The sequence below is a fragment of the Coffea arabica genome, chromosome 11e (assembly GCF_036785885.1).
Source record: "Coffea arabica cultivar ET-39 chromosome 11e, Coffea Arabica ET-39 HiFi, whole genome shotgun sequence".
Taxonomy (NCBI): Eukaryota; Viridiplantae; Streptophyta; class Magnoliopsida; order Gentianales; family Rubiaceae; genus Coffea; species Coffea arabica.
In genome coordinates this window covers 44188398-44332576 of record NC_092331.1, presented here as the reverse complement: position 1 = coordinate 44332576, position 144179 = coordinate 44188398, and the positions used below count along the sequence as shown (strand labels likewise).

The 144179-nt window shown below is 34.3% G+C and overlaps 3 protein-coding genes and 1 long non-coding RNA gene across 4 annotated transcripts; 3 read left to right on the top strand and 1 right to left on the bottom strand.

Moving 5' to 3' along the window:
- The first annotated feature begins 65336 nt into the window (after positions 1–65336).
- Positions 65337–71973, top strand: LOC113718304 (uncharacterized). The gene is made up of 4 exons (XM_027243219.1): positions 65337–66249; positions 67512–67583; positions 69307–71283; positions 71618–71973. Exons 1-4 carry the CDS (start codon positions 65337–65339, stop codon positions 71971–71973), a joined length of 3318 nt encoding a protein of 1105 aa, XP_027099020.1.
- An 8784-nt stretch (positions 71974–80757) lies between these two features.
- LOC113717653 (uncharacterized) lies at positions 80758–81812 on the top strand. The gene is made up of 2 exons (XR_003454453.2): positions 80758–81427; positions 81600–81812. It is a non-coding gene; the product is annotated as an uncharacterized lncRNA (long non-coding RNA).
- A 14653-nt stretch (positions 81813–96465) lies between these two features.
- Positions 96466–108248, top strand: LOC113718695 (uncharacterized). The gene is made up of 6 exons (XM_027243588.2): positions 96466–97764; positions 105240–105295; positions 105397–105627; positions 106529–106820; positions 107348–107547; positions 107878–108248. Exons 1-6 carry the CDS (start codon positions 96610–96612, stop codon positions 108029–108031), a joined length of 2088 nt encoding a protein of 695 aa, XP_027099389.1. The 5' UTR covers positions 96466–96609; the 3' UTR covers positions 108032–108248.
- A 12686-nt stretch (positions 108249–120934) lies between these two features.
- On the bottom strand, positions 120935–122521 carry LOC113718303 (uncharacterized). The gene is made up of 2 exons (XM_027243218.2): positions 121594–122521; positions 120935–121407 (listed from the first exon to the last, which is right to left on the bottom strand). The coding sequence occupies exons 1-2, from the start codon at positions 122519–122521 to the stop codon at positions 120935–120937; spliced, it is 1401 nt and encodes a 466-aa protein (XP_027099019.2).
- Positions 122522–144179: the final 21658 nt, after the last annotated feature.

Here is a 144179-nt window from a genome sequence, read left to right as displayed (position 1 = left end):
TTGGTGCACTAATGTTTACTTAAAATAACTATTTAAATTTAATTTTTTTAATTTTACTTTTATAATTATTAAAACAGTTAAAAAATAAATATCTAAACTTTCAATAAACTTCGGGATGTCTCGATTTCAAGCCCAAGGCTCATATAGATGAATGTAAAAGAGCAGCCTCATTTGAGCATTGTCCGATTGTTGCTTAGGCCTACAAAAATTGGTTCTTATTTGGGCTGAACTTAGGCTTTCAAAGCCTAACTCATTAGACATTATTAATACCCTTAATTCCATGTTCAGCAAAAAAAAAAAAAAAAAAAACTGGGGTTTTTTGTATGTAACTTCGTAACATAGCCTCGTATGGTTAGAATGTTGGGATCATATCCCTTGGGTTGATTGTGAAGTGAAGAAGTTAATTGCGGTCTTTAGTAATTGAACTTCCTACACCTAGAATTTGGTGATAGAGAAGAGTGAATTCAGAGATTTTTTTTTCCCCAAAACGATAAGTGATTTTATAGATTAATCAAACTTAACAATTGCGAGCAAAGGCTCGATTACACAATACAGCAGTGTACTAAGACACTGAGGAATTAAACATCCTCATCTTCGAATATGCCTATAGCATATGAACTAATTCTATCACAAATATGATTACCATCCTTGCTAACTGGGCAAAAAGAACACTTTTGAAATAACAAACTTAATTGATAAATGTCCTCCATCAAGGTTGCCTGTCTTATATCATGAGATTTCCTAGACAAAATGCAGTTGAGAGCTTGCTTGTTTTGGATTTGCATTTCAATCTTCCTCCACCTTAGCATTAGAGCTTTGCTCATTAGCAATTTAATAGCTACCAGCTCATCAACGTGATGGTGTCCAGTGCTTCTATCCTTAGCTGCCCAGCTCTTAATAAGATGCTGGTTATCCTCCATTGCTGTGGCTCCAATCCCCATGTCTGGACTGTCTTGCCTCTTATGTATGGCAAATCTTATCTTTATCACGCCTGTTGTTCCTTCCTGATGTTGAGATAAAGTCTCCTGCGTTGCTAATGCTTCTGAGCTCACTCTTGAAGCTTTTGTTGTGGCCTCCTTATACTCTAACCATTCCTCCTGAGCTTTTTGAATTGTTTGCCATGGGAGTTGTTTTTTGTCATTGAATTCTCCATCATTTCTACTTTTCCAGATCTGCCAGAGGATGTTAGCAGTAAGAGCTAAGTGTTCATCTCCATCTGGTCGTTTCCTTGCTTCTGCAATTGTGGACCACCATTGAATGAAGCTACCTTGTTGATCATGAATTCAGACCACTGTACTGGGGCAATCCTCCAAACTTGTTTGGCACATCTGCAGTTGAGTAAAGCATGTTCCACTGTCTCCCGATCCTCTCCACACTGTCTACATATTGGATCCCAAATCTTAGTTCTGTTGGTGATGGATTCTCTTACTGGTAAAGCCTGGTTCAAACATTTCCATAAGAATATCTTCACCTTTTGCTTAAGATTAAGTTTCCACATATGTGTCCATGTCTTCTTGCTCTGTGCATTCCAGCTTGTACTAGTTTTCTCTAGATCATCACCTTGTTGCTCCAGTTTTTTGTTCGATAGGAGTTTATATCCTGATCTAACCGAGTAGTTGCCATCCTGACTGTGGATCCAAAAATTGCTATCTTCTCTGTCTGCTAAACTTATAAGAATGCTCAGTATTTTTTCAGCATCATTTTTATTGAAAACTTCTGAAAATCAGGTTCCTGCTCCACCTTCTTTGAATGATCAAATCCTCTACCTTCTGCAATCCGCATCCTGGTGGTCTTTGTGTTTGTCACCCTTCCATGGCTGCTATCTGGGATCCATCTATCCTCCCATATTCTTGTGCTTTTGCCATTACCAATTCTTCTTCTTACTCCATTCTCTAGTAGTTCTCTTGCCTCCATCAAGCCTTTCCAAATCCATGAGGCGTTTCCTCGGACTTTGCACTGGAATATGGATTCTTTTGGGTAATATTTCGCCTTTAGGAGTTTACTAACCAGCAGATTAGGCTGAGTTAATAGCCTCCATATTTGCTTCCCCAGCAGTGCTTTATTAAAGGCTCCTAATTCGTTAAACCCCAGTCCACCAGATTTCTTATCCAACATGATTTTACTCCAAGAACACCAATGCAATTTGTTTTTCCCTTCAACTTCTCCCCACCAGTAGTTTGCCATTCTAGAATGTATTTCCTTGCATAGTTTTTTTGATAACTTGAAGCAAGACATTGTGTATGTTGGCATTGCTAGTGACACAGATTTCAGCATAACTTCCTTCCCTGCAGTACTTAACAGTTTGTTTTTCCAGCTTTGGAGTCTTTGTTGTATATTCTCCTTGATGTATCCGAACACCGGTTCCTTTGATCTTGTGACCACCATTGGAAGGCCCAAGTATTTTCCTTGATTGATTAGTTGGATGTGTCCCATTGCCTGGGATATTACATTTTTCCTATCCTAGCTCACATTCCTACTAAATATTGAAGATTTCTCCAGATTGATTAGTTGGCCTGACCCCCTTTCATATACTTGTAGTATCCTCCTAAGTTTTGCTGCATTTTTTGTATCTGCTTTACAAAAAACTAGGGAGTCATCTGCAAAGAACAGATGAGTTATGCTGGGGCCTTGTCTACTGATCTTCATGCTTGTGATTCTTTTTTCCTCAGCAGATTTCCTAAGTAGATTAGAAAATCCTTCAGAGCATATCAAAAACAGATAAGGTGACAGTGGGTCACCTTGTCTAATTCCTCTTTCTGGTACCATATATTCTCTTATCTCTCCATTGATGGTAAAGGAATAGGATACTGTTGATATACATGCTGATATCCATCTTCTCCATTTGTTGTTGAATCCCATTTTCTGCATCACTGCTTCCAAAAAGCTCCACTCAACTCTGTCATAAGTTTTAGACATGTCTAATTTCACAGCCATAAAACCATCTTTGCCTTGTCTTTTGTTCTTGAGATAATGCAAAAGTTCATGCGAGATTATAATGTTTTCTAGAATTGGCCTACCGAGGATAAATGCAGATTGATTTTTGCAAATACAAAGGTGAAAGACTTCTTTCAATCTATTAACTAGCACCTTAGCAATGACTTTGTAAACAGTAGTACATAAACTGATAGGTCTATAATGCTTAAGGGAAGTGGGGTTCTTGACTTTGGGAAGGAGTGAAATGAGGGTATGATTTACAGATTTCAATAAATGACCCGTGTGAAAAAATGTTTGAACAGCACTAACTAGATCATGTTTGATAATCTCCCAAAATTTTTGGAAAAAGATAGGAGACATCCCATCTATTCCTGGAGCTTTCTCAGGATTCATAGAGAAGAGAGCAGAATTAATCTCATCTTCTCCTATGTCCTTCGTCAGATTATTATTCATACTCTCTGTGATGGTTTGTGGTATACCTTCCAGTATCTCATCCAAGTTCTCTCCCTCCGTGCTCTTGAAAAGATTCTTATAATAGTTAGCAATTTCAGCACTCAACTCTTCTTCACTCCTGGTCCAAGATCCATCGTCTCTCTGCATGTCTAAGATTGTATTCCTTTTCCTTCTCCCTTGAACACTAGCATGGAAAAATTTGGTGTTTTTGTCTCCTTCTTTTAGCCAACTCAACCTTGACTTCTGATTCCAAAAGATCTCTTCCTCTCTATATTTAAGTTATTTTATGGTACAAATTTTTTGTATTTAAATGTTAATTAAGAACTAAAAAGTTTAACATTTATTATCACAAACATAAATTGATCGAATAAATAAACTAGAGTATTTCTCGAGGCATGAAAGAAAAAGAAAAGTATAAAGATTGCACCTATAATGCAATGCTACATGTTAAAATACAAAAATTAAATATTTATAGTATGGTGCTACATATGATTAAAAGAATAATTTAATTCTCTATTGAAAAAAGTAATAACAAAATGTACCATAATAATCAATCAAAAATTAGTTTAAAGAGAAGGAATAGGTGGAAGGGGGCAAGAAAGTTTAACGAAATTTTTGGAAGAGCAAAATTAGAAGTTAAAGCCAAATTCTAAAAGTTAAATTTTTGGAATAGGTGGAGGTAATAAATGTGATTTCTCAAAAGTTAACGCCAAACTCTTAACCAATGTAAACAACAAGAAGACAAACGCTGCTCTTGGCAATGACAAGTTTAGTTCAAGAGTAGGCGCAACTATTAGATCGAAAAAAATTTAGCCCATTAGCTAAGATAAAAATACCAAGGTTCTAGCCGAAAGAGCCAGACAAGTCCAAAGGTATGATAATGGCCCATTAAAGCCTCCATGAAGTTGGTCCGTTTGGCAAGTAAATTTTTTGAGTGTTTGTATAAAACTTTACTGTAACTTACTGTAGAAGTTTTTAAAAAAATTTTTGAAGTGTGTTTTTTTCTTTATATTTTGAAGTGTATAATTTAAAATTTTTGAGAAGTTTTTTGAAGTTCTGTAGCTAAAGTTTTAAAAAACTTGTAGCAGACAAACTTGGCAAAAAACTTGGCTGCCAAACAATTCTTTAGGGTTGAAAGATGAACCAAACTACTTGATATTCGAAACGAATTTGGTTTGGAAAAAATTTGTTCAAATTTGATTCATCAACTAATCAAATCTAGATTGAATAGCATTTTATGTTCGATAACATTCAAATTTGATGAAAAAAAAAACTCATTCAAACTCAATTCATCAAATAAACAAGTTAAACTTGAATAAAATTTCAATTTCATTAAAATAATCAAATAAGTTTAAATATTAGGGTGTTGGATTTGATTGGGCTTGTTTACACCCCTAACCCTATGTTTTAAACAATCCCTAGTAACTTGACCAAAATAAATGTGATTCTCAAAATTTCTCAAAATAAATGTGTCAAATTATTCCCCAATATTTGAGCAGATTTAAGACAATTGATGAAAATTCAACAAACCCTAATGGTCCAAAATCAAATTTCCGTTAAATATTTTGACTTTGTAATTGTGATGAGAGTTTGAATCACTATGTAGTTCCTTTAAGTTTCAAATGGTGATGCAAAGTGCTTTATGCTGAAATTAGATGGGAATTGGGTTAAAATTGTGTATATGTACTAGAAGTTCTAATATTGAAAAATATGCAAAAGCTAAATAAACTTTTAAACTTCTTTTTGTCATTTTTCTATTTCATTTATTCATACTACTAATTCTTAATATGTTTATATCTTTTGCACGGTTAGTCTCAAATACATCTAATCATATTAATAATTAATTCATAACAAGTTTTATCATTTTTCACTTATATTGATAATTAAACACTCAATTAAATATTCTTGTTTCATGTAAACAACTATATGTAAATTAAGTTGATTGAAGAATAAATTTTCTTTTTCTTTTTAGGGCATTTCAATTGGTTATCAATTAAGTTTCAAATGAAACAGACATGTTAAATAATTTTTGAATTATTCAATGAAATTACCAATGTAGTCGAACATAAATATAAATATAGTAAAACCTTATTATTAAAATACTTGATTTAATATGAAGGAAAGACAAGAAAAAGCAATGGGAAGTTTTTAGAAATCCATACTAGTACTTCATATTAGTAATTACACTAACTTGTTATTTGTAATCCTAATACGTAACTACAACCAATTCAAGCCTACATTGACACATCAAACAACAAGTTGCACAATAGTGTTTAGAATAAAATTATATATTAAAATTAGGATTCTCTTCTTCCCACAATTTTTTATTTTTACATATTTTTGTATATTGTTATTCAATTGTAATTAATTTAGTTAACAAAGAATGCTCTTTAGGCTAAAAGATAGTGTTGTGCCAATTTGAAGTGCTTGACGGGATTTTTTTTTATATCAATGTAAGTTTATTTCCAAATTTTACCCATTGGACTGCAAGTATACAGGTCACTTAATAGTTTTGGGCAAATATCAGGTCGATTCCACAAGAAACAATGTCTACAAGTACTAGGTCCTTATTTTCTCTATTATTTAGACTCATAATGAATTTGAGCAGAGAAATAATATTGCTACTGTCTACAATTCTGAGTTAACAAATTGAAAGATACAAATGGAGATTTTTCACTAAAGATTTAAATCTAGGGATATAGATTCCACTTATGGCATAAATAACACAAATGAATAGATTTACCTCTTGTTATTATTCTTGTTAAACTAGGGATTCATTTTCAATATTACCAAATCTCATTCTCATGATAAAATGGGCTAAAGCAGTCCAATTTTCCCTATTTTCATGGTGAAATACTAGTTCTACTCTGTTTTCCTTCATGAAATGCTAGATAATCCATTTAAGTGTACCTCTATTTTCATGAACATACAACTCAAGCTCTACTCATATTTTTCTATTGTTACTACCAATTCTCATTGACTAATAACAACTATAAACATGCTATTGGTGATCAAACAATAACAAGTAATTACAACTGCACAAATAGACAAGTTAATACAAGATACAACAAGTGTAACTCACATTCCATTCATATTATTTAGCCATAAGTTTCATCTACTCCCTAGATAAAGAAAATTAGCTACTCATGGATGATATAACAATCAAACTCATAACTTCATTAATGAAAAACATGTCAAGTTACAAGTACAAGAAGGTTAAGAAAAACTTAGCCAAGTTAATGGTGAATCCCTCCAATTTCTACTATGTCTTGCAATGAAAATGATTACAAGATGAAGTCTCCAAGTGCTCCTTCAAGAACTTCTAGCTAGAGAGAAAATGTTACAAGAAGAAGACTAGCTACGTATGGTCCTACTTGGCTTCTCCTTGTTTCTCTGCATAAAAGGTGGTGGAAAGCACCTTTTTTCTCCTTCATGATTCCAACAACTAAGATTTTGTTAAAGAAAGTCAAAAGATATGTTGTTTTGACTTGTCAATAACTTATTTTGTCTTCCCTTTTATTGCAGAAGCATGTGCCACCAAATTCTCTCACCCAAGATAGATGAAAAGTTGTGTGAAAAGTGAAAAAAATGGTTGTGCCACTTGCAGAAGAGAGAGGCAGATCCGAACTCTGGATCCGAGGTCTAAACATATAATCCGAGCTCGGATCCCTAGGATCCGAGGCTATTTTCACAGGGATCCGAGTTTGGATCGCCTGACCTTCGGATCCATTGGTCTAGAAATACAGAGGAGGGCTCGGATCAATCTTGTTGCACACGGATTCGAGCTCGGATCCGTGTGATAATTTTTCAGATTTTCGGTTCCTTCCTGTTGACCTTGGTCCCTATCTTTTGATGTTTACAAAACAAATGGATGATACTAATATCTCTTTAAGATATACTTTCAACTATTAAGCAAATCAGATTCAAAAATTAATCACATTTGAAAGGGACAAAATATGCTGAAACTGTCGGACGCTCAAGAAGTCAGGATCGGACGTCTGACAATCATTGCGCAACTTCGGACGCAGAAAACCAACCTACCGGACATCCGAAAGAATTGAAGAAAAATTTCCAGTTTTACATCATACATTCAGACGCAGGAAACCAACCTACCGGACGTCCGATAGAATTGAAGAAAATTTCTCAAACTCTCTGCCTGCTGTCGGACGCAAAAAACAGGAGTACCGGACGTCCGACACTCCCAACGGCTAGTTGACTGTTCAGCTACTTTCTATCCGTTAGAAGCTTTAATGAAGCACTTTCTTGGTCTCCTATAAATAGAGTATAGTCAGATATTTCAAATAACTTTTGCACACTGAAGATACAAAAGATCTAGAGTGATTTTAGTGAGAAAATACTCTTCAAGGAAGATTTGTAGTCTTAGTGGTGTGAAGTTCATTGTAAACTTTTCATTTGTGAGTGAATACTTCATGAGTGTAGCTCTGTGAGGGTTGTCCTGAGGGATAGTAAAACGTCCTGATTTGACCGAGTGGAGTTCGGGGCAAGGAGGAGGTGAACCTTCCTTTGTACACAAGAGTGATTGTAATTCATCAACTTGAAGTAGCTTGTTTGAATTAATCTACAAGCTCAAGAGGAGTTGGGTAGTTAATTGGTTTGCAATTCTTTCCTTTTTATTTGCTTATTGTTACATTTGTGATCTGTACATTGTTTATCTCTTCCACTTGGTTGTTTTCGATCCTTACAATTGGTATCAGAGTTTGGTCTCTTAGAGATTAAGCTCAATCGGCTTTGGAGTAAATATGACAACCAATAATGTCATGTTTTTCGAAGGACATTTTGTCATTAGACCACCTATGTTTAATGGGTCAAATTATTTGAGTTGGAAAGAAAGAATGGTTATCTTTTTGCAATCTATTGATATTGAATTGTGGTTTATTATTAGTGAAGGTCTATATGATGCCTCTCTTATAGATGAAAATACTCGTACATCTAGACCAAAAATTAAAAATGAATTGACTGCTGTAGATAGAACTCATCTCACCTTAAATGCAAAAGCCATGAATGTGTTATATTGTACTTTAGACTCAAATGAATCTATTAGAGTCAAAGGCTGCAAATCAGCCAAGGAAATTTGGGATAAACTGAGATAAATTCATGAAAGTAGTGAGAATGTTCGAGAACAAAAGAAGTCCATTCTAGTTACAAAGTATGAATCTTTCAAGATGGAACCTCATAAAAACACTGATGAGATGTACTGTAGATTCAACGACCTTATTAAGGATTTAGAGGTACTGAAAAAGTAATACTCTCTAGGTGAGAAAAACAGAAAAATTCTGAATACTTTATCGAAGGATTGGGAGAGTAAAGTGACTGTCATTGAGGAAGCCAAATATCTAAATATCTTGCCTATTGAATCTCTCATTAATTCACTGATTTCTTATGAGCTAAAACTCAAGTCCAAGGTGTAGGAAGAAAAAGACACAAAAATGATAAAGAATATTGCTCTGAAGGCTTCACAAGATGAAGATGATACAGCCTCCGTGAGTGAAGATGACATGGAAGGTGATGATAGTGATATTGGACTCATCACACGAGGTTTCAAAAGAATACTCAACAAGAGGAGATTCAGAAAAGGTGGACCTAGCAACTCCTTCCCGAATCAGTCCAACAACTTGAGAAACAAAGGGAAGCTAGAGTTCATCAAAAAGCAAACTGATAAGTGCTTTAAATGCGACCAACCTGAACACTATGCAAGTGAATGTCCAATGAAGAAGAGGAAAAGTGAAAGAAAACCAAGATTCAATAATTTCCAATTCATATGGAATGAATGCGACTCGGATAGTGAAATTGAAGAGGAAGAAAAATCTGCTCAATTGGCTTTCATGGCCATTGGAGATGATGAGGTAACAACTTGTAACTCTCAATTTGAAAGTGATGATGATCTTGAATCTTTCATTATAAAATTGCATGATAATTTGAAAGAATCCTGTGCTAGAAACAAGGAGTTAAAACAGAAAATTAATTTTTTGTTTCGAGATAATGCAAATCTTTTTCAACAAAATAAAAAGTTGAAAACTGAAAATGATTATTTCAAAAAGAGTCAGACTGCTTTACACTTTGAACTTGATAGAAAAATAAAACTTTGTGAATTGTTCAAAAAGGAACAAGGTGATTTGAAAAGAAGAATGGATGGTCTAAATGAGTTGTTTAAACACAAGAAACAAGTCTATTTTCAAAAGAATAGGTTGAATTCTAATTCCAACGAATTTGCTATTTATAAGAGAAGACAAGTAAGATTTATTAAACCTGTTCATATAAATAACTCTTTGATTATGTGTAATTTCTGTTGTCAAAAATGTCACATGAAAAGTGATTGCTATGTGAGAAAAAATATGAAAAAAAGCATGAAATGCATATGGATAGTTAGACATGATACTAATTCTAACAAGTAGGAGATATTGGTAAGATTGATGAGATTCTTGTTCATTATGCTTTTCTGTAATTCTCTTTTGATGTTTCTGATGCTTTGATATGAGTTTTTCTTGATTTTTTACTGAATTTGTATGATGTCAAAAAGGGAGAAAAAAATAATGCTGATCTCATGATGATTTGCTGTGATATGTTGGCGATTGCTACCATTTCTCTGTTTTCATTTGAAATATTGGATTTTCTGTTATTATTACTGGATTTTGGTAGTTGATTTTTATTCTCATCTTATGATGATAAAAAAGGGAGAAATGGATGCTATGTGTTAGGGGGAGTTATTCTGAGATTATAAGTTTGAATGTAATGAGTGAGGGAGAGCTTATGCTCATTTGCTCAATCTTTTTCCTTTTTTCCATCCATTATTTTGTCATCATCAAAAAGGGAGAGAATGTTGACCTTGATCCCTATCTTTTGATGTTTACAAAATAAATGGATGATACTAATATCTCTTCAAGATATACTTTCAGTTATGAAGCAAATCAGATTTAAAGATTAATCACATTTGAAAGGGACAAAGTATGCTGAAGCTGTCGGACGCTCAAGAAGTCAGGATCGGACGTCCGATAATCATTGTGCAATTTCGGACGCAGAAAACCAACCTACCGGACATCCGAAAGAATTGAAGAAAAATTTCCAGTTTTAAATCATACATTCGGACGCAGGAAACCAGCCTACCGGACGTCCGATAAAATTGAAGAAAATTTCTTAAACTCTCTGCTTGCTGTCGAACCCAAAAAACAGGAGTACCGGACGTCCGACACTCCCAACGGTTAATTGACTGTTTAGCTACTTTCTATTCGTTGGAAGCTTTAATTTAGCACTTTCTTGGTCTCCTATAAATAGAGTATAGTCAGATATTTCAAATAACTTTTGTACACTGAAGATACAAAAGATCTAGAGTGATTTTAGTGAGAAAATACTCTTCAAGGAAGATTTGTAGTCTTAGTGGTGTGAGATTCATTGTAAGTTTTTCATTTGTGAGTGAATATTTCATAAGTGTAGCTCTGTGAGAGTTGTCCTGAGGGATAGTAAAACGTCTTGGATTGACCGAGTGAAGTTCGGGGCAAGGAGGAGGTGAACCTTCCTTTGTACACAAGAGTGATTGTAATTCATCAACTTGAAATAGATTGTTTGAATTAATCTACAAGCTCAAGAGGAGTTGGGTAGTTAATTGGTTTGTAATTCTTTCCTTTTTATTTACTTATTGTTACATTTGTGGTCTGTACATTGTTTATCTATTCCACTTGGTTGTTTTCGATCCTTACAATTGGTATCAGAGTTTAGTCTCCTACAGATTAAGCTCAATCGACTTTGGAGTAAATATGACAACCAATAATGTCATATTTTTCGAAGGACATTCTATCATTAGACCACCTATGTTTAATGGGTCAAATTATTTGAGTTGGAAAGAAAAAATGGTTATCTTTTTGTAATCTATTGATATTGAATTGTGGTTTATTATTAGTGAAGATCCATATGATGCCTCTCTTATAGATGAAAATGCTCGTACATCTAGACCAAAAATTAGAAATGAATTGACTATTGTAGATAGAACTCATCTCACCTTAAATGCAAAAGCCATGAATGTGTTATATTGTCCTTTAAACTCAAATGAATCTATTAGAGTCAAAGGCTGCAAATCAGCCAAGAAAATTTGGGATAAACTGAGAGAAATTCATGAAGGTAGTGAGAATGTTAGAGAACAAAAGAAGTCCATTCTAGTTACAAAGTATGAATTTTTCAAGATGGAATCTCATGAAAACATTGATGAGATGTACTGTAGATTCAACGACCTTATTAAGGATTTAGAGGTATTGGAAAAGGAATACTCTCTAGATGAGAAAAACAGAAAAATTCTGAATGCTTTATCGAAGGATTGGGAGAGTAAAGTGACTGCCATTGAGGAGCCAAAGATCTAAATACCTTGCCTATTGAATCTCTCATTAATTCACTGATTTCTTATGAGCTAAAACTCAAGTCCAAGGTGCAGGAAGAAAAAGACACAAAAGTGAGAAAGAATATTGCTCTGAAGGCTTCACAAGATGAAGATGATACAGCCTCCGTGAGTGAAGATGACATGGAAGGTGATGATAGTGATATTGCACTCATCACACGAAGCTTCAAAAGAATACTCAACAAGAGGAGATTCAGAAAAGGTGGACCTAACAATTCCTTCCCGAATCAGTCCAACAACTTGAGAAACAAAGGGAAGCTAGAGTTCAACAAAAAGTAAACTGATAAGTGCTTTAAATGCGACCAACCTGGACACTATGCAAGTGAATGTCCAATGAAGAAGAGGAAAAGTGAAAGAAAACCAAGATTCAATAATTTTCAGTTCACATGGAATGAATGCAACTCGGATAGTGAAATTGAAGAGGAAGAAGAATCTGCTCAATTGACTTTCATGGCCATTGGAGATGATGAGGTAACAACTTGTAACTCTCAATTTGAAAGTGATGATGAAAGTGATGATGATCGTGAATCTTTCATTACAAAATTGTATGATAGTTTGAAAGAATCCTATGCTAAAAACATGGAGTTAAAACAGAAAATTAGTTTATTATTTCGAGATAATGCAAATCTTTTTCAACAAAATAAAAAATTGAAAGCTGAAAATGATTATTTCAAAAAGAGTGAGACTGCTTTACACTTTGAACTTGATAGAAAAACAAAACTTTGTGAATTGTTTAAAAAGGAGCAAGGTGATTTGAAAAGAAGAATGGATGGTCTAAATGAGTTGCTTAAACACCAGAAATAAGTCTGTTTTCAAAAGAATAGGTTAAATTCTAATTCCAATGAATTTGCTATTTATAAGAGAAGACAAGTAAGATTTATTAAATCTGTTCATATAAATAACTCTTTGGTTATGTGTAATTTCTGTTGTCAAAAAGGTCATATGAAAAGTGATTACAATATGAGAAAAAATATGAAAAAATGCATGAAATGCATATGGATAGTTAGACATGATACTAATTCTAACAAGTAGGAGATATTGGTAAGATTGATGAGATTCTTGTTCATTATGTTTTTCTGTAATTCTCTTTTGATGTTTCTGATGCTTTGATCTGAGTTTTTCTTGATTTTTTACTGGATTTGTATGATGTCAAAAAGGGAGAAAAAAAATAATGCTGATCTCATGATGATTTGCTGTGATATGTTGGCGATTGCTGTCATTGCTCTGTTTTCATTTGGAATATTGGATTCTATATTATTACTGCTGAATTTTGGTAGTTGATTTTTACTCTCATCTTATGATTACAAAAAGGGGGAGAAATGGATGCTAGGTGAAGGGGTGGCAATTCGGGTCCAAATCAGAACCCGACCCGTCAAAAAATCTGTTGACCCGAACCCGACCCGCCAACCTGTGACAGGTCAAGTATGCTGACCTGAACTCGAAAATTTCAGGTTGGCGGGTTGGCGGGTCGATCCGAAATGACCCGAAATTTAATTTTAATTTATTAATTTATCACTGTAATTTCTAATAAAATCAATTTCTCACAAAACTAATTATATAATCAAGTAATAAAATTTTAAATAAATAATTCCAAACCAAATCTAAAATAAATTGAACACCGTAAAAGTGTTTTATCCCAAACAAAATATAAAATAAATTAAAACAGTATAAAAGTAAAAATAATATAATATATTATTTATCCAAATATAATAATTTCAACTTCACAAAAATTAAATAAATTCATTTAGGATGAAGTAATTAATGCTTTTGAAAAAAAGAATAACTTAGTTTAGTTAGATAAAATTATTTTTATGTTTATTAAATTATTTTTAATTGGTAAACGGGTCATATCAGGTCACCACAGGTTGACCCGAAATCGACCTGTTTTCTTTTCGAGTTCATCGGGTTCAACCCGATTCTGACCCGAATTCTCAAAACTTTAACCCAAATTCATTAATTTCGTGTTAGATTCGTGTCGTGTTTTCAGGTCGTGTCGAAAATTGCCACCCCTAACTATGTGTTAGGGGGAGTTATTCTGAGATTATAAGTTTGAATGCAATGAGTAAGGGGGAGCTTATGCTCATTTGCTCAATCTTTTTCCTTTTTTCCATCCATTGTTTTGTCATCATCAAAAAGGGGGAGAATGTTGACCTTGGTCCCTATCTTTTGATGTTTACAAAACAAATGGATGATACTAATATCTCTTCAAGATATACTTTCAGCTATAAAGCAAATCAGATTCAAAGATTAATCACATTTGAAAGGGACAAAGTATGCTGAAGCTGTCGGACGCTCAAGAAGTCAGGATCGGACGTCCGATAATCATTGCGTAACTTCGGACGCAGAAAACCAACCTACCGGACATCTGAAAGAATTGAAGAAAAATGCCCAGTTTTACATCATACATTCGAACGCAAGAAACCAACCTACCGGACGTCCGATAGAATTGAAGAAAATTTCTCAAACTCTCTGCCTGCTGTCGGACGCAAAAAACAGGAGTACCGGACGTCCGACACTCCCAACGGCTAGTTGACTGTTCAGCTACTTTCTATTCGTTGGAAGCTTTAATGAAGCACTTTCTTGGTCTCCTATAAATAGAGTATAGTCAGATATTTCAAATAACTTTTGCACACTGAAAATACAAAAAATCTAGAGTGATTTTAATGAGAAAATACTCTTCAAGGAAGATTTGTAGTCTTAGTGGTGTGAGATTCATTATAAGTTTTTCATTTGTGAGTGAATATTTCATGAGTGTAGTTCTGTGAGGGTTGTCCTGAGGGATAGTAAAACGTCTTGGCTTGACCGAGTGAAGTTCGGGGCAAAGAGGAGGTGAACCTTCCTTTGTACACAAGAGTGATTGTAATTCATCAACTTGAACTAGATTGTTTGAATTAATCTACAAGCTCAAGAGGAGTTGGGTAGTTAATTGGTTTGCAATTCTTTCCTTTTTATTTACTTATTGTTACATTTGTGGTCTGTACATTGTTTATCTCTTCCACTTGGTTGTTTTCGATCCTTACACTTCCTTTTTTCTTCATTTTTGCTCCTAGTTTCTTTTGTACTTTATCCTCCAAATGATCCTTGCTCTTTCTTTATCTTGTACATGAAGTTCACGTGTCAATATCCTTCAAAATATCAAGATTAAAGTATTAATCCACTCATTTATCAAGTTTGATTATTCAAACAACACTTAAGCAATTAGCACCAAAAGAGTTCAAATATGGTTTTAATCCTCTCAAAACATAACAAAAGTTCATGTCAAACTTGTACAAAATGTACGTTAAATATTCACTTATCAGTGCTTTTTGGGACTTTGTGGGGATTTTTTTCTTTTTTTTAAACTTTTTTATGGAGATTTGAGAACTCATGTGTTATGCATTTAAATTAATTCACATTTCATCTCATTTGAAGGTCTTCAACATAACTATTTGAAACATAAGGAACTATATTGATTGAAATTTAAAATATTAAGGATAAAATATCCAAAATCAAAACTTTTGACTAATTCTAATATGACTTTGACAGTTGGAAATTGCAATTTTCTATTAGTTTTTTTAGATCTGCCTAAAATCAGAAACTTTGATAACCATTTTTTTTTTATCGAAACATTAGACACCACTTTAACACAAAAGCCAAATATGAAGAACTAAAACTACATTCCTCATTTTTCTTCTCCCATGCAATCCTACTTATTAGTTATTCCATTGTCAGAACTTGATAAATGTGAAGCATCGTGACCGGTTGAACCAATATTTGGCATCAATAGTTCTAATACTTACTTTTGAATGTTCAATCAAACTTTTTTTTAGTACAAGCGAAAGTTATCAAACCTGGAACCTCTCACTTACGTTTCCTCCTTTGTACCACCCAATCCATCTCTCTCCCTCACGTTTAATAAAACTTACGTACCAACTCTTTAACCTCACATTTGGTTATCACACTTAAGGAAGAAATATATGGCTCTACTTGGATAGCGTATTATTGTGGGAATTTATCTAAAAATTTACTGTAGTTTATTATAGAAACGTCAAGAAAAACTATTGTCTTTTGGAATGTGAAAAAGTTGAATACTTTTTCCCTTTTTTGCTCTTTCTTTTTTCCTTTCCTTTCTTGCCACTCCCCTTCGTTCTCCCCAACCCCACCATGGACCTCCATCCTCCCACCACCAGTCGTCACTGGTGGCCATCGCTGTCAGTCACCACCACTGACGCCATCAATCTTACCCATCTCCTTTTTTTTTCCTCCTCTCCCTCCCTCCTTCCCTTCCTCCAATTTTCCCTTCCTCTTCCTCTAATTGTATTTCCTTCAAAACTTTGACCTACATCCAACATTTAAGCTTGAATATTTTCAAATTTCTCCACTTTTTTCTCATTTAAATGTAAAGACAAAGGTATACTAATCTAAAACGTTTCTTAGGTCTGGATAAGTTTTAGGTCTAGTTCTAGATCTAGACTTGTATTATACTAATCTAGACTCATAATTCTCTTAACGGGTCTAGATTTGAATAAGGTCTAAGTTGATTTAGAACCAAACCAATAAAACAAACAGTAGGTTGTTAGATTTGGGTAGGATCCGATCCATTGATATGAATATTTCTCTCTAAACTTGAATTCTTCTCCTTCGCTCTAATTCCTTCCCTTGCAAATAGAACATCTTCCTCCATGTGTGACTGCCCCATCTTCCCCTAAGGCGAACCAAAGGGTTTGGCAGACCGCCTGCCCAACTCTTGTCGGGACTCAGTCGTTCACTTCAGTTCTCAATTAAAATCGGAATAAAATCACAGGAATAAATATAGCAACAATCCAAAACTTAAAGCGAAACTTCTATACATTTCTATCTCAAAAGAGAGTACAAACATCGAATATACAAATGTTCTCAATTCGTTATACATCCAGTCCGTGCCAAGCACTAGGGCGAGAACCTTTACAAAATTCAGAGATCTAGACTAAACTAGTCTACACAAATCTCCTGTTCTGACTCGCCTTTCCCTGTTAAGGAAAATAACTAAAGGGATGAACTAAAAGTTCAGTGAGGTTCCGAACACATAATCAAACAATAAAGCCAATGCATTAACCATAGATAACCAATAATTCAAGAAACATTTACAATGGAAAGCAATAATAACACAGTCATTAAAAGGATACGCGCTCACAGGGAGCCATTCATTCATTCGTTCGTTCGTTCATTCTCCTTTCATTCCCTTATTCCTCCTATCATTTGAAAATGCATTTTTGTAAGTAAAACCCCTCATTTGCATTGACATTCGTTCATTCATTTCATTCACCCCCTCCTGGACGTTGGCCAGGCTCCACCAGACTACAAGATAATACTCGAGTATACCAATCATTCACCCAGGGTTACCAAATCGCCCGACCGAGTCCGCTTCTGGCTTGAGTCGATCAGTAACCATCAGGCTTACATTCATGCACATATAATCATTCAATCATTGTAAATTTTACATTCATTTAGGTCGAGTGCGATAAAGTACACATTCACCTAGAAAACTCTTTTTAAGCAATCATTGAAAATATCTAACATGTTACCATTCATTCATAACAAGTCATATAATCAAGAACAAGCCACATAGTCAATGAAAATATAACAAACAAGGAACACTCAACTATTAAGGCGAAATAACGTCCAGAATATCTTTCCGGGTAACACTCTCAATCACCGATGAACCCGGTTAATCAAGAGAAAATATTACAGTTCCTCCAACAAAAGTTAGGTGAATCGAAAACAATTCAACTACTACTAGTACAAAGTATAAATATGATTTTGGAAGTGAAAAGAGTACATTTAAACCAAAGGACATGAACAAAATATTTGGAAAACTTATGCTCGCTCGTAAAACTTTGAAATATCCATTTGAGTCGAAGAAATGAAGAAAACGTATTTTTATTAGTCGTAAATTTTATTTTTCCAAGTGTACAAGTTTCGGCCAGATTCGAACTAATATATCTCGATAAAAGAAGACGCAAATATTCTAGATGGTTCATATGGTATTCGCTCTCAAATCGTTACCTAATCATCGAGTGTAAATTTGGGCAGCACGCCCTTTGTATTTACCTATTTTTCAGCCATTTATGACTTCATTATTTTTCTCAATCAATCCCAAAGTCATACACAATATAAATTCATCACAACAGCCGTTCAATAGGTTCAAAGTCATTCAAGTACAAGATTTAGTTAGGAAAATGACCGGAAATGAGTTTTAAGCTAAGAAACCAAAAAGGCAGATTCACCGCTACTTAGCGTATCGGATATAACCGAAACTATGCTTATTGGATTGAAGTGCAAGTTATATTGTTTCGAAGCTAAGACAGAGGGCTATAACTTTGATGAAGACTACTTAGTCCAGTTCTCACCCTAACTAGGTCAAATTTACCAAAATAACCCCAGATTTTCCAGTTCGAAACTCACTGTAAAATTCAACTAGTAGTCCTGATTAATTCAATCATATCTCAGCACACACAACTCCGATTCAGGTAATTACAAAGTCATTTGAAAGCTAAGATATAAGGCTATAATTCTTAAGAAGACATCGACAACCAATTCGGTAATATTCCTGGTCAAACTAACCACTTACAGAGGCTGATTATCATTTTTGACAGAAACAGGGCAGCAGGGGCAATTTTGTCATTTCACAAGATACCCTACTCCAATTGAGTTGAAAATTTACAGGCATACTCTGTACTCAATTATCTACAACTTCCATATTTTATGCTAAGGCTAATTCAGCTCCCAACATGTTCAAAATTTCAGACTAATTTCAAACAGAAATCTTGACAGAAAAGGAATACTTGAAGTTCATTTAAATTCCACCCAATCAAACGAATTTCCAGCCATTCAAATCAGTTCCTAGCTAGTTAGATTCAACTTCCAATCATCAATCATAAGTTATTATCACAAGAATCAAGAGTTAGGAAACTGGTTTACCTCAAATCCTTAATCATAACCCTAGCTGGCCGATTCTCTTGAAACATGAAACACAGAAATTAATCCAACAATTCATCAAATATCACAAGCTTGGTCATCAATTCACCAAAAGAAACAAAATCAATACAAGTTCATGAGCCAAACCAACGTCTAGCTTTGGTGACTGAAACTTACTTGAGGAGATGTATCCTTGAGCTCCAACTCTCCAACAAATTTCCCTTGGTTGGTTGCAAGCAAGGTTGGATGAATAACCCCAATGATTCTCTTTCTTTCTTTTTTTTTCCTTCTTCCTTTCTTCTCCTAGCTCACCCGATGCTACCCTTCTTCTTCTCCAAGCTCACGGCAGCTTGTTCTTGGTGTTGGCTTTGTTTGTTTTGTCTTATGTCCTACTAACTTAATAGCTAAGTCTATTAATAGTAAAGCAAAACAAGAGATGGGTCATGAGATTGGGTAATTAATGGGTTTATGGCTTAGGCTTCTAATGAAATTAAAACTTAAGGGCCCAACACTAAAACTCTACTTGATCCAATGTAATTAACCCATTGGTTTACTACCTTAATATCCACTTAATGCACTAACGTAGTTTAATTAAAACTTAAACACACTAACCCAAGGTACTAATCACTCGAACCCCCATACTAAACATGCATGCATGCACATACAATCACGAAAATATTAATTGGTTGAATTTAATTTAAACTTAAAGGTTTAGTTTTGAAAATAGGATTTTAATGATTCAATTAAATTTTCCACTTTTGGTATGTAAAATACTCTTTGAAAATTAAAACACATGGTAAAATACATTTTTCACACAATAACTACTATAATTATCCATATTTAATTTATTTGAGAAAATTAGGAATCCAGGATCTCACATCCATAATAAACCTCAAACTTAACATGTACGCACTTATACTAGAAAAAAAATGATTTAAAAACGACACTCACTTATAAAATCTCTAAAAATTGAATGATTAATTGATTTAAAGTAAGGAAAATGCACGCGAAAAAATAAAATAGAATAAAATAAAATAAAACAAGGACAATTTTGCGGGTCCTCACACCATGGACCTCCTATGTCATTTGTTTTCCCTTTCTTTTTATGTTTGTGATAAAGTGTTTTCTAAAGTTTTCCTAATAAAAGTTTCTTCCTTCTACGATTTTCTAGTGATAGTTTTCTCTCTCTTAGATATTTCTAGTGAGAGTTTTCTATAGATTTTCTATTTCTTTTCTTGGATCTAATAATTTTTTTCATATTTGATTGTGAGATATATGATTTCTTAGATCTATTTCGTCAGATCTCACCTTAACATTTGGATATGAATCAATTCACTAATAGATTTGATGGATGAAAACAGGTAGTTGGAAGCATGCATAATGTCTTTGGAACTACAAGTGATTTATCTTTTGAGTATTTTTAGAGGTTCACAGTGTAATTTTTATTAATTTTTTGAATCTGTAGTATCTATTTTATTTGTGTATGTATATTGGATGTAATTTATGTGATTAGTTTATATTTAATAAAATAATGATATTTTGGCTTAACTATAATGAAATTAATCGGCGAATTCCTACAAGCGCATAGATCGATCGTAGTAATAAATTACCTGGAGTATTCCAGGGTCGAACTCACATGGACAAGTTAATTTTTTACTTTAATTATTCTAACAAAATAACAAAATTTAAATTCAAGAAGTTGTACTTTCTAACTAAACAATAAAATAATAATCAATTCAAATAAAGTAGTGGTGAGAAAACAATAGACACGAATCTAGGGTTTCAAGTTTTAATCTAGAATTTGAGTCAATTATCTAATTAATTTCTTAACAAACAATGAATGCATCACACAACTGTATTTTAGATTATCTCTCGATACATCTAAATTGTGCCTAATTAAATCTTACGCCTCTCTTGAAATCGCAAATATTCAATTAAATCATTTAAGAACTTTGGTGAAATAAATGCGTCATATAAATTCTAACCTATTGTCGTAATTAGGCTAAGTATGTTTTTTATCTAGTGTACGATTGTATCTCCTTTCTCAATTTAATATAAACCCTAAGAGCATGTCTATGGTGGCCAAGTATAAACACGTAATTAAATCAAGATAAATAAATCATAGCAAATGGCAAGAAATTAAAATAGAAGAATTAATTAAATTCTTTTATAAAAACCCTAACCCTAGAAACAATTTATTTCAACATGATTTGGAAATTAAAACCATGAATTCAAAGAGTTGTTAAAATGATAAGAAAATGAGTAAGAAAATTTCTCAGTTGCTTGCTCCAATCTTCTCCTTGTGCTCTCCTTGATTTGCCACCATTTGATTTTGATCTCTCAAAGATAAACTATGAAAAGAGGTTAAAACTAGACTAGACTAATGTTTCCTAAAAACATTCTAGATAGCCCCTATTTATAGTTTTATTAAAGTAGTATCCAAAATGGGTTAGAATTGGATTTATTGGAGTTGAAAAATGACAATTTCACAATTTTCTGATGAACGCAAGCTCAAACACTGCTCTAAAGACCGGCATCAGTGTTGGGACCATAGGAATAATGGTGAGAAGACCGAACTTAAGACCAGTGCAAGTTATGTGAGGACCTGAAAATTTTCTTATTTTTATAGAATATTACTAAATTATTTAAATAATTATTCACTCATTTTCTCTGAATTATTTATTTTCGACCATTTTAAATCCATTTATATGGAACAACGTCTCTTTTATAGTTTTAAAGCGTTTTGTTGGAAAATCTACTTTTGAAAAATCCTTTAGTTCGGAATAACGAGTGCACGTTTTTGAGGCTACACTTGGATCGGGAGTGTATCAATATTGGAGAATTAAGAATGATCAATAGTAGATCAAGAAAGATTAATTGAAGAATTAATACTAGACTCATGTGAGAACTCGTAAAATTCTTATTTTTAAAACCCTATTTTTGGCTCATTTAATTATTTATTTGGATATTTGCCCCAAATATTATTTTCTATCCTTATTAGACCTAAATAGGTGGAATTATAGCTTCATTATATTTTTAAAGTGACTTGCTTCAAAAATTAATTTTTTGTAAGGTCGTTTAATGAAAATAGTGAAAACATGTTTGGAAATTTTAGCCAATTGAAAGTACAATAAGCTCGGAAAATTTGAGACATGTACAATGGTTCTAAAATAGGCAATTTTAGGTTTAAGTACTCAAGTGATAGTTAGTGGTACGATCATTATAAGAATTTCTTGGAGGTTTCACTCTATCGCGCTTAAATTGGAGATACGCGTTTTCACGCGCGCGATTTAATTGAGGGACTTTAGACTCTTATTTTGGGACAATTAAGAATGAATAATAATTATATGAATAAAAGTGCATTAGAGGTTTAGTGCACTATTGAAATAAACTCGAGAGGAATCTAGCACAAAATGCGCGCATACGCGCACTATTGCGCTTGACTTTTGTGCACCCAAACTCTTAGTCATTAAGTTTCCTTTGGAAGCCTTATTTCAGACCAATCTCTCTCTCTCTTCTCCTCATCTGGCCGGCTACCTCCAAGAGCAAGAACCAAACTTGCTTCATCAATTTCTACTCCATTCCATGCACCAAATCCCAACCATTTCACACCAAAATTGAAGACCACTTTACTTAACACTTGGAGAGTTCATCTAGCTACAAAAAAAGGGAGCTTTCCATGGTTTTCTTGGACCAAGGGAGGACCGAAATTTCTGCTTTGTTCATCAACCAAAGTAAGTAATGATCAAACCATCTAGTTTTGATTTATGGAAGTTGATTTACACTTATGAGCTTAGATATTCATGTGGGTGGCTTGTTATTGTTGGAAAATTTTGAATGTGGGCTCTATGAACTCCCACTCTTGAATTGATGGCTGATGTGATGCTTGATGATGGATTTAATTTTGGTTTAGTGCTCAAATTGGAAGATTAATGGTGCATAGCTAGTATAAACTTCAAGGAGTGCATGGATGTAAGGTTTCCAATTCTGCCTCTGTTATGATCATGCCTCTTTTTGATGAATTTTGAGGTTTTAATAGCTTTTATATGATGGTTATATGTTGTATAGATGGTGTATAAAGTTTCATCGAAAAATATTGAGGTTTGGTTGGCCAAATGGATTAATTTCGCAAAGCTAGCAAACCTGGAAAAATTTCCCGTAATGCTCACACAGTCTTCTTGTTTCATCCATAACTCTGTGCTCCAATGTCAAAATCAAGTGCTGTTAGTGGCATTTGAAACTAGACATTCCCAGCTTTCCAACGGTATAAAATACAACCCCTAATTTCACTCGAGTAACCCGTACCAACCGTTTAAAGATGACTGTCATGTTTCTCTGTTTTCCTGGAATGAAGTTCAGAAGCTGCAACTTGAGGCTCGAATTTGAGCTAGTTGTGTGATGAATTTCAAAACAATTTCTTCTGTGAAATTATATTTTTATGAATTTATTTTCCAACGCAACCAACCATGCTAAATTCCGAGTTGAATTGAGCAATTTGTGATCAAAATACGAAACCTGCCCTGTTCTTGAAAACCCTAAATTTTGGGCAGAATTGATGCTAGACTTGTGTAGACTTGCCAATTGAGTTTCTTGGAGTTAAAACACTTACCAAATGTACATGAATATTCCTTAGGCTTTTCCTACACAAATGAACCAGGTTTGAAGGATTTTTCTTGGCCAAATGTTTGGAATGGAAAACAAAAAGCTCAAGGCAGTTTTGCCTTAGGATTTTTCGAAACTTTGGTTGTGTGGTTGACTTCCTTCCCGAAGGTATTTTTCCATGAAATTTGATAGAGGGATACCCTTTATATAGGAGTATTATACTGCCAAATTTGGTACCAATCCGAGTCCATTTCGCTGCTCGACTAAATTACCAAAGTTCAAGACTTGATTTTGGAAAACCATTGTTTAACAAGAAAATTTGGGTAACTTTGAGCTACCATATCTTGGTGCACAAAACTCCATTTCTCGTTCTGCTTGTTTTGTTGTAAACTTGGATTACAACACTAATAGATTTGTAAATTTCAAAGGCTAGCTCCAATCAAGTGAATTTTGTCGAATTTTCAAAGTTGGCCAAAAACCAACTTAAATCTGCCTTATAAACCAAAACAGCGACTTTGAGCTTATTTTTGACCGTTTTCCATTTGGAATCTTAGAAAATTGTATTACTTTTAGTACTTTGGAAGAGGTTTCCAACGGTACCAAGTTTTCCAATTTTGGACTTGTAAAGAGTGAGATACGATTTTTCGAAAATCTCGTATCAAAATTGAAAAATTTCCAAGCCTTAAGGAAATAGAGTTTTTCAAATTCTCCTCATTCCTTCGATGTTACTTGAACGTATTAAACTTGATTTTCAATATGAAACCTCGTTTGCTTTTGTGCTTTAAAATTCCATCTTTGAACCTCGATTTACGAGTGATTGGGGTTCGTTTTTATGAAATTTTCTTAGATTGTGCACTAAGTACAATCTTTATAATAATTGGGGATTTATGAGTGATAAATCCTTATTAATTGCTCAGTCACACAAGAGGAACTTCAAGTGGATCCCACGGTGGACACTTGAACTTCGAGTGCTGTTTCTTCTTGTTTACTTGGTGAGTGTCAAGTGCATGTTTACTTGAACTCCTGTGAACTCGATACGTGTTTACATGTTATTGATATTTGAGATTTTAAAATTCGAGACGAGAGTGTACTTTATCGCACTCGTTCTCGCTTGAAATAAATGACTCGTACTTGAAATGCTTGAATATCTCGATTGCTTGAATACGTCATATGCTTGTATGGTTTGAAATAGTATGCTATGGCTGTATACGTCGCTGGAGTGAATCTCCTCGACACACACACATGTACATGGGGGACGCCCAAACTCATAGGCCAACTTTGGAACTCGAGCCGGCATGGGCTTGGTCGGGAATCTCGGCGAGCCATGAGAATCACATGATAAGCTTGATCTATTGGAGAGATCTTGCTTGGCATACTCGTTGAAGTATTGCCTTAAACAAATGACAGGCAGGTCCGATACAGGGGTATGTAAGGTGAAAAGGGGACAGGTTAACTGGAGTTCTACGGACTAAACCTACCCGATTGACGGAGTGTCAATTCGTGGAGGTTCTTGATCGTGCCAATGGAATATAGCTCCTGAGAGCTCCAGTATCCTTGAATTGTTTCAGTTTACTTTCAGTGAATCGTTAATTATTGATATATTATTGCTCTCCTTGTAAATTTTGGCTTGTTACTTGGACTATGTGCTTGCATGTGTATTCTTGGTCTCACGAGCGTTTCACTCACCCTATAGATTTGTTTTTCTTAACAGGTTGGTCATGGAGTGAACTTGGAGAAACCCCTCCCTTTTGACGTACTTTTGGTTTAGGGTTTCTAAGGTATTTTGGACTAGACTTCGTATCGGTTGTACTTTTGGGAACTTAATGTATGGATAGAATATTCGATGTATCTGGATGTTGTACATTTTGGGATTTGATGTAACTTTTGGAAATCCGATGCAAGAATTGGATTATTATGATATATTGTTAAGATGAAAGTTTTTCGCACTTTCTTACTTTCTTTCATGGATGGCTGGTAATATATTAAGTTTGGAACGGGAATTGACTTGAGTCCTGGCGAGAGTTGAGCAGGCGTCCCGCGAATACCCTTTGATTCGCCTTAGGGAGAAGTAGGGGCGTCACAGTTGGTATCAGAGCTTAGGCTTTAGATCCCTGTAGTGTATCCTAGACTTAAAAATTTAGGATGCCGGACTGTGGAACAGGTTAGGAAGTTAAGTGACAACTTGTGAAAAAGAAAATTAGAACCCAGGTTTGAATTAGTGGATGACAAGGAGTCTTGATCTTGTGTGATACATGTGGGATAGTACAAAATGATCAGATCTAGTTTATTGAATATATCTGGACCTACATGAGTTTTTACTTTTAAGGATAAGCTGTGGGAGGCAAGGGTGATATTAAATTATCTCGGGAACGCTTTACGGTGGTCTATTATCGAGGAACACCTACGAGAGCATTAGAGAGATAGTCCAATTCACAGAACTAGGATTTCATGTGATTTTCAAAGGACTTGCTCGCGTCCAAATAATGGGGTGTTAACAGTGGTCGATCATTAAAAGTGGCTATTCGAGGAAACTAGGGTGATTTGAGGGGATAATCGAGAATTGAGAGTAATTGCGGCCTATTAGAATTCCTAAAATGGAGATTGAGATACTTAAGGAGCGAGGAAGACAAAGGCTCCTTGTGAGAAGTTTTTTTTAAAAAAAAAAGCTAAGAATCGACTTGTTAGGATAGTGCCCAAAATTAAAGACAGGATAGATAAGTCGATGGTTGGGTGTGTTACCTTGGTTGAACAAGTGGAGAATGACAAGATATTCGATAAGGGACATGAGATCTAAAACTCCTAGTGCTGGAAATGAAAATGATCCTACGGAGGTAGTGAAGACTTTTGGCCCCGCCAATCACTAAGTTAGTGATTTAAACTATTTTAATAGTTCTGCCAAAGATAGACGGGGTGACGCTCGCTTAAAGGCCATTGCATCTTGTATCTTGTTTCACTATGTTTCCTATCTTTTGAGGCAATTAAACGTTACTCATGACATGCTTGACTTTACTGCTTTATGAATTCAAATCCATGATTGGGTTGTACACGTTTGCGATTATTTCGGTGTCTTCCCTTTTATTCTTGTATTTGTTTGGCGTGATAAAGGTGTCACTTTTCGAACTCCGTTTATGTGCACTCACTTTATGTCATGCCTTTAAACATGTTAAATTTATGGATGGCCGAAAGAGTGAAAAAGGATCGAGGGCGAGGGGTCAAGCAACTCCAAACTCAAAGGGGCAATTATAGAGCAACTGCTAGACTGAATCAAAACCCTAGAAATGAAGGAAAATAATCGTGTAGTTATTGCTATTAACTAGATGATTGATGCCCTAGCACGATTAGTGGAGCACTAAAACTCTAAACCAATCAACCACTCTAGGGACCAAGAGAGATGTGAAAATGGAATGATTCTTGATGTCCCCCTATCTAGGTTTTACAGAGAATCTAACCTCGAAATAATAAGATTGATTTGAAAGGATACAATAAGGCACTAATGAGACTAAGAGATTATGATCTCTTCTCGAACAACTTCATAGACAAGTATGGGAGAGTGAAGTAAGACATGAAAACTCTATATCAAGGAATAGAGTCCCTGTCGCGCCCCATTTTTCGCGATGAAAAAATAAATAAAAGGGTGTTTATAAAAAGATGTGATTTATTAATAATAAATGAAAAAGGACCTAGAATGGGACTTAAAAAGAATGCGACAATTTGGGTCCAAAATTTAGTCTAAAAGGATTTTTTAAAAAAATAGGAGTCGCCACTTGGTATGGAATTTTGGTGTACCAAGTCACCCAAAAAAAATAAAGTAAAATAAAATAAAACCCTTTTTGACAACTCCAGGTCTTTGAAAACAAGAGAAAATGGATTCGGGAGTCACGATTGAAGAAAGGGAAGGCAAAGGTTCAATTAACTCAAACCTAAGGCACCCTTTCAACCTAGTCTAAGCTAGTTGCGAGGTTTAGTCAAAATTTTCCTAATCTAACCCTTAATTTTATCATATTTGGATGTTTCCTATATGAATGCAAATCTAAATCTTAAAAGAAAATATCGAAAGGGACAAAGTGTTCATTCAAGGGTTTAATTGAACCAATCGCATTAATTGCGAAGGCCAAAATGATTCCTTGAAAGTGTCACGAGTATGCAAATGATGAAAAAGAAAAGAAAGTTAAATTATATATATGTATAAGTGACCAAAGAATAGGAATGCAACATAATGGGTACGGGATACAAAAACTCGTGATAAAATTTTCTTATACAAGGATTAATGGGGTATTTAAACTAAAAAGTTATAATCACCCATTTCCCATGTTTGAAGAATAATTATCTTAATATGAACAAGCAAATGAACTAGCTTAAATGAGATGCAATTCTAAATGACATGATTAGCACCTATAGCGGGTAGGGGATAATATAATAGGGAATATCATACAAATGAGAAAAGATCCTAAAAATGAAAATATGCATGAAAATGTAGTGAATAGCACACAAAGATGAATCTAGCGCAAGACAACCTAAAGGGCCTAGCATTGGACTAGCCCGTTTCTAAAAATCCTTACTAGCGTTGGACTAGCAAGTAAATAGAGGGAAAAGTCACAACTAGCGTTGGACTAGTGTGGTGACGTCATGCATTAATAGTACATAGTAAAACAAATAAAGTATAAATTAAAACAAATAAACACATAAGAGCACGTAGCACATAACACGTAAACATAATATCTAGAGGCAAAAATCCTAAGGAAAGCGGGTAAAACACATAACACATAAGCCACATAAACACGCAACCTATCTATTACATCGGGGAATCTAACTACAATCTAAAATGGGAAAGATATGATAAAATAAAATTAGTTATCCTATCTATTACATTTTTGAGGTATTTAAATGCCTCTCGAATAATTATAAAAATTAACTAAACAAATATAATATAAGAAAATTTAAATGAACATTTAAATCCAATAAATAAAGCATATAAAAATATATAAATACATAAGAACACATAGGAGCACATAAGAGTACGTAATTGACATTGAAATAATAAAAATAAGAGTACCTCCCGTTTGAAGTGATGACTAAATGGAGTCAAATTGCCCTATTTATACTCAAAATGAACAAAAGAATCATGGCACCAATTTAATTGAAAAAAGTAATAATAATGAAAATTCGCCTTAATATGTCAAACGTAAATAAATTTAAGAATATCTAAAAATTACAAGTTAAGCATACTCAAAAGTAACATAATTAGCTATCAAAGAAAAGAAACAATTATAATAAAAAAGGGTCAAAATTCAAAAGGGACTGAATTGCAAAAATTGAAAAACTTTTGGGGATAGAAATTATATTTTCCAAAGTTTAGGGGCCAAAATCAAATGAAAGAAAAAGTTTAGGGACCAAAGTACAATTAACTTAAGGACCTAGGTGAAAGGAATTTAAAATGTTCTGGGCCATAGGGAAATTACTCCAAAGATCAGGGGCTAAAGTGCAAATTTTGATTTCTGATTTGGGAGAAAAAGGCCATCGGGCCATCATTTTTATTTATTTGGGCCGGATGCTACCTAAGCCCAGCCGAAATCCAAAAGAAACGAGCAGGCCAGCCCGTCTTTTTATCTCTCAAGCCCAACCGAAACCCAAAAGAAATAAACCAAAACTCATTTTCAAAACCCAACCAAAACTAAATCTTGGCCCAACCGAAATAAAACATTAGCCCAAATCATTTGTTTTCTTCTTTTCTTTCTTCTTCCTCCACTTCCCATCCGTTTCTTTTTCTTCTTCTTCGGCCAGATGAAGCTTACTTCAGTTGGCGGCATGGTGGCCGCAGGAGGCGGTGGGGCCACTGCCGCCGGAGGCGGCCGCCAACCGCCTCCGGCGGCGGTCGCCGGCGATTTCTCCGATCGCCAAAATTTTTCAAAATGCATCTTCCCACTCCATTTTTCGCGTAGATTCCATTTTTGGATTTAGTTTTTACAGAAAATGACCCAAAAGTGGCCAAATTGCCAAGAAATCAGTCCAGTTTTTATTTTTCAAGTCACCATATCTTTCACCGAAAATCACAAAAATTATACCATAACACTCCTTGCAACTTCTACAATACAACTATAATCTTAGTTTGACAAGAAAACAACAACAAAAGTCTAAAATAAAGCAAAACAGCCCCTAAAATCTTTTTTTTTTCATTTTTGGCATTTTTTCAAACAATTAACATGCATTCACAAGAAACATTTCCTTTTCCTAAATCTGGTTCATAACATTTCCCCATTTTTAACAATACAACAACAACAATGCAAGGCAGCCGGCAGAAACGAAAGAAAACTAAGCAATGAAGCATTGATTTAATATGACAAAAAAAAACTAAAAGTATACCTCAATAAATATGAAAATCTTTCGGCTGAAGTTTTGCTGAAATTTCCAAGCCTTGACCGATAGCTGCCTTTTCCCTTCTTTTGCGTTTGGATTTTGTGGAAGAAAATGTGTAGAGGGAGCCCCTTTTTTTTTGTCCCTCTTGTCTTCTTTCTTCTGCCCAAGTCCGAGAGAGGGAGAGAGTGAGGTGAGGAGCTTTTCTCTTTTTTTTTTTCTTTTTTTCGGTTGAGACCAAAGAAAGAGCCAAGAACCTCCCTTTTTTTTGTGTGTTTTTCCCCTCCTGTTTCAAGAGAGAGCCGAGAGAGTCAGGAGTGCCTTTTTTTTTGTTCCTCTTCCAATTGAGAGCTAAGAGAGAGCCGAGAGTTTGGTCTGGAGTTGAGGAGCAAATCTACCAGTTTTTTCTTGGGAAGAAAAAGAGAGGACCGAGAGATGGAATTGAGAGTGAAGTTTTTTTTTTGTTGTGGCTTGTCTGTGAGAGAGAGAGCCGAGTGAAGAGTGAATTGAGGGGAAAAGGTGGGGAGTTGGTATTTTTCTTGTCCAAGGGATGGTCTCCCTGTGTCAGAGCCGAAAGAGTACATATTTTTTTGAGCCCCAAAGTGCCGTTTTTTTTTCTTGTCAATCCCACCCTTGAGAGAGTGAATTGAGGGTATGTTACTTTTCTTTTCTTCTTTTTTTTTTTCTAAACAAACCTGCAAAAAATAAGAAAAATGCACATTAAAATGTAAGAAAATAAATAAATTATTAAATAGAAAAATCTTGAGAAAATATTAAAAATCGACAAAAATTTGGTGTCTACAACTTGCCCCTCTTTGTCTCGAGTTTCAAAGAAACTCAAGACAAAGACATAGACACCAAATTGTTTACCTATCTCTTGTAGCTGCACCTGAACTAAAATAAAGAAACTCGAGACAAAGACGTAGACACCAAATTGCTTACCTATCTCTTGTAGCTGCACCTGAACTAAAATAAACAAGCCAACACTTGACTGAAATTAGTGAACAAAAGATGTAATGAACTTGCAAAACACGTGATCGAACTCATGTAGAGTTGCCTACGTATCCCGCCATGGGAATCAGGTCAAACGTAGTTCGAATTACAAGTGAACCACAATGAAACAAGAGCATTGACCAACTGTGATCTTTGCAAAGTCAAAAAAGTCTGAGCTCTTAGAACTTCTAAACATGAAACACAAAATGAATGAGAAAGCACAATTATTAATCAAAACAGTCAAGAAAAATAACTTGTCATAACTAGAAAAAGATGCGCGGAGGGACGCGGTTACGCTCCAAGAAGAGGGATAGAAGGGTGCGCGGCGGACGCTGAGACTCACCAACAGAAATTTAAATTGTCAAGAAAGGGGATAGAAGGGTGCGCGGTGGACGCTGAGGCTCACCAACAGAAAATTAAATTTGTCTTTTAGAAAAGAAGCGCGGAGGGACGCGATTACGCTCCAACAGGAAATTAAATTTGTCTTTTAGAAAAAGATGCGCGGAAGGACGCGATCACGCTCCAACAGGAAATTAAATTGTCAAGAATGGGAGGTAGAAGGGTGCGCGGTGGACGCTGAGACTCACCAACAAGAATTTAAATTGTTAAGAAGGAAGATAGAAGGGTGCACGGTGGACGCTGAGACTCACCAACAGGAAATTAAATTGTCAAAAAGGGGAGATAGAAGGGTGCGCGGTGGACGCTGAGACTCACCAACAGGAATTTAAATTTGATTTTTTAGAAAAAGATGCGTGGAGGGACGCGATTACGTTCCAACAGAAAATTAAATTGGATCTTCTTGATTGATTTTGATTTGATTTTTTTTTTTTAAATAACAGTTTGGTGGGATTGACCCGAGCCCAATGAAATACTGAAAGAAATGAAAACGCAAGTCCTATACTATCCAACTGAAAGGCTTAAATGCACGTTGCTCAAGTTGGTGGATTTGCAATCTCCCTTTTTTTTTCAAATTTTTTAGAAGAAATGAAAGAAACACATTTTTTTTTTGTTTTTGAAAAAGTCCGAAGTGATGAATTTTAAAACTAGAAGAAAACCAATGACAATTCTCCCTTCAAGAGATTCGAGAGGTACATACATATATCACTATCCTCTCGATTTTAAAAGGCTCTTTTCTTTTTTCATTTTTTTTTCTTTCACAAAATCGATTTAGAATGCATTACCAAAATTGGGGCTCACTCCTTTTACTATTTGCTCCAGCGTAAATCATGTTCAACAAATACCACATTTTTCATGCTTTCGAAAAGGCAGAAAAAGTGATCACATAATGCCACCACCCATGTGATCCCTTGTGATTCCTTTGGCCTTGAGAACCATGCAAACATGATCTTTTGATGTCAAAACTGCTCCCCAAGAGTTGTGCTGCAACTTGTGTTGAATCTTCTCAATTTTTTTAGCATCAGTCAGTCATACTTCCCTTTGTATCACAAATCAACTCTTTCTAATGACTAGATTTGAAGGAACGTCCGTTTCAAGTTTCAACACTCTGCTCTTCGTTCATGATTCTCTTGTGCTCCAAAACCTTACATTGATGACCTTAGCATTTCGGATTTTTCCTAAGGTCACCCCCATTTTCTTTTCCTTTTTCTATTTCTTCTCTTTTTTCTCTTTTTTCTTTTTTTCTCTTTTTTTTTCATTTTTTCTTTTCTCTCTTTTTTTTTTTGCTTTTTGAAAAGACACCCATTCGGGTTTTCACTCAATGAACAAATCTTGTCAACAATCTTTATCAACTCGAAAATGCGTTTTAAGAAATTATGGCATCAGTGCGACAATCATTTTCATGCAAAAATGGTAAAGGTGTATTGACATCATTTGCCATTTGATTAAGTGATTTTTATGAGAAATACTTCTAAGGCGGAGGTCGGGACTTCATGATTTTTATGATGGGGCCAGGTGGGGGGTAGAAGAAATGTTAAGGTTTCAAAGCAAAATCTTCAAAGAGGTTTCAAAAATCCTAAGACAGCATTCTATCAATATTTACCCCAGCATGAGGGTATTAAAACTGAAAAAATTGCCCCAGTTTAATTCTGACAGAATCTCTATTTTTTTTTTTTTTTAGAAACAAATTGCCCCAGTATCGGGTTAGTGATCTTAAGGGACAGCCAAGCGAAAAGGAAAATGGTTGTGAAAAGTCAAAAGGAAAGAAGAAAATTTAGGGATAGAATATCGAAATGGAAAAATGAGAGGAAGTATGCCTGAAATCCGTCTCTTGCAGTATTTTAAATTTTTTTTTTTATAATAATCAAATGAAAAACTTTTTGCACATGTCTGCATTGATTGGTTGGGGAAAAACTTGACCGTCCATTTCCATAAGAATAAGCGCTTCTCCGGATAGCACTTTCTTAACAATGAATGGTTCTTGCCAATTGGGAGCAAACTTCCTTTTAGCCTCATCTTGCATTGGAAGAATCCATTTCAAAACCTTATCTCCAACTTCAAATAAGCGGGGCTTGACTTTCTTGTCATAACTAACGAACCATCCTTTGATGATAGCACTGTCCATGACAAACATTCAACCTCTTTTCATCAATTAGAAACAGCAACTCATTGTGCTCCTTAATCCATTTGATTTCTTCTGCCTGAGCCTTTGTCAAAATGTGCAAGGACGGGATCTCGGTTTTGGAATGTATTACCATTTCCATTTCAGCATAAGAGGGCAAGGTGTTGCCTCAACTTAGAAAGGTAATCTCCAATGAAATGCTCTCAGAGTTCAATTGCAAAATTTGCAAAATCGAAGGAAAAACTCTCTTTTCCTTTTTCTTTTTTTCAATCCCTCTTTCTTTTATTTTTTTTTCTCTTTTCTCTATTTTTTCATTTTTTTTCCTCCCTTTTTTATTATTCTCTTCTTTTTTTTTTCATTCCCCCTTTCTTCTCTTTTCTCTTTTATTTTATTCCTCCCCCCGTTTTCTCTTATTTTTTTATTCCCCCTTTTTCTTTTCTCTTTTTTTTTTCAAGTTGGTTGCTGAAGTATGTACTCCTTTTGAGCAAATAGCCGACCCTCCACTTTGCAATGTAGCATTATTGCTCCATTTTTATTCGTGATTAATCTCCAAATTTGCAAGTTTTGAATTGCACTTTTCCCTCGATCTCAACCATAAACACCTGCATAAGGGGAATTTTTCAAAGCACTTGAATTTTTCAATTTTTATTATTATTTTTTTTGAGCAATGATGTAACAATTAAGATTCATGCAAAGTGTTGACTTATCAAAATTTGAAAAATATACTTGACCTTGGACATACCCTACAAATGCATTGTAAAATTTTGCCTCAATTTGAACTTATTTGGTGAAATCTCACAGATATATTACAAAAAAAAAAAAATTGCTCTAATTTGGGCTTATTTTAATTGCAAAATAATCACATGCAATGTGAATAGAAACTACATTTTTCAAATGAAGAATTTAAATGTCATATCCGAATTCATATAGAAGATTCCATGATAAATCCTTCAAAATAAGACCAAATTGAAAAAGATCTCTTCCTTGTTTTGGGATTGGTGTTGAGGGAAAAGAATCACTTTTCTTATGAGCTCATCTTTTAGGACCAATCAAATGGATATTATTCAGGATTTTGAGATGGTTCAGGGGAATGGTATGTCAGGATCTGTCTTTTTTTTTTTTTTGTGTCCAAATTGTATCCAACACATTCAATATCACATCTTGGTGAAAGCAAAAAGCTTATCACTTTTATTTTTTGAGAAAACTCAGTCAACATATAAGTTGTTTAGGTTAGTATATATATGGGTAGAAATGATAGCTAAACATATGGAAACAAGTTATGGCCTGATGATCACACGTGATTGATAGGTTCCTTAAAGGCAAAATCTTCACTTCAAATTGTCATGAAAGATAAGTCAGCAATGGACTTTATGAACTTATAATGCGGCTTAACAACGATAGTTAAAAAAAACTTTCAAGGACAATGCACTTAAAATCGCATTTCTTCCCAAAAATTGCCACAGTTTTGGACTTAAAATCCGGAATTCCATTTTGACTCCCTTTTTCTTATCAATGCTCTTTCTTCTTCAACAATCACTAAGGGGAATGCAGTATTGGATGTCTTCGCATTTTTTTTTTTCTTTCATCATTTTTTTTCATTTTTTCACATTTTTCTTTTCTCTCTTTTCCCTTTTTTTTTTTTACCAATACTGATATCCCAATGTCAATGATAAACTTGAAAACTCCCTAATTTGGAGTGTAGATGGCCTCTCTTTCTTTCCAAAATTGAAGATCAAAATATCAATGGTAGAGTCAAATTTCCTCAACTTGTAATTTTTTCTCTCTTTTTTTTTTCTTTTTTTCTTTTTCTCTATTTGATGTCCCTTTCAAAATTTTTGAGCATTTTTGCCATTTTTTTTCAATTCTCAAATCTCCTTCCCCAATGTAGGGGTGCGATCATAAGTGCTTTTGGAACGAACCACCAATTTAGGCTCAAATGAGGATGCAAAGGATGGATAGTGTTTGGATAGTAGAAACAATGGCCAAAGCATCATTCTTATTTTTCATGACAACCAAAGTAAAGAATAACCCGTTGGAAAAATCCATTTCCATTTGACATTTGAGAATTTTTTCATGGATGGTCATGATCATTGAGACTTTTATTTGAAACGAAATTCTATTTTTAAAGGCTCAAATGGGAAAACAAATGATAAAATCTGTATAGATAAAGAAACGAAAGCCTAAAGTATCATTCCAAATTTCCAAAACAAATAAGAAGTAATGTACATTTTTGCTTTCACTCAGATGTGAAATGAATCTAGTTAGACATATTGGACATTTTCACAGTAAAAATTGTCTCACTTTGAAGCTAGTCAACCAATGCGACTGACCTTGGAGGTTCAATAGAAGTGGACAAAAAATGAAAAAGAAAAGTGTTGGGGTTGATATTTTATGAGAAACTGTCAAATTTGAATGACCCCTTTTATTTTCGGCTACTGTCATTGAATAGTTTAGACCACAAATTGAGTGTATAGAACAATTTTTGGGAATTGGACATACACTCGTGAATTTTCAAACACGAGGTCAAAAAATCTCAATTTAGTCTTATCTCTTAGAATTCATCATGAAATCCCCTAATGAACAAATAAAAAATGAATATATATAAAAACCCTAATTGTCTAAAAAAATTTTTTAACTCAACTACAAAAAAATCTCCGAAGAATATACTTTCAAATATATACACGCTTTCTCTTTCTATCTTTTGAGACAAAAATGTATTAGAAACAATAAATCAAAAGATTTTTGAAATGCTTTAGACTAGCATTTCCAAATGGATTTTTCATTCATCATCAATTTTTTTTTTTTTTTTTTACATTGTAGGATTTGTCCAAAATCAAGTAACACTTGTAATTTTCAAAATTTATCAGACCAAAAATATTATCAAATATAGGAAAAATATTTTTACCTTGTTGAAATAACTTTTATAAATATAGGGGAGGGGAAAAAGAAAAGAAAGATACCCAGAGTTAGTATGCGAAACTGTAAAATCGGTATGCATGTCCTATGGGGGAGCCCTTTTATGCCAAGGGTAGACCTAGCATGAAAAATGCAATCCTCAGGGGTAGGCACCATACAATACCTGATGGATCCGATCAATTCATTGAAATTCGAATAAAAGACAATTTTGAAAATTTTGACTAATTAGAGTGACAAAAGTCAATTTGTCCTAACAAAATGAGGACAAAGTCCGAATGGGTTGAATGCTTTGATTGACATATAAAGTGATATTAAAAATCAATTTAGTGTGAAAAACTTATTTTTGAAAGGAATGAAATGTCTCGACTAGTTTCTTCGGTGAACCATAGATCGAAACTTTAAAAGAGAATAAATGGGTTAAATGAATCGAATGAAATTGATGGTTAGTTCAAAAATTGACTGGATTATCCTGAAAGTGAATAAAACTGATCCAATGGATTGGATGAAATTGAGAATTTATTCAAAAAAAAAATAAAGTTGACTAAATGAATATGAATTGAATGGAATTGATGATTTATTCAAAATTGATTGTATTGTCCTAAAAATGAGTAACTTGGTCAAATGAATTAGATAGAATTGACAGTTTATTCAAAAATTGACCGAATTGTCCTAAAAAAGAATAACGAATTGTATGGAATTAATGATTTATTCAAAATTGGCTGAATTATCCTAAAAGTGAATGAACGGATCAAATGGATTGAATGAAATTGAGGATTTATTCAAAAATTGGCTGGACCATCCTAAAAAGGGGTAAATTGATCAAATGAATTGAATGAAATTAATGATTTATTTCAAAATTGACTAGACTGTCCTAAAAATGAATGACTGGATTGACAAAATGAATTGGATGAAATTGATGAATAAATTGGTCAAATGGTTTGAATGGAATTAATGATTTATTCAAAATTGATGGAATTGTCTGCCCATTAGTAGTTTCAAAAAATTCATTGTGATTCATTAGTCTATGAGCTTTCGGAAATCAAGATTTGGCCTTAACATACTTATCATTTCAACAATGAGAAATTTATGAATTTCTTCAACTTAATGTCCTTTACGCAAGGGATTTTTACCAATTCTGATAAAATAGCCAAAAAGTGATTATTAAAGGCTTATATTCTAATGCGTAAAAACTGTTCCATTATTCTCAATGCCGTCACATGGAAGGGATCGAATCCTACCTTACCTTGTGCACTACCCCTTTGGATAGTACAAAAATTATAAACGTGCAAGTCTCATTGGATTATATATCCGAAACAAAATGTGGCTTATTCCTAACGCGGGATCCCCTATGCGGCATTCCCTCTAAAATTGATGTATGATGCCAGTTTATTAAAGCGGTTAAATATGCAATGAAATAATTGACATATGATCTAAAAGTGTCCCATTTAAATGTCGGGGTAAGCCTAAAATGATGTGCAATACATATATGTATGTAATTAACTAAAATTTAAACATGCTTGATATAGAATGCGATCTTATCCTAAACGAGTACCATGCCAGGCCTTATTTCTAAAGTTCGTGTATTCAGAAAAAGAGAAAACAAGAAGATGTTAGCTCAACAAGTAACACATAACACGTTGAGATAATAAATGATACAAGAATGAAAAGCAAAGAGAAAGGGGTGAAATCCCTCCCCTCGTGTCTAGTGTTACTAATTGGGTAAGATTGACTCTATCTTAGGTAATTTCTAATATGGATGCATGAGGTTTGGCTTATTAATACATCTAGACTCGATAAGGTTTCAGGCTCCCAAGCCTTCAGACCAAAAGGTTAAGGGTCATCAATCCCAAAACCTTCGGTCGGTGGCTTGAGTGATCCCTTAGACATCGCTATGGGCGCAGAGCACACCATCCGCCTACCTAAGGAAAACGATCCTAATCCTACAAGGAGATGTGGGATGGCGCCCACGAGAAAAAATAAAAAATAGGGTAAAAATAATGCATGCACGTATGATGTGCTTCCTTTTGAGGGGAGAGATTATAATTAAAACATGGGTGAATGCTCTAAAGTGGTATTTCCCTCCACCCAAGATGCAAGCGCGATACAAGTATATATAAACATAAATAAATGAAAGTAAATAAACAAATTATCGCATACACGAATATCAAGAGACGGTCGCGTGTGTGAAATGCAAAATATCCTAAAAAAGAAAAATACAACCTAAAACATCCAAATATGATAAATAAAAGGGTTAGAAAGAGAAAAGACAACTAAACCAAGTGCTTGGACTCTCTAGCTTCCCCAGTGGAGTCATCAAGTTGTCGCGCCCCATTTTTCGCGATGAAAAAATAAATAAAAGGGTGTTTATAAAAAGATGTGATTTATTAATAATAAATGAAAAAGGACCTAGAATGGGACTTAAAAAGAATGCGACAATTTGGGTCCAAAATTTAGTCTAAAAGGGTTTTTAAAAAAAATAGGAGTCGCCACTTGGTATGCAATAAAATTTTGGTGTACCAAGTCACCCAAAAAAAATAAAGTAAAATAAAATAAAACCCTTTTTGACAACTCCAGGTATTTGAAAACAAGAGAAAATGGATTCGGGAGTCACGATTGAAGAAATGGAAGGCAAAGGTTCAATTAACTCAAACCTATGGCACCCTTTCAACCTAGTCTAAGCTAGTTGCGAGGTTTAGTCAAAATTTTCCTAATCTAACCCTTAATTTTATCATATTTGGATGTTTCCTATATGAATACAAATCTAAATTTTAAAAGAAAATATCGAAAGGGACAAAGTGTTCATTCAAGGGTTTAATTGAACCAATCGCATTAATTGCGAAGGCCAAAATGATTCCTTGAAAGTGTCACGAGTATGCAAATGATGAAAAAGAAAAGAAAGTTAAATTATATATATATGTATAAGTGACCAAAGAATAGGAATGCAACATAATGGGTACGAGATACAAAAACTCGTGATAAAATTTTCTTATACAAGGATTAATGGGGTATTTAAACTAAAAAGTTATAATCACCCATTTCCCATGTTTGAAGAATAATTATCTTAATATGAACAAGCAAATGAACTAGCTTAAATGAGATGCAATTCTAAATGACATGATTAGCACCTATAGCGGGTAGGGGATAATATAATAGGGAATATCATACAAATGAGAAAAGATCCTAAAAATGAAAATATACATGAAAATGTAGTGAATAGCACACAAAGATGAATCTAGCGCAAGACAACCTAAAGGGCCTAGCATTGGACTAGCCCGTTTCTAAAAATCCTTACTAGCGTTGGACTAGCAAGTAAATAGAGGGAAAAGCCACAACTAGCGTTAGACTAGTGTGGTGACGTCATGCATTAATAGTACATAGTAAAACAAATAAAGCATAAATTAAAACAAATAAACACATAAGAGCACGTAGCACATAACACGTAAACATAATATTTAGAGGCAAAAATCCTAAGGAAAGCGGGTAAAACACATAACACATAAGCCACATAAACACGCAACCTATCTATTACATCGGGGAATCTAACTACAATCTAAAATGGGAAAGATATGATAAAATAAAATTAGTTATCCTATCTATTACATTTTTGAGGTATTTAAATGCCTCTCGAATAATTATAAAAATTAACTAAACAAATATAATATAAGAAAATTTAAATGAACATTTAAATCCAATAAATAAAGCATATAAAAATATATAAACACATAAGAACACATAGGAGCACATAAGAGCACGTAATTGACATTGAAATAATAAAAATAAGAGTACCTCCCGTTTGAAGTGATGACTAAATGGAGTCAAATTGCCCTATTTATACTCAAAATGAACAAAAGAATCATGGCACCAATTTAATTGAAAAAAGTAATAATAATGAAAATTCGCCTTAATATGTCAAACGTAAATAAATTTAAGAATATCTAAAAATTACAAGTTAAGCATACTCAAAAGTAACATAATTAGCTATCAAAGAAAAGAAACAATTATAATAAAAGAGGGTCAAAATTCAATAGGGACTGAATTGCAAAAATTGAAAAACTTTTGGGGATAGAAATTATATTTTCCAAAGTTTAGGGGCCAAAATCAAATGAAAGAAAAAGTTGAGGGACCAAAGTGCAATTAACTTAAGGACCTAGGTGAAAGGAATTTAAAATGTTCTGGGCCATAGTGAAATTACTCCAAAGATCAGGGGCTAAAGTGTAAATTTTGATATCTGATTTGGGAGAAAAAGGCCATCGGGCCATCATTTTTATTTATTTGGGCTGGATGCTACCTAAGCCCAGCCGAAATCCAAAAGAAACGAGCAGGCTAGCCCGTCTTTTTATCTCTCAAGCCCAACCGAAACCCAAAAGAAATAAACCAAAACTTATTTTCAAAACCCAACCAAAACTAACTCTTGGCCCAACGAAATAAAACATTAGCCCAAATCATTTGTTTTTCTTCTTTTCTTTCCTTCTTTTCTTTTCTTTCTTCTTCCTCCACTTCCCATCCGTTTCTTTTTCTTCTTCTTCGGCCAGATGAAGCTTACTTCAGTTGGCGGCCATGGTGGCCGCCGGTGGCGCCACCGCCTCCGGCGACGCCACCGGCGACGGTCGCCGGCGATTTCTCCGATCGCCAAAATTTCTCAAAATGCATCTTCCCACTCCATTTTTCGTATAGATTCCATTTTTGGACTTAGTTTTTACAGAAAATGACCCAAAAGTGGCCAAATTGCCAAGAAATCAGTCCAGTTTTTATTTTTCAAGTCACCATATCTTTCACCGAAAATCACAAAAATTATACCATAACACTCCTTGCAACTTCTACAATACAACTATAATCTTAGTTTGACAAGAAAACAACAACAAAAGTCTAAAATAAAGCAAAACAGCCCCTAAAATCTTTTTTTTTTCATTTTTGGCATTTTTTCAAACAATTAACATGCATTCACAAGAAACATTTCCTTTTCCTAAATCTGGTTCATAACATTTCCCAATTTTTAACAATACAACAACAACAATGCAAGGCAGCCGGCAGAAGCGAAAGAAAACTAGACAATGAAGCATTGATTTAATATGACAAAAAAAACTAAAAGTATACCTCAATAAATATGAAAATCTTTCGGTTGAAGTTTTGCTGAAATTTCCAAGCCTTGATCGATAGCTGCCTTTTCCCTTCTTTTGCGTTTGGATTTTGTGGAAGAAAATGTGTAGAGGGAGCCCCTTTTTTTTTTGTCCCTCTTGTCTTCTTTCTTCTGCCCAAGTCCGAGAGAGGGAGAGAGTGAGGTGAGGAGCTTTTCTCTTTTTTTTTTTCTTTTTTTCGGTTGAGACCAAAGAAAGAGCCAAGAACCTCCCTTTTTTTTGTGTGTTTTTCCCCTCCTGTTTCAAGAGAGAGCCGAGAGAGTCAGGAGTGCCTTTTTTTTTTGTTCCTCTTCCAATTGAGAGCTAAGAGAGAGCCGAGAGTTTGGTCTGGAGTTGAGGAGCAAATCTACTAGTTTTTTCTTGGGAAGAAAAAGAGAGGACCGAGAGATGGAATTGAGAGTGAAGTTTTTTTTTTGTTGTGGCTTGTCTGTGAGAGAGAGAGCCGAGTGAAGAGTGAATTGAGGGGAAAAGGTGGGGAGTTGGTATTTTTCTTGTCCAAGGGATGGTCTCCCTGTGTCAGAGCCGAAAGAGTACATATTTTATTGAGCCCCAAAGTGCCCTTTTTTTTCTTGTCAATCCCACCCTCGAGAGAGTGAATTGAGGGAGTGTGTTTTGTATGTTACTTTTCTTTTCTTCTTTTTTTTTTCTAAACAAACCTGCAAAAAATAAGAAAAATGCACATTATAATGTAAGAAAATAAATAAATTATTAAATAGAAAAATCTTGAGAAAATATTAAAAATCGACAAAAATTTGTTGTCTACAGTCCCCGTATCTAGTTGTATTCGTGAGTAATGGTAGTAATTTTATGGAGACTTAAGAGCTCACCCATGTTTAGCAGAGAATAGCTAAGATTTATCTTTCGGGATGACCTCTAAGCGAAAGAATGAAAGAGTAATATGGCTTGAATTTCCATTATGAACAGCTACTCATTTTGATCCTTTGATTTGCTTGGTAGGCTAGCATCTGAGCTAAACCAACTGGTGAGATGACAACTTTGGAAGAAATGCGTAAGAAAATGGATATTTTTCGAAATAAGGTAGAATTTCAAAAGAAATTGGCTGACTACTGGGAAGGACGGTGGAAACAAGAATACGCAGAGAAAACTGAGTTGCTACGTAAAAATATAGAACCGGAGAAAGAATACAAGGAAAATTCTTAAACTGGTCAAGCCGTCACTTCTCACACAAAATATGGATACTGTGGCAAGATGAACCACACTGAGGACAAGTGCTGGTTAAAGCAAGGAAAGTGTCTGTGGTGCAGTAGTATCAAGCATAAGATTTCGAATTGCCCCAACGCATCTAAAAAGAGGAAATACTCAGTGGCTAGCTAGATTCGCCACAAAGTAATCGAGTGTCAGAAAAGGGGTCTAAGTGCTGGAAGTTTTCGAGTGGGGGTAGATAACTCCACTCGAGGGATAGAGGTTGTAGCGTTACCCTAGACTAGACTAGCACTTTTGGGGATTTAATCTTTTGTATAAAGGAAAGTCTTTTGTTATTTTGTATCTTGGCAACTTGACACGTTTTGGTACAATCTTATTGTTTTCCTTTTCGTTTTGAAATGATTTGATAAACCTATCCCGAATTGATGCAACTATTACGATTTTTCCATGACATATGGAGATGTACCTTGTTTTTAATTAAAGTCATGGTTTATATATATACAGTTACACTTTGCCCTATACCTTTAGACTGATAATAAGACATGCATAGTAGTAGACGTGATCGAGATTGTACATGAGAGGGTAGGCAAACTTGAGATCTTGGAGATGACCAGGGATCGTGACCAAATCGAGAACTTGGTGTTGAAGTTGAGACCCAATGTTTGATTGCCAATTTGATATATTAATACTGTGAGATTTGGGTTAGTGAAAAGAAATCCTTGGTAGATTTGATGAGCATAATGATTGAGGGATCGGATATCATATTTGAAATGGAAACTTGAGGCTATATATATATATATATATATATATATATATATATATATATATATATATATATATATATATATATATATAGATTAATCGAGACTTAAACGATGTGACCATTAAGAACAAATACTCCATTGTCTCACATAGCCGGGGATTTTGACCAATGGTAAGGAGCCGTGATATTATTCAAGTTGAATCTAAAGTCGAACTATTGCCGGTTGAGAATCCTAAAAACTGATGTGTTTAAAATCACTTCCAATTCAAGATAGAGACACTTTGAACCTTCAATTACGCCGTTGGGTTGACCAATGCACTAGCAACAACTATGACCTGAATACATCGGGGTTTTAAATCGTAATTGGATTAACCTGTGGTGGTATTTATCGATAATATGTCGGTATACTCTAGGGTTTGATAAAATCATGAAAGACACTTGATGATAGTTTTACAAGCCTCGAGAAAGCACCAACTTCCATTAAGTTCAATGAATGTGAGTTTGATTGAAAGAAATAGCCTTTCTAGGTTATACAATATCTAAGGAGGGAATTGTTATTGACTCAACTAAAATGGAAGTTGTTTAAGAGGAAACGACTAGAGAATCCTACTGAAAGTTGGAGTTCTTCGAGGTGATTGAATATTACCTTTGGCTTGATCAAGGACTTTTCTAAAAATGTAAGATTTGGCAAGTTATTTAGGATTCCAAATGTGAGGAAGAATTTTAAAGGTGAAAAGTGTTTAACCAATGCACTTGTGTTAGCCCTACCGGGTAGAGGAGATAGTTTTATGATTGATCCAGATACTTCAAAGGATGGTTTAGAATGTACACTAACGATACATGATGAGGTGATTGTGTATGCCTCTAGAAAGTTAAAACATCACGAAAGAGAGTAGCCAACTCATGATTTGGAGTTAGTGGCTATAATAATAGCGTTAAAGAAGTGAAGGTATTACTTATATGAGGCAGACATGAAACCGATTAAATTGCTATATGACTTGGAAGTTAAATTACCTATTAGAAAGAAATCAAGATTTGATTGCTAGTCGAATGAATCAAGATTGTGAAGAATGGGTTGGAGAACATAAGTTGGTGATTCATTTGGTAGATTGAACCATTTATTGTCCCAGGTGTGAATTTCGAGGACAAATTTCCTTTTAAGGAGGGGTGGATGTGAGGACCTGAAAATTTTCTTATTTTTATAGAATATTACTGGGTTATTTAAATAATTATTCACTCATTTTCTCCGAATTATTAATTTTCGACCATTTTAAATCCATTTATATGGAACAACGTCTCTTTTATAGTTTTAAAGCGTTTTGTTGGAAAATCTACTTTTGAAAATTTCATTAGTTCGGAATAACGAGTGCACGTTTTCGAGGCTACACTTGGATCGGGAGTGTATCAATATTGGAGAATTAAGAATGATCAATAGTAGATCAAGAAAGATTAATTGAGGAATTAAAACTAGACTCATGTGAAGACTCGTAAAATTCTTATTTTTAAAACCCTATTTTTGGCTCATTTAATTATTTATTTGGATATTTGCGCCGAATATTATTTTCTATCCTTATTAGACCTAAATACGTGGAATTATAGATTCATTATATTTTTAAAGTGACTTGTTTCAAAAATTAATTTTTTGGAAGCTCGTTTAATGAAAATAGTGAAAACATGTTTGAAAATTTTAGCCAATTGAGAGTACAATAAGCTCGAAAAATTTAAGACATGTACAATGGTCCTAAAATAGGCAATTTTAGGTTTAAGTACTCAAGTGATAGTTACTGGTACGATCATTATAAGAATTTCTTGGAGGTTTTACTCTATCGCGTTTAAATTGGAGATACGCGTTTTCACGCGCGCGATTTAATTGAGGGACTTTAGACCCTTATTTTGGGACAATTAAGAATGAATAATAATTATATGAATATAAGTACATTAGAGGTTTAGTGCACTAGTGAAATAAATTCGAGAGGAATCGAGCACAAAACGCGCGCGTACGCGCACTATTGCGCTTGACTTTTGTGCACCCAAACTCTTAGTCATTAAGCTTCCTTTGGAAGCCTTATTTCAGACCAATCTCTCTCTCTCTTCTCCCTCATCTGGCCGGCCACCTCCAAGAGCAAGAACCAAACTTGCTTCATCAATTTCTACTCCATTCCAAGCACCAAATCCCAACCATTTCACACCAAAATTGAAGACCACTTAGCTTAACACTTGGAGAGTTCATCTAGCTACAAAAAAAGGGAGCTTTCCATGGTTTTCTTGGACCAAGGGAGGAATGAAATTTCTGCTTTGTTCATCAACCAAAGTAAGTAATGATCAAACCATCTAGTTTTGATTTATGGAAGTTGATTTACACTAATGAGCTTAGATATTCATGTGGGTGGCTTGTTATTGTTGAAAAATTTTGAATGTGGGATCTATGAACTCCCACTCTTGAATTGATGGCTGATGTGATGCTTGATGATGGATTTAATATTGGTTTAGTGCTCAAATTGGTAGATTAATGGTGCATAGCTAGTATAAACTTCAAGGAGTGCATGGATGTAAGGTTTCCAATTCTGCCTCTGTTATAATCGTGCCTCTTTTTGATGAATTTTGAGGTTTTAATAGCTTGTATATAATGTTTATATGTTGTATAGATGGTGTATAAAGTTTCATCGAAAAATATTGAGGTTTGGTTGGCTAAATGGATTAATTTCGCAAAGCTAGCAAACCTGGAAAAATTTCGCGTAATGCTCACACAGTCTTCTTGTTTTGTCCATAACTCTGTGCTCCGATGTCAAAATCAAGTTCTGTTAGTGGCATTTGAAACTAGACATTCCCAGCTTTCCAACGGTATAAAATACAACCCCTAATTCCACTCGAGTAACCCGTACCAACCGTTTAAAGATGACTGTCCTGTTTCTCTGTTTTCCTGGAATGAAGTTCAGAAGCTGCAACTTGAGGCTCGAATTTGAGCTAGTTGTGTGCTGAATTTCAAAAACATTTCTCTGTGAAATTATAGTTTTATGAATGTATTTTCCAACGCCACCAACCATGCTAAATTCCAAGTTGAATTGAGCAATTTGTGATCAAAATACGAAACCTGCCCTGTTCTTGAAAACCCTAAATTTTGGGCAGAATTGATGCTAGACTTGTGTAGACTTGCCAATTAAGTTTCTTGGAGTTAAAACACTTACCAAATGTACATGAATATTCCTTAGGCTTTTCCTACACAAATGAACTAGGTTTGAAGGATTTTTCTTGGCCAAATATTTCAAGGCAGTTTTACCTTAGGATTTTTCGAAACTTTGGTTGTTTGGTTGACTTCCTTCCCGAAGGTATTTTTCCATGAAATTTGATAGAGGGATACCCTTTATATAGGAGTATTATACTGCCAAATTTGGTACCAATCCGAGTCCATTTCGCTGCTCGACTAAATTACCAAAGTTCAAGACTTGATTTTGGAAAACCCTTGTTTAACAAGGAAATTTGGGTAACTTTGAACTACCATATCTTGGTGTTCAAAACTCCGTTTCTCGTTCCGCTTATTTTGTTGTAAACTTGGATTACAACACTAATAGATTTGCAAATTTCAAAGGCTAGCTCCAATCAAGTGAATTTTGTCGAATTTTTAAAGTTGGCCAAAAACCAACTTAAATCTGCCTTATGAACCAAAACAGCGACTTTGAGCTCATTTTTGAATATTTTTCATTTGGAATCTTAGAAAAGTGTATTCTAGGTACTTTTAGTACTTTGGAAGAGATTTCCAACGGTATCAAGTTTTCCAATTTTGGACTTGTAAACAGTGAGATACGATTTTTCCAAAATCTCGTATCAAAACTGAAAAATTTCCAAGCCTTAAGGAAATAGAGTTTTTCAAATTCTGCTCATTCCTTCGATGTTACTTGAACGTATTAAACTTGATTTCCAAGATGAAACCTTGTTTGCTTTTGTGCTTTAAAATCCCATCTTTGAACCCCGATTTACGAGTGATTGGGATTCGTTTTCATGAAATTTTCTTAGATTGTGCACTAAGTACAATCTTCGTAATAATTGGGGGTTTATGAGTGATAAATCCTTATTAATTGCTCAGGCACACAAGAGGAATTTCAAAAGGATCCCATGGTGGACGCTTGAACTTCGAGTGCCGTTTCTTCTTGTTTACTTGGTGAGTGTCAAGTGCATGTTTACTTGAACTCCTGTGAACTCGATACGTGTTTACATGTTATTGATATTTGACATTTTAAAATTCGAGATGAGAGTGTATTTTATCGCACTCGTTCTCGCTTGAAATAAATGACTCGTACTTGAAATGCTTGAATATCTCGATTGCTTGAATACGTCACATGCGTGTATGGATTGAAATAGTATGCTATGGCTGCATACGTCGCTGGAGTGAATCTCCTCGACACACACACATGTACATGGGAGACGCCCAAAATCATAGGCCAACCTTGGAACTCGAGCCGGCATGGGCTTGGTCGAGAACCTCGGCGAGCCATGAGAATCACATGATAAGCTTAATCTATTGGAGAGATCTTGCTTGGCATACTCGTTGAAGTATTGCCTCAAACAAATGACAGGCGGGCCCGATACAGGGGTATGTAAGGTGAAAAGGGGACAGGTTAAGTGGAGTTCTACGGACTAAACTTACCCGATTGACGGAGTGTCAATTCGTGGAGGTTCTTGATCGTGCCAGTGGAATATAGCTCCTGAGAGCTCCAGTATCCTTGAATTGTTTCTGTTTACTTTCAGTGAATCGTTAATTATTGATATATTATTGCTCTCCTTGTAAATTTTGGCTTGTTACTTGGACTATGTGCTTGCATGTGTGTTATTGGCCTCACGAGCGTTTCGCTCACCCTATAGATTTGTTTTCCTTAACAGGTTGGTCATGGAGTGAACTTGGAGAAACCCCTCCTTTTGACGTACTTTTGGTTTAGGGTTTCTAAGGTATTTTGGACTAGATTTCGTATCGGTTGTACTTTTGGGAACTTAATGTGTGGATGGAATATTCAATGTATCCGGATGTTGTACATTTTGGGATTTGATGTAACTTTTGGAAATCCGATGCAAGAATTGGATTATTATTATATATTATTAAGATGAAAGTTTTCCGCACTTTCTTACTTTCTTTCGTGGATGGGTAGTAATATATTAAGTTTGGAACGGGAATTGACTTGAGTCCTGGCGAGAGTTGGGCAGGCGTCCCGCGAATACCCTTTGGTTCGCCTTAGGGAGAAGTGGGGGTGTCACAAGTTACATGTTATCCGTAGATGGATCGCTTCAGATCCATGAGCTGATCCATTTCACGGCCAAAAATCTCCATCAACGATGCTGAATTTGTGAGAACTCAAAAAAAAAAAAAAAGAGTTATGTGTATGCCTTGAATTTATTTTGTTTTATTTACTTTGTTATTAGAAATATTACATAAAATGACTAATTTGTTAAATTAAATGTCTAGCTGAATTTCTATAAAACCAATTGTGTGAAAATTTACTGGATCGATATAAGGGAAATTTTTTCAAGGTACATACAAATTAAAACAAACGAAATATCGAGACAATGTGCGAAATAATAATATTACGGACTCGTGATAACCAAATGAACTAAGATGAAAATACCTAACCAACCTTAGAATTTTGATTAAACTACCATGCAATCAAGAAACGTGCTATCAAAATTTCATAAAACAAAACCAAGTGAGAGGAAGATACTGTTAGGGTGGTTATCTAAATTTAACCACTGGTGAAAACCATCACCTATTAAATCCAAAATCTCTATGGCGATTATTAAGAAATAAATTAATGATAAAATTGTGGAAGCGTACCTGGATTCATATCGACAAACTGATATATGAATCTCCAAAGGTATTGGGGTGGCTTTCCAGGTCAACACGTATTCGCCGATCCTTGAGAGAGCTCTTTAGTATCTCTCTGGTATCTTTCCTGACGATGGAATATCAGGGAAGAGCTATATTTTGTGGTACTAGAAAATACTATCCTTTTGCGACCAACCGAGTTTTAAGCCTTTCTAATGAACCATCAGCTCTATATTTCAAAGTAAACACTATTTACACCCTACTGTTTTCTTTCCTTTAGGCAGGTTTACAATTTTTCAAGTCTTATTTCTCTCTAGGGCATTCATCTCCTCTTTCATAGCTTGTATTCAGTTCTTATTTCTAAGTGCCTCTTGCAGTATTTGTGGGATTGAAGTGGAGTTGATGGTGGTAAGAAAAGTTTTATGTTGTGGAGAGAGTCTATGGAAAGACACAAAATTTGAGATTGGATGCTTAGTACATTCTTGTGTTCCTTTTCGAACAGCAATAGGCAGGTCTAAATCATTAAATTCACAAGGAGCAGAGTCAAATTGAACACATAAAAGAACAAAATTTTCAGTACCTGATTGTGGTTCAGATTCTTGGATTTGCACAAGTTCAGAAATATGAACTTTCTTCCTTGAGTAGATCGTGAGTGGTGTAGTTGGATTTAAACCAGTTTTTCTCTCAGCTCCAAGATCAAGTTCAATTTCTTTACTGGAATGTTTAACTTCAAATTCAGGTTCAGATTCACTGCTAGCATGTTCTCCTTTGGAATTTGGTGTATGGTCAGATTTGAAAGACTTCAAGTTTACTGTAGGACTTTGAAAATCGAGGAGAAATTCCTTATCTTTCCAAGAACTCTCCCCCTGGAGATGAGGATTGTTACTTTGAGAGTAAGGTTCATTTTCAACAAATGTAACATCCATGGAGGTAAAAAAAAATTTTGAAGGTGGATGATAACACTTGTATCGTTTCTTTGTGTTTCAGTATCCCACAAAAATACATTTTAAAGCTCTTGGATCAAGTTTCTTTGGTGTGCATGAACATGTACAAAAGCAACACAACCAAACACTTTTAGTGACAATGTGCAAGAGACATTAAAATCAGGGTAAAAAAATAGAAAAAGCAGTAATGAGACTCTGATTATTTATCACTTTGGAAAGTACTCTATTTATCAAATGTGTAGTAGTTAAAACAACCTCCCTGCAAAAGGTTTTTGAAACTTTATGTTGAAACAAAATTGCTCGAGTCACATTAAGTAAATGTCTATTTTTCCGTTCAGCAATCCCATTTTGTTAGGGTGTGTCTACACAAGATGAAACATGTATTATACCTTTTTTTTTTGGAAAAAAGATGAGAGAATTTAATTAAAATAGTCTCTTACATTGTCAGATCTTACTTTTTTAATCAAACTTTCAAATTGTGTACAAATCATTTTATGAAATATTGGAAAAATACTGGTTACTTCTGATTTTTCTTTTATAAGAAATAAACCAAGTAGTTCTAGTACAATCATCAATGAATGTAACAAACCATTTTGCTCTAGAAATATTAGAAACTCTACAAGACCCCCAAATATCAGTACGTATCAAAGAGAAAGGTCTAGTAGATATTGTATTACTCAATGGAAATGATAGTCTATGATGTTTAGCAATTTCACATGTATCACAATGAAAACTACTAACATCTTCATTCTTAAAAAGTGAAGGAAACATGCTTTTAAGTAAAATAAAAGATAGATTACCAAGACGGAAATGATGAAGCCAAATTTCAGATTTAATATTTGAGGAGCAGGTGAGGGATAACTGATTATTGTTCTGCTTGTTGCCACTCATTTCTTCAAGGTAATAAAGCCCATTATTCACCTTAGCAAGTCCAATCGTCCTCCCTGAAACCAAATCCTGAAAAATACAGTGAGTAGAATAGAAAGTTACTTTACAGTTCAGATCTTTGGTAATTTGATGGATGGATATGAGATTGCAGGACAATTTTGGGACATGCAACACATTATTTAGGGACAAAGAATTTGATAGATTTACTGTCCATTAGCTTGCAACAGTTATAGGAGATCCATCCGCAACAGTAATTTTTCTATTTCCAGGACATGGGTTGTATGTTTTAAATCTGATTGGGTTGAGTCATATGGTCAGTAGCTCCTGAGTCGATGACTCAAGAGCCTAGAGAAGACATGCTTGAGGCACTTAAAGCATAAGAGTTATGGTACTTACCTGATTGAGCCAATGAACACGTACTAGAGGACTTTTCAAGGGAATTTAGGAGGTTTCTTAGCTTTTCGATTTCTTCTTTCTTGAATTCTCCTATACCAACCTAGTTGGATATTTCTTGGGTTTGGTCTTCTCCATCAGTTAAGTGGGCTTTTCCTTCTTTGAATCCTCCTTTACGACTAAGGACTTGTTCCTTCCCATGGAGTTTGAAGCAATCATCTCGTGTATGGCATGGTTTTTTGCAGTATGTGCACCAAATTGTGTCTTTATTTGATTCTGTACACCCATTACCTATCTTTGCTTCCTTATTGTTTGACTTTGTAGAAATCATTGCCGAGTCTTCTAATATTTTAGATTCCAACATGACTTCTCGCCTATTCTCTTCAACTCGGATCAATGATGTTGTCTCATTCAGAGATGATAATCTTTCCTTCCCCAATATCTGGACTCTGACCTGATCAAATTCCACATTCAAACCTGCAAGAAAGTCATAAACCCCATCCTTTTTGATAAAGTTTTTCAAGGTGGCTGCATCTTCACTACACAACATCTGAACACACCGATATTGGTCTAGTTCCTGCCATAGATTTTACAGAAGATTGGCATATTGAGTAACAGAAAGGTTGCCTTGTTTAGTGGCTGAGATCTTTGTTTTGATCTTATAGATTAGGGCAGCATCTCCTGCCTTTGAATAGGTCTGTCGAATAGTAGCCCATATATCTTTAGCTGTTGGTAGGAACATGCAAGTGTCGCTTATTTCAGGCAACATGGAGTTCCACAGCCATGACATGACAATAGAATCCTCTTCATCCCAAGCAGCGAATTTAGAATCTCCCTTTTTGGTCCAGTTCCAAGCAAGTGATGGATTTTGCCCTTTCCTTTAAGAAATGTTTGAACAAATTGTGACCACTTCAAATAGTTTTTTCCGTTGAGCTTGTAGGCTGCTTAGATACTCTGCAAATTCCATGTTTGTAGAATATTTGAGGTCACTTCTGATTTGGTATTGGAGTTGATTTCTGATGGTTCAGTTTCAGACATGTTAGAGGTTTCAAAGAAAAATTGGCAATGAAGGCCTAATGAAAAAATCAGCAATAAAGGCTGGAAATTACACTTGGCAATAAAGACTTGAAAAGAAGAAAGCACTCAGCAATGAAAGTTGACAAGAAGAGGCCCAAGAGCAAAAGCTCTGATACCATGAATGAAAAAGAGAACTGAATTGTTCGGTTATCAATTTTGTTCTAGGCTCTGTACAACATTTATACAAATGGAATTTGACTTTTGTCAACTCCATGAAATCTCTAATCTCCTAAAAATTAGCAGCTAATTTATTCTATCCTAAAATACATTAGAAGTAAATTATTCTATCCTAAAATAAAGCAGAAATCATGGGATATACATAGAATTTATAGCTGTACAGAAAAGATATTCTAGCTTTTCAACAAATTCTTCTTTCTCTTTAACAACCCTTAAAGTTAATTTTTCTTCAAGTGAATCTGTATTAGCTCCCCCCGTAGCTAAGAACCCTCTACCAAGGATAATAGGTATAGAAATATCTTCTTCCATATCAAGAACAATAAAATCAATAGGAAAATAAAATTGATCAACTTTAACCAATAGCTCTTCTACAATACCCATTGGATAATGCACTGAATGATCAGCCAATTGTAGAATCACTTGAGTAGGTACTAGGTTGGCAAACTTCAATTTCCTTAAAAATGATAAAGGCATCAAATTAACACTAGAGCCAAGGTCACATAAATACTTCTCAGCAAGAATATGCTCAAATTGATAGGGCACAATAAAACTCCCTAGATCTTTCATCTTAATTGGAAGACGATTTTGAAACACTACACTGCATTTATCAGTGAAAGACACCTCTGCAAAAGTCCTTTAGTTTCTTTTTATTAGACACTATCTCCTTTAATAACTTTGCATAAGTAGGGATATTTGCCAAATTTTCAAAAAGGCATATTGACTTGTAACTTGCCAAGCATATCCATGAACTTCTGATACATCTCATCAATTGCTTTCTTCTTAAACCTTTGCAAGAAGAGGATAGGTGGCACATCAGCTTTAACTTCAGGCAATTTTATACGTTGATCATCTTCACCCTCTTTGCCCAAGCCATCATGCTCATCCTCAAATTTTTCACTTCCATCACCCACTTTAACCTTATTTTTCTTCTCAAGTACCAACTTTATTTTAACTCCTGGATCATCCAACACTTTTCCTGAGCATATGGTTATTGCCATTGTAGCCTCCTTTGAGTTTACTTCAATAGTACATGGATGTTTGCCCCTTTCAGTTAGCATTTTAGCCAATTGGCTACTTGTCTCTCCAAACTTTGAATAGAAACTTGTTGAGATTGAGCTATTTGCTCCAATTTCTGCATGTATTATAACATCATGTTTTTAACACTCAACTTCTTTTCTTAAGCAAGCGAAGGCAGATATTGAGATCCCTACGGCTGACCTAGGAACCCAGGTGGTCCCATAGGGGTGATCTCTTAATTTCTCCATGATAAATTAGGGAGATTTCTCTGCCCCTCATTATACATATTAGAAAAGAAATCATTCATTTGAGAACATGGTTCTGGAGACTGAGTTTCACCTTTTAGCAATAATCGCATCTGATGCATCTAATGACTCAGTTCAGCCACTTGTGAGCCCAAATCCTTAGAAGTAGACATTTTCTAAACACTTGCTCCTTTATCTCGACTTGTTTTTGTTGAGAGTTATTAGAAAGTAACTCATATATTGCAACCAATTCTTTTGGAGTTTTATCATGAATATACCCTCCTGCTGCAAAATCTACCATGTTTTGAATTGTGAAAGTCAGCCCATCATAGAAAAATTGCACTTGTAGAGCCAACGGATAATGGTGATGAGGACATTGAGTAGGCAACTGCATAAATCATTCCCAAGTTTCGTGAATAGGCTCTCCCTCCATTTGAGCAAAGGACCAAATTTATTCCTTAGATTAATAGTTTTCTACAGAGAGTAGTACTTGGTCATAAAGATATTGTAAACATCTTCCCAAGTTCTCAAGGTTCCCTCAAGAAAGTTTTGCAACCAAGATTTAGCATGGTCCATGAGGCAGTAGGGAAAACACCTTATCCGTAGATCATCTTTTGATATCCCACCCAATGGAAAAATCTGCACCACCGAGTAAAATTCTCAGATAAAAGATAGCAAGTCTTCATTAGGTAGACTGTGAAAAACAGAAAGCATATTAAAATGCAAGGTCTTTAGCTTGTAATTTCTAACCCCATCACTTAGTCGGGTACAATGTGAGGAAGCTGCTATCATAAGACATTGGATGTTTCTCAGATGAAATTTAGCAGGCGGAGCTAGGGGTGGATTTTGATTACTAGGAGTGTCCAAAGCCATCTTAAACCAAGGTACCTAAGCAAGAAAATAAAAACAAAAGTGAAGAAATAAAAATAAAAATAAAAGGCAAAAATAACTAAAGTAGAGAAACTTAGCGTTGACCCCCGCAACGGTGCCAAAAACTTGATCGATGAATTCCTATAAGTGCATAGGTTCGATTGTAGTAATAAATTACTTAGAGTATTTCAGGGTCGAACCCACAGAGATGAGTTAATTTTTTACTTTAATTATTCTAATTGAATAACAAAATTTAAATTCAAAAAATTGTATTTTCTAACTAAACAATAAAAAAATAATCAATTCAAATAAACTGTGGTGAGAAAATAATAGACACATGTCTAGGGTTTCAAGTTTTAATCCAAAATTTGAGTCAATTATCTAATTAATTTCTTAACAAACTATGAATGCATCCCACAATTATACCTTAGGTTATCTCTCAATACATCTAAAGTGTGCCTAATTAAATCTTGCATCTCTCTCGAGATCTCAAGTGTTCAATTAAACCCTTTAAGAACTTTGGTGATATAAGTGTGTAATACAAATCCTAACCTACTCTCATAATTAGTCTAAATATATTTATCTATCTAGTGCATGGTTGTATTGCCTTTTTCAATTCAATACAAACTCTAAGAGCATGTCTATGATAGCCAAGTATAAACACATAATTAAATCAAGATAAATAAATCATAACAAAAGGCAAGAAATTAAATTAGAAGAATTAATAAAATTCCTTCATAAAAACCCTAACCCTAGAAACAATTTAGTTCAACATGATTTGGAAATTAAAACCACGAATTCAAAGAGTTGCTACATAGATAAGAAAATGAGCAAGAAAACTTCTCAATTGCTTGCTCTAATCTTCTCCTTGCATGCTCCTTGATTTGCCTCCATTTGATCTTGATCTCTCAAGGATAAATTATGAAAAGATGTTAAAACTAAGTTAGACTAATGTTTTTCACCTCTAAAAACGTCCTAGATAGACCCTATTTATAGTTTTTTAAAGTAGTATCCGAAATAGGGTAGAATTGGATTTTTTAGAGTTGAAAAATGACAATTTCGCACACTTTTCTAATGAACACCGGTGCAAATATCACTCTAAACACCAGCGTCGGTGTTGGGACAATGGCAAGAAGGCCAAATTTAAGATGGGTGCAAGTTACATGTGATCAGCAGACGGATTGCTTCAGATCCACGCACAGATCCATTTCAAGGCCAAAAATCTCCATCAACACGGCCAAATGATATCTTTCTCAAACATGAAAGTAGCTCTTTGAATTAGTTTTTTAATGCCACAAGAATCATGTCATGTGGTGGTATGGATGCTGAGATATACCCAAAATATTGAGAACTAGTTGGAAGAACTTTGCTGCGCAACTATACTTTAGTATTTTGGATCTTTGCCTATTAAACCATGAGAACCAAACTTTGATGTTTTGATAAGATTTGTAGAGAATTCATTTATCTTCAAAATGAATTAAGAATCATCTCAATCCAATTTGTGTAACTCAAGTTATTGCCAAAATACTTACATTTGTCAATCCTGCCAAACCTCTTACTCTTCATGCTTTGTTCTTCCATTGCTTATTTGCATCATGTTTTTTGTCTGTTTTCTCCCCAATTGAACCCCTATTAAAACAATATAATAACAAAATTAAGTAGCTTTCATTAAAAAAAAAAAGTTCAAATTACATAGTTAACTAAACAAATATTTTTTTTTTATGAATGAAGTTGCAAACTATTGGAATACAGAAATTTCATTTGGATTGCTATCTTTAGGGATTTTGTAAAAAAGAATATATTTTAGTGATTTGATATATGTGAGGTAAAAAAGTGATTGGGAAATATATTCACATAAAACATAAAAGTTTTTCTGCAAAAAATCACAGTCCAAACAAGGGTGGATAACAACAACATGGACTGCAAATGGATGCACACTAAATGGTTTTGTGCCTTTCTTCGTTCATAAATTACAATGATTAGATACACTAAATGGAAGAACTATCCTTCCACGCTGAAAAATCAACAATAACACCCTTGAACTTCCAATTATTCACATTCAGTTTCAAATGATCTTTGTGGGCCAATGTAGAATGGTTGACCTTTTTTGGCCCAATGAATGCATGCTTTGAATGATCGAATCTAAACTTAAATTAGTTCATATTGGATAAGAAGGGTTTAAATCTGGCAAAGGCAAATACAAATTTGACAAAGAGCAAAGAAATCGCAAGGAAATCTTCGGAAAAGAATAAACTCCCATTTCAAAACCGTAAGACAGTAGAAAGCGAATATAGAAAGGAGGTACCGGTGGCTTTTATACCTACTCATCTTGTAATTAAATTAGATTTCTATTACTTTGTTTTTGGTAATCGATTTCGTCCACTGGGATTCTGGGAATAGATGCCAACCTTAGATTCTATTTATTAAAAAAATAATAAAAAACAAGGAGGTGGACATAAAGCCAAAACTTCCGTGCAAATGCATCATCAGAAACTTTTACAAATCTGCAAGTATGAATCCTAACTTATCTATATATATATATGAAAGTATCTATTTTAATTAGTGTTTCTCACTTCTATGTGGCATAGTTAATTGAAGAAAATTAATTATAAAAGTAGCTATTTTAATTAGAGTATTTCTCACTCCTATGTGACATACTTAATTGAAGAAAATTAATGGGTTATGGCCATTTGAGTTTTACCCATATTGAATATTATATTATATGTTAAAATTATCCCTAATTTTAAAATATAACTAATCTTACCTTAATGATATCCAAAATAACTTTTAAAAAATAACTAATCTTAGTTTAATGATATCTGCTTTATATTAAATTGTTACATAAAACTATATTAAAGCCTTTTTCAAATTACAATTATTTTCATAAATTATTTCCTTTTATCACCATATCGATGATTAGGATTCGAATTGCTCATCATCTCTTTCCTTAATTTTGAATTAACTTAGTGTAAAAAAAATTAATTATTATACCAGCGGAATTACAAATATTGTTATAAGCTAAATATTTACTAATGAAAAAATGTGGATTGCTGGATCTTTTTTACTTAATTAAATGTGAATATATAGTTCTAGATCTATGGTCATTATAAAAATTTAAATTATCTAAAAGAATATTTATTAAAAAATAATATCTACCAAGTTTTGGATATGGGATACATTATTCTATGTATACTATCATATTATAGTGAAAGTATATAAATAAATTTTTAAAAATTAGTGAATAATTGAACATTTAAAATACATTAATTTTTTTAAAGTTAATATGAGTGGACATGTAGGATTAACAATAAATAAAAAGAAACCATGCTAAGGCATGGACAAAATTCTAGTTATAACTGAGCTCAATCCCAACCCAACGAAAACATAGTAATTGAACAAAAGAATGGTAGATCACTTTATTTCCTATGTCACAACGAAGATTGGATAATCGATTAGCAAGCCGATTAACTTCTTGGAAGCAGTGCAAGACTCCAATAAAATGTGACTGTAGAGTAATAAACTCATCTATCTCTTGTTAAATAGTCCAAGAAGACCTCAATTTGCGATGGATATCACACTAAATCGGAATAAGCACTTGGATTTAGGAGCAGTGTCCTTGATCCCTTCATAGACACCTGGAGTGGTGTGTCTGTTGCGCTAAAGGAAGCTATGTGGTGTGTCTGTACTTTGTAGTATTGTAAAGTGCGATCCACTTTCGTATCACATTACAATTTTGCCCTTTTAGGGTGACAAGCAACCAGAATCCGGCTGAGGCGGCAATATTAGGGCAAACCTCCATTGGAGCCACCAATTCAAGAATTATCTTTCCCACTCTAAGACGGTGCTCGGTCCTACTTTTAGCCCGTGTCAAAACCAATGTTGAATAGTGACAAGGGTTTATTTTACGTATTTTTTAGTGTGTTTTATTAGTTAATTCTGGTTTGATTATTTAATTTTATAACTAAAATAACTAAGGTTTTAGTAAAAAACTACATTTTATGTTAAAGTGGCTAAACATTGCATTTTATGGATTTTTATGGTAAAAACTTCATATTTTGTAGGTTTAATGATTCAATCATCAAATGAAGTGCATTGAGAAGATATTTGGATGATTGAAGGTGAATTAAAGTGGTGAAAATAAAATATGAAGTGTAAAAGGAAAAATGCAAATTGAATCAAGAAAAGCCAGGTTTGACAACTCTGACACATTTTGGTATTTTGATTATATCTGGAGCTACATAGATCGGATCAAGGTGATCTTGGTACCATTTTGAAGCTAAGAGATATATCTACATTTGGTATGAAGACATCAAAGTCCAATTCAGCCGTTTTCATAGTCCAAAAGTTGAAATACCGAAATTCAACTCAGCTGTCCAAAGTGGAAAACAGGGCTCTGACCAGTGTTTAGTATTTTGGTCATATCTCAGGCTACAAAACTCTGATTTGGATGATTCTTGAAGCATTGGAAAGCTAACTCAAAGGGCTACAACTTTTGTGTTTTACACAAAAGCCAGTTCGGCCTTTATGATAGAGAAAATCGCAGATGAAGTAAGGCCAAAGTGAATACGCGAGTACACAAAACGTGACTTGTAACCGCGTTTTGTGTAGGCGCGTTTTCTGGCCGCAATTCTGCAATTTGCTCAGTCAATTCTCTTATGTTCAAACTACTTTCCAGCTACAATCTGCAAGAGAATTCGGTGCACATGCTTCAGAAGACAAAAGGGCAAGAAAAGTGGCTTATTTTCAAGTCAAAAAAATTTGTTATTGACTACTTAACAATTTCAGATTTGGAGAATCATAGCAGAAAAGTTTGACCAGTGGAAAATGAGCTTTGGAGTAGTTTATATGCAGAGACATCTGGGAGGTCTAAGAGGATCATACGGGAGAAGCTTGAAGAGTGCAGAAATGTAGTTCTTCCATTTCCTTAGTGTAGGATAGTGTAGTAAGTGTAGTTAATCCATTCTTGTATAATAGCTAGATTAGGATGAAGATGGAGATGAAGAAGGAGGAGTTGAAGCTCAAGTGACATGGGTTATCTCTACTCCAATTCTTTATCTTGTGTATTGGATTCTTAACTATGGTTATTATGCAAGTTCTGGAATTTATGTTTATTATTTGTTTCTAAAGTTTATGCCTTGGGTTTGGTTGAACTTTCTATGATTGTTAGTGCTTATTATTTGGCTATTTGACTGCTATGATTTGAGCAAGTTATTTAGTACTTTAGCTCTTTAAATCATGATTAATCTGGTACCATTGATTGTGATTATTTAAGGTGTTGTTTCTGCAATGAAAATTGAGATTTAACACTAGTTCAAAAAGTGCTAAACATAGGGAGTACACTCACGAAAGTAGAGGTGCACCTATGTGGTTTTTAGTGATTCATTTCATGTAATTTCACTGAAGAAATAAACTTGTAGCTAATTTCATAACCATGAGAATAGGTATGGATTAGTTATAAGTATAATTGATTCACTACGAAAGTAGGATTCAAATGCATAAGGAAATTACACCATAATTAGCCTAGATGTAGTACTCAATGATCCAAATATAGCACTTGCATGAGTAGTTAGGGATACCACAACCTAAGGAGCTTCCATTTGCTATTTTCTTGCATAATTTCAGTAGGTTTTAATTTGTTATAATTCATTGATAGTCTAAATAATAGAGAAGCTTTAGTAGTACCGGTAATTGCAATCTTCCTTGTGGGATCGACCCGATATATACCCTAAACTACTAGTTGATCTGTATACTTACAGTGAACGGGTGTAATTCGGTATTTTTTAGCTTGCACGTATGTAAAATACCCGTCAAATAGCAACATTTTTCAATTCCAATTCTAGTTCTAGAAAAGGCCAAATGTCCAAAGAGTTCCGAATCTATCCACCCACAAATAGGATACCAGCATATATTATTCTCTACCATGACAAATAAAAAGGACTTGGGGAGATATTTAAATCTGCTGTCTCTATATGATTGGCCGAAACAAAGACAAGCACTTTCATGGTACTTTCAGTCAATAATGAAATTTCCTAGACAATGCAGTGGGGATGAAACAAAGTTTTCGTTTCCACACTTTGACGAAGCATTAGAGCCCTGCGACTCAGTTATCCCCAAGTAATCTTCCAATGTCTTCTTTAATCACTATCCTCATCAATCCGTCGATGGACATGATATTGAATATGAGCGATAGTTTATGACTTGACCGAATGGTCATAAGACATTTCTCCCTTGATATTTCCTCCAAAACAGATTAGGACGTCCTTTTAAAAAAAATAATAAAAGCCGATTAGGACGTCCAAATTACTAGGTTCCAAACTTATTAAAAAATATTTCTACTTCTCTAATAGAGTTTTTAATAAAAATATTTATTAACTTATTAAGTGCTTTTAAGTATATTGTTTGAAAATATAGTTTAATGAGTATTTATTGTATTGGATAATGTATAATTTGAAATTTTTGAAATTTATTTAATTCATTATATAGGATAAAATGATTAAATTTAATATTAAATTTGATATTTTATTTTTTAAATCATAAAAATTACTTTAAAAGCATCATATAGTTGCTAAAAGTACTTTTAATACCAAATACTCTACTCCTTATTCTTTGAGATGATGTTCGCCAAATGTTTTCAAAATACTTTTAGCAACTAAGAACCTATTTGATAATATCTAATTCAATACTTAAATTTAATGGATTCAGATCTTAATATATTTATTCGCATTTGATAACAAAAAATTGAGCATCTGAATTAGTTAAGTGGCACTGAATTTTTTAGACAAAATTTGCTCAAAAAAAAGTAATAAACTCTTCACTTATTACGAAATGTGATATATACTCAAATGTATTTGATTTAATATTTAATAATTTAATGAATTCAAATTTCATATTCCATATTTGAGTTTCCAAACTTTTATCAAATGCATCCTAAAAGAACTTATTGCCAATAGCATCGCAACCCCAAGATGGAGCCTTAATCACGTGTGTGAATGGGTTCTGGTGCACGTCTCCCTCAGTTTTTCCAGTAAATTCTATGTCGGCTGTGCTGGCTGGAAATGGGGCAGGGACGGTTGTCTCTGACAACCGTTCCTGCCAGTGGACGGTCCTGATTTGACCTCAAAATTTTGTGCGGTTCAGATCACGTTTTATAACTCGATTTTCATGCTAAGTGTGAGACCCACAAAAATTTGTTCTAAAATTACGTCGTGTACAAAGAAAGTTACACCGTGTGCAATTAATGTTACTCACAGTGCAAAATGCACACAACCTGCACAAACGGTTGCACTTACAACCATTTGTGCCCCTTATCCCTGCTGGTTTGGAAAGGACATTTGCTGTCAACATGGAGACACCTTCTATTGGTACACTCATCAATTGCCACAACATTACAGACAAACAAAGCTATTCAAGTCAGTGGCGTGCGTCGTTTGTTTACAGTTTAATAAAGATATTAAAGCCATTGTTTATCTTCAATTTAGACTCTTAAGCACGGATACGGGAAAGTCCAACTGAATTTTGTCACATTTGATTGCTGCAATTCATATAATATTTAATATCGCTCATACTAGTTTAGTGTAGTCAATGGCGGAGCTAGGAATTGCAATTAGGGGGGCGAGTCTCTGTTATTTGGACCAAGTCCAAATAACTTTCAAACATTATTGTTTGGGTCCTTGAGAGGGGGGCAAAGTGAAATTTTTTATCAAATTTTTTTTGGGGGGGGAAACAATATAATAAAAAATTTTTTACTTAGAAATTTTTTTTATAACAATTGGAGGGGGGGCAAAGTGAAATTTTTTATCAATATTTGGGGGGGCAAAACAATATAATAAAAAAATTTTTACTTAGAAATTTTTTTTTTTACAATTGGAGGGGGGGCGGTTGCCCCCCTAGCCCCCCCTTCCCTCCGCCCCTGAGTGTAGTTAAACTTTTTTTATTTACCTCAACTTAGTGAGAAATATATCAAATCTTATAAGAATTACAATTATTAGACGGAACTAGAAAAAATTTAATTAGGCATGTAAAGCAATGCTCTATTGTAAGGTTTAGAGTTCTTCTTAAATAAAAAAATAAAAAAATTGCAAGGTCTTTGAGATAATCTTACATTCGTCTCTAGAGGTTTATCATAGTGACAACTACCTCTCTAATAATTTACTTAAGGGTCTAATGAGGACAAAAAATTGAAGAAAATTTAAGAGTGGGACTACTAACTCGAGAAACAGAAAGTTATTTGTTGTCGTTGCACAGGCTCATAGAAATAGTAGTATGGTTTTGTTAATTGGCCTTGCAATAATTATAAACATATTATAATAAAATATGTAATTATAATTAGATATTATAATTATAATATATATATTATATATATGTATATAATTATATATTAATTTTTTTAACGGGTGACGGGATGGGCTCCATTTCTAAACCGGAATCAGACTTGGATTTTGTCCAAAACCCTCCAAGTTATTAGGAAATTGGAGAACTCCAAATTTTTAAGTATGATTCCAAAATCTCGATTCCGATAGTAGTAATCCAAACAATAATTATAGGGTTTATTCCAATTCTCCATTCTGAAACCCTCTTATCAAATGCCACATATAGTCTTTTTATTAGTAATGCAATTGTATTGTTAACTGCTCATTTAACTGTTGTTCTATTTTTCTCAAGTTGCTACAGTTCGATCACATTCTTAAATCCTTTACTTTATATATATATATACACATATGTATATGTATATATATGTATATACATATACATATACATATATACATATACATACATAGATATGTTTGTGTATATATGTGTATATACATATGTATATACATAGATATGTTTGTGTATATATGTGTATATACATATGTATATACATATGTATATGTATATACATATACATAGATATACATATACATACATAGATATGTTTGTGTATATATATGTACATATATATATTTACACATACATACATAAATGCATGCATGCATGCATTCATACATACAAATACATACGTATACATACATACATATATACATATATATACATAAACAGTTGCATATATATAAAAGGGATAATTTCATAAACCTCCCCTGAGGTTTTATGAATTATCACCTAGCTCCCTTGAGGTTTTCAAAATCTCACTTAGTACCTCTTGAATTGACATTTTGGTAAGATGGGAAGCCCTTCTAACCAAAAGTAATATTAAAAAATTCATGTTTGAGTAGAGAGATTATTTTAGTGCCTTTAATACCCTTAGGCTACAAAAAAATGAACATTTTACAAACTAAGAAAAAAAAATACTAAATTGGAACCATCTTAAATGTGAGGAAATGAAAATTGGTAAGATTTTATGTTACAGCCAATAGTCATTTCTACGGTAGGAAGAGATAATAAAAGCAAATACTATTTTTTAAACCATTTCTACAAATAGTACCCTTCACATTGTTGAAAGTAATTAGCGTGTAAAATCATACATTTGAGCAAAAAAAAACTTAGTAATAGATGAAATTCAACTTCAATATCATACAAAAAATTTACTCAAAATAAACAGACTTTTTTTATGGGTGTGAAATATGAAAATTTTATTATAGAAAAAGTCAGAATTTGAAAAACTATTTGGAGTTTCAATTACTTTATTTCTCTTGTGCTCTACATGAATAGGAATAAATAAATGAGCAAATAAAGTTGTGAAACACTAAAAAAGGGAAAAAATAAAAAGAACCTGCAGCTATTCTTCTCCAAATGCATTGTATATTTCATTGATTAAATCCTATATTTCATTGACATTTGCAATTCAATTATACATATATATATATATATATATGTATATATGTTTGTATAGACATTGTTAAAGAAAATTAGGAAATTTAGAGAAAGAAAAACAAGTTCAAAAAATTTAAATATGATGGTATTATTGACAATTCATCACCTTTGATATTAGTATATGGCCCTACTATCACTTCAAGAGTGCTAAGTGAGATTTTGAAAAGTTTAGGGGAGCTAGGCGATATTTCATGAAACCTCAAGGGAGGTTTTTGAAATTATCCCTATATAAAAATATACATACATATATATATGTACATATATACACACATATATATACATACATACAAACGCGCACCCCATTTTAAATATTTTGAGTTTAAAAATAAACCCCAATTTTCTTACCTAAGGAAAACTCCAATCCAACGTCCAAAAATGCCTCGATTGTTTTTTGTAACACAAACATAATGAACAAATTCTAGATCATCTATTTTAGTCCCTCGTCTATTTCAAATCTTAGAGTCACTCACCAACAATAAAAAATTGTTAAATTTTAACTTTTTTTTGTCTATTTTCATTGTTAGATTCATCAAATTTTGCCCTCAAATTTATTAGCTTTAATGTAGAAATGGATCAAAGAATCAAAATTAGATACTATTTATTTTTGAGGGGATTATATGAGACTTGAAATAGATAAAATACTAGAAGTTGATAATTTGAAAAGTTTAAAAACTCTTTAAATAGTTTACCATATTGTACAAGATGGAAAAGTCATATGCAAAGCCTAAGGTCTACTTTACCGCCACGGCGCCATCCTGATTCTACATTATTCTTCGCTGACTAGTGGGCACACCCTTACTATCAGAAGGTACTCTTCTCCAAAGACCAAAAGAAGAATAAAAAAATAAAAATAAAGAAGGGTTGTTGTGCTTCAATCCATTTATATATGTATTTTATTGCAATACTAGTGTATATCCACGTTCTGGAAAAGAAATTAAATATGGAGAAAGCTTATTTCCTCTTCCTTGTAGCCTTGGTCGCAAGCCTAGCCGCAGCTTCCTCAAGTACCACTAACGTTGTTGCCCATAACAACACCCGTGATCATGATCTAGACGCTCTTCTTGCCTTCAAGGCTGCCATTTCCGACCCCCAAAACATCCTCCCAATCAATTGGTCCACTTCTACCTCTGTTTGTAATTGGATAGGAATCACTTGTAACACTCGCCATCGAAGAGTCGCCGCCATACAACTTCCCAAAATGGGCTTAGTTGGAACCATACCTCCACAGTTGGGGAATCTCTCCTCCTTAGTCTGGCTGGATCTTGAAAACAATAGCTTCCATGGTAATCTTCCAACTCAGATGGTTCATTTGCGTCGACTCAAGCACATTAACTTGGCATTCAATAGCTTTGATGGCGGATTTCCATCATGGTTGGGAGCTTTATCTCAACTTCGTTACCTTTCGGTCCTTGGTAACAGAATTTCAGGTTCATTGCCAACAACGTTCTCTAATGTAACAATGTTAGAGACCATCAGGTTAGGTCGGAACCTCATAACTGGAAATCTGCTTCAAGACTGGAGTGCTTTACAGAACTTGGAGGTTCTTGGCATGGCAAATAATAAACTTGAAGGCCCTTTGCCTCGATCTTTATTTAACCTCTCGTCATTGCAGCACTTTAGTTTTTCGAATAATAGCTTATCCGGTTACCTTCCGGCAGGTATCTGCGATCATCTGCCACAACTCCAAGGGATTTATCTGTCAATAAATGAGTTTAACGGCGAAGTTCCGGCTGGTATTGGAGGTTGTCCGAGGCTTCAAATCTTGTCCTTGTCATATAATAATCTGGCAGGAAATATACCAAAAGAAATTTGGAATCTAACCACGCTTAGGGTGCTAGCTCTAGGTGCAAACCGTATTCTTTTTTTTTTTTTTTCCAAACGATATATGATTTTATAGATGAAAAGAACCTTTAAGTTTCAAGTAAAGACTTGAGCGAACTTTACAACCAGTGCATACTAACACTGAGGAATCCAAAATTCCTGATCTACAACAAAGTCTAGCGCTTGCAAACCGTATTCAAGGTACGATAGATAGTAACATCTTGATTTTGAGTTACAATTTCCATTGGGTAAGTTATACTTTTTTCCCCATGTAATTTAATTCTTTTCCACATAATCCTTTTATGATTTTAAAAATTATATATAAATCCTTCATAGTTTATACTAAGATGTCAAAGTGATGTAAATCTATAATGAAATCAACTCAAATGTCAGGATTACCTTCGTTTAGAAAATAAAATAACTGAAATAGCCAAGATATATAAATGTTGTATGCATTAAATTTAGTCCCCTAAAATTTAGCAATTTTTTGTATAACCCTATTTATAATTTTATATAAACATTCTCTTTCTCTCTTTTTCTCTTTCTTTTTCTTTTTCTTTCTTTCTTTTTTCTTTTCACTCCTCTCTTCTTCTTCTCCCCTCCCCCTCCCCCTCTCCCTCCCCCATCACATCTCCCTCCCCCCGCTGAAAGTTGTAGCAGCAGAAACAAAAAAAAAAATTTTGGCATTTTTCTCTCTTCCCCCTCTCCTCCTCTCCTCCCCTTCCCCCTCTCTCTCCCCCGCCACGTCTCCCTCTCCTCGCCAAAAGTCAAAGCAGTAGATACAATTTTTTTTTTTTTTTTTGCTTTTTTCTGACCAGATCACGCCTGAGGGAGGGGGAGGGGGAGGGGGAGGGAGAGGGGGAAGGTTGGTGGTAGGGGAGAGGGGAGGAGAGAGAGAGAGAAAAAAAAAAAAAAAAGAGGAGGAGGCCTGCGCCGATCAGTCTTGACCAGCGACGAAGGTGGTGGTGGGTTGAGGTGGAAGAAAAAAGGAGGGAAAGAAAATATTTTTTGTGTATTTTTGGGTTTTTTGAAGTGTGTAGTTTAAAAATTTTAAAAGATCTTTTGTAATTTTGGTGCTTTCAATAATCAAAATAGTCCACAAAATACTTCTCCTTTTTCTTAATTATATTCATAAATTTGAACTATTCCGGTAACACATGTAAATATTTTTTTTTTTTTGGCAAATTACTTCAGTGCCTCATTCGGTAGCTTAAGGTACATTCCTTAAAACAATTCCTTACATATATATTTTGTCAAACAATTATGTAAATATTATGATTGATCTACTCTGCAGGTCAAATTCCAGCAGATATTGGAAATCTCACTAATTTGGAACAGCTAGGCATAGAGTACGCTAATCTGACAGGTAACGACGAGATACGTATTGACGTTTACTTATGCTATCATATGCTCTTTGAATCAAGGCTTTGAAATATAAACTGTTCATTAACTAAAAAAAAAATGATGTACTCACTTGTCACTAGTTCCCTCGTTAGCCTAACTATATAATTGGACCATAATTTATCCCTGACATCAAAGGTATCATATATTTATTTTTATTCATTATCCTTGCCTAATAAATACCCAATTACTACTCATTCAAAAGGGATCTCAGTGGTTTAGAAAAGTGTAATTAATTTAAGAAAGTATCTAAATGTAAGGGTACAACAATTGTGATTGTGTGCATTCAAAAGATAAATTAAGTGGAATTTGATGTTAGCCTATAATTACCTCTTTGGAGATGTGTAGTGATGTCCTCCAGGTCAAGTGTTGCTTGTAATTAAGGCTCCAACAAGCTTGTAATTACCTCAATTTGATAACTTAATTAAGGCTCCAACAAACTTGTAAACATTAACTCAATTTGATGTCAAGCCCCAACAGGTCATTAAGGCTCCACAAGCTTGTAATTACCTCTTTGTCCTGCTGCATTCTAAATTCAGAACAACATTGATGAACACTTTTGGTTATCAGGTGCCCAACAGACATTGACCAAAACGGGTAAAAGTGTTGCTTTTTTAAACCAAAAAGTTAAATAAGGAAAATGTGTAAATATAAATAGGGAAATTATATTAGGTACAAATTGTTTTACTAGTGAATGTCCAAGGGGTAGCTGTAGAATAATTCTTTACAAATTAAGTTATCTAAGCTTTTCTTAGAATAATTAAATCTCATGAAAGTGGTCTGCAGTTTAGTTTTTTTGTCAACATATCATCCGTGTACTTCCATGTTTCTTCCTATTTGCTCCTTGAACAATTTATTAGCTAACCTCTAATAGGTAATCCCTGCATTTTTCAAACTAAAGAACATGGTAGTATAACAGTAAGTGCCTACCTCGACAATGAAAGAGGTGTTCTCTTGGTATTCTTTCAATCTGATGATGCAACTTCTACATTTTAATGAAATTATGTAATATTTTATAAAAAATAATTCGGTTATCAAAAAAATTATGTGAAATTCAATTGTTAATAACATTGTGTTTGAGAAAAAAAATTGATTACTGTCTTAATTAAAATCTACTAGATAAATCTTGGCACGTCCATACCAAGTAATATCCTTACCAGAGCATCATTTTTAAGGAAATTTGTCATCTTATAGTAGTCAGTAAAGCAATGTATGTGAATGCCAAATGGGCAGCCATACCAAAAACTTGTTAAATAAATAATTTCATTAATATATTTCATTAATCAGTTATTGAATCTTAATTGAGAGAGCATAATTCCCTTAAAAACATGAAAGGGCCTTCAGAATTTTTCCGCATTAAGTATGCACTATAAGATTGTTGATACTCAGATTAACATTAAGTTCGAATCAGATAATAATCAAAATATGAAGTTGTTCTAAGTTCTAACCATTTTTCCTTTTACTTTAGTATATAGTTGCTTTGACAATTAAATCATGAACCGATACAGTAAGTCTTGAAAAGGAGAACAAAAAGCTCTCAACATTAGCCCCATTCTCCACTATCTCCCACCTATATATTTTGATTTTGCTTTTATCTCACTATTTGTGTGTGTATGTATATTTTCACGGTTACATCCATTGAATCGGCTTTTCTTCTCATTTAACTTGTTGCCTAATTGGTTTTTCAGGTGTTATACCTCGTGGGATTGGTAACCTTTACAAATTGGAGTTACTATACTTGGGCCAAAATAAGTTAAGAGATCCCATCCCACATGAGCTATTCAACATTTCAACTCTTAGAGAACTTTCCATACCAACCAATGATTTTAGTGGCATTCTTCCGCCGACTTTGGGTGTTACTTTACCCAATCTTGAGATACTTTATCTTGGGGCAAACAGATTCACTGGAATTATATTACCAACTCTCTCAAATGCCTCTAGATTGAAGTCTCTAGACTTGTCAGAGAATAAATTTTTTGGTGAAATTCCTCATTCTCTTGGTAGCCTAAGATTCCTAGAAGTTTTGTCTCTTTCAAGAAACAATTTTACTCTATCTGGAGATATGGCCTTCTTCAGTTCTTTAGGAAATTGCAGATATTTGAGAAAGTTGTTGCTAAATGAAAATCCACTGAATGGCAATCTTCCAGTGTCTATTGGAAATCTTTCCAACTCTCTTGACTCAATTAATATGTTTCATTGTGGAATTGGAGGTGAAATTCCAAGGTCACTAGGCAACTTGAGCAACATGGAGTTGCTAAACTTGGCAAGCAATGGTTTGACAGGAATAATTCCGAGTTCCATCTCAGGTTTAAGACAACTTCAGCGGATAAGTTTTGAAGATAACAAAATACAAGGACCAATTCCAAGTGAGTTTTGTCATTTTCCCAACTTAGGATACTTAATTTTAGCAAGAAATAGGCTGTCTGGCAAAGTGCCTGACTGCATAGGGAGCATCTCTTCATTGAGATATCTTTATTTGAATTCCAACAATCTAACGTCTAGTGTACCAACAAGCTTGTGGAGCCTTAATGACTTGTTGGAGCTTGACTTGTCCATCAATTTTCTTAATGGTTCTTTGTCCTCCCAAATTGGAGACATGAAGACACTGATCAAACTGAATCTATCTGTGAACCAGTTTTCTGGTGACATCCCTAGCACTATTGGGGCACTACAGGATTTACAGGAACTCTCCTTAGAGCATAATAATCTACAAGGGTCAATTCCAGACTCAATCAAGACAATGTTGGCTTTGCAGTACTTGGATCTGTCATTCAACAGTTTAGCTGGTGTGATACCTAACTCTTTGGAGGTACTCTTGGATCTTCAATATTTGAATGTTTCCTACAACAAACTACAAGGACCGGTTCCTCGAGGAGGACCTTTTATGAACTTCACCATCCTATCTTTTCTTGCTAATGAAGCATTATGTGGTGCTCCTTGGTTCCAACCTTGTCAAACTTCTCAACATAGATCAAAGAAAAAGGTACTCTTGCTTGTGTTGCTGCCAATAGGATCTGCTGTCCTAATCTTGGGCATTTCACTTTTGTTGACAAAAAGGTTGGCAAGAAAGAAAACTATGGCTCCAGCTCATGATTTGTTTCCAGAAACAACATATCAAAGGGTATCCTACCATGAACTTCGACGAATAACAAATGGTTTCAGCAAGAGTAATTTGCTTGGATCTGGGACGTTTGGTTCAGTTTACAAAGGGGTATCTGCTAATGGGGTAATTTGGGCTATAAAGGTATTTGATATGCAGCTTGAGGGGATATTGAAAACTTTTGACACAGAATGTGAAGTCTTGTGCCGCCTTCGTCATAGAAATTTGATCAAAGTAATCAGTGCTTGTTCTAATCCGGACTTTAAAGCTTTGGTACTAGAATTCATGCCTAATGGAAGCCTGGAGAAATGGCTTCATCTTGACCACCATGTCCTGAGTATCATGCAAAGATTGGACATCATGATTGATGTGGCTCGTGGGTTGGAATATCTTCATTATGGGTATTCATTTCCCATAATTCATTGTGATTTGAAGCCTAGTAACATTTTACTAGATGAAGATATGGTAGCTCATGTTAGTGACTTTGGGATTGCTAAATTGTTGGGAGGTGGAGAAAGCCATGTACAGACAAAAACCCTGGCAACAATAGGGTACATCGCTCCAGGTTACTATTCTTTGCTCTCAACCTACAACTTTTTATTTTTGATAAAAAAAAAAAATTTTACGTGTGTTTTTGGAATATTCATTAAAACATTTAAATAATACCTAACTTGTTATGTAAATGCATACACTAACATATATTATTCACTTGCATTTTGATACTTTTCCAAATTAGTTTTACTTATAAAAAAAATTGACTCTTGAAATTATCCTAACGAGTGTCCCTAGCACTCATTAGCCAAACCAAATTTAAGATACAATATATCATAACGCTTCTATTCTGAATATGAAAACATTATAATCTTTGTAAAACAGCTATTTTTTTCCCTTCGTGACAGAGCATGGACTAGAAGGACCGGTGTCAACTAGGTGCGATGTATACAGTTTTGGCATTACCATGATTGAAGCATTCACTGGAAAGCGACCAAAGGATGAGATGTTCACAGAAGAGCTAAGCATAAGGCGTTGGATTCAGGAATCATTACCAAGTTCCGTAGATAAAGTTGTTGATGTGAAATTACTTCATCCAAAAGAAGAACAAGCCAATGAAAACATGGCTTGTGTATTATCTATCTTGCAGCTTGCTTTAAGTTGCACTTCAGATGTCCCAGAGAATAGGATCATCATAAAAGATGCCCTCACAACACTTGAGAAGATCAAAACTCAGTTTTTACAGAGAAACAAGATTGGCTGAAGCATTGAAGAATTATGAACGATATACAATGATATTTATGAATATGGTGGTTAGATCGCCTTTCCTTTTTTAATTGTTGACGCTGACTTGTTCTTACTCAGTTGCACATGTTGTTTGCAAGAAGTAACAATTCGAAAATCTCCCTAGCATAAATGACAATTATACTCAGCATTGGTCAAAATCAATTTTAATATGACAAACATGATATAATAAGAATGATGAAGCTTAGCAGGTTGCAAAGAATTTTGTTGGTTTGTGAAGCTTTGGTAATTTCATTTATTGTAGACCTTGTGATGTTAGCACCGGAGGACAAAAGCAGTTAGCTGTTAAGGACATCTAAACAAATCATTTGATTTCATTTAGGGCAATTATTTTAAGCTTCAAATTTGCATGAAACTGAAACATCTACTCCTTGAGTTCTAGATCAACCTCTGTATTATCTTAGCATGAGCCACTAACTATCTTGATTCTTATTAACTTTTTCCCCTTAACACATCTAAAATTGAGTTTTTTAAATTTATTCTTTCTTACTATCTCTTTAATTGGTCTTCTATTCATTTGCTTTTGTACTTTACTCAATATTTTTCTTTTGCTCCATTACTAAGCTTCAAAAGGAAAAAAGGGTTAATTCGAAAGAAAACCTCCTCCAAAATACAATTTAGACGCTTTATCCCCTGAATGTCAAATTGCATCAATCTCCCCCTCCCCCCTCTTTATGGTAGTCAAATTTTATTAATCAAGTAAAAGCTGCAAATAACTTCTAATTTCCCTTTCATTTCTTCAAATGACATGAACATCCTACCAGAAAATGGACTGAATAGCCGCCTAAATATTTTAGCCCTAGTTTCATTTCCAAAATTGTAATCGACTTTTATGCACACACCTATTTTATATATCACCAAAAACAGAAAAATAAATATATGCCTAAGAGTGGCGTGCATATAGAAGTCCATTACGCATAAGGATATTTTTGGAAACAAAATCATGTTCGAATTATTTGAGAATTTTATTAGTGGCATATGCTTGTCATGTAAGAAGATGAAAAAGGAAATATGTGTGTGATTTAGAAACTTTAGAAACCACAAGAAGGAGGTTGTTGTAAATGAATATTTGAGGAGTGCAATTTACTGCAAATGTAATTTCATAGGGTTTTTTCGAATTAACCCAAAGGAAAATTTATTAAAAAAACATAAATTGATGGTTTTTTTTTTTATTTTTGGTTTGATAGGAGGGCTTTAGACCTATTACACGGCAACTAATCTAGGCGTTGTAATGCCTACAACATCATATGCCAACCACTTCCTCAACTCCTCTGGTGGAGATGCCATCTCTTGAACTCCCGGCTCCAAATTCAAGCCACTCTTAGCTAACCAATCTGCATTCAAGTTAGCCTCCCTCCATTGATGTAATAACTCACATTGCCATTGCCTCTTGCTTCAACTTCGGATTTGGCTGATCTGCACCCTAAGGGGGCTCTCTGTTGGCTCTTTGTCAATAAGCTCTAAACTCACTTTAGAGTCCGTTTCAATGATCACTCTCTTGTACCGCTTGTCCCAAGTTGTCTTCATTCCAAACCAGATAGCCCATAGTTCAGCTTCAGTATGGGTCCTCTGTCCTAAATTTGCCCAAAATCTGCTAATCCACATTCCATACTCATCTCTTAATAGCCCTCCAGCCCCTACAATACCACTCCTGGAACTAAACGCCCCATCTACACTAACCTTTATCCAATCTCTCTCCAGTTTACCCCACCCGATGTTTATAATTTGCCTTTTCTTGCTCCTGGTTTCCCTCTCTAGTACTCTTTGATTAGCTTCCAACACTGCAACAACCATTTTCTCTAGACTATCGATTTTACTGCTGTCCTCGTTGATATAAAAACTATTCCTACCTCCCCATATTGAGTGTACCACCTGTTGGAACACTATCTGCCGGTCCAGGTGATCCTATCTGCCTATATTACCTCTTTTCAGATTCCAGTCTATCCAATCTCCTGCACTCTTGCTGTTAAATTCCTCCCAATATCTTGGATGAACTAGGCTAAACCATATCTTTCTAGCCCAGGGACAATCTCATAGCGCATGTAGCTGCGTTTCCGGATCCTGCCCAGATATTTTGCAGTAACTAATCTCCTGGAGATGCCTTCGCTTCTTTTCTGCATTAGTTAAAAGTCGTTGGTGCCTAGCTAACCACAACATGAATTGCCATCTGCCCGGTCCTCTTTGCTTCCAAATTTGATTCCATCCATGTTGATTAACAAGTATTTCTTCATTACATTCTAGTTGATATGCAGTTCTTGTTGAAAACACTCTCCTAGGATCCGGAGTCCACATTGGCGAGTCCTTGTCGGAGCCTTCTTCTGCTAAATGGACTTCCAATAGCTTACTTACCATTTGGGTGGACAGTAAAGGTTCCAATGCATCCATATTCCATCCCTCCCTAATAACCCAGTAATCCATGACTTTCTTATGCAGCTCTCCTGTCAGAATTTCCCTTCTACTCATGTCCACTAATGGCTTCTCTAATAACCATACGTCCTTCCAAAAACTAACATCTTCTCCATTTACCACTGTCCACCTCACTCCTTTCCTCACCACCTTCTGTCCCTCCTCTATACTCCTCCAGACGAAGGATTTTCTCCCATACCCTTCTGATTCTTTATACTTGTTGCTAAGAACCCTTACCCACAGCGACTCCTTCTGGTGCAAAGCTCTCCAGCTCAACTTGACAAGTATTGCTCTATTGGTCTCCCTCATTTCCGTTTTGTCCCTTGTCATAGTATCCCAGTTCACATGATGAATTTTCCTACGTTCTGCTGAATCCCCCCATAAAAAATCCCTTGCATATCTCTCTACTTCATCTAGCACTGAGCAGGTAACATAGCCGTCTGCATTGTATATAGAGAAACTGCAATTAGCACTGACTTTACTAGTGTTGCCCTTCCTGCAAAGGATAGCACTTTCTTTTGTCAGCCTGATGTAGTCTTTTTTTGACTTGGTCCACAACTGGTTGAAATGTACTCTTTGTCACTCTCCCATGCAGCAGAGGCACACCCAAATATTTCCCCAAATCCTCCGTGACCTCTATCCCAAACTTCCCTTGTATCAACATTCTCCTACTCCAAGAAACATTTCCTAAGTAAAACATCTTTGTTTTCCTTACATTTACTTTTTGCCCCTACAACTTGCAAAAATTACCCAAAATATTTCCCACCACCTCTGCTTGTTCCATACTTGCCTCTGCAAACAACATTAAGTCATCTACAAAACTTAAATAAGCTACACCTGAGCCATTCCGAGTTACTTTAATTGGTCTCCAGTCCTTCATTGCTACCGCTTCTTTGATCATATGACCCAACCTCTCTATACACAATACAAACAAATACGGTGATAGCGGGTCACCTTGCCGAATCCCTCGAGTTGGCTTAAAAGGTTCTGATTTCTCTCCATTCCACAGGACTTGCATGGCATTTGCCTGTACACAGTTCATGATTAGCTCATTTAGCTTTTTCGGAAAGCCTGCAAACCTGAGAGTCTGATGTATAAAACTCCATCTTAATCTATCATAAGCCTTCTCCAAGTCTACTTTTATTGCCATTCCTCCCTTCTTTCCCCTTCACTTGCTCATAGTGTGTAAGATCTCCTGAGCTATAATTATATTATCTGCTGCTTGTCTGCCATTGATTCTGCTCAACTAGCTCGGAAATCAACGGTCGAATCCTTTCTACTATAATCTTCGTTACCACCTTATAAGGAACGTTACACAACGAGATGGGTCTGAACTAGGAGACCATTTCTGGAAATTCCACTTTTGGTATTAAGGAGATGAGTGTTTTGTTGACATGATCTGGCATTACCCTCTCTTCAAACACCCCCATTGATGGTATTTTTGAATATTGATTTTTTTTAGCTGGATTTATTTTCTTACTATTTTATTCAACGTATTTGTCATAAAATGGATAGATGAAGTTATAGACATCTCATTTACATTTCTTTATTTTCTCATATGTTTATGCTATTCTGACAAAAGTCATGACTAGTTCAATTGACAAAATATCCACAACAAGAGAAGCATGGCTACTAATAATACCACATATTTATTTTAATGCCAGAATACGTTTCTTTTAAAATCATAGATTTACTTTTTTCAAAATGAACTCAATTTTTTACTAAATCTAAACAAATTGCTTCCAAAAGTGGAAGACTAAGTTGATTGTAAAAGTTGTGAATCTATTTTTCCATTTATTTTTTTGAGTGTTCAAGTTTATTTATGACATAAAACAATTCTGGTACGGATTTAGCTGATTGATACATTTGAAAAAATTTTATTCGAATTCATGTGATTTTTTTACAGATAAAAGACATGCACAAAATATTTTGAGCACAAATTTTTCTGGTCCAAGTCTATTTGTCTTTTAACATGAATTATTTTTATCCTTTGGCTAGTGAAGATAACTTTGGCACTTAAATTAGTGGTGTGATAATGGCCCTGTTTGGAAGCCAGCTTTCATGGCTTGTTTCTAGGAGACAGTTTTTGTTATCACTTTGTTTGTAGTAACCCTTTCAAAACACTCCAAAGTTTTTAAAATGCACCCTCAAAATGCCAAAAAACACACAAAATTTTTTTCTACTTTCCTTTCTTCTTTTCATCCTCCTCTAAGTCACTCATCTCAGCCTACTGAGAATATGTATTTCGGAAGAAAAACATCTAGCACACATATTATGAGTACCTAATTAGTATTTATAGTAGTACAAATCTAACAAACTATTTATAAGAATACCCTTACTAATTTATTATCTACAAGAGTACTTATACTCTCTTAACACTTCCTCTCAAGTTGGAGCATATATATCATAAGCACCCAACTTGTTACAAATATATTTTACCCTAGAGCCCCCTAAACTTTTGGTAAACAAATCAGCCAATTGATCTATAGATGGTACATGAGATGTCTTGATGACTCCATCAAGCAATTTCTCTCGAATGAAATGACAATCAACTTCAATACGTTTTGTTCTTTCATTAAATACCGAGTTAGACGCAATATGAACAGCCGCCTGATTATTACACACTAAATTCATAGGTTGTTTATGCTCAAATCCAATTTCAAGTAACATGTTCTTCAACCAAATCAACTCACACGTAGTGTGAGCCATAACGCGGTATTCAAATTCTGCACTTGATCTGGAGAAAATTGTTTGCTTCTTACTCTTGCATGACACAAAATTACCACCAATAAACATACAATATCCTATGGTTGATCTTCAATCTGAGGCAAAACCAGCCCAATCTACATCACTGTATCCTTCAATATCAGTGTGTTCATGATTTTGATACAGTAACCCTTTTTCAAGAGCACTCTTAAGATACCTGAGAATTCGTATAATAGCATTCTAATGACTGGTACGAGGGGTCTCAAGAAATTGACTTACGACACTCATTGCAAACGAAATGTCAAGTCTCATTACAGTGAGATAATTTAATTTACCTACAAGTCTTCAATATTGCCCAGGATCATCTAGTAATGCACATTGATCTCCTACTAATTTCACATTAGGATCCATAGGAGTACCCACAAGTCGGCAACTTAACATTCCAACTTCACTTAACATATCGAGTACATATTTTCTTTGATATAAATAAATCCCATATTTAGACTGAAATATTTCAATATCCAGAAAATATTGTAAATGACCTAAATCTTTTATCTAAAAGTTTGCCTGCAGATTGGATTTAAATTTCTGGATCCTCACAACATCATCACCTGTAATCACAATATCATCCATATAAACAACTAATAAAATTTTACCAGCATTAGAATGTCGATAAAATACAGAATGATCTACTCGACATCTTGTCAAACCGAACTCCATGACAACACTACTAAACCGACCAAACCAAGTCCTAGGAGACTATTTCAATCCATATAAGGATTTTTTCAGATGACAAACCAATCGCGAATTCTCCCCCTGAATAACAAACCTAGAAGGTTGTTCCATATATACCTCTTCTTCCAAATCTCCATGTAAAAACGCATTTTTCACATTCAACTGATGTAATGGCCAATTATAAGTTGTTGCCAAAGAGATAAGAAGACGAACAGAGGTAATCTTTGTAACAGGAGAAAATGTCTCTAAGTAGTTTATTCCATACACCTGAGTAAATCCTTTAGTTACAAGACGAGTCTTCAATCTAGCAATAAAATCATTAGGCTGTACTTTTATAATGTACACCCATTTACAATCAACAACAGGCTTACCAGAAGGAATTGGGACAAGATCCCAAGTATCATTTTGCTCCAAAGCAAACATCTCTTCTTGCATAGCTAATCTCCAACCAGGATGATTGAGAGCATGGGTAATAGATTTAGGAATGAACATAGAATCAAGTGAAGCAACAAAAGATCAATATGACAGAGAGAGATGAGAATAAGAAACAAAATTAGAAATAAGATGAGAAGTACAATGCCTCTTACCTTTGCGTAAAGCAATAGGAAGATCTAACTAATTGGAGGGCGTCATATCTGGATTTGAAGATTGAGAGGTAATTGGTGAAGTGCGTGACATATCAGGAGTTTTCTCAACTATGGAATGACGAGAATAAACTTGAAAATTAGGACGAGATAACCGATTTGTGGAATTTGTTGGACTGTATAAAGGAGGAGGAAAAGAGAAACACTGTTCTAACTCACAAGGCATACATTGTTTCATAAAATAAGGAGCGGATTCAAAGCAAGTAATATCAACATAAGTGAAAAATCGATTTAAAACTTGACTGTAACATCTATGCCTTTTTTACGCTCATGCGTATCCTAAGAAAATACACTTAATAGTATGATGATCTAATTTATCCACCACAGGAGCAAGCTGGTGAACAAAACACACACATCCAAAAATACGATGAGGTAATTTAAACACAGGTTCATAAGAAAAAAGAATAGAGTGAGGTAATTCGCCTCCAAACCCTAGGACTTTAGCTCTGATACCATGAAAATATATATTTTGAAAGAAAAACATCTAGCACACACATTATGAGTGCCTAACTAGTATTTATAGTAGTACAAACCTAACAAACTATTTATAAGAATATCCTTACTAATTTATTATCTACAAGAATACTTACATTCTCTCAACACCTACTATAGCCACCTGAACCTGCCACCATCCCTCCTCTCTCTCTCTCTCTCTCTCTCTCTCTCTCTCTCTCTCTCTCTCTCTCTCTCTCTCTCTCTCTCTCTCCTCAGGAGAGGTCGAGGGAAGGGGGACGGGGTGAGAGGGTGGCTGGGAAAAGAAGGAGGATGAGGAGAAAGAAAAAAGGGAAGAAGGAGAGGGAAAAAAAAGAGGGGAAAGGTGGAGTGGTTATTGACGGTAATGGTGATTGGCAGCCGGTGATGAGGATGTGGGAAGCAAGAAAAAGAACGGAAAATGGGGAAAATAAAGAAAAAGAAGAGGAAAAAAGAAAATAAAAAAATTTTCTCCAAATCCTCAAGTACACAAAAGTTTTTCAATAAATTATATAGTAAGTTCTGGCAAAATTTTATACAAATACTCAAAAAGTACACCATCCAAACGAACCCAATATCATTTAGCCAAATAGCATTAAGATAAGATGGAAGATGACCTTTTTTTAATGAGATAATCATATTCTCGTGAGGATTGTGAGTTGGAGAGACAACTCGAATCTGACCTATTTGACTAATTTACAATGTGACTAAGATTCACCTGAATTAGAGTTGGGCTAAGTTTGAGTATTTAACAAGGAGCCCAATTTAAATTCTGATTTGAGTTTGAACAAACTATACTCAAGTCCCGATAGAACCTAACCCATTTTAAAATTTCAACAAATATAACTCAGATGTTTAATATTAGCCTATGTTTAAAATGAGTAAAATTTTATCAAATAACTGTGCTTGTTTTCAGCAATAATTTTATATTGTTGCACCAATTTTTCTTTACAGTAACTATATAAACTTATTTTATTTTAATTTTATTTTGGTTAAAAACAAAAAAAACCCCTGTGGTGTACCTAATACACAGAAAAATCCCTTATGGTTTCAAAATATACAAAATGATACCTCTTGTTTTGAACTAAATTGTAAACTAACAGAATTCATTAAATTTAATGAAAATGACGGTTTCTGCCATTAAACTTACCGGATTCCATTAAATTTACCATTAAGTTTATCAGATTCTGTTAAGTTTACCAGATTCCGTTAAATTTAACGAATTTTGTTAGTTTACAATTTAGTTCAAAACATGAGATATCGTTTTATATGTTTTGAAACTACGAGAGGCTTTTCTGTGTATTAGATTTAACCCATTTTATTTTTATATAAAATAAAAACATATGCTTTCATCAAAATTCAGGCTGTCTATATCTCAGTCCGAGGCTCGGATGCTAATTTGAGATTCGTCTGGTTCGTGCTTGGGACGACAAAAATGGCTTCTTATTTGGGCCAAGCTTGGGCTTTCAAAGCCTAGCTCATAAGGCCCTATTGAAAGCCTAATTCTCATGTTGAGAGGTTTCTTCTTTTCTATGTTGGGCAAATAACACTTTGTCCCCCTGAATTATAGAGGTAGACACCAAAATTCTAATAAATTATTTTATTATTTATTTATTTTTATTTTTATTTTTATTTTTTATTTTTTATTTTTTATTTTTTATTTATTTCTATTTTTATTTTTCTAAGAAAAATCATTTTGTGCTTCTCTTTCTTCGATTTTTATTTGATTGGTTTTTGCAGAAAAATCAAAAGGAAAAGATGGAAATGAAAAATCAAATTTTGTAAAGAAAAAAAAAAAGGAGCAAAAATGCAGCTTTCTTTTTCGTCACTTCAGACAGCTATGTCCTTTTTGGAGCTTCTCAAATTCGTTTTGGCTCCTCATTTCCTTGCCTCCCAAGTCTGGTCAGTACAAGACACATCACCAATCAAATTCTTATCAATACTAGCTATCAAAAAGATCCAATGAACTCAAGAACATCCACATACCCCCTTCCCCTTTGAATCTGAACCCTCCCTCTTAGGTTTAGGTTTTCTGTTCCATTTAAATAGTTAAATACGCAGCTTTTAGGAGAGGAGGTAAGGAAAAACAACAGAAAGAAAAAGAGCAGAAAAGAGAGAATGGGGAAAGAGAAAAATATAGCAGAAATTTTTCCGAAAAATTTCTTGAGCAAGGGCTGATGATCCAGTCAGCTTCTTGACCCTATTCTGATCTCTTTAGAGCTTCTCCTAAGCAAGTGTTTGTTTCTGGGTAATCTATGATTGTTGGAGAGAAAATTTGGTGTTGAATTTTTTTTTGGAAAAAACTGCTGCAACATCTTCGGATTGAGGTCTGAACTTGCTGCTTTCACCATCCTTAAAGAACTGCAGCAAAAAGTTCTTTCTTCGTTTTTAGCAATTTAGGTGATCGTTTAAAGTTTTTCCCACATTAATTCAGTCCCCAACCATTTATAGGTAATGATAGCTTCCCTTATTAATTCATTTAACGCTTTTCATGAAAATTTTGAACTATTACATGAGTTTTCTCTTTCATGAATGTGGTTCTTAATTTTTTATTTTATTTTATTTTTTTTATGATTCGTGATGCTTTGAAAAACTAGTTTTGATGACTCGAATTTGCCAACAGGTTTGAAGATGGTCTGATGTTTGATGATTTGATGAATCGGCCGAGCTTTCGATGGACCCATTCTTGGATCCACCAGAAGCTAGCCTCGTTCTTTCTTTTCTTGCATTTTCCGTTGGTTTCCTTCCTCTGTTTGATCTTCAATAGCTTGATGTCTGCAGTTGGGCTGTATTAATCAAAATGGGTTGCAGCTTATGCTGGGTTTGAGGTTGAAAATTGCTGGGTTTTGTTTGGGTTTGTGACATGGGTTTGGGTATTCAAGCCCAATCTCTTTTTTGGTTGGAACAATGGAAATAATGTGGGCAAAATTCGCTGGGCCAAAGTGTTCGGCCTAGACCAAAGCAGATAAAAAGAAAAGAAAAGGCCCATCGTTTTTTTGGGGTCAAATCAGAAACGGACTTTGCAATTAAGTTCCTAAATTTTTAAATAATTTCATTTTGATCCAAAAATTTTGGATTTTTTCAATTAGGTCCTTAATTTAGTTACATTTTGGTCCCTAAACTTCATTTTTTTATCTTGATCTTGATCTTTTTAAGAATTATACATTCACCCAAAAACTTTTCAATTTTTGCAATTAAGTCCCTAATGGTTTTGATTTCTTAAGTATAATTGTTTACCTTCTTTAATTGTTAATCATACTTCATTTAGATGCATTTAATTGGTGAATTTTAGGAATTTTATGTTTATTCATATTTCTTTGGAATAGAGTGAATTTTGCTACATGTTTACATTTTTTTTAAAATTGTTAATTAAATTGGTTCCTTGACTATTTTGTTAATTTTGGAGTATAAATAAGGCAAACTCTACTTCATTTAGCCACTATTTCAAGGGAGGTACTTTCTATTATTATTTTAAGTTTTTTATGTGCTTCTATGTGTTTCATGTGTGATTGCATATTTTGAGTGCTTTTTCCTTTATTTACCCATTTCATTCACTTTAAGTTTTAATTTGTTGTATTTAATTTTTTATAATTATTTGGGAGGTATTTAAATGCTAAATTGTAATAGATAGGTGTCCAAGAAATGTATTTAGTTAGGCCATGTAATAGATAGATTTTATTTTTACCAAAAATGTAATTAATTAGATAAATGTAATAGATAAATTTATTAATTCCAAAAATTCCCTTCTAGACCATAGTTAAGGCTTCAAATGTAATAGCTAGTTTTTATTTGCTTGCATGCTTGTGTGTTTGTGTGCCTATGTGTTTATTCGCTTTCTTTAAGGTTTTGCATCTAGATATTATGCCTAGGTGTTATGTGTTCTATATGTTTTATGTGTTTTTTTACTTTAATTATACTTTATATACTTTATTTATTTATAATAAATACATGACGTCACCGTACTAGTCCAATGTTAATTGTGGCATTCCTCCCCAATTTTTCACTAGTCCAATGCCAATGAGAACTTATAGAAATGAACTAGTCCAACGCTAGACCCTTTAGCCAATTTTCGCGCTAGATTCACACTTTTGCGAGACATTTATTATATTTCATGCATTTTTTCCTATTTTTAGGTTATTTTCATTTTTGCATGACATTTTCACTACTATTATTCCCTTACCCTCTATATGTTTGGATCATATCATTTAGAATTGCATCTCATTTTAGAAAATTAGAAATAGGTTAGTACGTTTGCTTGACTAGGCTAGGAAAGTCACCCTTCAAATATGGAAAATGAACAAGTATGACTTTTTAATCTTAACACGATCTTATCCCTTCTATAAGAAGAAAAATTTGAGTCACGAATTTTAGTATCTCGTACCCGTTATGTTGCATTCTCCTTTTTTAGATCATGTATATTTATCTATATATTTTAATTTCTTTTTTGAGTCCCATCTTTTGAATTTTTCGTGAACTCTTCTAAGAATCATTTTTGGGCATCACAATTAATGTAATTTGCACCAATTAAACTTTAAAGAGACATTTCGACCCTCCAGATATCTTTTAGGTCTAGATTTGCATCTATACAGAAACATTCAAATGTGATAAACTTCATAGATTAGATTAGGAAAATTTTTGATTAAATCTTGCAATTAGCCTTGGCTAGGTTAAAAAGGTGTCTTAGGTTTGAGCCTATCAAAATTTTCCCTTCTATTTCTTCAACCGTGACTCCCAAACTCTTTTCTTTTATTTTTTTCAAAGACTTGGAGTAATCTAAAAGGGGTTTTATTTATTTTTTCATTTAAAAATATATTTTGGGTGATTTGGTACATCTAAATTCAATACCAAGTGGTGACTCCTATTTTTTCTTAAAAATCTTTTTAGACTTTATTTTGGGTCCAAACAGTCGAGAATTTTAAAATCTCATTTTAGACCCTTTTTCTTTATTTATTTTCTAATATCAAAAAATCATTTTTTTTAAACACCTTTTCTAATTTTATTTTCAGAAAATGGGGTGCGACAACACTTTATCCCCCTATTCTAGTAAATGTTAGGCACTCAAAACACTTGAAATTTTGCTTCCAACTTTGCCCTTAATATTATTCACACTTTGCCCCCTTCAACCAAAAAAAATGTATACTTTACTTTAATAATTAGCAACTCTATATATTATATATTGAACTGATTAGAAAGTTGAGTATAATTATACAACTTAAAACTAACATACTTTACACCAAAATATTTTTGATGAAAAATACCATATATCTATCTATGTATAAAGTGTGAGTAGGGTTTGTGTTAAAAAAAATATGTCATTTTTTGAATTGCCAATTTTAACCTTATCATTAAGGGCAAGATGGCCACAATATAGTTACAATTGAGAACTTAAAACCATAGTTTTCCTCTTTCCACGTCAATACAGTTGCTTTGATTTGATTTCTCCATGTTTATCTAAACCTCCATGTTAGTACCATTGTTTTCACTTTTCATTATTTATTTTTTTCCTAAAATATGTACACACATAGAGTGTGCCTCATCCACTAGTATATATAATTCTTTAAAATAAACTTTCTATATAATCACTGTACTGTCAGTATTTCCTTGCAATGTATTTTTGTAAGTTTTCTTCAAGATAGAATTAAAAACTTCTATAGTCAAAAATATATTGTAAATAATCTCATGTGCCATAGTATATTTTGAAATATGTAAAATAAACTTTCAAGTCTTTAACCTTCAAAAAAGTGTTATGTAAAATTTTAATAATTTATATCAACAAAATACATATACCCTTTCTTACTCTTGGAGCAAATATTGTAATTTAAAAATATATTTATATCTTTTAGGTTAATTAAATAAATGCACATAATTAATATTTTTTATGTTTAAACTTATATTGAGCATCATCTTTTGATGCTTAGTTTTTGACAAGTGCTTTTAAATTTTTTGTTCATAATGTTTTGTCAACATGTTTTGTTAATATCAAATTTGTTAAATTCTTATATAACTCATTTTTTTTATTCTTTGAAGTTAAATATTGTAAAGTTAATTTTAAATATTTCAAAACATATTATAGCATATGAAGTATTGATAGCACAATTTTAACTATAAATGTTTTTTATTCTATCTTGAAAAAAAACTTACAAAATTACATTGTAAAGACTTATTATAGAAAGTTTATTTTGAAGAACTATATATATATATATATATATATATGAACTTTTCATCAATAATGTTTTAGCATAAAGTATGTTAGTATTAAATATTAAAATTATATTATAACTTTGTTATACAAATTGTACATTTTGTTTTGTTTAAGGGAGGAACAAACTGTGAATAAAAAAAAAACTAAGGGCAAAGGTGGAAGAAAATTTTTCACATGTTTTGAGGGTTAAACATTTACTAGGGTAGGGAGCAAAATGTGTATTTTTTTTTTCTTCAGGGGGGCAAAGTGTGACTACCCCTATAGTTCAGGGGAGCAAAACGCAAGATGGCCTCATTTTATCGTAATTGAAAATTTTTCGCAAATAACTAGAGTTGCCGGAAATTATCCAGCACCATTTCATTTACAAAAATCTAGTAGTGGATATTACCGTTTTGACCCCAAAAAAAATCTGATAGTGAATACCACAAGGAATCAACTAAAGAGCCCGATTTGACATATTTTGCTAATGCATGAGCAACTTTATTACAATATCTTAAAACCTAAGGGACATAAGTAATTTAAATATCTAACATAGCCTCACAAACATCATCAATTACTAGACCTATAGCAAACAAGTCTACCTCCTCAAAGAGTAGGAGTTTGACAATTAACAAAGAGTCACCTTCAATTGAGAAAGCTAGAAACCTGACTAACTTAGCCAGCAAAATAGCTTCTCTTGCAAGTTGCGACTATAGCATCCACAAGATCAGCATGCATAGCACCATGAAACTGTTTAGCTAGACCTGTTGTAGAAATAATCCGAACAATGCTAATAAAATTGCAGACAAGAAAGTTTGAGGCGTGCTTAATAGCACTGTCTCATTTTCTGTAACAAAAAACGTGTGCCTGACTTTGTGTAACAAAATAAACATTAACAAAAGAATGGTCGTTAACAAAAGAACGTTGTGCCTGAATAACCACAAAGGAAGGTTAAGAGATAAGATCATCTTATCTTCTTTGTGGATTCTTGGTGGAAAGAATCAAACTCTATCAAGACTTGTAACGTAAAAAGTACAAATAATTTTTTACTTCTTGCAAAATATAACACCAGACGAAGAAATGTTAAGAGATAAAATCATCTTATCTTCTTGGTGGAAAGAGTCAAACTCTATCCAGATTTGTAACATAAAAAGTAAAAATAATTTTTTACTTCCTGCAAAATATAGTAGGAGTAAAACTATCTTAGGTCATGTTTAACGGCAGGGGATGCAGACGTAAATCCATTAGTTTGTACTAAATCAGGCCAGCTCAACTCCGCTCTCATACACCCAAGCCCACATTAGTTATCAATCTAACACAAATCTAATAAGAAACTAAGTACAATAAAATGACGAGATGTCTCTTTGGTTTTTCAATATAGGACAAAATCTTTTGAAATATTCCTTTGTTTACAATTAGACCAACTAAGAAGTCACCCATGAAGTCATAAATTACGCCTCCCACTCCATACAATTGTCCTTGCTTTGAAATAGCACAATCAAAATTTACCTTGTCTTGGCCCAAAGATGGTGCTGTCCAATGCAAAGGTTCTCTGGAATGCGCAAGATTTGGAGAGGGCAAATTTTCTTCCATAAAGAATGATAAGTAGTTGGTAGCAAAATAGACTTGGGATAAAGGGCCTCGGCTATTACCTGCTTTCTATCAAAAAAAAAAAAAAAAATTACGCAAATACATGAGACAACATGGGTCGACTTCCTCATCGTCTGCAGAAGATAAATATTTGAAAACCATATGTTTCATTATAAAATTTGACCAGCGTATTGGAAGCACCAATTAAGTCACTTAAATAATTCAACTTTTGCTAATTGGAAAAAAAAAATAAAACAATTTAGACCAAGCCAACATTTTAAAGTTCCTCGTCAACCTACACTGGCTCAAAGGACGAACTCACTTTGGTCTAGACAGCGACTTAACAATTGAATTGTTCAAGTCATCTAACTCAATAATGCCTGAGGTAGCCCATGTAAATGCCAGAATAGTTTAAACAAATGTCATTTCTAATTTTCCAATATTTCTTATGCACTTATGCATCAAATGAGGACCCATATGCAAATGAAGTATGAATTAATCTTTTTTAGATTGTCAGTGTAAACAAATTTATGTGCTTGATAACTTGACACATTACTTTCATTAATATTTGAAATTATCTATTTTCATATTGTCATAATATCATGCACCTGCTCTGGTTAACGTAAAAAACATATACACACTAACAGCTTAGAAAATATTAATAGATGATAAATACAAAGTTGCATTTTATCCTTGGAATTTGTCCACCATTAGTATTCTAGTCAAATTCCTCAATATGACCATTTCAGAGATTTATATCCAACAACCAAGTCATGTACCAGAACGTGAAGTAAATATTGTCTTTTATAAACATTACTGAATCTCAAATTTTATTTTAAAATGTTAATTATTGTCAAATGGTATAACCGTCTAGAGTAAATTAAAATTTTTATTTTATGTAGATAAAATAATAATTGATGGAAGGAACTAGTGAAAATGAAAAAACTGCAAGAAAAAAGAAACGAATAAAAACAAAATGAGAGGCAAATTAGTCATGCACTTAAAATTGAAGGACATGAGACTTTTTGTCATCTTCTACTACGTGAAAAGTGTTAAAAGTGCAACTAACCCTTGTTACCACAGGACAAACTATATAATAAAGACAAGTTGAAAAGAAACAATTGTGAGCTTTTGTTTACACTTCATAGATGGCATTTGAATTGTATTTTAAAAAAAAAAAAAACAGAGGAGGGAGGGATGGAATTTAAGAAGCAAGAAAAGAAATTTGAATTCAGAACATCTAATTTCTGAAACCAATGCCATTTGACTGCTAATACACAGTGATTGTCTTCTTAATATAGTACAATAATCCACATCTGATGATACTAAGGTGCCGTTTGATAAAACTGAATCTGAATTCTGAAGTCTGAATTCTGAAATCTGAATACTGAAACAATTAATTTGCTGAATTTTAAGTACTGAAAAAAATATATGAATGTCTGAATTTTAATGCTAAACCTATTTATGTTGTTTGATAAATATTTATAGTTGAATGCTTAATAAGTTTAATTTGACAATTTTGCCCTTATATCCTTTCATTCAAAAAAGAAATAGAATATATGATTTAATTAGTTTAAAATTGTTAGGTATGAAAATGACAATATTTATTTTTAAATCAAATTAATATAAAAGATGAAATATATTATATGAGAAGTATGGAGAAGATGTGAAAGTCATTAAAAAGGGAGAAAAGAGAAACTAAAAATCGTTAGATAAAGAATATTATGTTGTTTAATTAGATAAGAATTTTGAATATAATTAACAAATAATGGTAGATTTGGTAGATAAGATAAGGTAGTTGAAGTAATTCTATTAATTCTTATCAGAATTAAGCATTCAGTTAGGATTCTTGTGCTGAAAAAAATACACACAGGTTCAACACTGCTTAACAAGTTCAGCAAATAAATTTTCATTTATCAAACACTCAAAACATCTGAATATCTGAAAAAATTCAGATTCAACACTTTTTAATGTTTTCAAATAGACCCTAAGCCACTAAGGTACAAAAAAAAATCCAGATATAGTGATGCTGCTATCCACAATCAATGAGAAATGCCAAAAACACTGTTGGACTACTGAGAAATGCAGAGGCAGTTTAACCAGTATGATTTCAGAGTTTTACCATTCTTAGTACCTTAGGTGAATATTTCGGATAAACTATGTAGACCCTTAAAGAATCCAATGCCAATTGTAAGGTCCTATTGTCTGGCTACAATTTGTACCGCTTAAAATAGATTCCAAATTCTTGCAAAAACTGCCAATATGCATTTTTAAGTACAAGAGTACAGCTTATTAAAACCAGTTTTTAAAACCAAAAATCTGGATTGCGTCTGTAGTTTCTTTCTCTTTTTTGTTTTTTGTTTTTTTTTTGAATGAGACCGTTGCCACCAACAATAGCACTTGTGCTTGTTATTTTCAACTGTATATGCAAAATTAAGTGCGCTAGTAGATCTTTTTAGTTTACAGAATTGAAAGAAAATTATGTGCGCTCCTTGTTTTCCTCAGAGAGGTGGGCATGCGCTTTTCAAGTGAAAAGTATACTGAAATTAAATGTGAGATCAAAATGTAGCATCTTTCATATCTAAGAACTAAAAAATACAGGATTTCAAATGCAAGGGTCAAAGAAAGCTAAACGTGCAAACATGAAAGATTTTTGTGCACTTTCCAATCACAAAGACAAGCATAAAAGTATGCAATTCCTGAAATCAATCCATGCATAAGAAAGATATGCTATGGTATCATGGAATTTGTGAAACATGAATAACATTAACAACTAAATCATATTCTTGCCACCTGAGGATTAAGTAGAGGTGCATGACTATAATTTAAGCGTATTAACGGGTGTCCAATAAATACTTGAGCACCCGTTAAAAGAAATCCTTTAACAAATGTGTCAAATTCAAGAGTGTCAGAGCATGCACAACCCATATACTAATTCGGTGTGTTCTCATGTCATTACCTATTTATATATTGAATATCATTTTTTGCGTGGAGAATCTACGTAATTTTATTAGTTGACAAATTAACTGTAGCATTTTAGTCCGTAGAAAATTATCTATTTACCTATAAGACGAGTCGGTTTAGTGTGAAAGGAAATTGACTAATCATCAAGATACATAAACTTGAGTATTTTCTAAAACAGAAATTACACCAAATGTCACATAAATTGTATCAATAACAACATTTTGCTTATAATATTCATATCATGCAATAAATTTTAGATTCTGCACAATTCGATATTCATATTCACCTAAACTCTAATACTTGAAACACAATATTCCATGAGTACATTGATCATGTCAAACAGGTTAATGGCGAGGCACAATTTGTTTTGTGTATATGGAGCAATCTATACTTGAGGCTGGGTATTGGCTCCTTCAAGTTTTAAAAAGTTATATAATTGACTTAATATTTACAATATTATTAATTTTGCACCCTTCTTTTGCCCCTTTAGTTTTCTAAAATTTCTTGCTATAATTACATTGCCTTATTTAAACTTTTACAATATTTGCTTCTCAATGTACAATTTCTTTTTAAATTCTATAAACTTCTTTTGTCCACATTAATTTTTTTAGTAATTACCTTAATTAAAGAATGGACCTATTCTTTAATTAAAAAATATGTAACTTTATGGGTAAAAAAGGTTTAACCTTTTTGAATTTTGCAACACTGTAACGTTCATTATAAATCTAAAAAATATATAAAAAAAAAATTACGTGAAGAAAGTTACAATCCCTCCCACCTTACCACCCAATTTAACCCTCTCCCCTCCTCGAATAAGAAAAAATTAAAGAACATGAATTATAGCAGAAAAATAAGACTTTTATTATATTATTTGCTGATAAAAAAAGAAAGTGATACTAATTTTATGAGAGAATACCTCACATTTTAAATAAAATAAAAAGTAAATAGTTTTCTTAATGGAATTGGAATGGAAAAGGAAAAATGTCCCAATTTTGTCAATAAATTGGTAAATATAATGTGTGAATTAACCTGTTCTACACAGTCAATGTATTTAATGTCAGATTTAGATGCAGATCACATTACTTTAATTTGAATTTGAACATCAAATTTTACATATAGAAGATGTATGTAGACCTACTAATGTATACTCTAACAGTATAATAAAGATATACCTATAATATATGGATACACATATATATGATATATCTATAATATAAAAGCGAGAGTTGGGTTATGAACATTGAAATTTTGGTCAGGCGGTTATCACGTAATTTTCAGCAACTTTGAGGGCAATTGTCAAGTGATTATTTGGTAATTATGGGCAACTTTGTTGGCTTTTCTAATGATTTTTTTGTACGCTATTGGCTTTGCAATTACTGCTTCTGTATCGAAGCTTTTTGGTTCGGTAAGTAAATTCCTTAGAAGTTCGTTGATCCTCGGTGTCTCAGTACACCTTTGTAAATCACAACTTGAGCCTTTGCTCATATATTGTATTTTCTCTATTCGTAGAAATAAATTAATCTATCGTTTCTGGAAAAAAAAAAAAGTAAATTCCTTAGAAATGCTGAATTCTTGATGGATTGGTTAATAATGGAAAATAGTAAGGTAAGTAAAATGATTTCCAGAAAGATAGTTCTTATATTTTGGATTATCGATTTGCCAAGGAAAATATGTAGCAATACATAAATCAATCTTGAATTCACTTTATTTGTTTTCATTTCTCAAATGTCACAATTCAGTAGAACATAATTTGTCTCTCAATCTTTAACCAAAATTGTCTTCACAATTTCACTGTCATCTTCAAACCCACTTGTTTTTTATGCTCATAAAAGCATTTAAAAGAAAAAAGGGGTTGCCCAATATCTAAATATATAAAAGGGAGAGTTGGATAATGAATAATTTCATTTTGGTCAAGCGGTTATGCTGTAATTCTTGAGCCAGAGGGAAAAAATAACAAGTCCAACATTGTCATCATATAAGTAAGCAAAATCGTTTAAGATGCCATAGGTTTCAACTAAAAATGGTTTCTAATTCTATAGTTTTTTCAAACGTACAATTAGAAGGATATATATTAGTCTATATATACATATTTAGTCTATATAATTATTGGAAAAATTTTAATTCCCTTATTTTTATTATTATACTTTTCATTCTATAAATATATAATATTCTATAAACATGAGCTTACTTTTGTCTTCTATGTGTGCTAGATTATGAGTCTATTTCCTTTTTAAAAGAATAATTAGTTTGTTATTTTACTAATATATCCATGTTTAGTGTATATATAATTATTACAAAGTTTTTAACATATTTGTTTTTTCTAATGGCTCTAAATTGCTATAAATTGAAAAGCGATGTTGTGTGCTAATCTTTTTGTATTATTTATTTAAACATGTAACATTAATTAGATTATTTCTTACATTTGAAAATTAAAGCACTCTAAATTTGAAAAATAATGTAATAATACATGTCTTTTACTGTGGATTAATGATCTAATATTAATGGAAAAATAAATAGGCCTATATTTATTGAACTTAGTGAGTAATAGAGATATACATATCTAACAATATAAAAGGAAAAGTTGCCCTATGCATAGTATTTTTTTTGTCAAGCGGTTATCCTGCAATTGTTATTGGATGTTAGGGCCATTTTCATCAATTGTCTGTTTGTTTCTTAACAACTGCTATAGTTTTGGTGCATTTATCGGACATGTTGACTGAATTCATAATTAATGGTGTAAAAAGTGAAACCTATGAAGGTTGATTTTTTGTGGTTAATTATTTGCTTTTGAAATGTTCTGGAAATGCAAAATTACCTAGGAAATAATTGATAAATTGTTGTTGGTTTTAGTGACTTTAAAAATGGCTTTTATTACTGTGACATGAAATAAAATTGATAAATGTTCTGTAAATGCACAATTATTGAGGAAACAATTAATAAATTATTGTTGGCTTGACATGGAATAAAATTGTTAAGTGCTCTGTAAATGCACAATTATTAAGGAAACAATTAATAAACTATTGTTGGCTTTAGTAACTTTAAAAAATGGGTTTTATTACTGTGACATGTGGTGATTAATTTTTAGCAATGTCAAGTTCTATGGTTCAAGTGCTTAATTGACTTTCGGGATCCCCTATTTTTTGTGTCAACAATGATTAATACTCTTTGGAAATGATTCACTTTACAATTTTCTAATTATCCTAATCCAAATGCAAAATAACCTTATACAATTTTCTAATTTATCCTCATGCATTCTATATATTATTGTTTTCATGCATTCTATATTTTTCATAACAGTTAACATTTAACAAAAATTATAATTTTCTAATGATCCGCATGAATTAAATAATAACAGAGATATATACTAATAAACTCATACAACAAAAAATAATTAACACGGGAAATATTAATCTCCCTGCGCATTGCGCGGGCCGTCTCACTAGTATTCTTAAAATAGACAGTTCTCGTTCTAAAAGCACCGATTCCTATTCTGGTTTTAATTTTTGATGAACCGTAATCTTTAGTCACAATAGCGATCCCACTTTCAATTGTCCGAAGCCAGTTATGATCTCGTTTCAACAAATTGCCGGTACATTTCCAATTTGGCTCCGATTCAAACCTAAGGTCGTGTCTATATCATGATTCTGCCACTAGTCTCAAGAACACAGTGTCAAATTAAAAGGAAGAAAAAAAAGAAAAATTCAATTCTAATTCACTAACTTTGTTCATACATGTCAAATACTAAGAATGTGACATCCATCTTCAGTGGACTTTAATCACATCACATCTAGAATTTGCTTACTCGTTAAACTTTAAAAGCTTCTGTATGTTGGGGGCCTGCATCCAAATAAAATTACTAATATGTACTGATGATGTACCGAAAAGACAAAATAAAGCAGCAACTAGTTGCAGTTTTACATTTTGAATAAGCCGAATATACAGCTTTTGCCTTTTCGAGGGTTACAAATGTAGTTTCAATACTGCTGCTACTTACGATAGATGTCTGAGGTTTAAACATGTAGTATGTCATTACAACTTGTTTAAATTATGGTCTAAACAATTAGGATTAATCTTTTCTACACTTATTGTCAATGGTGAATAAATGACAATTATATAAAATTTAAATTTGAAATTCAATTTTTGCACATGTGTTATGGATCAAACGGTAATAGTATATGCACTGTCAGTGTATATAAGATTTACTCCAAAAATTATATAAGTTAATTATGATACAAAAATATAAATTTGTGTGAATTTGAACCTTTCATGTAATTTTTCAATTGTTAAATTTTTGTCTAAAACCACATTTTCTCTTAATACAATCAGCTAGAAATTTTAATCTGTTTTCCCCTTCATGGAGTCATCAAGCCACTGTAATTTTAGTCCGATTACAGTACTCAAAAGTGGCAATCCACACTACAATATTTGAACCCGTCTAATTTTTTGGCTTTGTGTTTGTTCTAATGAAGCTGCTGATATTGACATATGTTGCTATTGTTCTTGATTGTATTTGTGTGCAACTAATCTTGACAGAAGAACCATTTTATGGAATGAATATGTTAGTAGCTTTTAAGCACAAATTCTAATTTTCCTCCAAATTTTAAAATCAAACTTGGTGTCAAAAGTACCAATCTATGAGCTTTTTAAACAGCTTTTTGATAAAATCACTCTTTTATAATGACTTTATAAAAAGTAAAGCTAGCACAAGAAGAAAAAAAAAATGCAAGACCCCAACCTTGTGCCATGAAAAAGACTATTCCATTTCTCTAGCCTATAAAGTATTCTTTCTCCCACACCATAGTTTATAACCGTGCTAATTAATTAGCAGATTAATATTTGAATTATGGATAAGAATTTTTTATTTTCCTATTACCTCCCCCCACTCCCCTATTCGCTTCCTATCCCAAATCTATTAGTTAGATTTGAACCCTAATCTGCTAGACGAAAGTCAACTTTCTAATCATTAGCCCCCGCAACTAGTGGCTAATAAGAATTATTGAACTGAATAAATTTTAATTTGGGTTTGTTTCAATTGTAGTGTATTTGTTAATTTTTATTTATTTGCATTATCAATACATTTTTTAATCGCATTTCTATCTTACATACACCACATAAAAAAAGTAATACAATATTTTTCCAAATGATCTACTATCTAAACACACTTATACGATACAATGCCTACAATTTTATGGTGTAAGCCCATATACATAAATAAAAAGATATAACTAAAGTTTTGAAAGACAAAATATATGTTAATATACCAAACGAACCAACTTAGTGTTGATTATACTGTAAAAAAGTTGATAAACATTATATGAGTTGGTGGAAGAAGGTATTTTCACATTATGCTAGGGCGGCAAGGCGTTAACTTCAGTTGGCCGGTTCCTGAGATGACCCCGCGCCGCTGTCACACGTCATTATCTTTTTGAGATTTGACCTCTTCTTTCCACTTATTGTTTCCAAAAAAAAAAAAAAAAGACCTCTTCTTTACCTTAATTTTCCTTTCCAAGTTCACGCGTTATCTCCTATTGGCACCCCAAATCTTCTAAAAATTTCACTCAAGTCCTTTTTTGAAATTTCCAACATAGCATTTTATGCATTTAGATATATTCAGATTTCTCCCTACAAAACCATACAAATTGTTTGCTAGCCCTTGCTAATTTCAGTGTTTTATTTTCATCCCAATTAGCTGATAATCAATCATCTTATTAGTGCTGTCATGTCTTCACATTATCCATGTCTTGAAATAAGAATAATTACTTAAATAGAATATATTATAAATTAATGCCTTTCCTATTTTGCCATTCAAAATGTTGTTTTCTACAAATACTTATAAACTCGTCGCCAATTAAACTTTGGATTGAAGGATTATCTTGTTAGTATACACAAAACCACCTCATTTAAAAATAAAGGTCACATGTCTTTAAAATAAGATGAATTTTCAAAAAAAAAAAAAAGTTGCCCAAATTATGAAACAGAGGGAATTCCTAATGAGAAGGATATACTAAAAAAATGACTTCAACATTTCACATATAGAATCAATATCACGTTTGGATTTAGAGAAAAACCTAATTGAGAAGACCCATGCTTGATAGTAGACTTGTTAGAAATTTTCCTCTTCAAAACATGTGTTTGGTTCTCGCACAACAATGGGAATTGACCATTTATTTATTTATTTTTTATCTAAACTTGGAAATTTTGACGAAGGAAAAAGAGGAGAAAATTCAGAAGATGAATGTTTCGCAATGTCTTTCCTTTATTTCCTTGGAAAATGTATTGCTTGGTCCAAAAAAGGAGTTAAACCTATGATAGTGAAACATATACAACTGTCAGATGAGTATTTCCATAATGGTAGTGCCATAATAACCATACACCCCAATTTAAGCGGGTATCATTACCCTTGATTCCTTTGAAGGAAGCTAAACTCCATAACCAAACACCCCGCCAAATTTTGAGGGGCCCAAACGACCCATTGCTAAAAACTAGAGTGCCAGACTAGCAATTTTGAATTATAGGAGAGCTTGATTGATACATATTCAAATTTTTGGAAAACTTGATTGGAATTAACCCAATATACCAACACACATATATATATATAACAACCTTTCCTTAACTCCTACCTTCATTTCCTCCCTTCTTTAATAGCAATAGAATCAATTCACAACTCTCTCATAAATATATTCCCTCCAATATAACCGCCTTTCATTTCTCTTCCCTTTTGTCTCCAAACTCTCAAATTCAGCTCTCTTTTGTCGTTTCCCTTCCTCTCCACGGCCCTTGTTATTAATGGTTTCATTTCTTTCTTGCTGCCATTCATTCTAGATTTTCAAAAACTCCTCTCATTAGATTCTTCCAGTCCCTTCCCTCCCAATTCTTCAACCGAACTCTTCACAAAGGAATGGATTTGGATTCATCAACCAGAGGAGAAAATGGAATTCTCAATGATAACAAGCCAAAAATCCATCAGCCCAGTTTAAACCAGCCACCCGAAAACGACGTCGTCGCAGACCGCCCTGATGAAAGAGCCGAGAAGGGAAAAGTTGCAGAGACGACAGAATTTTCTGAGGTGAAGGAAAATGGATTATCATCCGAGGGTAAAAATGACTTTTCAAATGGCGGTGAAACTTATGAGTCCGTTGAAAAAAATTTAAATTCCGATGATCACGGTGAAGAAGTCAAAGCTGGTATTGATTCTGACTCTGCTAGTAACGACGTCGTTGGATTAGATATGGTTCAGCGGCCGCATTCCCATCTTCCGAAGCCGGAGGCTCCACCTGGTGCAGCGGTCGACGACTCGCCCCGTGAGCTTCCCAGAGCGAAATCCATGCCGGAAAGCTACGACTTCGACATGCCGGCCATCGGTAAATTCTTCCGGGAGAAGAGCAGCAGCCTCTCCGCTGCCATCACCAAGAGAATATCGTCTTTGAAAGAAAACAACACGTCACCGGCGCTGGAGCCGGAGTTTACTCAGGCGCCTGCGACGAATTATGTGACGGAGTTTAAGCTTTCGGGTTTGAAAGTAATCGTGAACTTGAAACCGACGATTGGACAACATGAGAAGAAATTGATGGGGCGGATTAGTTTCTTTTCGAGATCAAATTGTAGAGATTGCACGGCGGTTCGATCATTTTTACGTGCGAAGAATCTTAACTTCGTGGAGATTAATATAGATGTTTTCCCGGCGAGGGAGAACGAACTGGTGGAGAGGACGGGAAATGCAACAGTCCCACAAATATTTTTCAACGAGAAGTTATTTGGGGGATTGGTGGCGTTGAATTCGATGAGGAATAGTGGGATATTGGAGAAGAAAATGGAGGAATTGCTGGCCGGAAAGTGTCCTCCAGAGGCACCGGAGCCGCCAGTGTACGGGTTCGATGATCCAGAGGAGGAGAAGGAGGAGCAAGCGGACGAGATGGTGCAGATTGTTAGAATTTTACGGCAAAGATTGCCGATTCAGGACCGTCTGATGAAGATGAAAATTGTCAAGAATTGTTTCTCTGGCGGTGAGCTGGTGGAGGTTTTGATACAACAATTGGACTGCGGGAGAAGAAAGGTACGTACTCTAGCTGCTAATGCCACGTGTATGTTTTGCTTGCCTTGATTTTTTAAAATTTAAATTATAAATTTTTTTATTTATTTCATTTTATAACTCGTGTAAATACATATCTATGTAGATAATTTAGAGTGAGACTTTTAATTCTAAAATAATTATTCAGCACTATTTGAATAAAAGTTGCTGAATTTACATGCCAAGGTCTGGGATTCGAAGGATTTATGTTAATAGACTTTGTATTTTTAGTACCACGCTTAGAATGGATGATTTTTTATTTTTTTTTGGGGGCATAAATGGGTTGTGCTAATTGAACTTTTTTGGGCATAAAAGTTTAGGTTTATGTAAGAATTTCTCATGGTGGTCGGCCTTTAATTGGTAAATTAACATCTTATGCTTTACAGACTCGTGACTCAACAAAAGGTGAGTTTAATTTATGCTAACGTAGTAACTAAAGAAACGTGTTAATAAAATGGGTTCGTTCTTAGGAATGCCAATAAGGTAAGGTAGCACCTGAATTAGCTTTTCATGCTAAAGTTTTAACCTTATGAAATTCTTATGGAATTCTTCGCCCAAATTTATTAAGCAATTTGTGCTGGATGAATTCAAATATTTTATTTTAGACGTGTTTATAATTAAGTGTTTATTAGCAGTTTTTTTTCTTTTTTTTTTTTTACCTAAACTAGATAATTTAAGATTGGAGATGGACGAGCGAAGTTTAAAATAATGAGGCACTTTAAATTAGAAGAAGATATAATATTAATCCCTCTTAATTCAAAATTCACCTGAACGGAAATTTAAATCCAAAATCTTTAAATTCTGAAGTTTTAACGTTAACAACATGCCTTTACATTTACTGACAACAATGATCAAGTATTTAGAGTTGGTATTTCTCAATCTTTTTCCCAATCACAAAGATGAAGTACTTTGCACAAACTAGTAACACATAATATCATAAACTTTAGCATTAGCTGGCTTAATCATTTGTGCAAGAACTAAGAATTATAATTGTTAATGAGATACCGTCATACCATAAAAAGTTTGTCGTTGAAAAAGACAAAATATAGTGAACAACAATCGTGTTCCGTGGACGAAAGTTTCAAGGTACAACAACAACATTGTTTGGCATCAATCTTGAAATTGACAAATTGTCTACTAGTTGAATTAGGCTAATCTATTTGCAGGTTAGGTATAAATCTGCAGTTTTTTTTTTTTTTTTGTGCCGTTTCAGTTTCGATATAGGTGAGGTTTTAGGTCATTTTTAAATTAATTGGTGATATTTTAGCTTTGACAAATCCAGACAGTTATTGGGTGTTGACCAAATCATATCTTTCTTAACTAAATAAGCGCATAAAATAGTGCAACAAACTTCAACCACTAACAGCATCTTGGATTTGATTTTTTATTCCATTACTGATGTACCTCTATAGTATTTTATGAATTCTCTTTTTTCTTTTTTCTTTTTCTTGGGTCATGTTCTTTTTTACTCAGAATAGCTATATTTTATTGAGTAAATCTTATATACATTCACAGTATGTACACTCTCATCGTTGAATTCATGACATATGTATAAAAGTTAAATTTTAAATTCAAAATTTGCATAGTTATCATTAATCCAATTCTAACAATATATACACTGTCAGTGTAGGAAAGATTAATCTTATTTTATTTCTTCAATCTAATTGTCGTTGTTTGAGGTACTTTAATTTGTCATTCCACCATCTAATTTTTAGATACAATAATCTAATCAATGCACATATAATTCTCTCATATTTGTTTTCCTTGAAAATAATCTTCAACAAGTACCATTTTATTTTTGCCAAACAACACTTTTTCCAAAAATCAAGGTTGTTTTAGCAAAACAAGAATCGATTAGTTTTAGTTGAAACTTTACATCGGTCATTTTCATCATTTTGCTGCCATAGCCTCGTCTACCTAAAGAAATCACAGCAACAAATAATACCCAAAAAAATAATTCTTTCTATTTTATTTATTAACAAAAAAAACTCCCATTTTCTCAGCTGTTTCATCTAAAATTTTACTCTTCTTTTCATCACCAAGTTAAATTTCTCCTAAAACTAAAAAAGTTGAATTTCTCCTCAAAAAATTTTCCTTTCTATAGAATAGAACAGAAAGCATATATTAATTGAAGGTACGTGTATAGTCACACTTACCGAAGGTCCAGAGCCAACAGTAATAATAACAACCATGCGCCCTTCTTTATAAGCATTCATTTCAAGCATATGGTAATAACTTTTTGGTACTTCCCAAAATCATATTCTATAAATGCTTGTCCCAACATCGCATGGTTCATCATTTTGTCGGGTCATTTATTACTTTTTCTTTTAATTGTTACTTTAGATTCCTTACCCAAAAAAAAAATTACTTTTAAACATTTCTCTTTTTTTTCTACCACATAATTATCAATTTTTTAAGATCTAATGTTGTGACAGAATATTTTTAAAGAGTAAATGTTATATGCACTGATGGTGTACACTATTACCGTTGAATTTATAATACATATATAAAAGTTGAAATTCAAATTCAAATTTTGTATAATCACTATTTATCTAATACTGACGGTATACAAAAAAGATTAATCCATTTTGAAGCCTATCATGCATGTCTTATGTTGACAACTTTGAAAAGTTAAATGTCTTTTTCAGGTTTAACATAAAATTGGGAATTGTTAGTCAGCTTCATAAAAAAGCTAATAACATTCATTTATTTGATTTCATCATGATTTCACCCTTATATTGATGGAGTTATTTTAATTCTATTTTTTAAACCAGTATATCACATTAACTCGCCGTAGTTAAGTCGATGCCATTCAATTCTTTCTTTTAGCTAAATTACATCTACCTATTTTAGCTCCTTTTATTCATTAATTTACAGATTCACTCGAAAGAATCCTCTGAATTTGGTTGATCCTCCTTAAGATTTTGTATGATTTTTAAAATATTAATAAAATTTTGGACTGGCATCCCAACCCTCAAATCCCCTAAATGGATTTCCCGGTGATTTTGCGTGGATTGCCAATAAAAAAAAATATCCTCTGGATTTTGTTGTGGATAAGCAAGACATGGTCCCACATAATTTGTTTAAGTATACATTATGGCATCAAAATTTTAAATTATAATTATTATTGACACTCCCGATATTGTTAGTAATTTAAGGAGTGCAAAAACAAAAATTCCCAATAGATATGTGCTTTTTACCTTTATCTTGATTGTGTCAAATATTGGACTATTAGTCAATTGAGTATTGAAAAATTCAATAACTAATACTACTTCTTGGAAAAAAAAATGTGAAAGTCAACTTTGACCAAGCAAAAATCTTGCCGAGACAAACGTTTCCATTGGCCTTGAAAGTTGTTGAAAGCAATAAACGTCTTCCTTGGTTCAAGGCTTAATTAGGTCTGAAATTTGAAGGGTTCAATCTTTACAAAGTCAAGACATTGATTTTTATTGGTGGAGTCCGTGATCATCGAGAAAAAGTATTGAGTCTGTTGACAACCGGCTTGGATAAGTCATCATAGCAAAAACCACAATATTGAGATTAATGAATTATATGCCTCAAAGAAAACAAAAGGGTTCAATGAATGTACCAATTATGAAGCAATTTCTGCTTTCTGTTTAATGGGTTTTTTGTTTTTCTTTCTTGCTGAAAAATCGAAAAGCTGAAAAGGAATTTGAAGGAGCCTATTTGGGGATGATGTTTGGTTATCCTTTTTGTGGGATTAATCTGTTATTGAATAAATATTCCAGAACAAGAACACTAAATACTGGAAACCTTAATTTGGTAGGAGAATTTAGATTGCAGGATTAATCTATTCTTGAATAAATATGCCAGGAACAATAACACTAAAAAGACTAGAAATCTTAATTTAGTTGGAGAATTTGGTATAATTTAGTGCTAAGGAAAAGGTTTCTGTACCCTTAGGATATAATATTGCAGTACACAATTGCAAATAAGACATATCCAATTAATCAACCAGAAGAGTCTTAGCTACTTGGCTATATTCCATTCGCAGTTAGGTATCATGTGAGACACTCAAATTTTACTCAATAGCTGAACATATATATTGTCTAAGAATTTCAAATCATGGATCCTTAAATACAGATTGATGTTCGGAAAGGAATGCAATTTTAAATATTTTCTCTTTTTATTTTGAGGGTGAAGTTTAAGTATTCAAATTTATTTGATTAGACAGAGTTTTATACGTAATAGATCTATTAGATAGGTCTAAAATTGTGAAATAACGGGTCTTCTTAGACTTTATTTTTTTCCATTTTTAATATGAGTAGAAGTAACTAACATAAAGTTAGACAAAGTTTACATTTACTAAAATTTGAACCTAGAAAATTTACTTCTAAGACCTCAACTCTGACCGCAAAATCAAGGCCCTATGAATTGAATGTCTTCTTAAATACTATAAATTGGTAAGCTTTTTATAATCATTTAAAAAGTTCAAAAGCAGAAGTTGCCCAGCAAAGAAAGATTGTAATCCAAATTTCTTGAAAATCTCCAGTATTTTTCAGCACGAAAGATCACCACCGAATGAGTTTCTGCAAATATTTGTCAATTCAATGGAAGAATTACTATTGTTTTTTTTTTCCCCTAGCATACCCTGTTCACGGGCGGAATGTCAATCCATATATTATTAAACTTGGGAAATGGTGAGGAGACGTAAGAATTACTATTGGTTTTGGCCATTACAATTAAAGTAAATAGAGAGTTTTCTTTTAAGTGGTCCAATGCTGTTTGTGTCAACGCTTTCAGCCTATGGAGTTTTTCATATGTGTTAAAGCCTGTTTGGCGCCGTCCCACAAATCATAGTGCTGGTCCTCATAGACTTTAAGGGGCTGATGATAATGATGCCACACGGTATTGAAAATAGTGCGATTAGTTGACTTAATTCTTGTTTGATGAAGATGGGATTTATTAAGTCAGAACTTGTTTCTTATTAATCCAAGTTTTTTACTCGGACCCTTTGTTTTTTATTGTTAATTTTAAATTAAGGGGTAGAATAGAAACAGTGAGCTTATAGTTATTCCATGTTTGGCTTTGGGATTGGATTTCATACAAGGGGTATCGACTGCTGGATCACGGTTGGAGTTATCAATTGTTTAGCCTTACACAAATTCTTTCTCATGTTTTTATCAAAACATGTTTCACCCTTAGCCAAGTTGATTTGTAATTTATGTTTATTGGCGAAGCATTCACCACACTTTGTTATACTATTGTTAATGATTTCATTAATTTGAAGTTTAGTAGAAATTCTATTTTCTATCCAAGAAAAAAAAGAAAAATTTAACTTGAAAGCATCAGAATAGATTCTAGATTTTTAAATTAACACCTAAAAGATGAGGGATAATGGGTTTAAATCCAAATCCAATCAACTCAAACAGAACATAGATGTTACGACAATATTTTAAGTAGCCCAGTGGGAAAGTTTGGTTCAATGCTACATTTGATATGCTATCATCATTTCTTGTAAAATAAGTTTATGGAAGTAGCATCCAGCGCACATGTTTCTTGTAGTTACATACAAACTTCTTAAGCTAGGATTGTTGGGAAGGAAGTTTTTATATATATTTTTTCCCTTAAAGATTAGGTGAGGAAATTACTCAAGGTGTATTAATAATTTAGGTAATGAATCATGAGTTTTATAATTGTTAAAACTAGATGGATTAGTCTTTCAAACTTGTCCATTGCCATCTCTCAATATCATTACATTTCTTTCTTTAGAGGTAATACATGGAAACATCAAATTTATTAGCCATAATTGCCAGTTTATGGGAAAAAAGCTGGTTTATACTAGTAATTGTTATTTATGTTTGGAATATGCTCTAAACATGGCATTCTCCAAACATTCTTTCTCTAGTATTCCTTGCCTTTTGCACAAAATTTTTTACTTCGTTTCTTTCTCATTTTTTTCAAGCTATGCTTGGTGATAATTTTCTTTCCTTCTTGTTTTGTTTTCTTGAATTTAAAATTAAATGGAAACTAGTTCTTGATTATAAGTTTGTAAACTTGAAGAAAAAGCACAAGGAAACTGGCCTTCGCTATGTATTATTTGCAATTTCATGTAGTCATGATTGTTTCAAAGTAATAAGGTCTGGGATTACGTACAAAAAAATCCATGAAAACTACTGTTTAAGCAGGCGCTGATCTTTCCTAAATCTAATGGAAGCTATCCCTGTATATTGGATTACATAGACCAAAGTGACTCAACAATTTGGAGATGGTGTAGAAGCTAAAAGAATAGATGTTGATACGAACAAAGTAAATGACGACACTAAAATAACAACAACAGATGCATGCACTCTTCAACTGTGGGTCATTTCACTTTTCAAAATAACAAAGAATGCAGTGAACATCAAATGGTAGCAGAATGTAGAATATACAGCCACTGAAAGCAATGTCAGAATAATTACTATTTATTTCTATAAAAGAAAAAAAGTTTCTTTGTCATTATTTGGCTACTGTTGCAGAATACCGCTGAATTGTAGTAGTAAGTCATTGCTGGTGTTGTATTCAAATGTAAATTAGGCAATGGTAACTAGTAAGTGTTGCCTTGAGGGAACATCCACAACTTGATGTTGTTAAGGAAAGAAAGGGAAAGAGATGAATTGATTTACTTTCAATGACATATATAGCTGACAAATACATAGTTTCCCTGAAAAGTTTTGGGGCAAAATTTGTGTTTCCATCTTCGCATTTAACCAATTTTCTCAAAAATACAAGGAGAAAATTTGAGTTTCCATCTTAACTTTATTATTAACCTCCATTTTAAATCCAAGATTTTATTGCCTCTGGTGCTAAACGCATTGAATGCATATTGAATTCACCTATATCATTTTCCTGTTTCTGTTTTTTCTTTTCCTTTGACCAAATTGTCCATTTTATATGTACACCATCACACAACTGTTGAATTGTAACACTCAGTGCTTCCACACTTACAAAGAAGTTGAATAGTGTTTTCTCATACTGATGAGTTGAACCATGTAATCATGGCATTGCCTCCTGTATTTCTACTAGATACTAAAGGGGCATGCTAGCCTGTTTATCTAATAAAGCATGTACAAAAACTTCGACTAGGGCAATTTTTGCCGAAATAGGTTATGGTAAACAACAAAATTGGTGTTTGAAGTCTAAACTTTTCTCAACGTTTATGTTTCAGTATGATGATTTGAGGAGCTTCTTAGTTGCAACATTACAGCAATGAAATATTTTCTTGAACTCATGACATCTAATTCCCTTTTAGCTGTCTTGAGAGAGAATGGAATATATCATGGTAAAAGACACAAAGATGGCTATTGTGTTACAGAAAAGCATTCACAGAACATAATCCATCATTTGTTATTCTACCATATATAACATGCCTATCATTTGTGATATGTTTATTTCATCATATTCTTTTTAACTATTCGAGCAATGTAGATTGATATTCTTCCAATTTTGGATTAATATAGGCGGTTGAGATTGGGAAACAATTGGCAAGAAAGCACTTCATCCATCATGTCTTTGGGTAAGGATATGCTTGTGATCTTTTTATACTGATAATGGAATCAACTGTCCAATGTACTTGCATATGATAGAAAATGATTTTCTCTAATGGCAAATTAACAGGGAAAATGAATTTGAGGATGGTCACCACTTCTATCGATTCCTTGAGCATGAGTCTTTCATTCCAAAATGCTATAATTTCCGTGGAGCAACAAATGACTGCGAGCCGAAGGATGCTGCCCTCTTAAGCCAGAGGTTGATGAGGATAATGTCAGCAATACTAGAGGCTTATGCCTCTGATGATCGTTGTCGTCTTGATTATGTGGCCATCAGCAAGAGCGAAGAGTTCCGGAGGTAAAATATGCTTACCCCTTTGGCTAGACATAACAAATGACACATTTTTCCTGTCCTAAGCAGCTTAACACATATAAACACTGGAAGTAAGCATCCTCCTGGAAATAGATGGATGACATATCTCTAGTTTTTCTGCAGCTGTAGACATCTGACTTTTGGATATTCCCATTTCAGTTAGGGTCAGCATCAGTGTTTTTTTTAATGTCTTTTTTTTTGGTGGGTGTGCTGTTCTTTGGAAGAATTCATCTTTTATATGTCTAAGAATTTTAATTTTATTATCATAGTAGCTAAGAGTAGCAGTTTCAAGCTTCTTGGTGCCACTTGTTTTTCTTTTTCATGATAATAGATTACTGCTATCACAGTCTTAGAATGCACTGCTACTTATCTCTTTCTTCACGAACTGCCCAAACACGAAAAACAGCATTGCTTGCAACCCATACATCTTGGACCTCTTTGTTCTTTACCTCAAAGCTCCATTTATTTGTAGTCATTATGCTGATAAAACATTAAATGCTGCAGAGAAGTTCTGCAACCAACTTTTTAACAAAGACATGCAACCGAGTTTTATTTATTATCATCGCTATGAAACACGTTCATGTCAAAAATAGCATTAAAGGTGTAACTGAGGTTAAATTTGATATGCAGCAGACATGATGATTTAACATTCTCCTGCCAATTACAAATGTTTGGGCTAGATTTACACTGATGACTAAGGGGTCATCTCTTTTCTTTTGTTAGAAGGTCCTTGCTGACTGAAAGGTTATCAAAATATTCTGTTGTTACAATAAGTCTATGATGGTAAATCTGTATTCGTGTATAATCTACAATAATCACTTATCCATATGTTGTTTGTTTATCATCATGATAGAAACTTATTCACTGGTTATGCATCTGGATGCAGATATGTGAATATAGTTCAAGATCTCCAGAGAGTGAACATCCTGACACTTTCAGCAGAAGAGAAGTTGGCCTTCTTTTTGAACCTTTACAATGCCATGGCAATACATGCAGTTATAAGGGTTGGTCATCCTGGAGGAATGATCGATAGAAGGTCATACTTCTCTGATTTCCTGTATGTTGTGGGGGGCTACCCCTATTCCCTTACAGCAATAAGGAATGGGATACTTAGAAGCAATCGTAGAGCACCTTTTTCACTTGTCAAACCATTCAGCGGTGGAGACAAGCGCCTGGAGGTAAATAAATTCTCCTCTCCATTTTTGTTAACCACCAATGCATCTGAAAATGCCTCAGACATTCTAATGGGTCAATTATCTTTTTCTGTGGCTTTAAATTAGGACTTTTGGTTTAGCCAATTGACACAGATTTTCATGTAGTTAAAAAACTAGACTTTATGCTGTTCCCTTAGTATGCCAACATTCTATCATCACATCCTTGTGCACTCCATGTCCTTGGCAAATATCCCTTTTCCACTTTATCTGTCTGCTTACAGAGATAGCTAGAATCTAGGCTTCAATGATGGAAAACGAATGAAAGATGCATTTCACTCGGAAAACAAATGAACTCCACATTATCTTACTCTTTCTTGGCAAACATGATATTTCGATTAACTGGGCTTTGTTGAGGGAAAGTATTTGCATTATGGACTCTTTCAAGATAATTAGTAAATATTACCACAATGTGCTATTAAAAAGTTTTGTATTCCATTACTGAAAGAATTGGACAATAAGAAGATTGTAATTATTGCTTTTGTCTTTATCAGCTCGCTCTCCCAAAAGTCAATCAATCGAGTCATTTTGCCCTTTGCAATGGCACAAAATCAAGTCCTGCAGTAAAATTTTTCACTCCTCAAGGTGTTGAATCCGAGTTAAGGTATGCAGCAAGGGAGTTCTTCCAAAGGGATGATGCTATGCAGGTTGATCTGGCCAAAAGGACTGTATACCTCACTAGAATAATCAAGTGGTGAGTAACCAGTATTCGGATTTCCTTTCTCTTCAATTCTTATTATGGCAATGACAAAAAATTCACTAGAATATTAGCAACCGGTACACATTGTCCATGCTGGTATAAACAGTCACAGGAAAGTGATCATTTATCTGAATTCCTTTCTCCCATCTATCAGCTATACTCTTATGCTATAACAGCAAATATTTAGTAACTGGTGTAACGTTCTCTGCTCTTTTAAAGGGATAAATATGTGGAATTTCTTTCTCTCATCTATTTGGATTGCTAAAATTGAAAAAAATGCATACATTTTTTTTGAGCTGTAATTTGAACTTCTTTCTGCTGCAGGTACAGTGCAGATTTTGGTCAAGAAAAGGAGACTCTGAAGTGGATAATAAATTACTTAGATGCCACTAAAGCAGGTCTTTTGACCCATCTTTTAGGTGATGGTGGCCCTGTAAACATCGTTTACCGGAGCCATGATTGGTCATTGAATTCCTGAGTATTCTCTAATATGTTTTCCTTCATCATATATGGTTTCAAAAACCAGAACAAGCAATTTAATTTAACTGACAATATTATGTATTATCATTATATACATGGAAAATTTTGTACATAGCAATAGAAGTTTGAAGCTGTCATGGCTCTAGGTGATTTGTACTTTTGACAAATGCGAGAAAGTAATTTTGAGTTTTGCCCTAAAATAATTATCATTTTTAGGATTAGGATTCTTGGCTCCTATAATTTAAAGGTTCATCTCTTACTCTTTATTCGCTATTAAATAATGTTACACTACTAAAACAATGAACAACCAATAATAATCTAATAGGACAAGTTAACCTTGCATTGCATGGGATATAGTGTAGGTGTATATTGCATTGGAACGAAGTGTCATTTTGATGCTATATATTAGAATTTTCAAATGGGAACCAAATTTAATTCATAATATTGCGTATTCGAAAATTTTAAATACTTACCTAGTTAGTAAAAACTTGTATTACATTTGTATAGCATATATTTAAGGATTAATACCCAAGAAAAAAAAAAGAAACTCTTAGTATATTGTCAACACCTATGGACACTTTAACTAAAACATAAAGCATGTTACTTATGAGAACAACACTTCACGTTCCAAGAAAATTTTAAATTTGAGAACAATGTTACTTATGAGTTATCTACGAAATTAACTGCAAAAATTCAAAATTTTTGTAAAGCGTACAATAAGAGAATATTTCAGTCAAATAACCATTTTGTTGAGAAAAAAAATCCATACCAAAAGCATATATATACTAATTTGTGTTTTCATATATCGCATTTAACCACAATGAAATTACTTGAATTGAAAACACAAATAAACAATTCATTTGAGTTGGTAAATGAGATTATAGAATGAAAATAGAAAAGTACATAACTCTAACCTTTCAAGAGAACATACAACATTTTCGTAATTGAACTAATTGTAATTTAATGTGCCAAATTTGTACACAACCTACATCCCTTGTTACAACTTGTATTAATGAGTACTCTAGCATATATGTGATTCTCATGAAGTGAATAATATTTTACTCCTTAAGGTGTGGGCTAGTAAAACTTTGCTCTGGTAAACCAAAAAATTAAAAAATAAAAGAAAATGTAATTGAACTAATTGTAATTTAATGTGCCAAATTTGTACACACTCTACATCCCTTGTTACAGCTTGATTGATGAGTACTCTAGCTTATATGTGGTTCTCGTGAAGTTAATAATACTTTACTCCTTAAGTTGTGGGCTAGTAAAACTTTACTCTCATAAACCAAAAAAAAAAAAAAAACTGCATTGCCCCCTTTATTGAAAAATCAAACCTTGAGATGTCAAAACTTCTTTAAAGATTATAGAAAATAGGACCACATTGCACTAAGGCACAAAAAATATTTTAGCTTGCCTTTGTTGCATTGACATGAAAAGAGAAGAAGAAGATAAATAAGGAAATTTATGAAATAAAAGCCATCAGATGAAAATGACAATGTTCCCCATTCTTGAGCTTTCATAGAAGATATCTTAACTCTCAAAAGTGTTTTTCTCCCTAAATTGAAATACGTAGGCTGTAGTTCTAGATAAAGAGTTTTTTCATTGAAAGAGGTTTCTTGTTTATATGAGGTTTCAATTCTATCAAAATTATTGTTAAATTGAAAAATACTATAAAGCCTTAATCAATAAATATTCACAAACTTTGAAACAAAAAGAAATGATAAAAATAGTCTAGGAATACCAATTCTGAAGGAGAAGATATTAACCATGTCTTTGCATCCCACAAAAAATATTAAAAGAAATATATAATTATAACTTTTTGAATTATTTAAACCAAATGTCATTTGTGGTGTGTAAATGAAGAATGGATTAAGAAAAAAAAAAGCCAAAGGATCTTTCTGGTTCAATTTAAGACGTTTTCATTTTTGAAATATCTTTGATTAAAATTATTTTCTCAAAATATATTTGATTTTAAATTTTGTTTTCAGGTGTTTCTTTAGAGATTCTAGAAACAAAATGGTGTCAACCAAAAGTAAGTTACTAGAACCATCACATTATTCTTGTAAATTACTTTAGGAGAATTTTCTACACGCCCTCTTTATCGCCATTTTATGATACTTTATTTGCTACCCTTTTCTTACGTTTAGTTTTATGAGATTTACCTTCTTTTTTGTGATTTTATAAGCAGGAATGTTAACATTTCCTTCACTCATTTCAATAAGTACCCTATCATATGATAATTTCATGATCACAATGAATGATATGTGCTACTTTTCTTTTGTTTCTATTTTTTCCCCAATTGTTTCACTTTGGATTTGGAGTTGTATTTATAACATAAGCATATAGATTATTTTTTTTTTTTTACCTTTTTCAGTATCTAACTTGTACTTTGGTGTACTCTTCTTTTTGAACATATAGTTTGGCTTTTGATTCAAAAAGAGAGAGAGAAAAAAAAAAGAAATTCTCATTATGTTCTTTTTCTTTTTGGTTTGTCAAGTTTGAGATTGTGATATGGATGAATAAAAGAGAACTTCAAGGAATTGATGCTTGTATCTCAAATCATTTGAACAGTTTAATCTACAGTTTTATTTGAATAGAAACTAATATTTATTCCTACATATGATTATTTCCGCTCTTAGACATCAAATCTATCTTGAACAAGCTGTATATTAATTAAGATTTGCAAATCATCTTATTACAATTAAAATCTACTTCTATGATTTTTTTTTGACATCAATGGCATGATTCAAACAACATGAATGATGCATAGGATGAAAAAAGTTCTTTATTGGAAATTCTCTTAGATATCAAATTTATCTTGAGTAAGCTGTATCTTAATTAAGATTTGAAAATCATCTTATTAGAATTTAAGCATATTTAAAAAATCTACTTCTATGATTTTTTTTTTGACATCAATGGTATGATTCAAACAATATGAATGATGCATAGGATGAAAAAAGTTTCTTTATTGGAAATTGTTTTTTACTCTAGGTTTGGAAGACATAATTAAAAATATTAATGTGATATCCATAAATTAGTGCAGCTTGGTGTAAAAATTTTGACTATTGCTATACAAATTTTTGGTTTTAATGTTTACATTCCGTCCTATTATTGTCCTAATAAATTGCACATATATCACTAAAGTTATTTTATTAGGGAAGAAAAAATGACAGTAATTATTAGGTATTTCATTTTAACTATTATTTTAACTGCCTTAGTATCTATTATGGAACCCAATCAACATCCAACTTGTAAAAATCATCTATGCATTATAATAAAAATTGAATAGATAAAAACTCCTTGTGGTTAGTCGAATGAACAAATTACCTCCCTTTGGTTATGCCTACAAAGAATTTGCTTATGCCTTGGAAAATTTTGAAACTCTTAACTTTTCTATTATGTTTAAGCATCAACACTCCAAAGTTAAAATTTTTTAAGTTCATAATTTTGGAATTATCATGTGTACTTGTATTCCTTTGCACATGTCATTAAATTGAACGCACATATTTCTTAGCTTTTAAATCATAATACTACAAAAAATTTTATGCGAAGTAAAAGGGTTTTTATCTTCAAATATCTCATAATGGACCATATCTATAATTTTACCTCAAACATACATATAAATATATTTTAACGTAATTATATCAAAATTGATGATTGTGGAAAAACTGAAAGATAACAAATTGAATAGATGTCCTACCTTACAATTGAACAACCAATGATGCCAAAACATCTGTAGCAATTTTTATATTTTCCTATTATTGAATCCTAAACTACAAATAGAATAATCCAATTACAATTAACTTCAAGTCAATAAAACAGCAACATGTAATGAAGAAAATAAACAAGATTACAAGAAGGAAAATAGTCAGAGAGAGAGAGAGAGAGCAATAGTAAGCTAAGGAAGAAATGAAAAAAAAAGTGGAACTAGAGGTGGTAGAGCGAAAAAGAGAGATAGAATTGAGACTTGTGAATCTGAACCATGAATAGTTAACTTATAACTACCATATTCAAGAGAAACTTTAAATTAAAAAGGAAAAAGGAAAGTAAGGGAGAAATGATGCGAGTAAAAATGATGAGTGAAAAGACGAAAAGAATAGTGTGATTTGGTAATATGACATTTCAGTACTTTTTGGTAAATTTAATGAATAGAATAGTATCAAGTTCTCTCTATCTTTAAATTTTGCCAAATTTGCACTCTACTTATAAATACAACTTCTTCCCATTCCCTGATTCTAAAATTTACCAAAGGTACACATGAAGTTCTACAACTTTTGATAGGCCTAAATTCATTTGGAATAAACTAAAATCTTAATTTACCTTGCTTTTAAGGTAAAGTGCACCAACAATCATTAAAGCTTTTCAAATTTACATCTTGCTCACTATACTATTTTTTGTGGCATTTAACTCACTAACTCTTGAAAAATGATAAATCTACTATTATGTTTATTTGCTTCATTGAAGGAGACCAAATTCATGACATGAGATCAACTAGACAAAAAATAGTATAGTGAGTTAAATGAAACTTTAGTAAAAATTAGCAATCTTTGGTGCACTCTTTTTGGAAATTTTTTTTCAAATTTAAAGATTAATAAAAAAGAAATTTCTTAGTAAAAAATTAAAGCACGAATGATCATTGCATTCCCAAATCTTTTTGGCAAATATTACAAGCATGTTAAGAAGAAAATAATTGGATTTAAATCCCAAAAAGAACTACCAAAAAAATTCATGACATAACTTATTAGGAACTATTGTATTGGTAAAGGAGCAAAGAAGAATAAAAAGAAGACCTTTTCTATAAAAAAAGGAAATACTGAATTCTTTTACTAAGAAATTTCATCTTTAATAAGAAATTTCCTTTCATTGCTCTTTTCCTTTTGCTAATAAAATTTCTCGTAAAACGTTTTGCCATGACTTTTTCATATTTTTATGTATAAATTTAAATCAAGGTGCTTTGTTTGCTATAAACATCTTCTTTTGTTTTTTTTTTTCATTAGATTTAGGAATTCAAGGATCATGCATTATAATTTTTTGGTAAGAAATTTCTTTTTTTAGTTATTCATTAATTTGCAAAAAGTTTTCTAACAAAGTGCAATAATGATCTTTAAACTTTTCTACAATCTCATTCATCCCACTTTACTAGTTTTCACATTTTTATAACTCACATGCCATGAAATTTTCCTATTTTAACCAAGAAAATAGACAGAATGATCCAATTGATTACTTTTATGAGTTTAATGAGTCAATTAACATGAAATATAATATGGTGAGCTAAATGAAATTTTGAACAAGTTTAATAACTTGAGGTGCACTTTACTATTTGAAACATAGATGATCCATTTGGATGGAAGGATTTGGAATTGAACTTCAAATCACTCCAAGTTTATCTGAAGAAGTTAGAAGATTTGATAGAGAATTTGAAATCTAGCAGAAGGGATTTTTGTGACTAAAATGAATGCACTTGAAATTCACTCAATTTACTTGTCATCTCAAAATTCTCATTCATGTCTTTCAAATCTCCCCTAATTTATCCACCATTTTATAACTATGAAGTTGAAAACAATAAGTCCTTAGCACCTTCGTTGCCATAGTTGCTGCCATTACCACAACCAATCTATCACCACTTGCCACCAAACCCATTGCTTTTTGCTTCGATGATGAATAACTATAATCTCAATATTACTTTTAGAGCAAATAGCTTAAAATATCACCAAACTATTAGCTTAGATGACTTTTGGTCACTAAACTTTATTTTTGGACTTTTGGTTGCTGAACTTTTTTTAACTGTCACTCAACTATTAAAAATGTGTTCCTTTTCTCATTCCATCCAATTTTGGGATTAAAGCGATGGAAAGTAAGCAAGTAGCATTCACAAGTGATTTCAAATGGTAAAAATGTCTCACAAATATTTGAAGGACAATTTAAGAAACGAAATTGATGTTTTGAGTATCAATGTTGTTATATCAAATAATTAGGAACTTCAACTAAATTCTATGCAAGATCCTAACCTATATATAATTTTCAAAACAAAGGTACTCCACCTCTACTCCTATCTTTCCACTATACCTCTGCTCCTGTCTTACCACTATTTATTCATCAACTAGGAGGCATAAACCGCGCGTAGGGGACTAAAGACAATATGCCTTGGCAAATATGCAGATTAAGGGAGTGATTGAATTTTGGTGTATTCTTCTTTTATCCAACATGGCATGCAATTTTTTTTTTTTTGTATATCAGTATGAATATGCATGGCAGTTGACAGAGGGAAAATATCACTGAGCTATATAGATTAAGGTTGATAATCCAAAGTGCGATAAACTTCAAGGCAATGCAAAGACTTCAAATCCATCGCATTACATGAATTTGGCAACGATGATGATAATGTACCTGGCTAGTGCACTGGATAGCAAAATCACAAACTATAAAGGGAGGTATTCTCTACATTTTCAGAAAACCTAATAACTTGCAAGTTGAAGCTTTGTAAGCTGATGCTATATCTTTTTGGATTCATCACTTTGAAAGCAACTAAAACTAATCCATTGCAGCAGAAATAGTTGTAGCAAAGACAGATAAATTCCTCAAGAAGATACTGTACGCGATAAAAATTTCAAGTCTGCAAAACGACAAGAAAAAGAAATACACGACAAATATGTACTATATAAACTTAGAAAAAATATGTAGGTACAATCTCTGGAAGTTTCTCGAACTTATGGAGAGCTTCCCTCGATTCTTCTCCTCGAACACCAATCCAAGGGCTTCGCAGCTTGTTCTTGGATCCACCACCGATTCCTTCAAATCTTGATATGGAAGATTTGAAGGATTTGAAAATACTTGAAGGCTCAAGCCTTGATATGCGGGAGACTTGAGGAGCTTTGAGACCCAGACCTTCGTAGCTTGAAGCTTCAATACTTGAGTGTATGAGATGCTTCTTGATATCTTTGTGTCCCTGTCTGTGTGTGTCCTTGATTTGGTTGAGAGACCTCTATTTATAGCTGTAGCAAGAGGTAGAGGTTGAAGACCTGTGTACCACTTTACTTGTCTTGCAAGACGTGCAGTCATATTAGGACTGTGCTAGCCAAATATTATCTCTTCATTTTATATTTATTAATAAAGAGATAAGTAATTTCTCGATTGGCCAAACTCGTGGGGACACGTGACGTGGCACCGTTTGACTGGCCAGGCTATTGCAGTATATAAGAAATATACTTGGATTGAACAACTCTAAATATTATCCCTTTAATAAGAAATAAATACTTAGATATTTATCCAATAGGCATGTGATATGATATGATTTGGTTAGTGGAGATATCCCTATAATTTGAATAAATTTGGAACACCTCACCTTGACACGTGAAAAAATATAATTGGCCATTTAATAACCAAATTTTTCAAGTGTACATGACATGTGGCAATACCCGATTGGATAGAAATAAGCCACAAAAATAATTTATAGACCAATGGTAATTTTAAGAATTAATTAAAATTCCATTGTCTACAAATGCCCCCTCGAAACTTGTTCGCGAATGCTGAAGATCGAAGCAAGATTTGAACGGGCAAGTTTCGACATTTTTTTTTTGAGAGCATGGTCGGAATTAATTTTCAAATGAGTCCATAAATAGACTAAACTTAGAGATTTAGTGGCTTAGTGATCTTCAAGTAAAGTCCAATGACTTAGTGGCCCCAAACTTCACGTGAAATACCACCAATGTATCCTTTAATGACCTCAATTTCCAACTAATTTCCAATATGAAATACCACCAATTAATCCCGAGGCCGGATTAATTCATACCTTGTGTCTACTGTTGGAATAAAGCCCACGGATGGATTTACTCAAGGTTTTGTAATGCCATGACTTTTGAATCAATCATAAGATGGTCAATGCAAGGCATTTTAAGTTCCACGGCTGCATACATCATCTGGTGGGGCCAACGCTTCAAATTTCCAAGACCAAAAATGTTTCCCTGCAATGTTTATGCCATGGCTATATCATAAGTCCAATGGAGTAGCTATCCTGCCGCATGCAATGACTCCAATTTCCAATACGATTCTCCGGTGGCCCACGAGTCCTTCCTTATACCAAATGTGGGTGCTCACTCCCTAAGCCGAATTGGAATTCTTTCCCATAGCAGATTGTTTGGCCGGTGCAATCCGCGAGGTCTTCTGACAAATTGGCTTCAAGTCAATAAAGTTGATTCCGAAGAGGACTCGACTTTCTCACAGATTCGTGTAAAAGAAAACTCCCTTCTCGGCTCAGATTCACACCAACCCTCTCCTATAAATAATCACGTCTAGGCCACGACTTTCGAACAAGTCCCTTTTTCTTTTCAGCTATATCATCACGCGGCCGCTGTTGCAAGGAACAACCATCATCCGCTGGTTATACTCCAATAAGCACTTTCTTTCCGTTCGTCAGGTACTTCAGGATTTTTTGTTTTACCCGCAACATTAAGTTGTGAGTTTCGGTCAAGGCTCTCGCGTGTTTCATCGTCAGATGCCTTGAACATGATCTGCACTTGGAATTTTATTTCTCTATTCAACGTGTGCCTTTGACTTGTATCCTCAACATACTACAAGGCAACTTGGCCCTTTGATTCATCTACTAAAATGATGCCAAGCATGATATTTGAGCTATTCCTCAGGGCCAAAAATTTAATCTCAATTTTCGTACCTTTTTTTGTTTTTGTTTTTGTTTTTTGTTTTTTTTTTTGTGTTTTTGTTGTTTTTTTTCTTTTTTTTTTCTTTCTTTTTTTGCTATTCCTGAGAGCTGACAATTTAACATGAAGATCTGCTCAAAATATATATATATTTTTGAGCTATTCCTCGGAGCTGAAATCTCAATTTTCATACCATTTTTATTTGTTTTTTTTTTCTATTCATTTTTTTTTCTTTTGCTCATCTATTAGGACAATATGATATCTGAGCAAAAATTTTCCTTCCTTTAGCGAGAACTCTGACCTTAAAAATAATAATAATTATTATTTTTTTTCCCTTTTTTTTTTTTTTTGCCCCCCCAAATATTCCTACTATACATGATTTTGATCTAAACTTTGTCAACTTGCCTCTTTGTAGACAACTCAAGCTGTGCTTGAAGAGGGGTTCGAAACAATTCCGAGGATTTGAGAAGAGGCAACCAATTAGGTAATTTAATTACCAAACTTCTTGCACGAAACTCCTGCATCCTCTAATATTTTCTTTTACAAAATTCCAGCAATCATGCAAATTAAGGACTACACCGTGCCAGTGCCGCACATTTCACTGACGGATGAACGGGGAGGAACTCAATCAAAGAGCTTGTCACTACATGTTTACAAACCAGCAATCGGCCCGCTCGCTGAATCCTTCATACCCCTCGAAGGATGCTTTCATCTCGAAGATTGGACTAGCAAGTGGACCAAGGAAGTGGTGGCACCGTCGACTTTCTCCACTACATCGAGGGAAGAAGAAGTGGTCGTATTAAACTCGTCACTTCACAATGGAGATCCAGAAATAGCCAAATTCACGCTTCCGTTCGTGGGCTTCAATGTTGACAAAGTTACATGGAAAACCCCTTCGTCCTTCTTTGGTGAGGCGTGCTTCACTTCTCATTATTGGGAGTGGGTTGAGAACATGCTTGGAAGGTATAAAGACGTACTCACACGCGCTGGCATATTTGAAGCCGTCTACGCGTCGAGATACTCCTACGACCGCTGTGAAAATATCTTGCGAGCCTTCTTCAAATATTGGTGTCCCTCGACGAACACACTTCATACGCCCGTTGGGGAGTTGTCCATCACACTTTGGGACCTTTATCGACTTGGTGGCCTTTCAATCGATGGCACGTTTTTCGATGAAGTTGTTCCTTCGGCGCGGGAACTCCTCACTCGTGACAAAGAAGGGAAACCACTTCTCCCTGAGAGTTGCAGGCATCTTTTTTCGGCTTACTACCATCTCTGGACGAATGACCAAGGGGTATGGACGAAGGACTGGATTCGCTTCTGGTTCAAAGGAGAGGCTAGGTATAGGGCTCCTCCGAGTAGAGTGAATAGAAGGAAGACCACATCTAAACCAAAAATGACTTACAACCCTTCTGGAAGCGTGGAGCCTTACGACCTTGCCGATACGAATGACTTCAATGTCCCTTTTGACACCCTGGGTATCCCAGGGTCTCTAAGAAAGGAGACCTATATTGCGGCATTCATAGCGTGTTGGATCTGCAAGTTCCTTTTGCCAAGCAAAAAGGTCGATCGTATTCGCCCAAGTGTTTTCAAGGTTGCATGCTTAATGGCTACAGGAAAAAGATTTTGTCTTGTAATTCCCGTCCTTGCGAGCATATATCATGGGTTGAGGGAGATCGTCCACGCCCCTAACCTTGGAGAATGTGGGGTAACTTTTCCAATCCATTACGTCTATGCTTGGATTGGCCAATACTTCAATGTATACTATGAAAACCATCAAGTGAGTAGCCACCACGCGCGCATGACAAGATTTAGTGGTGAGAAAATGACAATATTTTATGGCCAATTGGAAGCTGAGAAAATTTTCAAAGAAACGAATCCTTTGATGCTTCCTAAATCGTACTGGACTGAGAATGAAGAAAAGGCGTTGATCGATGACGGATCCTTATCATCAAGACTCACGAGCTACTTCATTAGTCAACGCTCTTGCCATTTAACTCTACGTAAGGACAATACTTTCATTACTGAAAAATATAATCCTTGCAGGTTCAGCAGGCAATTCGGTTTTTGTCAGGACATCCCCAACAACTTGAAAGAGATCACTCACACTTATACCTTAGGTGAAGCTATTCAACTATGGGATTCCTCAGTTCGCACTCAGACGCAGTCTCGGATGACTATACCCATGCACAGGAAGCATCCATTGATCACAAAAGACTATGATGCCTGGTGGTCGACTCGGTCAAATAGTGTCTCTTCAACTCCCTTAAAATTCACCGTTAAGATCCCTCAGCAATCAGTGAAGAAGGGTAAGGTTACCTCCGCCAATGAGCCAGTGCATCATGATGGAGTTATAGAGATTGTAACGGGTCTTACCTCATCCACTTTGCGGAAGAACAAAACCATTAGCGGCCCCTTGGAAAACGTTGTTACAAGAAATAAGTCTTCCAAGGACTCTCGACAGGTCATCAAAGAGGCGCAACCAGTGATTCCCTCAGAGAAGATGCCGCCCAAGGTTTCAAAATCTTTATCAGTGACTCACATAGAAGAAGATGTCGAAATTGAAACGATGGACGATCGTGATTCTCTCGAGGCTATAGAACAAGAAGGGACTCAAGCTCGGGGCATCGAATCTACCCAAAGAGAAGCCCATTCGTTGGCGAGTGGCAGTAGTAGCCAAGACCGTCATTGGAACCGATCGAAGAAGAGGACATCTTCTGATTTGAAGGAAATTTCCTTTTCACCACCGTCGGTTGGAGTGTCGCCGCTTAAGGTAATCATATCTTCCTCTTTTTTTTTTCTTTTTTTTTTCTTTTTTAAACCTTCATAACATTTTTTTTTTCAGCCCCCACTTCTTGAATTCCACCAAGAAGATGTTGGTACCAACTCACCAATTGAACTTGAGACCGATGCTATAATTCCAAACAAGAAAGGTGACGGAGTCGTTATCAGCATCCCAAAGCAACTTGCCCCAGTGGAGGCGCTTTGTCAAAGAAAGAGCTGATTAATTTGCACGAAATTCGGAAAAAACCTAAGGTAGCATTGGTTTCAGAATTTCATGGTCAAAAATTGATCCAGACGCATCGAAGGAAGTACTTGCAGAGTTTGTGGATGGATTTTCGCGGACAGATTCTTGACACTCCAACTGAGCAGATCTCTTCTTTAAAAGAGTGTGCAGAGGAAATCATTGCGGAAATCACAAGAACGGATCCTACCAATGGTCTCCCTTTAAAAGATCACTTGATGGAATTGTTTGCCAAGGCGGAGGCATATGATGTTCTGGCATCCTCATCGTGGGAAAGGATGAGCAAAGAAACACATGCAGAACTCCTTTCCAACGCGACCGTCCAACTCGAGAAAGTTAAGGCAAAGGAATAATGACTAACTTGTCACTTGCAAAGTCTTGAAGAAAAGTTGCAGTCCATTGAAGACAGGAAGAAGGTTCTGCAACAGGAACTCATCAGTTTGGAGAAACAAGGCCTGGAAATCAGTTCGACTATCGATCAAAAGCATGAGACCTTCAAGGAGATCCAGGCTGAAATAACCCAAGCGCATGATGAGTTATCTTCCATTGAAAATACTAGCATCATGACTGATGATGCAATGAAGGAATTTGAAGACATGAAATCTGCACTTGAATCATATAAAGTAGCTGTAGTGGAATACAAATTTGATATTTAGACTTTCCACCATGTTCTTCTTTTCCTTGAATTATTTTATCACTCATTTCTTCCATGTAATGAGTTTTTCTTTTGAATAATAAAATGCTTTTTATTTCTTATCTCTTGTTGTTTTTTTTTTTTTAAGAGAAAAGAACTTTTAAATTTAGCATTTTATCTCAAAGAAAAAGAGAGGTTTTTTTTTTTTTTTTTTTGCAAGGAACAAGGATTTGATTTGGAGTGGTGTAACTGAACTTAGAAGTTGTCCTCTAAGCTGCCTACGTATCCCAACAAGGGAATCAAGTCACACGTAGTTCCTGCCGTTCACATTTTAACCTCATGCGGGCCAGGAGTATTTATTTGTTTACCACCTTAGATTTGGTGGAGTGTTTCAGCAGTTTAACCACATACTACACTATTGGTGGTTGCCATCCACAGTTTTAGCTCATGCGGGTCAGGAGCATCTATTTGTTTACCACCTTAGATTTGGTGGAGTGTTTCAGCAGTTTAACCACATACTACACTATTGGTGGTTGCCATCCACAGTTTTAGCTCATGCGGGCCAGGAGCATGGCGCGGTTCCGATTACGCATAGTACCTTTTTAGGTACTTGCCATTGATGGGGCCAACCCTTAATCCATCTTCAGCAACCAACTTGTATGAGCCATTTGTAAATACTTCTCGAACGACATATGGACCATCCCACTTAGGAGTAAACTTTCTTTGTCCGCCATGAGTGAGAATGATTGGTCTCCGAACGGCGAGTACTAACTCTCCAATTTGGAAAGAGCGGGGTCGAACGTGCTTATTAAATGCCTTTGAAAGGCGAGCCTGATAGCACTCAATCCGTTGCTGAGCTTCCAATCTCTTTTCGTCGAGTGCTTCTAATTCCTCAAGGCGAAGACGAACATTATTTTCTCCACTGAGCCCTTCTTGAATTGCAATTCTTAGCGAAGGTATTTGACACTCAAGTGGAAGAACTGCTTCAACACCGTAAACAAGTGCATATGGGGTCGCTTGCGTGGGAGTTCGAAAAGTAGTTCGATATGCCCAAAGTGCTTCTCCAATTCAAAGATGCCAATCCCTTTTCGATTTATCCACGATTTTTTTCAACAGATTACATAAGGGCTTGTTGAATGCCTCCGCGAGTCCATTTGCGGCAGCGTAGTACATGGACGAATTGTATTGTTTGAAATGAAACTTTTCACAAAATTTGTTCGTTGCTACATTGCAAAAAGGTTTACCATTATCGGTGATGATATAACGCGGGACCCCATATCTATAAATGATGTGCGAACGGATAAAATCCACTACATTCTCCTTTTTGACCTCTCTTAGAGGAACCGCTTCGGCCCACTTTGAGAAATAATCCGTCGCTGCCAAGATAAAAATGTGTCCTCCTGAAGATTTTGGAAGCGGTCCAACTATATCCAAACCCCAAGCATCGAACCGCCAAGAAGCTACAGTTGGATGCAATGGTTCAGGAGGTTGACGGATGAAATTGCCATGGAATTGACAAACTTGACATCTTCTAGCAAAATCGATACAGTCCTTCACCATTGTTGGCCAGTAGTATCCCATTCTTTTAATGCGAAAGTGTAATTTCGGGCCAGATTGGTGAGCACCACATATCCCAGAGTGAGCCTCCTCCATTGCCTGCATGGCCTCATCTTCTCCAAGACATCGTAGAAACACCCCATCGAATGACTTTCGGTAAAGCGTCCCTTTGTAGTAAATGAAACGTGGCGCTCGACGACGTATATCAACCCTTTTCTTGGAATCTTCTGGCAACTTCCCATGATTAAGGTAATCTACTACGAGATGACGCCAATCCTCCTTTTCGATCTCATGGACAAAAATATGATAAATATTTTCTTCCTCACCATCATCATCTTCATCAAACATCGGAGGTATGACCCAATTTTGACATATTGAAATCTGATTTCGATGAGAAGGTAGAGTGATCACGGACGCCACCTTTGCCAAAGAATCAGCTTGTTGGTTGAAATTTCTAGGGATATGTTCTATAGTGACATTACCTAAATATCCCATGAGTTGCCTTGCATACTTGTAATATGGGATCAATTCAGGTTTCTTGACATCATAAACACCAAGGAGTTGATTTACCACCAATTTTGAATCACCGTAGACTCTAAGATGCAACTGCTTCATGTCTACGGCCGTTTCCAGACCGAGAATCAATGCTTGATATTCGGCCACATTGTTTGAACACCGGCGTGTTAAAGTGAAAGAGTATGGCAATATATCTGCTTCAGGAGTATAAAAGACAACTCCCGCACCAGCTCCATCGCGGTGAGCAGCTCCATCGAAATACATTGACCACGGCGAATTCCCACTCGACAGGTACGGGAAGTTCATCAGTCAATTCCCACTCGGCAGCTTTATCGGGAAGTTCATCAGTCAATTCCCACTCGGCAGGTACGGGATGATCGGCTAAAAAGTCTGCCAATATTTGTCCTTTGACAGCTTTCGCAGGTACATAAATGATTTCGAATTGTTGAAACTGGAGATACCATCTCGCGAGCCGATCAGACAGTACAGGTTTTGCCATGACATATTTAATGGGATTAGACTTAGATATGAGTCGAATAGTATGTGCATGAAAATAATGTTTCAACTTCTGAATGACAAATATAAGTGCCAAACACAACTTCTCGATGGGTGCGTAGTTCAACTCATTAGATGTCATCATCCGGCTCAAGTAATACAGCGCATTCTCCTTACCTTCATCGTTTTCTTGAGCAAGTAAGGCCCCAACCGACCGTTCTTGAGCGAAAATGTAGAGAATCAATGATTTTCCTGGAATGGGCGCAGCCAGCACTGGGGGATTCATGAGGTACGCTTTGATGCTTGTAAAAGCATTCCTACACGATTCATCCCACCCGAAGGGTACCCCTTTCTTCATCAGTCGACTAAAGGGTTGGCATCGTCCGGCCAAATTAGAGATAAACCTCCGGATATATGCCAACTTCCCTTGAAGGCTCTTCAATTTATGAATATTTCGCGGTTCAGGCATGTTCACAATGGCATCAATTTTAGATCGATCGACTTCTATTCCCCGTTGATGAACGATGAAACCAAGAAACTTGCCAGAAGTGACTCCGAATGCGCACTTCAAAGGATTCATCTTCAATTGGTACCTCCGAAGGCGTTGAAAAACTCTTTGAAGGTCTTGAATATGATCCTCTCGCTTCTTTGATTTCACCACAAGGTCATCAACGTAGCACTCCACATTTCTATGGAGCATATCATCAAATATTCTTTGCATTGCCCTTTGAAATGTTGCTCCAGCATTTTTCAAGCCAAACGGCATTACTTTATAGCAATAAATTCCCTTGGGGGTGCGGAAGGCAGTTAGCTCCTCATCCTCGGGCGCCATGCGTATTTGATTGTAGCCAGACGATCCATCGAGAAAAGATAATGCTTCATGCCCGGTTGTAGCATCTACCGTCAATTTTGTGATGGGGAGAGGAAAATCATCTTTGGGGCAAGTCTCGTTTAAGTCTCGAAAGTCAACACAAACTCGAATTTGCCCATTCTTTTTCCTTACAGGGACGATGCTTGAAATCCATGTTGGATATTTTACTTCTCGTATGAATCCGGCTTCAATCAATCGATTTATCTCATTTTCTATCAGAGGAATCAATTCGGGCCGAAAGCGCCTTTGCGTTTGCTTGACAGGTTTTGTTCCTCGCTTGACAGACAAATTATGAACGGCGACCCTTGGATCCAAACCAGGCATTTCTGAGTAATTCCAGGCAAAGACGTCCCTGAACTCAAGCAGCAAATCAACATACTCTTTTTCTTTTTCAGGAGTCATACACGAGCTTATGTAAATTGGGCGAGGATTGTCGCTTGTGCCAAGGTTAATCTCTTTTAGCTCATCGACTGTATTTTTTACCCCTTGTTCAAGTTCAGGGGGAGCGTCATCCGCATCTTCTTCTTCTTCTTCGGGATCACTGATCGTTATATGGTGACAGGAAGCCATACTTTCTTGACCCTGTTGTTCAAAAATGGTTTCAATTCTTACATTGAATAAGTCTCCATAGTGCATGAAGAAATTGGAGACTCGTTTTTTTGGTTTGTTCCTCTTTATTGGAGTAAGACTTTCTTCCCTGGCAACTTGGTACTCTTGTTTTTTACTGCCTAATCTCTCATAGACGGGCGACTTCAGATTTTTCGGCTGCGGGCCAAGTCTGTCAAACACAGAAGTACGTTTTGACTTATTTCCCAATCGGTCGAACACAGATCTCTTTCGGCTTGTGACCTCCATTTCTTCGTTCACATAGTTACAACTCGCTCTTTTGATCATTATACGAACAGGAGAGGGCGGTTGATAACCAAGACCCATCGATGAACTTTCAACATTATAGCCCCTTTCTTTCAACATTTTCTGCGTAGGTGTCAATCCGTGAGTCTTCTCGCCAGTCACTTCAGGAGGGAGTTTGCCCAATGTATTCTTCTCATTTGGATTATAACCCGCCTTAGCAAGAAGTCTATAGGCGTTTGGATCAAAACCTTCTTGAGTCCGATTAGTTGGTAGCGAGTAATGTTCCACTGCCGGTTCTTCTTTAGGACGGACAAACCCTTGCAAGCTTACCTTCTCAATTTTAACAGGCTCTATCTTGGTGAGCGGAACATTTAATGTGTCATTTCTGATAAAAGAAGACTGACCTTCTTCTCTCTTTGATCTTGGAGTATACCGCAAAATGGGTACTTTGGAATCTTGACTTTCTTCCCTTACCGATTCCTTTCTTTTTGCTTCTTTGTGAAGATAAAATTTGGCATCGGCAAAGCGAGTTTCGGCTTCCGTGAAAGGTTTGTCATCAGCAGTAACTTTCTTAACAATACCGTCTCGACAATATTTGAAACATTGATGCAGAGTAGATGGTATAATTTCATTCTCGTGAATCCAGAGCCTTCCCAAAAGCATGTTATAAGAAGTTTTGGCCTCAATGATATGAAATAAGGCACTTGAAGACAGCTCACCAATGAGCAATTCAAGCCTTATGAGGCCAATTGCTCTTTGCCCCCCTTGATTAAATCCTTGGATCATGAGGCGGCTCTGGGAGAGTTCTTCACTTGAGATTCCTAACTCTTTCATAGCACGTACGGACATGATATTGACAGCAGATCCCCCATCAATGAGTATCCGATTCATCTTTTGTTCTCGAACATATGCGCTAACAAACAAAGGTCGATTGTGAGTTTTGAACTCAACAGTCAAATCGTCATCATCAAAAATGATAGTCGTTGCACAATCCACCGGTGGTTTATCATCGATTTTGAGTTTTTTCTCAAATTCAGTGCCAATTTGTGTGACTTGAGGATTTTCAGCTTTGACGACATTACAAGAAGTGGAATTATCAGTATCGTCACTTAAATACCCCTTGGGTATAAATTCCCTCAATGTCACGGGCTGTCGAACCTCTTGAAGAAGCTGAAAATCTGACGAAATTGGTGTTGTGGCGACTCCCTTTTGTTTCTTTGTCGCATTTCGTCGTTTCATGGTCACTTTCGGCTTTGTCGAATGAATGCTTTTCGAAAAGATGTACTTCTTTATTTTTGGCTTGCAAGTCCTCTTTCGAGTGACTAAAGTCCATCTTTCGTTGTCATCTTCAATAACATTTTCAATTGACGATTTTTCAAACTCCGTTTGTATAGACAGAGCACTGCTTGATGTGGGTAGAACTTCTATCGGGCAACACACAGATCCAAACATTATTGTTGTTTGGTTTGCCGATGCTTTATCTTCCTCGAGAAGGATATTTCTTTGACGGGCCAATTCCATAATTTTGTCTTTAAAGACAAAGCATTTAGTGAGAGGGTGGCCAATCAGGCGATGATAACAGCAATAGTTTGGATCATTGACTTGACCGGCTTCCTCTAGACGCTTCATTTCGGGAAGTTCAAGGAGTTTCTCCTTGAAAATGTCATCAAACATCCCTTGTAAATCAGATTCAAGAAATGGGTATTCTTTTTCTTGCATCTCTTTTAACGTGGGTCTTCTTACTGACCTATTTTGAGATGGATCCAACTTCTCAGTAACCTTTCGGCTCACTTTGGTAGCAATTTTCATGGGAGCTGTGTTTATTGTCATGGACTCCTTATTACTGAATCTTGAAGGAGGTTTGCCCCCTTTTTTATTTTCTTGCCTTTCATTGTTTTGACGAGACGGTTGCACTCGCGGAGCTTGAATAGGAAGCCCATCAGTTGCATTGGCCGTGATGCTTAATTCCATGTCATGAGCACGAGTAGCTAATTCCTCAAATGTGTTTGGACGTATACCCTGCAGAATGTAGCTTAGGCTCCAATGCATTCCTCGAATGCACATTTCTATGGCAGAGGGTTCGGACAGCCTGTCCTTGCAATTGAGACTCAGACTTCTCCATCTATCAATATAGTTGACCACAGGTTCGTCCTTCCATTGACGAGTGTTAGTCAATTCCAGCATACTAACGGTTCTTCTAGTGCTGTAGAAGCGATTCAAGAATTCTTGCTCCAGCTGTCCCCAACTGTCGATGGACCCCGGTGTGAGATCAGTGTACCAATCAAACGCGTTGCCCTTCAAGGATCGGACGAACTGTTTGACTAGAAGGTCGCCATAGGTTCCAGCGTTGTTGCAGGTTTCGACAAAATGGGCCACATGTTGTTTTGGACTACCCTTCCCATCGAACTGTTGAAATTTAGGCGGTTGATATCCAGCAGACATTGCAAGGTTGTCGATTCTAGCAGTGTAAGGCTTGCAGTAGGTAAAGCTTGACTTTGGACCACCCTCCTTTTTATCTTTGATCACGCCTTCAACAAGTTCCTTCAGTTGTTCCACGGGGATAGTTCCCTCGGCGGTCACGTATACTTCCTTCACCTTGTCTTTACCTTTAGATGAGAGATTTTCACGCTCTTGGTTCTCCTTAGAATTCATATGGCTTCCTTCAGGAGCGTGGTCCTTTTGGGTGAGCAGTTGAGCGATAAGAGCATCTTGGTCCTTGATGTGTTTCATCATAGTCTCCATCATCTTGGACATGTTCGAAACTTGTTCTTCAAAACTTAAAGCATTTGTCATCATAGCAGGCATTGCAGTAGAAGAAGCAGCAGAATCTTCCATAGAAAATTTTGATTGAAGGGTTTCATGTGAAGAAGCTGATCCAGTGCTTGATGAATCATCGTCATGCTTATAAAATTTGGGTTCGGATCCAAATTCGAGCATGGCAAGAGCCTTCTCAATCGAGGTGAAAACGTCTTGGACCCCCATCGTGGAGGAATAGCTCATTTGTGATGTTGACCCGAAGACGGGAGTTGGCGCCGAGGGTTCCATGCTACTTTGGGTGGAGGCTCTCGTCATACTCCTTGTCACGGGGCCAATAACGCGGGTATTGGTGGCAACGTGTGCAGCTTCCTGAACAGGCTTAGCATCAGTAGCCTTGGAACGTGCAATCACGATTTTATTGCTCTTTGGTGCCATTGGTGATAGACGTAGTTGAATATTCGAGGAGAAGAGATGGAAGGCAGAGAGGTCCCACCGGGCGTGCCAAAAATTTGTACGCGATAAAAATTTCAAGTTTGCAAAACGACAAGAAAAAGAAATACACGACAAATATGTACTATATAAACTTAGAAAAAATATGTAGGTACAATCTCTGGAAGTTTCTCGAACTTATGGAGAGCTTCCCTCGATTCTTCTCCTCGAACACCAATCCAAGGGTTTCGCAGCTTGTTCTTGGATCCACCACCGATTCCTTCAAATCTTGATATGGAAGATTTGAAGGATTTGAAAATACTTGAAGGCTCAAGCCTTGATATGCGGGAGACTTGAGGAGCTTTGAGACCCAGACCTTCGTAGCTTGAAGCTTCAATACTTGAGTGTATGAGATGCTTCTTGATATCTCTGTGTCCCTGTCTGTGTGTGTCCTTGATTTGGTTGAGAGACCTCTATTTATAGCTGTAGCAAGAGGTAGAGGTTGAAGACCTGTGTACCACTTTACTTGTCTTGCAAGACGTGCAGTCATATTAGGACTGTGCTAGCCAAATATTATCTCTTCATTTTATATTTATTAATAAAGAGATAAGTAATTTCTCGATTGGCCAAACTCGTGGGGACACGTGACGTGGCACCGTTTGACTGGCCAGGCTATTGCAGTATATAAGAAATATACTTGGATTGAACAACTCTAAATATTATCCCTTTAATAAGAAATAAATACTTAGATATTTATCCAATAGGCATGTGATATGATATGATTTGGTTAGTGGAGATATCCCTACAATTTGAATAAATTTGGAACACCTCACCTTGACACGTGAAAAAATATAATTGGCCATTTAATAACCAAATTTTTCAAGTGTACATGACATGTGGCAATACCCGATTGGATAGAAATAAGCCACAAAAATAATTTATAGACCAATGATAATTTTAAGAATTAATTAAAATTCCATTGTCTACATATACTATTGGAGAAAACGGGGAATAACCTTACATCGCATTTCAACAGAAGCATTAAAACATGGAAGATTACTGATACATTAAAATGCCAGATTACTGATACATTACTGAAATGTGCCAGATTAATTATGGCCTAACTGAGCTGAAGATGAAAATTAAAATGCCATGGATACATTTTTTCGATGCCTTTTCGATTGAATACAACAACAACAAAGGAGTTGCGTGATTGGGGAATAAAGAGCAATAACTCTCCCGGCCGAAGAGCATGGTCAGTGACAAAGTTGTTCCAGTTCTGGTGGAAAGATCTTTGCTTCATGCCAATGGCATAACTTTTGAATCCATTGGTGAGAATGATTGTTGGTGTTCTATTCTCATTAAGCTGAATATCTGCATACTGTGGAAGTTCCTGTTGACAACAAGCATGCATTCTTAGCTGGCTTACTAGACAATGAAGCTGAGAATATATTCTATAGAAACAATCATTTACCAAGCTGTATTTAGATTGAGGAGTGTAAAACTGGTAGAACGAAACAAATGATGACCAATCATGCTTGAAAAATTGATTTATGGATGAGGTGATAGTAGTTAAATTGAGCTGTGGAGCTGTATCATCTGTACATATTGGAAGAAGGTGTAAGTGTAAGCCTTATCAGTAAATTAAGCAAACAAAGTATAGTTAAACAGGAATTTTAACCTTCAACATTGAGATTAATGCTTGGCAACATAGGCAAAGGAAGCGTCCATGGCATAAGAATGTGATTGTAAAGTACAAAAAGCCATAGAATCATAGGATAAATTCCCCTTGATTCTCAGGAAAATCATATTAGCTTCATCAATCAGATTCTCAGCACAATAAGTTTCCCAGCCTTCCTGAAAACATCTTACTTTGATTTTTATTTCCCAGAAGCGAAGACCATGATATAATTTAATGGTTATGCCATCTTGAAATCCGATTAAATTAAATACAATAGCTGAAATCTCCTATAAAGGACACATACAAAAAAGTTGTTTATTATGCCAAGAAGAAGCAAAGAAAGAAATCATGTTTTCATTGACTAACATGTTTGGTTTTATTTGAACAAAAAAGTACATAACACCATGGTTATCCTGTTGGTACGTCTTGAGAATCAACGGCAGTTGTATCTATCAAAAAAGTTAAAGCATGAGATGTAGGAAATGTATAACAACGAAACAATATACATAAATATAAAAGAGAAAATCAAAGTATACCTGCATTTGTAAAAGTTTCAGGAGAAAGAGTGATTACAGTATGTAACCACTAGGCACCTGAATCGAAAGAATAAATAGATGGTTCACCTGTATGTTTTAATATTTGTGGATAGCTTTCCATCAATTTTTTTTTTGATATAATAGATGGTTTGTTCTCTAGAAGTTTTAACCATCGTTGCTGCATGAATTTTTGTTTTGTTAAACGTACACAGGAAGAATCTAGTCTTGTTTCCTTGAGGAATTGCCAACCACTTCCTAAAGAGATTTTTTGGTTTAGTCATTAGTAATTGGAAAGGCAGAAGAGGAAGGAACTATAAAATAACAAAACTTTAGTATCATAATAAAAGCTATGGGACTAATAGGAAAAACTGGCGTTGCAAAGAAAAGCTAAAGAAAAGCTATGGGACTAATAGCCTAAAACTATGAAGAAGTTCTCTGTATTTAATCGCAGAACATTCAAATGGTAGTAAATATGGTAGGTGAATGGAAGTAATAAGCAAAAAAGCTGCATAAGAATAATAAATTCCTACTGCCAAATTGATGCTAACTGCGTTCAGTTCTACGGCTCAAGACCTGTAGCTCTACTGGCAATTACCCAATGCTACTTAGTAGATAAAGTTAGTGTCAGAGCTACATATAAAACAACTAGAAATTTCTAAAAATAGTATATCACTAATTACGTGAAAGGTGACAAGCATCCAGATGATCTTCCTATGTAGGAAAGCATCAGAGAAATACCTGATGAACTTAGTGATCCACTGCAATGCTATGCAGAAAATGGAGTAAAAAGTATAGCTAGGTGAACTCTGACACACATTAACTTGGAAAAAAATAAATTCTAACAGTCTTAAATAGCAGATTATATTCTAAGCAAACTCAACATAGCATACTTAATTATAAAAATCACTCTTGCATCATAAACATAATGAGTTAAGGATTTCGAGAATACAATTAAAGCTGCAATACAATTCGCCAAAAGCAACTGATAAATATTCAGTTTGCTTGATCAGTTTAATGCCAAGTAAAGTGAGCTCAAAACAGAGGCAACCATTAAAGCAAACAAGAGCCTTGTTTAATAACATTAGTTAATTCTAAACTATTTGCTTCGCTTCTTCTTTGCAGTAGATTCTTCAGATTCATTAAATGTTTCGACAAGGCAGCAAAGTGTTTTCGATGATGATCCTGTTTTTTCTGCAAAAGGAAATTACGAACGAAGTTAAATGATTTTGCTAAAACTTCAAGAGCAGTGCCTTGATTTTCATTGGTTTCATAAAGGAAGTCAAATAACTATGTTAAGGAACATGAAATTATTATTTCAGGAAAATAAACCATCATGGCAAACAGAAGAAAATATATACCTGGAGATAAATTTGCAGAGGCAGTGTTTTTAGGGGCACTGTTCTGAGTTTTTGAGCCAACAGGTGATTGACATCCGAATGAGGCGTTTTCAGCATTTTCTTCAAAATAGTATGCAATAGTGTAATGTTGGTATGATCCATCATTTCTTGTGTTTCCTAGTTTGAGCTGCACTATGAACATCTTGCTCTTCAATTCTTCATGGAGTTTGCTTAAGGGTGGTTCCTCATTCTGCAAATCAATGTTGGGTTTAGAAAACATCAACATATAGTTACCAGTCACCGAATCTTTTGAGTAAGTAAAGAGAATGTGTATTCAAACCCAGCAGTAAACCCAAGCAATGCCTCGGCTTGTTCATCGAAAATGGATGCAGTTATTGTGTCAGTGTGATCAATAAGGTCAATATCAAAACGACATCTGCAATTAATATAAAAAACAAAAGAAATGAATATATGTGTAGAATATTAAGTAAATCAAGAAAGTTTTACTAACTACAATAAGCATCTTTCCATGGTTGAGCACACTGCTTTTCATTGCAATGGTTGCAGGTGTAGGTGCACCCATAGTCAACATCAGTTAGCCGTCGGCATTTCACACATGCCATATAGTGATATTTTTGTAAGATGTGCTCAAAAGAAAACATACACTTGACCCAGGAAACCTTTTAGGAAAAAAACAACGTGAATTGATTTATAACAGATATTAGAGTCTAAATGAAAACCTATTCGACAAAAATGTAAAAGGTAGTAGATACTTGCCTTTTCTGTTGGCAGAACATCTGTTATAGCAGTTAGTTTCTATTGAGGTCCATAAAACATCTTAGGAGACAGATTAGTATATGGTTTCTCATGGCTAACAATAAGCAGCTCATTTTCATTCCTGCATGCCCTGTATATACAAAATAGAAGGGAACAAGACAAATTAAAGCTAAGCTATAAGTCCTAATTGAGAACATAAAAATTCATTCACATAGCGATAATCACCAATTTTGCAGCGTTCTTGCATCTCTTATAGGTGGATCAACAATAATAACTAAATCATTCCTTGTTGAGAGTGATATTCCTGTTCCAAGGATAACACTGACATGAGCTCTGCTAGTAAAGAAACAACAATTAATAATATTGTAGTAGAAATGAATTGGCTATTTAAATTACCGTTGTAAGAAACAACTTTAAGCCTGCGACATAAAATAACTGGATATTTGTTGCATCGATCAGTAATTAGCTTGCCTTCATTCTCAACAAATGCGTTCCACAGAGATAACATAGTAGGAATCATCCTAATATTGAAGCATCAGATTAACAAACATTTATCAGAGAGACTGATTAAATAGTTCTATTTTGAGCTTGAAAGGTTATGAAACTTAGATGAATGACATATTCTTCATTCACAATGAGAAATCTTTGCACAAATGACTCCTCTAAGTCCTTTTTTATTGGCACTACAGGCATTGAATCAATAACCAAGGCCACAATGTCTGAAAAATATATTAAGTATTAAGTAAACAGATGAATTAAAGTTCATATAATGGTTGCATTACAATTAAATAAAACCATAAATGATGCTCACCAAGCATGAGATTTCGAATCAGCATAAAGGGATAAGTCTTTAAAGCTTGCAGCATTGAACTGAGAAGGTAAAACATTGCTTCCCTGTTCATCCAATTCTTCAACAACAGTCCGTGTACTTATCACCCATTGGATTGTAAGACCATTAATTTGATACTTTTTCTCAATTTCTCTAACATCAACATTTGATATAAGATTTTTTTAAAAAACATGAAATTTTGGTCCCATCTTTTCCACGGCAGTATTGAACATTATTCCCTCAACTCTTGATCCCTAAAATTACATAAATAGATCTTTTTGAATTCATAGTTCTATTCTACTAAAAAGAAATAAAAAAAATAACTGACTATATAGTATTTTCATACCTTTGAATCAGCAAGCACAACTTTTTGATATCTGGTGGGAGAATGCTTGGAGGTAGCCACATGAATCTTTTCCTGAACAGTTACATGGCTGACCATTCCTTCATTTTTGGCTTGATATCATCAATGCATAGCAAATTAACCATTCTTTCGAAAAGGAAAAATAAAAATGATCAGACTGATAAAAAAGATTCAGCAAAGAAGAATAGAGAAATCTGAAGCATAAAATAGCTAATAAACCATTAATATGGATACTACATAACTGAATAAGAACTACTGCTTAGATAATTCAAGGACTTCATGAAAGACAATATTTCTAGTTTTGAACTCAGTAACCACTTCATGAAAAGTTGCTAGCAGTATCAACACTTTGATCGCAGCTGAAGTTTTTGCACGAGAAAGGGCAACATATAACTGCCCGTGGGAGAAGACGGGCTCGCGCAAATAAATTCCGACATAAAAGGTCTCTTTAACACTTAACCATAAAACATCAGGCAATTCAAGACAGAACAAGACAGAATCAATATAAAACCAGAAGCAGAGATACCTTCATTTTCCATGTCAATAAGGTCTGCAGCACTTCTCATTTGAGAAACATCAGCAAGAGCATCATCATCAGATTCGTTCCTCTTTCTTTTATGAGAAATGGTACTTCTCGGAATGCCATAGTGCCAGCCAGATTCACCTCGAGGGAATAACAATGGATATTGCAGTGAATCATAGCAAGCAAAATAATGTTGAATCCTATGACTTGAATTTGAATGAGTATACACCTATATATGTGCACTCTTGTCAAGGCTTTCATTATCTGTCTCGATCTAAATAGCAGCAACTTCCGAAGAGATTGCTACATTATACAGACGTTGATCCAACCCGAGATTGAAGTTAAGAAATATGTTATGGTCGTCTAGATTAGGAAAATCTCTTAAACTCTTAAAGAACCTAGTGTACGGATTCTTGTCAAGAATACCCATCAAAAGTTTAAGAGTACTCTCGCGCACCCTAGGAGAAACACCAAGCCTCTTTGAGAGTTCCTCCTCTTGATCATAGAAATACAACTGAACACCAGTAGGAGGGTGACCATTTGGCATTAAACTATTCAAGAGATGATGCACCTGCCGCTGTACCTGGAAAGTGTAAACTCCCTGGATATTTTTGGTCAAATTCTTATCATATTTTGCATCAAACGATGTAAATGCAAGATTGTTGTTATAAGTACGAACATTCTTTCGAAAGTTAATGCATTCTTCATCTGCACCAGAATAGAGATGAAAAAGTGCATAAGGCATAACAGGATGCACAACATAAACCTCGCCTCCAGAACAGCAAAAACTCGGTGGCTCTAAATGGAATCGTTTAGCACCACAGTGTTCACAGTTGAGTGTCGGGCAATATCAATGATTCAGTCGGCATCTGGCTTAGACGAGGGTAACTACCCTTTCTAGATATTTTCCTTTTCCTTGAGTAAATAGATAAATTTAACCTCTCTAACCAACAAAAAAAGGAAAAAAAAAACAGGTAATGCAAGCCATTAGCATTTTAAGCTAGAACAAATTTATAATATTCATTAAAACCAACCTGTATTCTGAAGCTGAGTATTAACAAGAATTTGTTGATTACTGCCATCCTTGGAGGATCCAACATTGATTATACATGTTTCTTCCTCTACAAGGGAATGATTATGAACTGATACAAGAAGTTGATAAAAAAAATTTTATAAGTTTTACAGAAAAGAAAAAGTGTAAAAGAATGGACAGACAATTATTTCTTTAAAAGCATTATTTTTTCAGAGGAGTATACCTCCAGGTACAGAATGATGATCAGCCGATAGAACAGAAGAAGGCAAGGTACTTAACGATGCCTCGAGGCGTTGTGTCTTACTATCAAACAGATCAGCTAATTCACTATTACTGATAGCTGGTGGCTCCACGCAACCAGATGACTCAGCAATTAAACTATTGAGAGCTGATACTGATGGAGATAATCCAGAAGTAGAACCACAAGCTTTCTGATTATTCTTAGAAATTCGCACTTTGCAAACATAATAAGAAGGAACATTAGATGCAACCTTCTTTGTTTTTTTTGCACCAGACGACCTTGTCTTATTTTTCTTTTCTTCAGCTATAGAAGAACATCTAGAGGTCTCAGTAGATTGGACAGTAGTAGCTTTCTTTTGAGCGTATGCCTCTCGTCTACGCCTCAACAATTCATCCTTTTTTTCTTTCAACATATTAGAATAACGTCTACGTTTAATAGCATTATGGTCCATCAAAGCAATTCAGTCTAGCACTACACATGTTGTTTAAAAAATTAGGGAACAATTAGCCTAAAGTAAACAGCTAGAAAGGATATATATTTCATGAATGCATCAATAACATTGTTGCTACATAACCAGTTCTCTTCCTGGCATATGTGTCTCATTTATGCCTCAATAATTCATCAGTTTCCCCTTTCGACATAGTAGAATAATGCTTATACTTCAGGGCATTATAATCCCAGGGGAAAAAATCACTCTAACATTTCACACATTAATTTAAAAGGTCATATAATAGCTAAACTAAGATAAATAGCCAGAAATGATGTAAATTATACGAATGCATGAATAATAAAATTGTTGGTGGTTAAATGACACTAAGGGAAAAAATTCCTAAGGAACAATACCTGACAGTCTTCCAAAAAGTGAAAGAGAACAACGAAAGACTTAAAATCAATCCTTAGTAGGACTCCAGAAAGATAAGTTAGAACAAAAGTCCCATGGCCACCTTAACAAAAGGAAGAAACCACATGAGATTTCAAATTCCAAATAGTTATCAAGGAATGATTTTATTGATAGTTGATTTTGTCTTAAAAAAAACACAAACAACAGTTTTGTTATTTGCTTTCTGGAAATATGCTGACTCCTAAGCAACAACAGTCAGCACATTATTTTGAACATCATCAGTAAAAAAGAAGGTAAAAAAGCTCAAAAGAACAGTAAGCAAATACCAGATTAACTGCAAGCAAGTGAACAGCCTCTATAACACTCTTAATGCAGCAACCAAAAAAAAGAAGAAGCCATGACTACTATATTAGGATGACTAATTTAGTTAAGTAAGTTAACCAGAAGATAAAACTCTTCTAGCTCAATGCTTCTATGACAGAGCTCTTTACCCTCAGTGTAGGAGCTCTTACAATTATCTAACAAATTTACCAAACACGCAAGTACAAAAGGTAAATAGAATGCATGCAATTATTTCAGTAGCATGTGGTAAACTACATAGGCAGCAACAACAATATACCATGATCGACACAATGAAGAACTTCAAATAAAAGCATACCAGCATTCTACAGAGCAATAGTTTGTCTTAAGAACAAAAGAAGGAGAGGCCTGAAGCTGTGGAACTCAAGCATATATATATATATAATAGAGCAGCTATAAAGAGTCGTTGAGGCCTAGCAATATTTCTCACAATATGCCAATGAATCTGTAAAATTAGAAACAAACAAACGAATTTAGTAGTCACTTAGCACAAACTCAAGCCTGTATCTATACCTATTAAAAAAAAAGTACAAAAAAGGACCATTGCTAGACCACGACAAAATTAAAAGGCATAGTGGAACTTAGCAATCTACAGCAAAAATCATGTCTTTAAAGGGTAATTACAAGTGATAGAGTACCTGATTAGGATAGACAATAGTACATGCTAGGCAACAATTTCACTTTTTAGCTTGGACCACCTATAGAATCAACTCCACTTTGTCTGTAGAAGGACATGTCCATTACTTGTGCAAGAATGGTACGAGGTGAGCTATTTCTTTTGAATCAGATATGAATATTTTTTTTTATGTGATCATAAACAATAAAAAAAAAACTTATATATTCTCTCATTGATCACCTCTTTTCAATTCTCTCTTAAAAAAAATTTTGTTAGTTTTATATTGACAGAATAATATTATCTTTGGACATGGCGTTGGACATAATTTCTAAGCTTAAGAAGGCAAATGTAGTCAGTTTAACAGAGAGAAAATAAATCTTCAAACATCATAGTAATGACAACTAAGACTGATTTTTTACTTTCTCTTCACAATAAATATACCAAAAAATTATAGTTCAGTGAGCATGGTTTTAGGCAATGATAAAATAAGAAGAAAACAAAAATAACACTAAAGAATCTTACATTTGGTATACCCTTTCTAATGGACATGTCCATTACTTCAGCAGGAGTGGTACAAGGTTAACTAAATCAGTTTTGTTAACAGCCATGACAGGAGCAGTTAACATTGGATTAATATCCAAATACATACAGATCCAAAAAGAAACCTAATCCATGAGCCAACAACATTACAAGTTCACCATAACTCAACCTAATTACAACCAGCAAATAAAGTCTAATGTCTCATACACTATAGCTCAGACAACCAAATACAAAGAGTGGCAAATTAGATAAACATCTAAAAGACATCAGCAAATAGTGCTTCCAATTTCATCTGCGTCGTAGACAGTAACAATTGTATATGGAGCACCCTTCACAGCCCTGATTACATTGCTGGAATACTTAACATAACACCACAAGAATTTTCCCTCGAGTTCACTTGCAACACGATCAGTGAGATGCACATTCTGTCAACCAATTGAAAACAACAACTCATTGGCATAACAAATAATTGGTCACACAAGATAATATTTCACTATTATATCTAAGCCAAGAAAAAAGAAGTACATCTTGCTCTGCTTGAAATAAACGATGAACACTAATACCAATCAACTTTTCAGCCTCGTCTCCCATGGCTACTGCATTCAAAGATCCAGTCTCATCCGTGATCGTAAGAGTCACGCAAGCCCTTACATTACAGATTTATAAACAACTCAGCACAAGAAAAAAGCAAAGACAATAATTCCCTAAATCAGGCAACTATAGAAACAACACATAAAAAAAATTACAGTAACCAACATAAAAACATTATACCTTGGGTAAATATAAATCTCTCGCCCACAATAATAGCACATGATCCCCCAATTCAAAGCAAAATCGTTAGGAAGATAACAATGTGGACAGGCCAAGTACCATAGTTTACCCATCCTATAGTCAAGAGACACTCTACCCTTTATCCAAGCAGTCCCCATATCCTACAGTCAGCAACATACATAAAAATAAAAAAATGGGTATCAACTAATTTAGCTAACAAAACAAAGAAGATTAGAGGGAGGAAAAGCCACAACTCCAGAAAAATCATTAGCACACTCACAAACTTAGTTGCTTGAGAAATCGATGAGACTGGACTTATATGATTAGAAGTAACCGGAGGCAACAATACACATGGGTTAGCATAACTCCGTTCATGAAGCATCCGAATCAATTGTGAACTTTTAGCCTAGAACCTAAACAAAGTATACTGATATGTCAAAGACAATACATAATAAAGCCTAAAAGCACAACAGGACACAACAAAAAAGGAAACAACTTCAAAACATAAGAACAACAAACCACATCCGAAGTGAGGATTGAGTGGACAATGACAAATCTGGAAAAGACATTGAGAAATTATAGTCAAAGAGATTAATTACTGTTGTATTCAAACAACAAAACCTGCATGCACCAAAAAGCAAAAATCCAAGTAAAAACTAAAGAAACCTACAGCTATCTGCAATCACTCTAACCCTGATACAGATTACAACCGGATTCTCTGCAATATTAGCCAAAATAGCAGTTCCCTCTAGGGCCTCGAACTCATTCCAGAGTGTCAATATAATAGGCTTCATGCTTCAATCACAGTGCCAAATAAACAAAAGTTATCAAATCAAATACAAGCAGTAGAAATAACAGACAGAACAAAATTAAAATCAACACCTACTCATAATTAACAATTACGTAGTCCCGCGCAACAGATGGTCCCCCTTCAAAATAAACCTCCCTGGCAGGAAAGACACAGAGAACAATTCCCATGATATCTGCCAAGGTCCAAAAAAAGACCGGTGAAAACCACAACATACAGATATAGTCGTACCCATCACAAAGAAAATAGTTTAATCCACAATGCATTACTTATGAACTTTTCTGTATCAGCAACAGTGTGACACGAAGAAATAGAGTCCAACGCAAAATAACATGGAAGTTTTGAAGCCTCTATTTCAAATACTTCATCAATCATAGTTTGGTCAGTCAAAACCCAATAATAGGGATAAGATCCAACAGCCACACAATCAGGGATCTTATAAACATGAGCCTTGGATATATGGTACTTTCTAAATGACACAAGTAACTGGCTAACACAATCGACGTTACCATCAATTGCAAGTGCAGTAACCTTCACGCCCTAAAAGAAACAAATGCACAGTCAGTAAAAGCATCAAGGAAAGCAAAACAACAAACCAGCAGAAATCTATACCTGAAAATCAGAAAAAACAAAATAGCGAAACTTTTTCAATAAATCGCTCCCACAGGTTGTCTTTACATGCGATGCCTCGATAAGCTGAACTTGACATGTCCAACAAACCATGCAAGAATCAACCTCCGGCACACGTATTATCCCCTCAACATGTTCTGACCACATATCTAGCGAATAGGAATAAAGATAGAAAATAATTAGAAAGAAAGCATAGCAAAAAGATGACAGCAACATACAATAAAAGGCACCACAAATAAACACTGTATAAAAGTCAAAACACTAAACTTCAAGAGAGCACCAAACAAGGCACTATCGAAAAGCTAAAACTCCAAAAAACAGAGAACAACCACAGGTATACCAGAAGCAAATGGAGCAAACAAAGCAAACCATAAAAAAAATGAAAAAAATAAATGAAAAAAGGAAAAACAATTTACCAATCACAAAAGTACAATAACAAAGCAAAACAGATAACAATAGTCTACCAAGGTAAAAAAGAAAAGCAAATTGTCAATCACAAACAAACCACTAAAAATACAGTAAAAATTGCAGGTAAACAATTAGCCAGCCTTACAACCCCACATAAGAAAGGGCAAAGCAGAAACCTAAAAAAAAAAAAGCAAAAAGCTACAAAAGATAGAAAATAAAAATAAATTCAAAAAAAAAATACGGTGACAATGAAATAAGAAAACAAATAGATACAAAAAAAAAGACCACTTTCGAAGATAAAAAAATCCCATAAAAGACAACATTCCACTACAAAAAAAAAAAAACCAAGGAAACCAACAAAACAATTAATTGGCCTTAAAAGTCCACATAAACAAGAAAAAGGTAAAATACATTCTGAAAAAAAACATCGAACAAAAAAGACAAAATCTATATCCTAGGAACCCCAAAATACTATAACAAAAAACTCATTTCACAAACCACAGATACAACATTGGCTGCAAAAATGGGAAAAAAAACCTAAGGAAAATCAAACTAGCAAAAAGTTCCAACAAGAAGTCATTCTTTTCTCGTTCCAACAAGAAGTAAAAAAACAGTAAGAAGCTCCCCCTTTTCTTTCTTCTTTATGGAACCCCAGAAGCGAGGAGCCTCAAAATACTACAACAAAAACTCATTCCACAAACCATAGATACAACGTTGGCTATAAAAAAAGGAAAAAAAGTCGAAGGAAAATCAAACCAGCAAGAAGTTCCAACAAGAAGTCATTCTTTTCTCGTTCTAACAAGAAGTAAAAAAATAGTAAGAAACTCCCCCTTTTCTTTCTCCTTTATGGAACCCCAGAAGCTAAAAAAACAGCCGGAAAAATAGCACAAAAAAACCATAAAAGAGAACAATGGAGGCAATACCTTTAAAAAGACGAACAAAAGCAACTGGCGGAAGATACTTCTATACTACCAACCCGCAAGAATTCCAGCTGCAGCAAAAGTAAAAAAAGAGGAAACGGCGGGAGCACTGCCAAACCACAATGATTCCAGTTTAAAATCGATGAAGAAACAACCGGAAAAATAGCACCAAAAAACTCATAAAAGAGAACAATGGAGGCAATACCTTTAAAAAGATGAACAAAAGAAAGCGACTGGAAGAAGATACTTCTATGCCACCAATTAGCAAGAATTCCATCCACAGCAAAAGGAAAAAAAGAGGCAATGGCGAGAACTATCAATGTAGAGAAAGTGGCTCTAACCGAAAGAAAAACTACATTAATCATCCAGCTCCATCGAGTACAAAAAAAAAACCATGACTCAGCAGAACCAGTACAACTGCAGCGGAGCAGAGCTGAAGTGGAGCAGAGACAAAAACAAGAGCTGTAAAAAAAGAAGAGAAATAGAGTTGTAATTTTACAATTGTCCATCGAGTACAATAATAAAGAATGACTCAGCAAAACCAGTACAGTTGCAGAGAAGTAACCAAAAAAAAAATGAAGAAGAGAAGTGGAGCTATAATTTTACAACTGTTATCAATCCCAGCACGTGAGTAGTATGAGGGCTGACGAAAAAAAGAGCCTCAGACCAAAACCACTCCTTGGCCCTTATTCTATATATGTTGATAAGAGATTCAAACTCAAAAAAATAGAATTGTTTTTGCCTACAAGAAAAGCCAATGAATTTGATCAAATGGAATAGTATTCAACTTATCACTCCTATAATATCCTTTGGCAAAGAACTATTATAAAACTATCAATTTCTTTTCTTTAAATACTCACTTATGTTCTGGGAAATATGAAATTTCATAGCCACCATTTTGGGACCAAAACAGAAAAGGGATGGATTGAACTAGTGGGCACTATTTTAGTTCAAGCTTTCAAGTTCTCAAAAAAAAAAATGGAAAACCAAACAAAAGAAAAAAGAATGATGCTGCCACAAAGAGGGGGGCATGAGATTGCCACTGATAAGTTTTTATATTGCATCTCTTTATTGTGTTTTATAGCTTAACTTTTGTGTGTTTTAGTTATTTTTATAGTTAATTAACTAGGTTTCTACTGAAGTTTGCATGTTGTGGTTTAGATGAGAAATAAGTGCAATTTTATGGATTTAAGTGGTGAAATTTTCATATTTTTAGAGGATTTAATAATTCAATCACCAATTGAAATGAACTGAGAAGATATTTGCATTATTGTCGATGATTTTAAGTGATTTAAAATAAATATGAAATGTTCAAAAGATGAAATGCAATCAAGTTCAAAAGAAGAAAAATTTGACAGTTTTGATAACTTCTGGTATTTTGGCTATATCTTGAGCTTCAAGTATTGGATTGAAATGATTCTTGAATCATTTTGAAGTACAACATAGGACTACATTTCACATAAGATATTGAAATCCAGTCCATAAGTTTTCATAGTCAAAAATTTGAAATACAAAGCTACATTTATGCTGTCAAAGTTTGAAATAAGGGTTTGACCAATCAATGGTATTTCAGTCATTTATTAGTCTATAGGGCTCCAAATGAGATTATTCTTGATGAATTGGAAAGCTAACTCAAAGAACTACAGTTCTTATGTTTTGTCCAAGAGCTAGTTTGACTTCCATCATAAGAAATTTGCAGTTGAAATTGATGCAAAAATAGAGTAATGTTGAAGATTGATTAAAAAGTGCAAAACATGCAAGAGAAGGGAAACACGAACTGAAACATGAACCTACCTTGCATTTCCACCTTGTAGATCCCTGATTTTGCTTGTTAACTTACTCTGTATCTTGCATTCTATTCACACAACCTTTTTGGGCCATTTTTTTCGATCAAATTCGGTGGGGATTGCCCAAGGAGATCATGTAGACTTCAGGAATCAACTTTTGGCAATTCAAGAACCAATTTGCTCCAACTTTAACATGATTGGAGATTTAATCTTCTATAATAGGCCTTTCAAGGCACATTTTTGCATAATTTTGAAGTCTAGAGAAACTACACAAAATGTACCCATTCAGTAGAATTCCAAGTTCATTAGTGTAATATAACTTAATATAGTTAGTTTCATCCAATTCTTGTATGTAGCTAGATGTAGATGAAGTTAAGGATGAAAATGAAGAGTTTAGGGTTCAAGTGACAAGGGTCACATCTCTTCTATCACTTTATTTCTTTTATTGATTCTCATATGTAGTTATAATACAAGTTTGCTTTTGTTTTCTTAACTGTCATGTTTTGCTAGTTTGTGTTCAAAAGGATGGATGAACTTCTATGATTGTTAAGTAAAGTTTCCATGGTTATTTGATCTTATTTCTTGAACAAGTTATTTAGCACTTTTGTTATTACAATCATAATTAATTGACCATCAATTCTGATTATCTAGAGGTGTTGTTTCATCAATAACCATTGTAATTCAATACTAGTTCATGGAAGTGTTAAATATAGGGAGTTAACTCACTAATACAAAGTTATATCTTTTGTGGCTTTAGTGGCTTGTTCCATGTAATTTCATAAAATTTAATGAATCTATAGTTGGTTTCATATCAGGTTAGTAGGTGTAGGATAGTTATAGGTATGGTTGGTACATCGATGAAAGTATTTATCACATATATTTAAAAATTACGCCATAAATAACTAAGATAATGAACTCATTCAACCAGTTATTTCGTTTGCATGAGTAGATAGGAATTCCATAACCCTAGGCACATTTCTTTGTCAAATTTACTACTTTTATTGCATGTTAGTAGTATAGATTTACTTGTATTATTTGTGGTAGTCTAAATAATAGAGAAGTTCGAATACCATTGATAGTTGACAATCTTCCATGTGGGATCAACACCTAACATTTCATATATTTGATAAACAATCTGTATACTTGTAGAAAACATGGTATTTAGATTTTTAAAATTTGGTGTGAATGATTAAACCTCGTCAGCCACCCCTTTCCATAAATCCGATTGAGAAGAGCAACCAGGGAAATGTGCGTGGCTGTTGCACCTACTATATAGGCGCACTGCTTGTATAGTGTCACTTCTTAATGGTTGTGGCAGCAGTCACCAATATCTATTCCAGCATATCTCTTT

Bases quoted from the DNA above. Each gene is read 5' to 3' on its own strand.
- LOC113718304 (XM_027243219.1), top strand. From the start codon at position 65,337: ATGGAGAAAGCTTATTTCCTCTTCCTTGTAGCCTTGGTCGCAAGCCTA. The intron at 66,250-67,511 runs GTATTCTTTTTT...TCTACTCTGCAG, and splicing joins GCTAGCTCTAGGTGCAAACC to GTCAAATTCCAGCAGATATT. The intron at 67,584-69,306 runs GTAACGACGAGA...TTGGTTTTTCAG, and splicing joins AGAGTACGCTAATCTGACAG to GTGTTATACCTCGTGGGATT.
- LOC113718695 (XM_027243588.2), top strand. From the start codon at position 96,610: ATGGATTTGGATTCATCAACCAGAGGAGAAAATGGAATTCTCAATGAT. The intron at 97,765-105,239 runs GTACGTACTCTA...GGATTAATATAG, and splicing joins TGGACTGCGGGAGAAGAAAG to GCGGTTGAGATTGGGAAACA. The intron at 106,821-107,347 runs GTAAATAAATTC...TGTCTTTATCAG, and splicing joins GTGGAGACAAGCGCCTGGAG to CTCGCTCTCCCAAAAGTCAA.
- LOC113718303 (XM_027243218.2), bottom strand. From the start codon at position 122,521: ATGAAGCAGTTGCATCTTAGAGTCTACGGTGATTCAAAATTGGTGGTA. The intron at 121,408-121,593 runs GTAAACCTTTTT...GAATTGGAGAAG, and splicing joins TTATATCATCACCGATAATG to CACTTTGGGCATATCGAACT.